This window comes from Peromyscus californicus, unplaced genomic scaffold (genome assembly GCF_007827085.1).
Source record: "Peromyscus californicus insignis strain IS unplaced genomic scaffold, ASM782708v3 Scaffold_8__1_contigs__length_139910024, whole genome shotgun sequence".
NCBI classification, from domain to species: domain Eukaryota; kingdom Metazoa; phylum Chordata; class Mammalia; order Rodentia; family Cricetidae; genus Peromyscus; species Peromyscus californicus.
In genome coordinates, this window is record NW_026294606.1 from 8,550,935 (window position 1) to 8,658,382 (window position 107,448).

At 46.7% G+C, this 107,448-nt stretch overlaps 3 protein-coding genes across 7 annotated transcripts; all 3 read right to left on the bottom strand.

Annotated features, from left to right (window-relative positions):
- Positions 1 to 1,217: 1,217 nt before the first annotated feature.
- Positions 1,218 to 85,304, bottom strand: Catsper3 (cation channel sperm associated 3). 3 transcript variants are annotated; one of them, XM_052727108.1, is made up of 8 exons: positions 85,202 to 85,304; positions 24,313 to 24,466; positions 14,750 to 14,989; positions 7,772 to 7,954; positions 6,944 to 7,084; positions 6,461 to 6,580; positions 5,566 to 5,720; positions 1,218 to 4,687 (listed from the first exon to the last, which is right to left on the bottom strand). In XM_052727108.1, the coding sequence occupies exons 1-8, from the start codon at positions 85,240 to 85,242 to the stop codon at positions 4,585 to 4,587; spliced, it is 1,137 nt and encodes a 378-aa protein (XP_052583068.1). In that variant the 5' UTR covers positions 85,243 to 85,304; the 3' UTR covers positions 1,218 to 4,584. The 3 variants fall into 3 exon arrangements, with proteins under 3 accessions (XP_052583068.1, XP_052583069.1, XP_052583070.1); XM_052727109.1 differs by lacking the exon at positions 85,202 to 85,304 and adding an exon at positions 36,061 to 36,171; XM_052727110.1 differs by lacking the exon at positions 85,202 to 85,304 and adding an exon at positions 30,234 to 33,545.
- Positions 34,775 to 89,699, bottom strand: Pcbd2 (pterin-4 alpha-carbinolamine dehydratase 2). 2 transcript variants are annotated; one of them, XM_052727114.1, is made up of 5 exons: positions 89,236 to 89,699; positions 85,202 to 85,333; positions 39,281 to 39,361; positions 37,921 to 38,029; positions 34,775 to 36,548 (listed from the first exon to the last, which is right to left on the bottom strand). In XM_052727114.1, exons 1-4 carry the CDS (start codon positions 89,689 to 89,691, stop codon positions 37,934 to 37,936), a joined length of 765 nt encoding a protein of 254 aa, XP_052583074.1. In that variant the 5' UTR covers positions 89,692 to 89,699; the 3' UTR covers positions 34,775 to 36,548; positions 37,921 to 37,933. The 2 variants fall into 2 exon arrangements, with proteins under 2 accessions (XP_052583074.1, XP_052583073.1); XM_052727113.1 differs by lacking the exon at positions 34,775 to 36,548 and having other exon boundaries at positions 37,777 to 38,029; positions 89,236 to 89,346.
- Positions 89,700 to 94,081: 4,382 nt separating this feature from the next.
- Positions 94,082 to 107,212, bottom strand: Txndc15 (thioredoxin domain containing 15). 2 transcript variants are annotated; one of them, XM_052727112.1, is made up of 5 exons: positions 107,040 to 107,212; positions 102,375 to 102,850; positions 98,950 to 99,113; positions 95,607 to 95,737; positions 94,082 to 94,621 (listed from the first exon to the last, which is right to left on the bottom strand). In XM_052727112.1, exons 1-5 carry the CDS (start codon positions 107,116 to 107,118, stop codon positions 94,425 to 94,427), a joined length of 1,047 nt encoding a protein of 348 aa, XP_052583072.1. In that variant the 5' UTR covers positions 107,119 to 107,212; the 3' UTR covers positions 94,082 to 94,424. The 2 variants fall into 2 exon arrangements, with proteins under 2 accessions (XP_052583072.1, XP_052583071.1); XM_052727111.1 differs by having other exon boundaries at positions 102,375 to 102,856; positions 107,040 to 107,209.
- Positions 107,213 to 107,448: the final 236 nt, after the last annotated feature.

The window sequence follows — 107,448 nt, forward strand, 5'->3', positions numbered from 1 at the left end:
GGCATGTCACCCTGGAGAGGGTCAGGAGGCAGTCGGGGGTACTGCCCTGAGTCCCTCCCTCTCCCCTGGCTGGTATGCACAGGCTTCAGATAACCCTGTTTCTTGGAGTTAAACAACAAATGCTCCATTCCCCTGCGGCCTCTTCCACGCTCCCTTTGTGAGTCCTACCACCCTCTGAGAAGCCAGAGGAAGCTTCCGGTCCCAGCTGGAGGCTTAGTTCATACTTTATAATGCATTTTTTGTTGTTGTTTTTCAAGACAGGGTTTCTTTGTGTAACACTGGCTGTCCTAGCCCTGGCTGTCTAGCTCTGTAGACCAGGCTAGCCTCGAACTCACAGTGATCCACCTGCCTCTACTTTCCAAGTGCTGGGAGGTGTGTGCCATCATCACCCAGCTTTGTTTTTTGTTGTTGTTGTTGGGTTTTGTTTTTGTTTTTGTTTTTTGTTTGTTTGTTTGTTTGTTTTGAGACAGGGTCTCTCTACAGAGCCCTGATTGGTCTGGAATTCGCTATGTAGAGTAGGCTGGCCTCAAATTCACAGAGATCTGCTTGCCTCTGCCTCCAGAGTGTTGGGATTAAAGAGGGGCACCACACCCAGCCTTCTTAACAGCTCCCAGTTTAAAGAGAATCTTGTCTTATCTACCTATACCTCTGTTTCTCTGTCAGGCTCTATCTTGGAAAACAGGGCCTCACACACACACCAGGTAACTCTCCACCACTGAGCTAGACGCCTATGCCCCAGAGGATCTTTAATATAATCTAAATAAAACCCAGGCTGTGCACAGTCTAATCTATGAGTACTGGGCTTCACTTTTAAAAGGTACAGTAACAACTAAAGGCTGGTGATGGTAACATACACCTTTAATCCCAGCACTCGGGAGGCAGTGGCAGGTGGATCTCTGTGAGTTCAAGGTCAGCCTGGTCTACAGAGTGAGTACCAGGGCAGCCAGGGCTACACAGAGAAATCCTGTCGGGGGGGGGGGGGGGGGGGCGGGCGGCGGGGAATCCCAAAGATCGCTTGCCTTTCCCAGGGAAGAGTGGGGATCCACCTCTCAGCCCGAAGGGCACTTCAGCTCTCCAGCTCCCCTCTCCCCTTCCCTCCTGCCCTGGGTCAGAGCCAGTCTCCCCGGCTTTGCCGCTGCCTCCTCCTCCTCCTCCTCCTCCTCCTCCTCCTCCTCCTCCTCCCTTCCTCCAGCTGCTGAGGACAAGCAGATGCACCCTCTGCTCTGCTGTTGCCCTGGTCCTCCACCATGGAGGGGAACAGAGAGCTAGGAATGTTCTCCTCCCAGCCCTGCCCTGCACAGCGCAGTTGCATCCAGGACTCAGCACACATCTCTAAGGCAGTGGCTCGCAACATTCGTCTCGACCCCCTTGGGGGTTGCATATCAGATATTTACATTACGATTCATAACAGTAGCAAAATTACAGTTATGAAGTAGCAACGAAATAACTCTATGGTTCGGGGTCAGCACAACGTGAGGAACTATATTAAAGGGTCTCAGCGTTAGCAAGGGTGAGAACCGCAGCTCTGATGAAACCTGAGAGACCAGTCAGGAAAGAGTGGCATGGCTGACCAGGTACAAAGACACTCTCTCCAGAGAGGAGTGGTTTAAAGAAGGTGTGTCAGCCACACTGGAACCCCTCCTCTTTTCTGCCTACATCTCCTTTCTGCGGCGACTGAGTAGGATTTCAGTAACCTTCTCAAAAGCTTGCAGAACAATGGAGCAGGCCCATGTAGGGCCAGAGTGAGAAACAGGCGAAGATCTGATGCCACTGAGGGAGAGAACCCTGCCTGTCGAAGGCGAGTTTGGTTGAGAGACATCCTGTGTTGTTTGTTCGAAGACACCAAGATGTGCTGTCAACAGTGTCTAGCTACTAAGTTTCAGAAGGCTGATGGAATCAAAAGAGATGATCTCCACACCACTGGACTGCTGGAAGGCTCGACAGTGGTGGAGGGGATTAAAAACAACAAAACAAACAAACAAACAACAGAAACAGAAAAAACCACCTCCAGCTTAGATTCCACATCTTTCCTGCAAGAGCGAGGGGGAGGGCCTGGCGTGAACAGAAATCTCAGGACAGCCCTGCTAGATCCCTGGGGTTGGGGCAGGGAAGAGAATCTCGCTTTCCACAGCCAGGCCTGGGCAAGCAGAATTTCTGTCCCAAAAATCCACCGGAGTCTTGGCCAAGCCTGTTTGAGTTGGTAAGAACCCAAGTGGGACTTGCAAGCTGCCAGTGTTTGCTCTGCAGACTGGGAGAGTCAAACAGCCATTGGCTTACTCTGCCAGGTGGGCTGGGCCAACTCTGACCACGTGGCCGCTCCCAGTTCTCTGCTCTCCAAAGCCTTCTTGTCCCTAAAGGTGGCTTGCTAGTGCACCCCACGTCTGGTGAACCTGTGCACCTACCTGGGTGCCCTTCTGGGCCTGGGACCTGGATCTCTAGACTTGACCTTCTGCTTTCACACTTGGAACCAGTTCTGTCTGGAGATGTATCCACGCAGGGCCCTGCATAGGCTCCTACCCTCTGCTCTGCTCAGCTTCCTTCTGTCCACCAAGCCCAGGGCAGAGGGGCTGGAGCACCAGGCAGCACCAAATCCTGGGCTGGCAACATTTCTTACTCTCTTACACGTGTTCAATTTGCTCCTTACAACCTGTCAGTTTCATCCCACTGTGAGAGGATGAACCTGGGCCTTCAAAGGAGCAGACATTCACCCCAGTCTCCAAGTCGGTGGCCTTCCTGGGGCAAGGCTCCTCATCTTCACTTCAAAATGCCTGGGAAATTCCCAAGGTTCCTGACAGGAGTAGGTGGGTGATTTACACGTTCCTTGGACTAGGGGGACATACAGGGTCAGCAATTAACAGCTGCCTGCTTTGTTCTAGGCCTGAACTGGAACCACTCCCTGGGACCTGCCTACCCCGCTTAACGGGCTGCTCTTACCACAGCTGTTTCAAGTTCCTCCCAGGCACTAAAACCCCAAGCTTCTCCCCCACCACAGCGACATAGACAGTCAACTTACCTCAGGCCCATGCCTCAGCATCAGCACAAAGTCCTTCCACCCAGAAGATAGATGGATGGCACTCACTACCCCACAGGTTCTCTATGTAGGGCAAAGTGTCACACCCTCACCAGCCATTTCTCCTTCCCACGTGCTCACTGTTCCGACCATGTCCTAGGAAGATGAGTGTTTGCACGTGGAAATGATCTGAAGCTCTTAAAAGAAGGTATTCCCTACACTTGAACATGAAACTGGCCAGGAATGGACTCAGCTTCCATCACTGAGTTCCCTGCCCCCATCCCCCACCTCCCACCCCGGCACAGCTCACTGAGCACTGCTCCGAATACAAATGAAACCATGAGGAAAGGTTCCTTCCCCTGTCCTTGTCCCCTGGCCTCAGGGGACCACAACTCAAGCCAGAGTCCATTGGCCAACCATGGAACCCTTTGTCTACAACAGTGGTTCTCAGCCTTCCTAACTCACAGTGACCCTTTAAACAGTTCCTCATGTGGTGACCTCCAACCATAAAATTATTTTCATTGCTACTTACTTCATAACTGTAATTTTGCTGCTGTTACGAATCTGATAAGCAGGACAATCTTAGGCAACCGCTGTGAAAGGGTCATTCCACCCCCTGAAAAGGGGTCATGACCCACAGATTGAGAACCACTGTCTAGACCATCTACCTCCTCTGTTTCTTGCTGTCTTGGCCTCAGCTCATGGTTGGGGCCTTGGGTACCCAGCAGTGGGCACCAGTCTCCCTCCACAGCTTTTTTCAGAACCTACTTCCCTCTCTGCTTAAGATGACAAGGCCAGGTACCAGACCTCAGGCAAAGACCACAGCAATGAGGAGAAAGTAGACACTACCAGGATTGCAAGAGGTCCTGCTGCCCCGGCTTGCCCCTGCAGATCTTCAGATCGTCCTCTCTTGTGACTGTGCGCAGTGATGTTAGCATTTTCTCACCTCCAAGAGACATTTGGCCAGTAGTGACACAGAAAATGCCACCATCTAAATAAAGAGTCTTAACCAACCACAGGAGGGAAGAAGTCTGAAGGCTGTATGTAGCTCCAGACTCCAGGAGATGCCCTAAAATGGCCAGTAGGCAGCTCCCCTAGGCAGAACTCCATGATGTAATCTTTCTGGTCACACACCACATGCCCTGGCATGAATCTCAGGGGAATTAGCATGGACTCCTAAAGAAGAGCCTCTACAGCACCCAGTCTCTGTCAGCCTGGGGCCCCTGCACAGGTCAGCCTTCAGGGCTCATGAGCACAGCTGTGACTGACAGAGCTGCTGATGCTCTTGTTGGTCTGTGGTCTTCAGGCAGCTTCCCCGGGAGCTCAGTGGGCCTTGCTGTTGGGTCTAGGGAGGCTGCAGGATGGAGTCATTAGCCAGGGCAAGTCTTGAACTCCCCTCCCCTTCCAGCTCCCAAGGTCCTGGGGGATCAACTTTCCAGGCACTTATGCAGGTCTGTCCTCCAAAGGTAGGTCTTACCAACATCAACACTGTAACAAGTTTGAGAAGCCACCTCTGAAGGCCTGTGTTTAATGGAACTGCCACAGCCTTTGAGGCCACACATGCCCAACTACCTCTAAATCATGAATTCCGAGCTATGGGACGACTTTTCCCGGGGTGGCAAGTCTTCAAGCATCAGGCACAGCACGTTCGCAATCTCATAGTACAGCTCCTGAAGCCTGGAGAGCAGACCAGGAAGGGAGATCTGAGCACAGAGCAAGCTCCAGGCCACCCTGTCACCACAGACCACACACTGGCACCTGTGAAGTCGCCATACCCACCAGGTATGTGTGGGGTCAGGAGAAAACAAAGACTCAGGTAGGTTGGAACCCTGATCTATCACTCTGCTGGGGACCCCTGACCTAAGTTAACTCATCTCATGTGTCGTCATGTCCACAACAAACCCCTGGACTTGGCAAGTAAGAATGGTGTGGTGGTACCTAAACAGTACCTGTCCTGTTCTGGGACCCAGTGAGGGCGATCCCTGGTTCCCTCCTTTCCAGTCACCCTAGTCTCTGAGGCTTCCAGAGGGTTTCATAGAGAAGTCAGGCTTCTGATGTCTGCTCAGAAGTCCACACTAGCTCACTAATGTCCACAGCTCCTCAGCTGCCAGCCAAAACCCCAGCTAGCTTGTACTGAGAATCAGACCTGGCCCAGGGGCTCCTTATGTGACAGGTAGGAAAAGGGCAGACACTTGTTCAAAGATAATGGAAAGATGGTAGCAGAGCCAAGCTAGGATCCTCTGCACTTGACTTACCCCACACACACACATTCCTTGCTCCCTGGAAAGTGTTAGTGAGCAGGAGCCTGAAGGGATGAAGAAAGCTAACATCTGGGTACAAATGAAAGAGAGTTGGGAAGGCCAGCAGAGCAGAGTCCCTTCCACCACAGACCCACGCACACAACAGCCCAGTGTCCAGGCATCCATGGGATCCTACACTCCCAGGAAGGGCCTTTGTGTACCCATCCACCCTGCACCTTGGTCACCAACCCTTCAATCTCCTGGAGTCTACAACATGCCCTGGCCTTAAAGAAGCCATGGGGACCAGTAACTCACTTGTTGATAGTAGTGTCCTGGTTATCCAGAGTGGACAAGTAGACATCGATGAAGGGCAGGCTAGTGCCAAATTCATCCAGAACCATGGGGTCCGTGTGCCGCAGGGTCTTCTTGAATTCCTCCACCAGCTCAGTGAAGCTCTTGCCACCGCTTTCCTAGAGAGGGAAGCAACGAGGGGCCAATGAAGACAGCAGTGAGGCTACAGAGACCTGGGAACCCTGTGGACCCTAAGTCACAAGTTCGTCCTGACCACTGAGCCAAGACTCTGTAAGAATGGAACCGTCTCATGGACACCATCCCTGGTGTGAGGCCAAGGTCTAAAGGACAAGAGAACGTCTAACGGTGATTCTATGTGACCTCCTCCAACCCTGAACAAATCTCGGGCATAGCTAGACTGGCAGGCATCTCCCCCTCAGAAAAGAGACACTCTGACAATGAGGGACCCAGAAGGGCCCCCAGGTTAGACCAAGAACACAAGACAGAAGAGTGCAGGCCGTAAGCGGTACCATGCTTAGCAGCCTTCCAGCCCCTTGTGCTTATTCTTGTCCTGATTTTAGGGGTATGGGGATATGAGGTTGAGTGACACCCTGGGGTCGAGCTGCCTGGTACCAGATGGGCCTAAGTAAGAAGCTCCAGCAGGAAGCACCCCACAGTGGAGAACCTTCCACCAAAGAGGGGGCATTAGAACTAACTACAATACTCAACAGTCCAAATAGTTCAGGGAAACACACAACACAGGAAGAAAGCATGGCTCTCATGGCTGCAGGGGAAGAGGCCTGCCTTACCAAAAACCACATGTGCCTGACCCCACCTGACCTCCACTTGAGTCCAAAGCTCTTCCTCCTGGCCATTCCACTGTCTGTCTGTCTGTCATCTCTACAGTGGAGTCACGTACCTGTGTGTTCATCAGCCTGTTGACCTCCTCTTGCTGGCGCCTCAGAATCATCTGCTTCTCCTCCATAAGCGTCATGTGCCTCTCTACCATCAGCTCCCGCTGAAACTTTTTGATGGAGTCCTAGCAAGGCAGAGTAGACGAGTTAAGATCGTGCTCTCTCTTCCGTACCCTTTCCATGCCCGGTCTTTCTCCTTGCCTGGCTTGCCCTGAAGCTCAGACCTCGGCAGAAAGGCCCACCCGACACAGGCCAACCCCCTACTCAAGTTGTCACCCACAGCTGCAACCGTTTCCTAAGCTCTGCTGGCCTGCCAGCCCCCGTCACGTGGTGATGAACATAAGGAGAGTCAGGCACACATGAGAGGGGCCGTCTGGCTACCTCCACAACACTTCATAAGACAGACACAAATCCAGCTTGTCCACACACACACACACACACACACACACACACACACACACACACACGCACTACAAGCACAGCCTCACCTCTGTGTGCATGATCATTACACCCACAAACATGTTGAGGAAGATGAAGGAAGCAAGCAAGATGAAGAGGATGGTGAATGCCCGGCTCACAGTAAACTTCCGCTGGTCCAGCTGTTCCTGCAGGTCTGTCCAGCCATCAACCTGGTCAGGCAAGACAGGGTATACTGAGCACCGAGACCCGGCAGAGTACATTTCCACGTCACCTATGCCGGAGGAGCACCAGACCCACTGAAGTGCTGCCAACTCAGTCTCCACATCAGTCCTTCAGCACCTCCCCATCCACCGCTGTCCTCTGTACACAGAAACGCAGGGTACCACTAGTTGGGAGCCAACGTGCCTAAGAGAGTCTCTCCTCTCAAGACCTCCCATTTTCTCCTAAAATGCACAGCCTATTTCCAGGCCCATCTTTGGAAAAAATAAAAGCAAAACAAAGTTTTTTTAAAAATAATTCAAAAGTCTAGACTTTGAGACCTGGGCTTTGCTTATTCTGGGTGAATTTGTAACAGCTTACTTTTTTAAAGCTGTATGCTGTGGGCTTCATTTATAACTTAAGGTTAATCCAAATTAAGTATCATTAGAGAATTCTAGCGAGTTTTATTACCCTGTGCAACACATGGCATGATTTATAAAGTCATGGGGTTAGAGACAGAAATGGAACACACTGGGCTCTGACCAGTCCCAGCATGCCAGTCCCAGTTTCCTGTGCCCACTAATAAGCACCTGAACATGGGGAAGGTCCCACAAGAGGCCCAGCATGTCCACACGCTCACCCTTCCTAGACAGTCCCTCTCCAGGTTCTGCCCTCCCCACAGTCCCCAGACACGGTACCGTAGCCAGACTGAAGAGGGTGAAGAAAGCCGCAGCCAGGTTCCCCCAGTTATTCAGGTCGCCCTTCTCTGGCATTCCAAACAGGCAGAATCCCAGGATAGCGAAGATGTACATGAGCACGAAGAGAAGGGTCAGCACAGAGGCCACCGTGTAGACCGTCTGCCCCACAGCAGTGATGAGTGTCTGCAAGGCAGGGAGGGATACTGCAGCTAGGCCAGTGCCCCTGGCTAAGCCAGAACCTAGAGGGCCAGCCTACCAGCTCCCAGCTGTCCTCAGGATCACGCCTGACACACAAGAACAAGTATCAGCTGAGTGAATGCTCAGACTCGTGCCCAGACAGAGGGCTGCCCCAATCCCACAGCGGCACCCACCCTGTGTCATGGGTGGACTGTACACTGTCTCAGGTCTGGGTCACCTCTCCATCGGCCCCAGTGACCTCTCTACTTGAATTCCGCCTCAATCTGTGGTCATCCCTGGATATTACTTTTGTGCTTCTCCACTGAGAGCCAGCCCCAAATGTGCTGTCCCCCAGGCCCAGGAAGAACAGGGGCATCATCATGTACCTGAGGACAGAGAGGGCCAACAGGAAAATGGCTCCCGTTCTTTACAGACCTCACCTCAAAGCAGCTCCCCACCTAAGGATCTTCATCTTTCTCCTATAAAATGGGTAATTTCCTTGTTCTCCCTTCCCTTGTCTGTCCCTGGAGTGCTCCATGCATTTGTTGTCCAGTTATCATGCCCTGAGACTTGCACTGAGTATGTGCTTTATAATCATTGACCTACTAAGGGTGTTTCCACAAACTGCAGTGGTTTGAATAAGAATGGCCCCCACAGCCTTATAGATTTGAATGCTTAGTCACCAGGGGGTGGCACTATTTGAAAGGATTAGAAGGATTAGGAGTTGTGGCCTTGTTGGAGGAAGTGTGTCACTGGGGGTGGGCTTTGAGGTTTCAAAAGGCCATACCAGGCCCAGTCTCTCTTTCTGCCTCAAGATCAGGATGTAGCTCTCAACTGCTTCTCCAGCACCATGCCTGCCTGCCTGCTTCCATGCTGTCTGTCATGATGATAATGGACTCAACCTCTGAAACTGTAAGTGAGCCCCCAATTACAGGCTTTCTTTTATAAGCATTGCCTTGGTCATGGTGTCTTTTCATATCATTGACTAAGACAGAAGTTGATGGTGGTACACACCCAATCCCAGTACTCTGGAGGCAGAGGCAGGGAGATCTCTGAGTTTGAGGCCAGCCTGGTCTGCAGAGAAAGACAGCCAGGGCCACACAGAGAAACCCTGTCCCGAAAACCTCCCCCCAATAAAAAGACAGAAGTTGGTACCAGGGCCTGGGGTATTGCAGTGACAGGCCGGACCATGCTGTTTTTTGGAGGCATTTGGAAGACTTTGAGACTTTGGACTAGAAAAGTGGTTGGATGCTTTAAGTGGGGCTTAATGGGCCATCCTAGAAGGGCAATTTGAACAATGAGGGCCCAGCTCAAGAAGTTCCAGAGAAGAAGAATATTGTGACCCAGAGCCCATTATTTTAATATTTTGGCAAAGAATATGGCTGCTTTTTGCCTTTGTCCTAATCTGCCTGAGGCTAAATTAAAGGGGGAGAGTAGGGAAGTGGGGGATGGGGGTGATTGGATTGATGTGCTGGCAGGGAGATTTCAACACAGCCTATTATTGACTGTGTCATATGGTTACTAATGGCCACGCTTGTGCAGATCTACAATAAAAAGGAGCAAGTGGGACAAGGAGAAATACAAAAGGTACAGTTGGAGGGGAAAGGAGCATCAGGAAGTATAATGGAGCTAAATCCGGTGCTCAAGAAGATAAAAAGTTTAAAGCAAAGCTTGATGCTAAATGAAATAAAGGGAGTGCTGACCTCAGGGCAAGACCCCAGCTAGCTAAGCTTCCAACTTGTGGAAACGAACTAAAGAAACGCTTTTAAGCAGGGAATGAAACCATCATAAACAGAAAGCTGGTGAATATGTAACTGAAAGATCTCTGAGTTCAAGGCCAGCCTGGTCTACAGAGTAAGCTCCAAGATAGCCAAGCTTAGGCAGTGAAAGAAACCATAGAAAACAGAAAGCTGGTCAAGATGTAATCGAACAAGAAGGTCATGTTCCAGCCCAGGCAAGCAGGAAAAATTTGGCAGCTTTGGCCATGTGCCTCTGGCTTTAGAGTCAAGGATAGAAGAAAGGGGCGATGGAATCTCCCTCCATGGCTAAGGAAAGTTGATGAAGTCAGGCATGTGTCAGGGGTGTCCCTGAATGGAGGCCCAGAGAGGCCATTGTGTGAAGCTGTGAAGGTGAAGCCTGGGTTGTGTTGAAGACCCCAAGATGTTGGAGATGCCAGAGTTGTAGAATACCTGCTGAGGGGAGTTGCTAACAGCGAGTGGAACCAGCCCAAAAGGGAAAAGAATGTTGCATTCAACAAAGCTGAAAGGAGTTGAAGATCTGAAGAATCTTTTGACATCTGACATGGAAATGCAGAATTTGGAGTTTGCCCTGCTGGTTTTCAGTCTTGCTTGGGTGCAGTATTTCTTCACGATGCTCCCTTCCTCCCTTTTGGAACTGTAAGGTATAGTCTGTGCCAATGTATGTTGGCAGAATGTGATCTACTTTTTTAATTTTGATTTTACAGGGGGTTATAGTTAAGAGATTGCCCGGAGTCTCAGGGGAGACTTTGAATTTGGACTTTTAAACAGTGTTGAGACTGTGATAGACTATGGAGACTTTTGAAGTTGGACTGAGTACATTTTTGCATTATGATATAGCTGCAAGCCTATGGGAGCCAGGAAGTAGAATTTGGTGGTTTGAATAAGAATGGCCCCCATAGGCTCATAGATTTGAATGCTTAGTCACCAGGGGGTGACACTATTTGAAAGGATTAGAAGGATTAGGAGGTGTGCCCTTGTTGGAGGAAGTGTGTCACTGGGGGTGGGCTTTGAGGTTTCAAAAGGCCATACCAGGCCCAGTCTCTCTTTTTGCCTGAAGATCAGGATGTAGCTCTCAACTGCTTCTCCAGCGCCATGCCTGCCTGCCTGCTTCCATGCTGTCTGTCATGATGATAATGGACTCACCCTCTGAAACTGTAAGTGAGCCCCCAATTACAGGCTTTCTTTTATAAGCGTCGCCTTGGTCCTGGTGTCTCTTTATAGCAACAGGACAGTGACTGAGACACAATTTCAAATAGGTGGCTAGTGTCAGGGTGAAGGCTCAGAGGCTTAGAGGACCAGTTTGTCCCGGTCACAACACAATGGCAGAGTGAGGAGTAACCACTAAACCCTTTCCCCATGCCACCACCGGCCACTCGTGGCCCTGAGCACCGTGGCCCTCAAGACTGGTTCAGCACTAGGAAGACAGCTTGGAGCTGAACACAGACGAGCAGGGACTGGACAATGGGCATATTCTAGGACACAGAGAGGTCATCTCCGAGAAATACGCTACCCTAAATTCCCCTGAGGAATAAGAGCAGTGTTTTCAGGTTAATTTTGAAAGAACTGAGGCAGAGACAGCACTTTCTCAAGCTATTATGAACTGCCTCCCACAGGCTCCTGCACTTGGGCTCGATAATCAGCTGACTGGCTTTTTGGAAGTGGCTGGATCCTGAAGTCTCTGGCATAATCAATGGATTACTCACTTGATAGAGTCACAGTGTGATGGTATTTGGGGTGGAGGGAGAAAGCAGGAAGTGGGGCATAGCTGAGTGCAGTAGAGCACTGGTGGCTCACATTTGGGGTGTTGTCCTGGCCCCTTCCTGTACTCCTCTCTCTGCTTCCTGTCTGCCATGGGGTAAGCATCTCCACCACACACTGGACAACTGAGGTCGGTACCCTCTATCATATGCTGGACAAATGAGGTGAGTATCTCTGTGACATGCCAGCCAACAGAAGAAAGGGCAATAAAATCATGAACTAAACTACAGAAAGCAGAGGAAGCCCTGAGTGAAGCAGTGGGGAAATGAGTGCTGTTGACTGGGCACAGCCAAGTCAAGGATCCCAGAGCATCAGAGTAGCAGAGGAATGGTAAAGTCTCCCCCTTGGCATGAGGCTCAAAGGCAAGGCAAAGCCTTCCTGTGATCCAAGTGTGGATGTTGAGAGTGTGTGCAGAAAATGTCCAGCATAGCTTTCTGCCCATTCCTGGGATGTTTGCAGACTGAAAACTGCTCACCCATGGAGACTGTTCCTATTGGGATTAGCTAGACCTGCACCCTCGACCAGCTGTGTGGCCTGCTTCCTTGTTTGTCTGAATGCACCAACTCCACACCCTTGTTCAGTGTGTGCACCAACTTCACACCCTTGTTCAGCCGCGTGCACCAACTCCACACCCTTGTTCAGCCACGTGCACCAACTTCACACCCTTGTTCAGCAGCGTGCACCAACTCCACACCCTTGTTCAGCAGCGTACACTAACCCTGCCTCTCTCTTCACCTCCACACTATCGACACACTGAGCTTGGGGTGGGCAGCTGAGTTTTCCCCATCTGCGCTCACAGTCCACTGACTCCTGCTTCTCTGTCTGTGTGTCTGTCTGTGTGATTTGTGTTTTCTTCATTTCCTCACTGCCTGAGTCAGATCCACTCCTGGAGCCTTGCATGGATGTGGCACACATAAATAACTTTTTAAGTTGTTCTCTCAAGGCCTAAGAGAGTGGGAACCCCTGGGCACTGTGGCCATGGCACACGTGTAAGATACAGAGGCAGGAAGCCAGTGTGCTCAGTAGTAGAACCTGCACAGGGCTCAGGAAGTGGCTGTTTCAGGTTCCCGCCTCTAGACCAACCCATGGGCCGGTGGCACCTAAGGTCACAACTGAGCAGCCTTGAAAATGACAGCCAGAGGAAAGGAGGTCACCCTCTCTGCACGGACCCTACCAGCTGCTCAAGGCCACACTCTGCAAGCACAAGCCTACAGGCCCCAGCAGTGTGCGGTTCAGATTAAGACAGAAACTCGGTCTGGAGGGCAGGGCCTCTGTCTCTGGAAGTCCTGGTCTGTGGGTTCTGTGGTCTAGCCCAGAAGCGGCATCTGCTTTTGAATTCCCAGTTGCTAGGAGAATCAATTCTTAGTACCAGTTGAGCTCCTAGGGTTCTGAATCAATCATTGCTGTCCTCTTAGCCCTGGGGCATTCTGGGTACCTCCAAGCAGAAGAGGTGGCCAGGCCCAGGGCACTGAGGAAGCATCCTCCCTAGCCCCTTGGATATTGGGAAAATGGTGAGGCCCCAGGAACCAGGAGCAGGGAGGTGGTGGCTCCAGGTTGAAATGCTGTGAGCAGAGGCAGTGGGGCCCTTGATAGCTGGGTGCTTGTCTGGCAGGACTCTGTGAAAAACCAAGGAACAAGCACACAGCCATGAGGTGGGAGGCACTGGCATTCGAATGATTAGTAGTCAGGAGCCAAACACTAACTTTGAGTACTGAGATTGCTCATCTGTTATTGACTCCTTTACACTTCAGTTGACAATCTGGATGGCGCACGCCTTTAATACCAGCACTCAGGAGGCAGAGGCAGGCAGATCTCTGAGTTCGAGACCAGCCTGGTCAACAGAGTGAGTTCCAGGACAGCCAGGGCTACACAGAGAAACCCTGTCTCAAAACAAAACAAAATAATGACTGAAGCGTTATCTCCTGCTAATTCATCTGACCGTATGGAGGGTCAATCTTTACCAATATCATCTTGGTCTTGAAACCAGTAAAAAAGCATGATTAGCTTCATTCTACAGATGAATAAGTTGAGGCACAAGGTTACTCGCACATAAATGTCAAGGCTCAAGTCTAGAGAAATGATACAGCAGTTGAGCACAGGCTGCTCTTACAGGAGACCCAGGTTCAGGTCCCAGAGCTGACATGGTATCTCACAATCTTCTGTAACTCCAGTTCTAGGGAAGCTAAGGCCCTCTCCTGATCTCCACGGGCACCAGGCACACACAGTGCACATACATATACATACAGGAAAAAAAAACCTTTAATGAAATGTCAGGGCTGAACTCTGAAAGCTGTGTCTGGCTGTACAAGTCAATCTGAGCCATCCTTTTCCTATCCATGCCATGGCTGCCCTTCATATGGTGCATATGGCTGTGAGCTGTGTGCCAGGACTCACCAATGCTTTGGTGGCTTTGACCACTGGCTGCCATTCTTCTTTGATGGGGAAGGTCTCCTCATTTTGGTATGGCCACTCTGGAAGCACCATTCTTCCTGAGTTGCCAAGGTCATGGACCATTCTTCAGAACATTTCAGAACAGGCCCAAGGCTGACCTCTCACGTTCAGCCCATCCTATGGGCATGCGTCCTGAGCCCATGTTTGCCCAGGGATCTGCTCTCCGGGAAGAGGCTTGTCTGAGTCTACTGCCCATTTGTCCAGTCCGGGTGTGTCTGAGCCCTAAATGTGAGCTCTCCCCCTGGCACACGCCCACAGCCACTCCTCTCCAGTTCCAGGCCAGGTTTCTGGGTAGCGGTGTCTGTACTTCCTGTTCCCGCTTCCTGGTCTCTCCCTGTGGACTGTTTTCCGCCCTCTCTTGAGTGACCAGCCTCTCTGGAGTTGCTAAACAACCTCTTGCCACTCATCTGATGGCATTTGCTCCGTTTCTTTGCTGCTGCTTCATTTCTCCAGGCTGCCTCCTCAGTGTGGATTTTCCTGGCCAGGCCGTTGCTTGGTTTTCTCAGGATTGGTTTTGCTGTTCTCTCTCTGTCTCCTCTCTGAGTGAGCTTTTGGATTTTTTGTTTGTTTGTTTGTTTGTTTTTCAAGACAGGGTTTCTCTGTGTAGCCCTGGCTGTCCTAGAACTCTATAGACCAGGCTGGCCTCAAACACACAGAGATCTGCCTGCCTCTGCCTCGGAAGTGCTGGAATTAAAGGCGTGTACTACCATGCTTGACTAGTCCTTATCTCACACCAACACCCACCGCCACTGCTCCCCACCACCACCTCCCACCACCACCACCACCATTCCCCCCGCCACACACACACACGCATGCACTCATGGGCACTCACCCTGATGCCTCTGCTGTAGGAGATAAGCTTGAGGATTCGCAGAGACTGTATACCATCAGCAATATGGAGGAATTTGTAATGTTTTCCCTTGATCTTTCGGAGGGAATAGGGTATCAAGATAATAAGGATAATGACCACATCCAGTAGGTTATAGCCATCCCTCCAATATTTAATGGGCTCCACATAGACCTTCATTAAGAACTCACAGGTATAGATGGAGACAAAGATAATCTCTGAGACCTGCAGGGGTCACAAGGGTTAGAGATCAAAACCAATGCAGAGCCCCATAGTCCTGCCCTCTCCCTGCTGAGACCACCCAAGCAGGTGTGGAAAAACCCAGACAGGGCCGCTAGCTCTCTTACTGCGCCTGGAACCCTTCTCCTTCTGAGTCTTCCTTGCCTGTGGCGCTAAGCCTAGGGTGAGGTTTCCCCTAGATGCAGGCATGACTGCCTGGTAGCTGAGCAGCTGGCTGTAAATGGCTATATAGACAGGTCCTGGTCAATACTCAACAAAGCAGGCCACCTGACATGAATAGTCCCCAAGAGAAAGTCACAAGAGTGACTGGCCATCCTGAATACATACACTTTGAAGGTAAAATATACAAATACATAGTTATATTTAATCCATTACCTTCATCAAACATAATAAAGATCATTCAACTAAAGTCCCCTGGTTTTGAAGGACATTCTGCTTTTTCCTGCTTTTATACTGTTTGAACCAATCGCCTCCAAATGCTTCTCCCTTGCCTAAAACTCCAATGGATCTACGACTGCCAGGGGGTCCTTTCAGAAACATCTAAGTTTTTTCTTCATCAAAATTCATTTGTCGCCGGGCGGTGGTGGCGCACGCCTTTAATCCCAGCACTCGGGAGGCAGAGCCAGGCGGATCTCTGTGAGTTCCAGGCCAGCCTGGGCTACCAAGTGAGTTCCAGGAAAGGCGCAAAGCTACACAGAGAAACCCTGTCTCGAAAAACCAAAAAAAAAAAAAAAAATTCATTTGTCACCAGGCGGCAGTGGCGCACACCTTTAATCCCAGCACTCGGGAGGCAGAGGCAGGTGGATCTCTGTGAGTTCAAGGCCAGCCTGGTCTACAGAGTGAGTTCCAAGAAAGGCACAAAGCTACACAGAGAAACCCTGTCTCGAAACGCTCCCCCCAAAAAATTTTATTTGTCATCTTGACAATCATCTAATATTCATCCACTCATAACTGACAAGACTGAGCAACCATGTGTCAAGCAAGCCCTGTTTTAGGTAGTGGAAAATGAATAATTAAGACAGATCCCCAGTGTTGAGGAACTCTGAGCTGGGGAGAGATAGGCTCTCAGCCCCTGTACAGTGGAAGAGACTTCAGGGGAGCTGGCAAGAGCAACTTGGGAGGCAGGGAGGTGACAGTCACCCAGGCAAGAGGTGTGAGAAGAGTTCTGCATAAAGGGTGGGTTTGCCATCGACACAGGGATGTACAGGGAAGAGACATCCAAGGAGCCCAGGTCTCAAACACAGCAACTGGGTAAATGCAGGTCTTCGCATGAGCTTGGGGTGAGGTAAAGGGGTGCATCTGGGGGAAAGTGCAGTGTGGCAAACGTTATTCTCTTTTCAGGTGTTCGTATTGTTTCCTGGCACTCAGAGTTTGTGATCCTGGGTGGTTCCCTCCTTCACACTGCCCTTGTCTACCGTTCAGCTAGGCTGAACTAGCTCCATGAGGTGACTGGTCTGTGGGTGGGGCTGGGATGTCCATGTGTGTAGTAAGCAGAATTAGATAACCCTCCCAAGTGTGGGCAAAACCTTCAGTCCAGATTAGCCTGGTTTTCAGGGGTGGGGGCATAGGATTTCAACGTAATGCTTTCTAGTTGGTAAGGTTGTGTGATGGATGTTCAAAGTTTGAAGGTTTTTACTTTCTTATAGAGAGTCAGTTTTGTAAATTCTTTTCTAGAAAACTATTCCAGCTGGGTTTTTCAAATGTACTGGCATTATATGATCAGACTTTCTTTTTAAAGTTGGGCTTTACAATTTCTTTTATCTCATTGATTTAGCCTGGGCACATGTGTGTACAAGGACACTGGCAGGTGGCACAGTGTTATGTGTGCATGGAGGTCAGAGGACAGCTTGCAAAAGTCAGTTCTCTCCTTCCAGCATGTGGGTCCTGTGCATCAACTCAGGTCATCAGGCTCGGCAGCAGGCGCCTGTACCCACTGAGCCATCCTGCCTGCCAAGTTATCAGATTTTTAAAGTGTCTGCCGTGTCTCTGCACCCCTTCTCTTTTTATTGTCACATGAAGGAAGTTACTTTAACTACTTTCAGAGTCCCACTCTGAGCTTTGTGGTTGCTTTCCTGGTGCCTACGATTGAATCTGTTTTCTATTTCATTAATTTCTGCTTTTAGTTTTACTGTTTCCTTCTCCTGTTTTTGGTTTCATTTATCCTGGTGCTCTTCCTCCACCATTGCAGCTCATTACTTTCTTTCTTCTCTTTCCCCGCCCCCTCCTCTCCCCCTCCTCTTCCTCTCCTTTCTAGATGTTGGGGATCAAACCCGGGGCTTGTGCACACTAGGGATGACCTCTACTCCTGAGGTACAGTGCCAGTCCTTCATTAGCCTATTATTAGAGTATCTGTACGATGTGTTCTGGTGTGTATGTGTGTGTGTGTGTATGTGTGTGTGTGTGTGTGTGTGTGTGTGCATGTGTGCTTGGTGTGTGTCTACGTGTATGCATGCGTGCATATGTGCATGCGTGTGGCCCACTTGTGGGGTCAGAGGACAAGTTTCAAGAGTCTGGTTCTTTCCTTCGACTCTGTCGAGGCAAAGTCCCCTTGTCTGTGTGGCACTGTGAACCCAAGCCTAGGCCAGGAGCTCTAGCCCAATTCTCCCATCTCCACCTCCCATACATACACACCTGTATCTGGTTTGGGGTGTGTGTGTGTGTGTGTGTGTGTGTGTGTGTGTGTGTGTGTACGCACAGTGAGCATATGGTTGTCAAAGAACAACTTGTAGGAGCCTGTTTTCTCTTCCACCATGGAAGACTGAACTTAGGTCATCAGGCTTAGTGGTCGGAGCCTTCATCCACTGACCTCCAATGTTTTGGTGGGAGTGGAGCAGCGTGGCTTGGCTCGGTTTTGATGTAACTATGAATGGGGTTGCTCTCCTGATTTCTTCCTCAGCATATCTGTTATTGGTTGATAGGAAAGCTTCTGATTTTCATGGGTTAATTTTGTATGTTGCCATTTTGCTGAAAGTGTTTATCAGATGCTGGTAGTTCTGGGATCTCTTACGTATAGAATCATCATCTGCAGTCAGAGACCCCGACTCTGCCTTCCCTGTTTGAACCTATCTGCTTCTCTTATCTTACTGCTCCAGCTGAGATGTCCAACAGCACATCGGGTAAGAGCAGAGAACATGATTTTATTGGGAATTCTTTCCATCTTTCCCAGTTAGTACACTGTTGGCTGTAGGATTTTCACATGAAGTCTTGGATACGCCAACAGGGGTCCTTCTATTCTTGTCTTTCCGGGCCTTTCATGACGAAGGGATTTGGGATTTTATCAGAAGCCTTTTCTGCTTCTGTTGGGTCACATGATTTCTGTCCAGGAGTCCAGGCTGAACCACCCTTCACCACCAGTGTCATGAAGCCCACTTTACCACGGTGGGTGAACTTCTGGCCGTGTTCTTAGGTTTGGGTTGCAGATCTCAGAGAGAACTGTTTTGCACCTGTGTTCATCGGGGAGACAGCTCTCTGTCTCTCTCTCGTATGTGTATCTGGGTGACTCTGGCTTCCTAAAAAGTCGTTGGTGCCCTCTGCTCCCCTGGTGTGTGAAGGTTTGACAGGCTGACCCTTCTCCAAAGGACTGAAAGGATTCATAAGTAAATCCTTTGGACCTGGACGTTTTTAGTTGGGAGATTTTTATTATTGCTTCAATCTCATTATTTGTTGTAGATACACTAAAATTATTTATCTAAGGGAAATGGTGTGATTATATTTTAATTTTTAAAATATCTTTAAATTTTTTTAAATGTCTCTTAACTACTTGCATGTCTGTTCCTTCGTGTGAAAAACAATTTTTTTAACTTAAATAAAGAAGAGGTATTTTTTCTCAGTTTCTCAAAGAATTGACATATCTAACTAGATGGTCTGCAGGCATTCATGTGTGAAGATGGCTTGTGATGGGGCCACCAACAGATCTGCAACTTAGTCTAAAACCTAGAAATGAAAGCATTTGCACTAATTTCTTTGAACGATAAATATATGTGTGCAGCACTTCCCTTATGAAGACCAGAGTCAAGTCAGAGGTTCTGAGCACCGTGTTCTTCGGCCTTCAGTTTGTAATATTTATCACAGTAATTGGTTATCTGTGTTTACTAGCATATAAAGTTCAATGAAAGATAATTTTTGCTGTCAAAAAATAAGTTGTTTAATTTTCATTTAATTTGGTAGCAACTAGAAATTCATTTATTTCTTTTAGGTTCTCCAATTTAGTGGAATACAAGTTTCTAAGGTATTTCCTAATAATTTTCTTCATTTCATTAGCATTTATTGTAATGGCTCTCTTTTCCTCTCTGTTTTACTGTTTTGGGCCCTCTTTATCTGGCTTGACCCTACAGGTTTTCCAATCTTATTTATCTTTTCAAAGAAGGAACTCTTTGATACTTTATCTTGTTTTATTCGTTTTTATTTCACTAATTTCCATTCTGATCGTAATTATTTCTTCCATGTGCTAATTTTAGGTTCGGTTTCTTATTTTTCCAGCGCCCTGACATGTGACAATGAGTGTCCTGTTTGGAACCGAATTTCTCCTATTTTAAAAGGCTTTGCATGAGCCGGGCAGTGGTGGCGCACGCCTTTAATCCCAGCACTCGGGAGGCAGAGCCAGGCGGATCTCTGTGAGTTCAAGGCCAGCCTGGGCTACCAAGTGAGTTCCAGGAAAGGCGCAAAGCTACACAGAGAAACCCTGTCTCAAAAAACCAAAAAAAAAAAAAAAAAAAAAGGCTTTGCATGTATGTGGGTTCACAGCCATAGAAGTTGGGGAGTCGAGGGGAATCCTTCTGGAGTGGCTCTCCCCTTCCACCGTCCTGTGCATCTCAGGGACTGAACTCAGGTTCCAGGCTCGTGGATCAAGTACCTTTCCCTGGTGAGCTCTCTTCCAAGCCCCTCCAATTCTGTAATACAGGCACGTATGCTGCAACTTCCCCTCTTAGGACTTTTTCATTTATTCCATAGGTTTGATGTGTTGTTTTCGTTTTCATTAGACTCTAGGAATGCTCTTACCTTCTCCTTGATGTCGTCAAGGACGCATTTGATGTTCAATAGTGGGCTCTTTGATCTCCATGAGTTTCTCTTCCTGTTGCTTTGTAGTTTCATTTTCCATTGTGATCAGATCAAATACAGGCAATTATTTCCACTTTCCTATATTTATTAAGACTTGGTTCCTTATAATAGAAATCTATGTCTATATTCCCAGAATATTTTGGTATTTACCATTAAATTTTTTAAATCCCTCATTACTTTTTTTTTTTTTTATTCTTACAGATTATCTGGTAAGGACTCCAAGTGCTGTGAGATGGATCAGTGATTAAGAGCTCTTGCAGAGGACCCAAATTCATTTCCCAGCACCCACATCAGGTGGCCTCAAAACTGCCTCTCACTCCAGATCCAGGGGATCTGACACCCTCTTCTGGCCTCCATGGGTATCAGCATACATATACGCATACACACAGAGAAAGATACACATAAATAAATAACTTTTTTTTTAAATCCAAGTAGTGTGGCTGAAGAACATTCCAGTCTGCATTTTGTGGTATGTCCTTCCTCTCCTCCCTGTTTCTTGACAGTAGGTAGCTGATTCCAAAAGCAGGAACACACTCAGGTTTATCCCGGGCAAGGCTGCAGGTGCTTCCTTTTCTAGCAGGCACATGGGGTCTGCTGGTTCTTGTAGATGCTCAATACCCAGATTCATTGCTTCTCCAGAGTTGAAGTGCGTGACATGCTGTCATTTCTTTCTAATGTATCAACTGGAACACTTTATAGAAATATCATGAATGGTGTACACCTGAAATTCCAACACTCGGGAGGCTGAGGCAGAAGGATCATGAGTTTGGAGCCAACCTGGTCTACAGAGCATGAACTTGTCTCATAACAAAATGTTAAGAACTGTAGTGTGAGTAGCCACACAGCAGATGACTCCTTAAGGTTAGAGATCATGTCAGAAATACCAGTAAAGCCTTTCCTGTAACTTCTGGTTCAGGAGGAAGACTTAGTCCTTTACCTCCATGGCCTCACCTCAGTCTTTGAGGATTTTCTAACCATAGTACTTATTATCCTTGCACCTCACATTGCCTCATCTTCAGCCAGCAGAAGGTCCCCAAATTATCTCCTGCATTCCTTTGCCATGAGCACAATAAACTCCTCATTTTCAGTAGCACGGGATGGGCCCAGCATGCAAGATACTGAAGCAAAGCATCCTCATTTTCAGTAGCATGGGATGGTCCCAGCATGCAGGATGCTGAAGCAAAGCATCCTCATTTTCAGTAGCATGGGATGGTCCCAGCATGCAGGATGCTGAAGGAAAAGGAACACAAGCTCAAGTCTGCCTGGGCCACACATAAGAGCTTGCTATAAACAGACAGATAAATACCACAAACAAACAACATGAAAGATGGAAGAAAATAAAATGTAAGCTCTCCTGGGTGGAAGATGTAAGTTGATGGTCGAGTGCTTGCCTACTATGTGTGAGCACACCCTCTCCCCTGAAAAAAATAAACAGAAGAGAAAAATTCCACAATTACCCATGTGCTTTAGCACAAATTTCACAGTGTCTCAGAATAGCACTACTGTGTACATCACGATTAAGGTAATTGTTAAACATGGGTCCACATGGTAAGAGCCTGTTGCTAAAATAACACACACTTTCTTTCAGCAGAGAGATGACCACAGAGAAGGCACAGGACATAAAGAAATCATCTCAAACCAACCAGGAAATGCCCTCCCTGCTGGCTAGCTCTCAGAGGGCCAGCACATGCTGCAGGCACTTATGGGTAATTACACACTAACTGGACAAGTGGGTCATCAAAAACATGTTAAAGATTAAATTTTGGTAGAGGCATGTTGGGGGGCATGTTGGGGGAAGAGGAAGAGGTATATGATCATATTTTATTGTATATATGTATGAAATTCTCAAAAAAAATAAAGACAATTTTAAAATTAAAAAAAGTTTTGCCAGGCAGTGGTGGTTCATGCCTTTAATCCCAGCACTGGGGAGGCAGAGGCAGGAGGACTCCTGTGAGTTAGAGGCCAGGTTGGTCTACAGAGTGAGTTCCAGGACAGACATGGCTACACAGAGAAACCCTGTCTCAAAAAACAAAGTTATAAAACTTTTTGTAAAAAAAAAAAAAAAAAAAAAAAAAAAAAAAAAAAAAAAAAGCCGGGCAGTGGTGGCGCACGCCTTTAATCCCAGCACTCGGGAGGCAGAGCCAGGCGGATCTCTGTGAGTTCGAGGCCAGCCTGGGCTACCAAGTGAGTCCCAGGAAAGGCGCAAAGCTACACAGAGAAACCCTGTCTCGAAAAACCAAAAAAAAAACTTTTTGTAATGGCTTGCCCCATTGTCCATCTTTCAGTCACGCTATAGAGCCTTAGGATCAAAGAATAAATTCATTATGTGCTATGCTTTTTCCTGTGAAATGACAATCAGCATTAGAGTTGTTTGTAATTCTACAGACAACTATACCTGCCATGTTCATCACCAAAAGCACCAAAGTGATGCTTCTTCAGCCATTTGGGCTGGCTGAGACTTTTTCCTAAGTGAATCCATGAGGAAGGGCAGGCACTTATGGGTAATTACATAATTGGGATTAGAGCTCACACCATGAGTCTGAACATCAGTGAGTTTGTGCCTTTTATAAAGCCTGAGTCCCTTCTTGGTTCACATTTTCTTTCCTGAGGGAAGTTGAGCATGTCACTGCACTATCTTTGGACAGACAGTGTGGCCACAGAGAAGTGTGATGGTGATTTGCTTCTTCATTAGCTGGACTTCCCAGAATCCTTGAAGCCCAAACATTTCACCCCAGTGTCCTAGTGTTTGCTGGGTTGAGTTCATATTCTTGGGTGTGCAATGTGCACTCTTTCAACATACAGATTTTGGGGTGATTTTTCTCGGGTTTCGATTTTTAGCATTCCAATCCTGGATATCCTTATCCAGGATCTTTTCCTCAACACAAGTACTCAGCATTTTTTCATCACTTCCATTTTTAATGAGTTTTTTTAATTCCTCAAATTAACTCAAGCTATCATCTGTTGTATCAAACTGTTCGCTCTACTCTAGCCTTTGGTTTTGAAACAGTTTTATTTGATTTCTAGTTGTTTCCTGAGTTCTGTCACTGTGTTTCTGTTCCCTCTGCACGTACAATGTTTTCCTTAACGTTGCTTTGCTCTCGGGGGATGTTATTGTGTTTATCTGATTTTGTAGACTTATCTGTACCATGGGGTTTCATTGCCTCTATGATCAGATTCCTTGTTCTGCTTTCTTATACTAATGTGTGCTATTTTACCTCAGTCCTTTACTATTGTACTTTTTATCCTAAATTCATTTCCTAACCTTTAAGAACATATGCTTCTAACTCCACTGAGCTTTGCTCCTAAAATGCAACCGCTTCATTTGGGGGGCTGTTTCAATTCTATTTCCTTCTGTTTTATCTGAACCCTGTCTTTTTTTTAAAAATCTGGCCGGGCGGTGGTGGCGCACGCCTTTAATCCCAGCACTCGGGAGGCAGAGCCAGGCGGATCTCTGTGAGTTCGAGGCCAGCCTGGTCTACAAAGCGAGTTCCAGGAAAGGCGCAAAGCTACACAGAGAAACCCTGTCTCGAAAAACCAAAAAAAAAAAAAAAAAAAAAAAAAAAAAAAAAAAAAAAAATCTGTTACCAGTTGCCGGGCAGTGGTGGCGCACGCCTTTAATCCCAGCACTCGGGAGGCAGAGCCAGGCGGATCTCTGTGAGTTCGAGGCCAGCCTGGTCTACAGAGTGAGATCCAGGAAAGGCGCAAAGCTACACAGAGAAACCCTGTCTCGAAAAACCAAAAAAAAAAAAAAAAAACTGTATGTCTCCAGCTTGCTAAATCTTACTCCCATTCTCCTAAGTGCACAGTCCTTTGGAGGGAGCTCTGCCTGGTCAGTTCTTCAAGCTCCTTGGTTCTGGATTGTTCCAGCCCCTTTGGAGAGACTGACTTTCTGAACTCACTACTGGCATGGGCAACACACTTGCTTCGAACATCAAGCCTCACCTCAGCCCAGCACACCCTTCCCTCCTGCCCCTCTGCTTCCTCCCCACAGGGACCAACACTGGCTTCATCAGAAATGCTGCCCGTGAGTCTTGGATATGAGATCTAGTTTCTCTGTTTACAAATGAGAGAGAATTCTGGGAGATCACATCACCACTGCTGCTTCGGCCACTGTCTGATGCCACTGCAGAAGTCAAAAGTCTTCTGAGTTGTTTCTGTAGAACACTCCTTGCAGCCAGATGCCTGGGAAATATTTTAACATTTTCAGAAATAAAGCAGGCAAAGTAGAACTAAAGCATCTGTGTGCTCACCTCGAAGAGTCTGAACAGTCTGTACATTATGCTGTAATCAGTCCCCAAGACCATGAAGGCAGCATTGGACGTGATGGTGCTGATCATGAGGACCTGGAAAATGGGGTTCTTTATGACCTTCCTAAAGAACGCCTGGCATTCAACATCCTTCCTCCTGTCAAAGGGCGAATGAGAGGCGCGGTTACCACAGTGCCCCCTCAGGGGTTGTTCCCCACACACTGTGAAGAGAACTGTACAGGGGCCTGTAAACAGCTAAATGAGTGGCCCCTGAGACATGGGTGGTGGTCAGAACAGCCTGTCTCATCTTCTCCCTGGACTCCTGAGAAAGAGCAGTCACTACTTCTCAGACCGAGGGAACACCATCTCCACTTACTTATTTAACAAATCGTCCCCACGTGACTACTGTCAGTAAACAGCAGGGAATTAGGGGAACATATCACAGGAAAAATTGGTAATGCATTAGCATACACACACACACACACACACACACACACACACACACACACACACACACGCAAGTCTATGATAAAAAGTCAAACACCCTAAGAGAAAAGGGACACACATCCAATCATGACAGTACAAATGGTATCAGAAATACACAAAGTAATACCTTTGTGGGTTTTTGCTTATAAAATAAGTCAAAACTTTCATGTGATAATATTTCAGGCCTGAAAAAATGGACTGTGATGGGACATTCTTCCTAAGGAACAGGGAAACCTACATTGATCGGCTTTGATTTAAAAAACAAAATAAACAACACAACAACAACAACAACAACAACAACGAAAGAACTGTTCATGTCCTCTCCCCCAGACTCTAGCCTAAAAGAATACACTGGAAATGTACACAGTGACTTAGTTCATCACGTTTATCCCAGGATTATTTATAGTGATGAGTACTTGAAAACCATTTTAAAACCTAACCGAAAGGACTAGTTACAGGCTAGTGAGATGGTTCAGGAGATAAAGGCACTTACAGCCAAGCCCAGCGACTTTAGCTCAAACCCCAGGCCCCACATGGTAGATACCAAAAGTTGTCTTCCAACCTCCACAAAGATGTCAGGGCATGCACATGCCCTACACATATAAACATACACACATCAATTTTTTAATTTTAAAAGATTTGTTAAGTAAACTATGGAGTATCATACCATGAAATACTGATCCAAAAGTGTATCTACGCATCTTCTCATGGCTTAGAAAAATGATTATGATCTGGTGGAGAACAAAGCAGGAAAACAAAACAAGATGGAAACATACTCATCTCAAAAAGATTTTGTCCACATACAAATAAGTAGGAGATTCACCCAGAGCAATGGCAACATACTGACAGTGTCTGCTGTAAGTCGGCAACATACTGACAGTGTCCACTGTAAGATGGTAACATACTGACAGTGTCCACTGTAAGCCAATAACATACTGACAGTGTCCACTGTAAGATGGTAACATACTGACAGTGTCCGCTGTAAGATGGTAACATACTGACAGTGTCCGCTGTAAGATGGTAACATACTGACAGTGTCCACTGTAAGCCGGTAACATACTGACAGTGTCCGCTGTAAGATGGTAACATACTGACAGTGTCCACTGTAAGATGGTAACATACTGACAGTGTCCACTGTAAGATGGTAACATACTGACAGTGTCCGCTGTAAGATGGTAACATACTGACAGTGTCTGCTGTAAGCTGATAACATACTGACAGTGTCCACTGTAAGATGGTAACATACTGACAGTGTCCGCTGTAAGATAGTAACATACTGACAGTGTCCACTGTAAGCCGATAACATACTGACAGTGTCCACTGTAATGATAACATACTGACAGTGTCCACTGTAAGCTGATAACATACTGACAGTGTCCACTGTAAGCTGGTAACATACTGACAGTGTCTACTCTGAGCAGTGAGGCCACAGGCATTCTTTTTTCTATTTATTTACATATATCAATGCTTTAAAAGTTTTCTTAAAGAGTAGTATATTTTTCCTACTATCTGTAACAAATAAATACATTTCCTTACAGGTCAATATATATACAGAGAGAGAGAGAGAGAGAGAGAGAGAGAGAGAGAGAGAGAGAGAGAATTCAACTGTGACAGTCTGCACCTGTGACCCCAAGCCTACTCAGGAGGCTGAGGCGGGAAGACAGCTTGAACCTACAACATAGTGAGGCCTTTATCTTAAGACACAAAGCACCTGCAGAGCTGAAGTTCCTCTGGCCTCTGTGGGTACCACACATGCAGATGGTGCACATACACACATGCTAGCACTCACATAACACACACACACACACACACACACACACACACACACACACACACACAGGAAAAACAAAACAAAACAAAAAAAACCCAGACTATTATTGTGGAATATTACTTTAACAATGTAAAGATGTGTTACATTTATGCTGCATTTAATTATGTAAAAATGTGTTGCCGGTTAACCTTGCCTGCCTAAGGCACCTGATTGGTCTAATAAAAAGCTGAACAGCCAATAGTTAGGCAGTAGAGGAGTAGGCGGGGCTGGGCAGAGAGAATAAGTAGGAGGAGGGGTCTAGGTGAAAGAGGAGGGAGGGAGAGAGAATAAGTAGGAGGAAGAGAAAGAGAACAAAGGAGAAAAAGAGGGAGATGCCCAGAGCCAGTCAGCCAGGCAACGGACATGGAGTAGGACACGGAGTAGGACATACATAGTGAAAGAAAGGTAAAAAGCCCTGAGGCAAAATGTAGATGAGGAGAAACAGGTTAATTTAAGTTATAAGAGTTGAACAAGCATAAGCTAAGGCAGAGCATTCATATTTAATAATAAGTCTCCATGTCATGTTTTGGAAGTTGTCTGGTGGCCTAAAAGAAAGTCTGCTACATTCGGCATTCCCATATGGGGTCCAAATTTCCACATGGGACCTGAGAACACTGGGAATAAAATAAAATAAATGGACATGGCTCCTTTAAGAAGCTCTGCCATACAGCGAGCACTTGAGTAGCTGGCACTTCAAGTAAAAACACCGGCCACAGTGCAGTCATGAGCTACCTAGAGTCGGGGTGGTTGAATGCAGCTCCCAGTTAGACACAGCTCTCAGCCAGGCTCAAGGGTCATAAAAGTTGGCTCTCATGGACCTGAGTGGGGCAGAGCCAGCTGCCAGTCCAAAGCCACTTAGCAGTTTAAGGTTTGGCTCACATGGTCAGAAAAAGCTAGAGACATGCAATAAAGACAGGTCCAGATTGGGGAGAAAAAAAAAACAAAAACAGGTTACAGTGTGTTCAAAAATACACATAGGCTTAAGAAAGAAAATGGGTATACACATAGGCTTAAGAAAGAAAATGGGTATACACAGTCATAGGGAAAAAATACAGTATAAAAATAATAAAGTCTTTAAAGAGAAAGTAAAGTAATATAAAGGGGGAAAGCCACATAAAGATGGAAAATACACAGGGTGTCTGGATCCTGTATGGTGTTGACTTTGAATTTTTTGAATGCTGATGAGTGAACGGCCACTGCTGAGAGACAAAGGATTGTAAAAGGGACTGCTGAATTAAACCAGCCTAGATACTTTAGGGATGGCTTAACTTTAAAATGGAATTCAGAAAATGTATTGCATTGGGGAAGAGGTTATGCTTTTGTTTCCACAGGAAATGAAAGGCTGTGGATTCTTTTAAGATTAATGGAGATCAGGTTTGACTTGGGGGAGACCTCCTGAAAATCTTGGCTACAGATATAAAGAAATAAACCAAGAAAAACTACAAGACAGGTGACATATATACTGATCCCTCTGCATGGCAACAGTTCTGAGACTGGACAACAAATGTTACAACTAGTTTTCCCAGAACTTGACCATTATCTCAATTTTCTCAGGGTTCCTTAAAGATGCCATCACCCTAGACAACAGGAAGCAGTCTAAAGAACACAATGCCCACATTCCCAAGATGTGAGGTGGGTGGTTTTTGGTCATTCGGTGGGTTATGGATGCTTGTCATTGTTTAGGGGGGATATAGGAATATGGGATAAAAAGACAACTATTGCCAGGTGGCAGTGGCACACGCCTTTGATCCCAGCACTCAGGAGGCAGAGCCAGGTGGATCTCTGTGAGTTCAAGGCCAGCCTGGTCTACAGAGCAAGATCCAGGACAGGCACCAAAACTACACAGAGAAATCCTGTCTCAAAAAAAAAAAAAAAAAAAAAAGACAACTATTAACTTCAAATATTTTACATTGGGGGGGTTATGGGTTGGGTATATTTATACAAATTTAAAGTTATTTTTGTTATACTATATGTATGTTTCTACTCTACTCTTATTTGGGGTATTGTGCTTATGCAGCTCATTTAAAAATGTAATGTATAATTAGGAAATGCAGATTAGTAGTTAGTCATCTACAATAGTCAATCTTGTAGTCATATTAGGTATGTTTTCAAGTTTAAACACATACATTTTAGATACATAGGTGATCATCAAACAGTTCAAAGACCTACAGAATATGGTATTTAAGATGTTTAATAAGATGGGGCTTTTCATAACATTGAGACATGTCTGCTCCTGGCAGCACCAATCTACTTCATAAAAGGATGACAGACATCAAGAAATCTTCATATAGAGTTTACTTTCAATATGACAAAGCTAGCATTTGGACAAGAAATTGTCCTTGCCTCAACTGCTGACAGTATACCATCCAAAATGGACAAGCAGAACACAAAGGAAAAAGACTGCCAAACTTTGCAAAAACAAGGCAGGATAGGCCTTCAAAATCCCTGCTTCATAGAAAAGTCTGCCAGATATTCTAGGCCTGTAAGGTGAAGATGGATGCCCCAATGTTGCAGAGGAAATTTGGGTAACTATCCAGGCAGCCAGATGTCTCTGTCATTTCTATAGTTTTGAAAGTGGCTTACACTGCACTTCCTGTTTACTCAGGCAATATAATATCCTTATGGGGTCTTTGATGTAGTTGAAGACTAGCTAGTTAGAGTATTCTTTAGTTATGATAGAAGGTAAATTAGGTACAAAACTTTGGACTCAATCAAGATAGGACAAATAACGGAGTGTTTTCTCTGAACTTGCCAAATACAAATGGACTGGATATTCTTACCTGATAAATTTTCTTACTGTATATAGTCTTACTATGTTAAAGTTAAAACCTCCCTTTTATTTAGACAAAAAGGGGGAAATGTTATGGAATACTACTTTAACAATGTAAAAATGTGTTACATTTGTTTATGATGCATTTGTTTAATGATGTAAAGATATGTTGCTTTGCCTGCCTACGGCACCTGATTGGTCTAATAAAAAGCTGAATGGCCAATAGCTAGGCAGGAGAGGGATAGCAGGGCTGGCAGGCAGAGAGAATGAGGAGGAAGAATCTAGGTTCCAGGGGAGGAGGAAAGAATGAGGGGGAAAGAGAGAGACCTGGGGCCAGCCAGCCACCAGACAGACAGACACAGAGTAGGACATACAGAATGAAAGAAAGGTAAAAAGTCTGGAGGCAAAACATAGATGAAGAGAAATGCATTAAACTAAGTTATAAGAGCTGATGGGACAAGCATAATCTAGGGCCGAGCATTCATAACTAATAATAAGTCTCCATGTCGTGATTTGGGGGCTGGCAGTCTGAGAAAGCCTGCTACAGACTATCTACCTTATAACCTATAGCAAAATATGTAATGTTTATTATATGATTTGAAATAAGTCCTGTAGCAAAATAAAGGAAAAAAGGCCTTCAAATCATCTAATACCTTAATAAACAGCAGAATCAAATTCAGACTCCAAGTGACCAGCAAATGTGCCAACCTCACCCTCCAGAGAAACCAGCGTGTCTGAGATGCTTTCCTCTCTTGGGATGCAGACAAGTACCTGCAGGAGCAGCTAGGAGAGTTCAGGTGCCCTGCCCCCATGCTTCCCTTCACACATTTTCTGACCATGGAGGTAAAGGATACTTACTTAATTTTCTTGATTCTTGCATACAATGCCTCTGACGCAGTATCAAACAGTGAGCTAGATACAACTCTTACGGAGCTGTGGTAAAAGTGATGAGTCATCTCCCAAATTTTCTGTTTTTATCCCTTGCTTTTATCATATAACCCAAAACCTCTGCCTAAGGATTTCTTTGGGCACCTGGATTCTAAAGGCAGTGAGAGGGATGCTGGAAAGGATTCTCTGCTTTATGAGGTCATCTTAGGTATTCTAGCAGTTACTAGCCTGAGAGGGAGTCCTGACTGTGGGCTCATCTGCTTGCAAGTCCCTCTTCATGGGGTGGGGAATGCCTCAGATGAGTGCCTAGCAATGGAGGCAAAGCGGGACATTAGAGGCGTTAAGACTTTCCCTTATGATATGCCCACTCTGGCAGACAAAGGCCTTTTATAAGATGGTAAGACAAGTTGAGGGTCATGTAGGAGGAAAATTTAAGTTTTCTGAGTTTCTGAGGGACAGAACATACCCAGAGCCAAGACCAATGACATCTAGAAGCAAAGGAAGATGGCGATGGGGGAGGCTGTGGACACAAAAATCCAGGGAAGTCAGAGAAAGCATCGCAGGTCTTGCTATTTGGAAGTTTGGGATGTGGCAACCAAAACTCCTTTCCTGAGGAAAATATGAACAATGTCTAAGGTCCCAAGGACAAATCCAGAGAGTATTGTGTCCAATTTCTTTCTCAGTTTATTGGGCTTACTTACAGAGCACAGATAAGGGGTTACATACAGGAGTAAGGGAGTTCCCCACCTAAGGCCACATTGTGAAGTCTCTACCCAGCAGGAATCATTGCTTTCCCATAGATGCATAAATGAAGGCACCCTCCCCTAACCCTCACCAGCCCATATACTCTAGCCCTGCCCTGAGGCCATAAGCAATCAGGGCAGAACTGCATGCAACATATGGTATGGAGTGGCTGGATACTCAGGTAAGGGTCCTGTGAGCGTCCCATCCTTCCTTCTATGTGAGACGTCAACAGTCAACAAGTCCAGCTGGGATGATCTTGCAAGCCAGCAACAGCTGAACTCCCAAAGATGCTGGTTGTTTGGCTCAGAGGATGGTCATGAACAGTGTGGAAACTCAAGAGTGTGAGGAATGAGCCCAAGTGTTGTGGGGTGTCTTTCTGTATGCTGTGAATATGTGTTACTCTGATTGGTTGATAAAAAAGCTGCACTGGCCTATGGTGCAGGCGGGAAAATCCAAGGGAGAGAGTAAGAGCAGAGTAAGGAGAGATGCCAAACCCATCCAGGGAGCAACAAGATGCCAGCACACCCGTAATGCCATGGCCACATGGTAACATATAGAGCAGCAGGAATGGGTTAATTTAAGTTGTAAGAGCTAGCTAGCGAGAAGCCTGAGCCACAGGCCATAGAATTTGCAATTAATATTAAACTTCTGAGTGATTGTTTTGTAAGTGGCTTTGGGACTGCGGGGCCAGGCGGGATGGAGAAACACGGGTCTGCCGGGCTTCCAGCTACACCAAGACCTAGAGATGTTTTTAAGCACAAGAGCTATAGGGATTTAGTTCTGTTCAACCCTTCAAAATTAGTATCTTCATCCTTGCCCTGCTTTGGCTTGATTCTCACAAGGCAAGACAGAGATCTGGAGTGCCGTGTAATATTAAATGGTTAGTCTCTGAGTTAGTCCATTTCCTGAAAACACAAGTTCTTGAGCTATAAGGAAATGGGGTAGCCACCCCACCATCTCTACTGTCCTAATATTCTTTCTTTTCTATTGTCTGCAGTTTTCGGGTGGAACCTACAACCTTGTGTGCTGGGCAAGCACTCTACCCCGGCAAGTCCTTAGTATTCTAACACACGTGTGTCCGTGTCCATTGCTGGTGGGAAAAATACTCACATAAGCAACTAAAACACTGAATTGAGAAATAATAGCATCTCTACCCTACAGAGTAGAAGAAATAAGTCCTGGTGGTTATAATCAACAATATTGTGTCATACAATAAAATAGAGGAGAGGACTTCAAATCCGATCCCAAGATGGTAAATGTTTGAGATTAGTACCCCGAGTTGGTCAATGCACAATATACACATGCACTAGAACATCACACTGTGTCTCATAACGATACACAATTTTTTAAATTGGTTTTCTGACCCAGTCTGATATAGCCCATGCTGTTCTGAAACCTTCATATGTAGCAGAGAATGACCTTGAACTCCTCTCCTATATACAGTCCCTCCTGCTCAGTGCAGTGTGCTCGGGTTATAGGTGTGTGCCATGCCTAGCTCCATCTAATTACCTGTGGATTAAAACAGCAAACAAAAAAAGAAAAGCTTTAAAAAGTATTTGGTAGCTGCAAGTGAAGTGATGTTTTTACACACACCAGATCTGAAGAACCAGAAGAGCCAAGATGGAGTGTGGGGTCCAAGGACTTATAACCTCCCTGCACCATACACCAAAAACCCAGGAACAGTAAAGCTTTGTTGAAACCATGGCTTCTCTCCTTACCCACACAGCATCATGTGGAATCATCTAGAGCAGTGATTCTCAACCTGTGGGTTATGACCCCTTTGGGGTCCAGTGACCCTTTGTAGCCATAAGTTTCTTCCTGTCTTGCCCGGCCCTGCAGTCAGGATGGATCTCTCCCACCTGCCTCCCACAGCTGCTTGGTCCCAAGTAAACACACAGAGGCTTACATTATTTACAAACTGCATGGCCTACGGGTCAGGCTTCTCTCTAGCTAGCTCTTCTAACTTGACCCATTTCTATTAATCTATAAGCTGCCATGTGGCCGTGGCTTACCGGTACTTTCACATCTTGCTTCTCCTGGTGGTGCTGGTGTCTCCCTGGACTCCGCTTCTCTCTTTCCTGTCTCTCTCCTGGATTTCTCACCTGCTTCTAAGCTGCCTCGCCATAGGACAAAGCAGCTTATTTATTAACCAATGGGGACAACATATATTCACAGCATACAGAAAGACATCCCACAGCAACCCTTGTATAGGAGTTGCCTAAGACTGTCCTGCATATCAGATATTTACATTATGATTCATAATAGTAGCAAAATACAGTTATGAAGTAGCAACAAAAATAATTTTATGGTTGGGGGGGTCACCACAATGTGAGGAACTGCCTGAAAGGGTCTCCGCATTAGGAAGGTTGAGAACCACTGAGCTAGAGCCAAAAGGATCTGAAAACTTCACCCGTTAGGATTTTTTCTCTAGGCTCCTAATATTTAATTTCTGGTTTGCATATATGTCTCACAATGGTCTCTGTGTTCTTCTGGGTTAGGTTTTAGGACCATGCTTATGTGTCATGGTCCATGTGTCTGTCTGTGTTCCCCCTCCCGTGTCTCTCCTGCCCCCATGTCTCTCCACCCATGTCTCCCCCCCCCCCGTGTCTCCCCCCGTGTCCCCCCCGTGTCTCCCCCCGTGTCTCCCCCGCGTGTCTCCCCCCGTGTCTCCCCCTGTGTCCCCCCCCCGTCTCCCCCCCGTGTCCCCCCCCATGTCCCCCCGTGTCTCCCCCCCGTGTCTCCCCCCGTGTCCCCCCCCGTGTCTCCCCCCGTGTCTCCCCCCGTGTCCCCCCCCGTGTCTCCCCCCCGTGTCCCCCCCGTGTCCCCCCCCACGTCCCCCCGTGTCCCCCCCCACGTCTCCCCCCCACGTCTCCCCCCCCGTGTCTCCCCCCCGTGTCCCCCCCCGTGTCTCCCCCCCGTGTCTCCCCCCCCGTCTCCCCCCCGTGTCCCCCCCGTGTCCCCCCCCGTGTCCCCCCCCGTGTCCCCCCCGTGTCTCCCCCCCGTGTCCCCCCCCGTCTCCCCCCCCGTGTCTCCCCCCGTGTCTCCCCCCCACGTCCCCCCCCGTGTCTCCCCCCCGTGTCTCCCCCCATGTCTCCCCCCCGTGTCCCCCCCCCGTGTCTCCCCCCCCGTGTCTCCCCCCGTGTCTCCCCCGTGTCTCCCCCCCCGTGTCCCCCCCCGTGTCTCCCATGTCCCCCCCCGTGTCTCCCCCCCGTGTCCCCCCCCCGTCTCCCCCCCCCGTGTCTCCCCCCCGTGTCCCCCCTGTCTCCCCCCGTGTCTCCCCCCGTGTCTCCCCCGTCTCCCCCCGTGTCCCCCCCCCGTGTCTCCCCCCGTGTCTGTCCCCGTGGTCTGTCCCCGTGTCTGTCCCCCCCGTGTCTCCCCCCCGTGTCCCCCCCCGTGTCTGTCCCCCCCGTGTCTCCCCCCGTGTCTCCCCCCGTGTCTGTCCCCCCCGTGTCTCCCCCCCCGTGTCCCCCCCCCGTGTCTCCCCCCGTGTCTCCCCCCCGTCTCCCCCCCCCGTGTCTCCCCCCGTCTCCCCCCCCCCGTGTCTCCCCCCGTCTCCCCCCGTGTCTCTCCCCCCCCGTGTCTCCCCCCCGTGTCTCCCCCCGTGTCTCCCCCCCGTCTCCCCCCCCCGTGTCTCCCCCCGTCTCCCCCCCGTGTCTCCCCCCGTCTCCCCCCCGTGTCTCCCCCCGTGTCTCCCCCCACAGTGTGCTATCAGGCCTTCTTTACCCCCCAGTCATGAGTCTCACAGGCCCCTCCTCTTAGCCCTCCATCTTCTTTCTCTCGTCCTTTTCTCTTTTTATTTTATTTTATTTTATTTTTTTTTGGTTTTTCGAGACAGGGTTTCTCTGTGTAACCCTGGCTGTCCTGGATCTCGCTCTGTAGACCAGGCTGGCCTCGAACTCACAGAGATCCACCTGCCTCTGCCTCCCGAGTGCTGGGATTAAAGAAATGTGCCACCACCACGGGCTTCTTTTTACTTCTTAACTATAACCTTTGTCAATGCAAAAACAAACAAACATGGATCTCACCTTCAAAAGGAAGTAAGAGGTCATTTATTACGGAGCCATTCTGCATGACTACGACCCAGGAACACAGACTTAGGTTACCCTAAATTCCATGTTCCCACCAAGTATAATATGTATGAAGATGCCATGAGAAAACCATTCCTTTGGGGACTAGAGAGATGGCTCAGGCTTTAAGAGTACTTACTATTCTTGCCGAAGACCTATGTTTGATTCCAAGAATCCATGTTTGGTGGCTCACAGCCACCTGTAACTGCAGTTTCAGAAGATCCAATACCCTCCTGCCTCTCTGGGTACCTGCATGCACATGGCACACATAAACTCATGCAGGCACATACATACAAATTAAAAATAAATTTTTTAAAGAGAGAAGGTGTAGCTAGAGTTTTCTCCAGTCCTGCCTGGCCCACGGTCAGGACAAATCTCTCTCTCACCCACCAGTCCCACAGCTGCTTAGACCCCAAGCAAGTAAAAACACAGAGACTTATATTTTTTCTAAACTGTATGGCCGCGGCAGGCTTCTTGTTATCTAGTTCTTATATCTTAAATTAACCCATATCTATTAGTCTATAAGTTGCCACATGGCTCATGGCTTACCGGTACCTTACATCTCGCTTGTCATGACGGTGGCTGGCAGTGTCTCTCTGCCTCAGCCTTCCTGTTCCCACAATTTATTCTCTCCTTGTCCTGCCTATACTTCCTGCCTGGCTACTGGCCAATCAGTGTTTTATTTATTAACCAATTAGAGCAACACATTTAACATACAGAACATCCCACAGCAAGAAGGAGGTGAGCCGGAGATACAGGATATCCTGTCTTGAAAATACAAACAAAAATTAGCAAACACTAATCGCTACATTGTATATGACGCTAAAATTAATTTAAAATAAAATGGGACGGTAGTATGCTGTGTCAGGTTGACCAGGAGACACACCTCTGGGTATGTCTATGGGGGCTAACTGAGAAGAGGGGGCCCACCTAAGCACCATCCCATAGGTTCCTGACTACAGATGCAATGTGACCAGTTCACATACCTGCGGCCACCTTTTCACGCCTTGATGGACTGTAGCCGCTAATGGAGAGCCTCAGAGGATAAACCCTCCTCCTCCTTTAAGCCGCTTTCTTTAGGACATTTGTTCGCAATGAGAAAGGAACTAAGGCACGGCTAACTGAACCGGCCAGGAACTGGTTTGGGGGAGCTTGGACCTTCTCACGTGACCACACAGGTTCCTCATGTTGTAGCAGCAGTGGCATGGTGGGGCAGTAAGGGGTTTTGCTCCGAATACGATTGCTCTTCAGGCCTGTGGAGTGAGGTCCTTACAGAGATGATCTTCAGTAGAGACTAAGTCAGACACTCAGTTCACCGGTGACAACACACACTGTGAAAACGTATGGCTCTTAGTTCTTTCTCAATTCATTAAAGCCCAATAATGGAGAGGGGGCCATCGCGATGATAGGAAGTCCTTGAATTGCCACATCTTACTGGAGCCATGGACAAGACACTTGTCCTCTCCTTCAACCCCTGGTCCAAAAAGTAAACATAACCAAGATAACTCATCCAATTTTTGTAACGTGTAATAAAATTAACTATTCAAGTAGTAAAGCAGCTAAACCCAAAACAGCTCTAGCTTTGTGAGAATTACTCTAAGAACACATCTTCACAGTGGGGAGTCCCTTCCAACCATTCTCCAGCACTGTTACAAAATCCTGATCTCTAGTTTCTGGGTGACAAAATGTCCCCAGTGTGGCCTTTAAGAATGCCATCTGAGCCAGGCGGTGGTGGCGCACGCCTTTAATCCCAGCACTCAGGGGGCAGAGTCAGGCGGATCTTTGTGAGTTCGAGGCCAGCCTGGACTACCAAGTGAGTTCCAGGAAAGGTGCAAAGCTACACAGAGAAACCCTGTCTCGAAAAAAAAAAAAAAAAAAAAGAATGCCATCTGGGGGCTGGAGAGATGGCTCGGAGGTTAAGAACACTTTCTCTTCTTGCAGAAGACCCGGATTCAATTCCCAGCACCCACATGACAGCTTAAAACGTCCATAGCTCCAGTTACAAGGGGTCCACGGCCCTCTTCTGACCTCCACAGGCACCAGGCACGAATGTGGTGCACATATACACATGCAGGCAAAGCATCATACAAAGCAGGCAGCGGTGGTGGCGCATACGCCTTTAGTCCCAGCACTGGGAGGCAGAAGCAGGTGGATCTCTGTGAGTTCAAGGCCAGCCTGGGCTACAGAGTAAGTTCCAGGGCAGCCAAGGATACAGAGAAACCCTGTCTCAAAAAAAAAAAAAAAAATCATATACATAGAATAAATATATCTAAAAACAAAATTCCAGTGTTTTTTTTTTTTTCCAGGCCAGTCTGGACTATATAGAGAATCCAAATTCAGCCTGGCTATACAGTGAGACCCTGTTTAGAAAAAAATGTAAAAGTTCTATTTCTTTGAAAATTTAATTCCTGTAACAAACCAGGCCAGGGTGGAGAGATGGCTCGGCAGACAAGAGCTCACACTGCTCTTCAGAGGCCCTAAGTACAGCTTCAGCACCCACGTCACACAGCTCACAACTGCCTGACCCGAGCTCCAGGGGATCCTGCACCTCGGGCCTCCATAAGCAGCTGTATGCGCGTGCACGCGCACACACACACACACACACACACACACACACACACACACACACACTTTCAATTTTTAAATAATAACTCAGGTGTTTATTATATGTCTGACTAGATGTAATAAAAAATAACTCAGGCTTCGGGTTCAAATCATTCTGTATTTAAGCACCAACTATACAAAAATGTATATATGCAAAAACAAACTAATTTATTACTTAATTTATTCACATAAATGGCCTTCAAAAACACTGCAGACAAGTCAGGTGTTAGATCTTTACGTGCATTTTGAAAGAGATCACAGAGAAGCAGCAGCGTTTTCAATGAACTGGGCCAGCTTCACATCCCGTTTGGTTAAGCCTCCACAGTCATGTGAAGTGAGAGTTATCTGGACCTACAAAGAGAAAAGCAGCTTTTCAGATCTGAGAGAGACCTGTGGGAGAGACCCTAGGTCGTTTGGAAATCAATCTATTTCTCAACATTCATATTTGAGAATTGGAGGTAGATGATTTAGAAAACGCTACATTATGAATAAACATTGCATTTCCCAAACCCAGACAGCTTGGGGTGTGGGCTGCACATGCTTTGTGGGACAGCCACCCAGGAGGGAAGGCTCCCAGAGGACAAGGGGAGTTAGCTTCCAGCATGGAAAAGCTTGTTTCCTGGGAAAAAAGAACAGAGACGAAAGCTCCATTTTAACTCCCAGAACTTTAATTACACCAACCCTGTTCAGGCCACTAAGAAAGGGCAAGCCAACCTATCAGGCAGTACCTGAGTGAGGTAGAAAAGCAGGCTGCCAAATGAGGAAGCATGGGTGGGGACATCACTCAACAAGATTAAAAAGCAAAGAGAAGTGTCCAGGCAGGAGACATTCATCCTGGAACTGGACAATTAGGAATTGCTTCTTTTTAAATCACAACAGTGAAGTACTTTTTCTCAGAGAGGATTTACAAACCCTTGAAGAAATCTAGACAGATATCCCAAGTGGTGAGACACTCTTGGGGGTGTGGCTGTTCTCGGGGGTGTGGCTGTTCTCACTGCACCCCTTAAAACATTTTAGTCTATGCTCTAGAGATCATCTCTTTAATAAACATTTACCACAAAGAGACAGTTTCTGAGATTCATTTCAGCAAGACACATAAGGCCATGCTATCTGATTTGCTACCATTCCTTTTAATAAATTATTTTCAAATTAAAACTCTGAGGTCTCAGGTAACTGAGGTGGCCATGGCAACACATGCCTGTAATCCCACAAAATGGGAGGCAGAGGCAGGAAGATCTCCCACCAGCATGGTGTTCATAGTGAGTTCCAGGACAAACAGGGGTACACAGGAAGACCCTGACTTAAATAATATATCCCTCCAAATAAATATCCCTCCACAAAAATATAGTAAAATTTTATCTTCGTGGCTGATACCCAAGATTAACTCAGGAAAGTCCAAACCTCTGGAATAAATGTTGGAAGACAAGCCTAAGGGCAAAGAACTATAGTTCTGCTCTCAGGAAAGCCCTGAACTGTGCTAACAATGACACACTGGGTTTCTGAGAGAGAATAAGAGAACACTTTCTCAGCAGCACCTCATTCATAAAGAGTCTTCTTCAATCCCCAAATTAAAGAGATCCCAAGAGAAAGAGGTCCATCTACCTTGTTGTACACATTGAACCATTCTGGGTGATGATTCATCTTCTCTGCTTGTAGGGCAACCCTGGACATAAAGCCAAAGGCCTGAAAAACACCAAATACAGATTACCAGCCCCGCCCTGCACTCTGTAGCTGGGAGACCCCAGAGTCACCCAACCAGATAGGCTCTCTGGGATGCTGGGGAAGCCTCAGAAGTCATAAGGGAAGGGCTGCTCTCTGTGGGCCAGGGCACCAGGGCAGCAGACTGCTAGGTGGAGAAACAGTCTGGCTCAAATAAACAAACCAGGAAATGAGTGTCACCTAGTGACCTGTCTGGACTGCTTAATTGTCCTAGGACTCCCGACTGCACAGCAATAATTTCCCTTCAACCCAGTGCCCTGGGTCTACCTGCCCCAAATCAAGGGACCAATTTGCTCCTTAGCCGTTCCTTCTGTTTTTAGTGAATGGGCAGCTCTGGCCATCAGCTGCAAGACTGTGGAGAAAGGCCCACAGCTGTCCCAGCCCACACTTCAGGGGACAGCCAGTGAAGGTCTACCTTCACCGCCAAGCAGCCTGAAAGAAAAACCCTGCGTGCCTGCTGGGGAGCCTCTGGCTACATACAGCCCCACCAAGCTGAGGTGACAGTATGCTTCCACAGAAGACAAGCCTGGAAACAAACCGAGGACCCCACCCAACAACGTGGACAGCTGGGACTCACTCCACAGGGAAAGCAGAGACACCACGCAGAAGGCCACCATTCTGAGGAAAACGTTTTTCTTTTTTGCGTCCTTTCACATTTTTATGAAGCCGATGGCAGACAATAATCCGACTTTACACTAACCCCTCTAAGGGAACGCACTAGAGGGACCATAAAGCATACCAGAGGCTGGAGACAGGATGAAGGTCTGTGGACACTGCCACCAGCCAGTGCAGTAATGACCACACTGATTACCTGCACTGGGCACACACCAGACTGGTCCTGTGAACTGTCAGTCACGGGTAATACATTTTAAAAGGAAGGGGAGGGAAAAGTCCATTTAACTATATACAGAATTATTCAGAGCAAAACAAAGTACTCTCCTGCCCCTACTCATTCCAAATCTGACTCCCTAGGTCCCATGGAGGGTACAAGTAGCATAGGGAAGTCTGGTTTAATTATCCAACACGGAGTTAACAATGCTGTGTGGGAATTTCTACTGTCAAAGTGACTTATCTTTACTCAGCATTAGCTGAAGTAGAAGGCTGATTGCCCTCAGTGACGGATGGTGGTATAGCTAAGGGCCTCCTGGCCTTCCGAATCTGGGACTCTGGATTCAAATTGTGACGCTACCACTTAACTGTCATTTGACCCTAGGCTCCATTTTCTTTTTTTGTTTTTTTCCTCTTTCTCTCCCCAACTCACCCCTGGGTTTTGAGACAGGATCTCATGTAGCCCAGGCTGACCTCAAATTCACTGTTAAGTGCTAGAAGTACAGGTATGTGCTTCCATAAATGGTTTCCAGGCTCAGCTCGTGCTCTCCAGCACACATGCGCTCGCTCACACTCTCTCTCTCTCTCTTTCTCTCTCTCTCTCTCTCTCTCTCTCTCTGTTAGTTTTTAAGATTTACTTTTTAAATGACGTATACATGTGTGTGCTTTTGAGTGCATATGTACACCTTGAAGCTGGAATCACAGGTGGTTGTACACTGCCTGCATGGGGAACTGAACTCTGGTTCTCTGAGAAGCAGGGCACAAGCTGAACCTCTGCCCATGCAGCTGTCCATCCAGCCCTTAGTTTTCTTTTTTAACGGTTTTAATTTATTCTTAGACATTCTCACAAGTGTACACAATGCATACTCTCTCACCCCCACCTGCCCACCTCTTTCTCCTCCTGCCCCACCCTCCACACTCACCCCCACCTGCCCACCTCTGTCTCCTCCTGCCCCACCCTCCACACTTCACCCCCACCTGCCCACTTCTGTCTCCCCCCAAACACCCTTCACACTCACCCCCATCTGCCCACCTCTGTCTCCTCTCCCTCACCCTTCACACTCACCCCCACCTGCCCACCTCTATCTCCTCTCCCTCACCCTCCACACTCACCCCCACCTGCCCACTTCTGTCTCCCCCCACACACCCTTCACAAATCTTTCTCTCACACATTCACGTCTATTCCCTTTGTTTTGTGACGCACCAAGATTAGCCACAGCCAATGTGTGACTTCGAGTTTGAAGCTATCACTACAGCCTTGTGTGTGGTGATATATTGTATACCCTAATAAAATTTGCCTGAAGATCAGAGAGACAAAGAAACAAGCACAGCTACGCCTCACCTCGCCAACTCCAAGAATCCTCCATTTGAAAGCCTCTGAGTCCTTAGCTGAAAGGTTCTCAGACAAAAAGCCTTTTAATTCCTGTCTCCTCACACCTTATAGACCTTTCTCCGCCCAGCCATATCACTTTCTTCTTTGTGCTAGGATTAAAGGTGTGTGTGCTTCCCAAACAAAGGCATGAGATCTCAAGTGCTGGGATTAAAGGTGTGTGACTCCCAAGTGTTGGGATTAAAGGTGTGTGCCACCACTGTCTGGCTCTGTTCTCTCCTAGACTGAGTCAATCTCATGTAGTCCCGGGTGGTTTTGAACTCACAGAGATCCAGACGGATATCTGCCTCCTGGGTGCTAGGATTAAAGGTGCCACCACTGCCTGGCATCTATGTTTAATCTAGTGACTTGTTCTGTTCTCTGATCTTCAGGCAAATTTTATTAGGGTACACAGTACTTCACCACATTTCCCACAGAGAGTAAAGAAACGATCCCATCTGCCTCCTTCTGTTGTGTTATATTTTGTTTGTGTTCTGACAAATAAAGCTTGCCTGAAGATCAGAGGGCAGATCTAGCCACTAGTTAACCACAGAGGACAGGCAGTGGTGGCACATACCTTTAATCCCAACACTTGGGAGGAGGAAGCAGGAAGATCAGGAGTTCAAGGCCATCCTGGGCTACACAAGATTGAGCCAGTCTAAAAGATAAACAGAGCCATGCGTGGTGGTGTATATCTTTAATCCCGGCACTAGGGAGGTGGAGACAGGATCTCACCCCCATTTGGTCTGAGGATTTGTAGAGGTAAGAAGTCTCTAGTGACTGCTGCTCTGCTTCTCTGATCTCCAGGCAAGCTTTATTTGTCAGAACACAAACAAAATATCCTACAGCATCCTTCCACTTTGCAGACCGAAATCTATTACCTACCTAGTTCAGAGCTTACACAATGAAAATGTCCATAACAATACATGTCCAAGTTATCAGATCTGTTGCTACAGGAGTTTCGATGAGTAGGTAACAGGGGAAAGGGGAGCTGCAAGGGTGGAATGCAATGAAGGAGCATGCCCAGAGGGCCATGTCTGAGGAGAGCACGGAATATGGCCCTTCTTTCAAAGACTCCTTTTTACAGCCCTAGCCATTGCTTACCAAGCCTCCAATTGGGACCTAATGACCCAGAGTTATTAAGAGCGTAGACCTTCTAAAATCATCCCACCCAACAATGCTAGAAAAGCTTGTGGCAGAACAGACTCACTAGCATATGGTGATATTTTATTTGTACTGAAACGTGATTTTATTTGTATGTTAATAAATAAAGTTGCCCAGGGGTCAGAGCTAATAGCAAGCCATCACAGAAGCTGGGTGGTGGTGGTGCATGCCTTTAATCCCAGCACTTGGTAGGCAGAGCTAGGTAGATCTCTGTGTGTTCAAGGATACACCCAGCATTGGAGACACACGCCTTTAATCTCAATACCAACCACAGAAGACCTGGAGGTCTGGACAGACAGGCAGTGACGAGGAGGTCATGTGGTTGGGTTTACAACCAATGAGAAGGCAGAACAGAAAGTCTTTATAAAGACAGACACACAGGAAGTAGGTCTCTTTCGGAGAGGTAGGACCACCACGAGAGGAAGGGTAAGGTTTTCAGCTCTTAGCTCTGACCTCTTGGCTTTCTTCTTTGCATTGGTTCTGTGTTTCTTAATGAATAAGACGGTTACTTCTACACTAGTAACCTAGTGTGACTAAGGAAATGAGCAGTGAAATAAAATCAACAAGCTAGAGAGGTGGCTCAGTGGTTAAGAACACTGCTGCTCTTGCAGAGGATCTGGGTTCAAGTGCCAGCACCCACATGGCAGTGCCAGTTCCAGGGGATCAACGTCCTCCTCTGACCTCCTTGGGCACCAGCCATGCACATGGTGCACAGACATGCATGCAGGCAAAAGCACCCATAAACATAAAATAAATAAAATTAAAAAGAAACCAACATGAGCTTCAAGGAATTAGAAAAGAAATATATGAGACTAAAATGCTACAGTCAAAAAAAAAAGTTGTAAACAGGGCCAGGGGCCAGGGGCCAGGGCAGCTCAGGCTAGAACACACATGTCCTTGGTGTGCATTGAAGGCCTGGGTTTGATCTTCAGAACTGAAAGGGGAAAAATTGTAAAAGAAACAGAGAGAGGCTGGTGAGATGGCTCTTGCCTCCCAAGCTTGGGAGTTCCACCCCCAGAATCCATGTAGAGGTAGAAAGGGAAACTCGATCCTACAAAGTTATTCTCTGTTCTCCACACACAAGTTCACACATACACACAATAAATGATATAATAATAATATAATAATAAATAATGCAACAATGTCAGCCAGGCAGTGGTGGCACACCCCTTTCAACCCAGAACTGGGGAGGCAGGCAGATTTCTGTGAGTTTGAGGTTAGCCTGGTCTACAGAGCTAGTTCCATGACAGCCAGAGCTACACAAAGAAACCCTGTATTAAAAAAAAAAAAAAAAAAAAAGGGCCGGGCAGTGGTGGCACACGCCTTTAATCCCAGCACTCGGGAGGCAGAGCCAGGCGGATCTCTGTGAGTTCGAGGCCAGCCTGGGCTACCAAGTGAGTCCCAGGAAAGGCACAAAGCTACACAGAGAAACCCTGTCTCGAAAAACCAAAAAAAAAAAAAAAAAAGGATGCAACCATGTCTCCACATCTTAGCAAAATTAATAAACTAAGAGTCTTAAAAATCCTTTTATCATTTAGTCAGAAATTCCATGTATAAGGATGAAAAGAAACCTGTTGAATTCAAATCTCCACCTATCGGCATTTAGCACTGGAAGTCGGACAAAACCTACAAAGACTTTAGGAAATGGAACTGAAAACAAAGATTGGGGGAAAGAAAGAAAGGAAGGAAGGAAGGAAGGAAGGAAGGAAGGAAGGAAGGAAGGAAGGAAGACAGAAAGAAAGAAAAAAGAAAGAAAGAAAGAAAGAAAGAAAGAAAGAAAGAAAGAAAGAAAGAAAGAAAGAAAGAAAGAAAGAAAAAAAGAAAGAAAGGAATTGTTCTGTTGGGTTCTTTTTGTTTTGCCAGACAGGGTTTCTCTGTGTAGCTCTGGCTGTTCTGGAACTCGCTCTGTAAACCAGGCTGTCCTCAAACTCAGAGATCTGCCTGCCTCTGCCTCCTGAGTGATGGGATTGAAGTCATGTGCCACCAGGGTAAGAATTTTATACTCAACTAAACTATTTTTCAAAAAATAAAAGCAATAGCTTGATGTGGTGGCACACACCTTTAATCCCAGTGCTCAGGAGACAGAGACAGGAGGATTTCTGTGAGTTCCAGAACAGCTAGGAATAGCATAGTGAGACCCAGTCTCAAAACAAACAAACAAACAAATAAATAAAAGCAGTGGACTGACATTTCAGAAATACAATAACTCATGTCAAGAGATGGTTCAGTGGTTAAAGGTCCTTGTATGCAAGCTTGGCAATCTAAGTCCCATCCCCAGAAATCACATAAGAACAGAGGAGAGAGAGTGGGTTCCATCAAGATGTCCTCTGAACTTCACATTCATGCTCTGTCATGCCTACAACCCATGCACACACGAATTTGCACACATGTAAATTTGTTTAGATAAAAAGAAATGCACCCCTCAGAGAACAACTCCCACCCATCCTTCTGAGGAAACCATTAAAGGAGGGGTATAACTGAGAGGCGAGAGGAAGACTCTGTCAAAGGTGCTGGCGATGAGAGTAAGCTCACTAAGTTCTAGGACTCCATTTAGCACAACTAAGCAATTAAGGAACCAAAAGCAAATGTTATCAACTAGAACGGAAAGAGAAACCCAGACAGGTTGAAAGCGGAAAGGCAAGTGTTGAGATCTTTAAAGGCAGAAGATCGGAGCACTGGAGCCAGGAAACAGTATCAAGTAGAACTGAACAGGGCAAGAGACGGGGAGAGAGAAAGTGGATGATGAGTTCTGATATCCTGTAGGGGGAATGCGCTAAGGAGAGAAGGGCTACATTTGCCATGTAAACTTGTATGTGTAATAGTACCTTCAAAATTGAAAATAAAACAAACATTCCCAACTCAGGAAAACACAACTAAAATAAAACTTGAAAACACACCAAAATACCACATCTAAACAGCATTACTCATATATAATTTAAGGTAAGTAGACACTGCTTCTGTCATGTTTTACAAAACCAAACAATCAATAAATGTGCACAGCCTAAATCCAAGCAATTAAAGTCAAAATAAGCTCATCAGCAATGAAGACTAACTGTGAGTTATTTGTACTACACAAACACAGCCTCAAAATTAACAAGGCAGAAAGTGCAGAAAACAGAAGGCAAGTAAAACATTTATGTTTGAGTTGGTGGGTTTTCTTACCATAAATAAGCCCTCTTTTTTGTTTGTTTCGTTGGTTCGGTTTGGTTTGGTTTTTTTGAGACACGGTTTCTCTGTGTAGTCCTGGATATCCTGGAACTTGCTCTGTAGACCAGGCTGACCTCAAACTCACAGAGATCCTCCTGCCTCTGCTTCTGAGTGCTGGGATTAAAGGCGTGTGCCACCACCACCACCACCACCACCACCACCATCACCACCACCTGGCCATGAATAAATCTTTAAAATGTTGTGGGAGTTTGGGGGAATTGATGGTTAGTTCTGGTTTTTTTTTTTTTTTTTTTTTTTTTTTTTACAATAAATAACTCTCCTTTTTAAAAAAGTTTGTGGTTAGATGGGGCTGGAGAAAGATTGCTTGGAGATTAAGAGTACTGGCTGCTCTTCTAGAGGATCCATGTTTAATTCCTAGCACCCCTACAGTGGCTCACAATCATCTGTAACTCCAATCCCTGGGGACCCAATGTCCTCTTCTGGTACCTCCTCAGGCACCAGGCACACACTTGGTACACAGACACACCTGCAGACAAAACACCCACACACATTAGATAGATAGGTAGGTAGGTAGGTAGGTAGGTAGGTAGATAGATAGATAGATAGATAGATGTCAGATAGATAGACAGAGAGACAGATAGATAGATAGACAGATGTCAGATAGATAGACAGACAGATAGATAGATAGATAGATAGATAGATAGATAGATAGATAGATGATAGACAGGCAGACAGATAGCTGATGAATAGATGATAGATAGATAGATAGATAGATAGATAGATAGATAGATAGATAGATAGATTATAAGATTTTAAAAATATATAGAGGGAGAGGAGGGAGTGGGTGATATAGATGAAATGCTCACATATGAAGTTCACAAAAAAATATACAAATATAAATGTCTCTGCTAGGTGTGGTAACACACACCAATGATCAAACACTGAGGAGGCTGAACCAGGAGGCTCCCCAGCTTGGGGCCAGCCTGTGCCACATGCTAACAAAAAGCAAAACAAGGGAATGGAGAGAAGCTCGGCAGCCAAGAGGCTGTTCTTCAGGGAGAGTCAGGCATCTCATAACCACCTGTGACTCCAGCTTCGGGGACACCTACACACAGATGTGCAGATATACACAAAATTAAAAATAAAATGATTAAAAACAAAAACAAAAAAACCCAAAACCACAAGCCAGGCTTGGTAGTGCATGCCTTTAATCCCAGCACTTGGGAGCAGAGGCAGGGGGATCTCTGGGAGTTTGAGTTCCAAGTCAGTCAGGGCTACATAGTGAGACCCTGTCTTTAAAAGGGGGGAGGGACCAGGTAATAACAAGGTGCCACACAAGCTAACTACCCGAGTTCACTGGAACCACAGTGAAAACCAGAACCAACTCCTTAAAAGTCATCCTCTGACCTCTTCATATGCACTATAGCACACATGTGCCCATGCTCTCACACAGACACTCACGTACACATGCATGAATGTACACATGTGTACACACATGCACACACTCGAACACACATGCAAGCCCATGACTTTAGAATAAACAGTTCTACTTCTCAGCACGTGTGGTGTGGCTGCAGACACTCAGACAACAGTTACAACAATGGTCACTTTGTATACTCTCCTACCTTGTTACAGCACCAACTGGAGGAGAGAGAGTGTGGACTAGGATACATTTATACATTTATACACAGGAATATGATGCAGTCATCAAGAAGGATGAGAAAACTACCCTCTGACATGGAGGTACTGCCAAGATCTATCAGGAAATGAGAAATGCACACGAGTCTGTGAGCTGCGTGATAGGACAGGCCATGCCCAGCCTCCTCCGAGCACTCATCTCTTAGAGCAATCTGCAGGAGACACAGGAGCAATGGGAGTGGCGGCGGGAGGCATTGGCTGGGAGTCAGGTGACCAGGGCCAGAAACAGGAAGAACTCGCTGCATTCTTAGTGCCTTTTGAATTTGCGCAATGAATATATCTGATCTAGTTTTAAAAATTAGTTTGGGAACAAAAATGAAAGAGTTATCACTGTAAAGGGAGCCAGGACCCTGAGCTGTATAGTAATATGGTTCATATTAAAATACTTGGGCTCACGTCAACTTCTTAACATATGCCTACCTGTTGAGGTGGGTTTTAGTGCCAATTTACAGCATAGTTTGTCTATGAGCCGTGTTCTGTTGAGCCACGGCCATTTCAAACAAACATATGGTCAACAAATAACATATAATGGCTGATAATAGTTTCAGTCTTTCCTGTATTGCAAATTACAAACATTTCGTGAACAAGCCATGAACGCATGATGAAGTATGACTCCTTAAGTCACTCTGCCATTTCAAGGAATGTGAGCATTACAATCAGAGCAAATTGGGCCGATGAAGTTTGTCATTTGGAAATCTCCAAATCATCGGCAAGTAAAGGTTTTTTCCATGAACCTCAAATCAAGTCCTCTTTGGAAACTTAAATTTTTCTCAAAGTTACTTTTGTTTCAGTTCACTCCGTGGAACCATGAACACTATCAGATGCACAAAACCAAAACAGGAATCCCGTATCAATCTGTGAAACGCGTAACAGCACCCCAGACTTAAAGCACAGCCTCGGTCCTAACAACATGTATGGCTTACTGAAGCTCGCAGGCTTAACTCTGGGCACACTGACAATATGAACCTCTGAGTCCTCAGCACAGCTCCCTTTGATATATGTCCTTCAAATCAGCTGCCTTCATATTTTGATTATAGACTATTTTAATTACATACTAAAAAAGAACATATCTCCCACTAAGAAAATGAGCACCAGGTACTCTCAAGTAATTTCACCAGTACAATCTCCATTAAGCCGTTAAATACTTCCCTCCCTAATTCAATGAACTAGAACTCTCTATTGTTTACCAATCACCTTCATGTTTGTAGGCCTACAACCCTTCTTTTAAAAACACAATTGCTGTGGAAGGAAATGATATTTATGTCTGATTAGAAATGAAAACACTATTACATAAATCAGTTTGGGCATTTCTTCACGTCTTGAAACTTGATCGGCAATTTCCTCTAATTGGTGATCAAGGAAACTATCTTGTGATCAATTAAAGTAATTACCAGATTCCGGCAACACAGCCTACCTTAATTTCAGCTAGAGTCTGCACTTCTTCAACTTTAATTAAAAATAATGAAAATTATTAAGCAAAATACAAGGCAAGATCATTGCCAAGCATGCACATGTCACGGGACAGGACCTTCCCTCGGTGTTGGTGACATCAATCACATAAACATTGCTTGGTGCACAGAGGGAGGACGTTCTCTGCCCCCGAGTATGATTACACATCTCCCCATAACTTTCACACTGGAAACACTGCTCACTATTCCCGTCACTGCAAAGGAAACATCAGATCTTAATTTGAGGGTCAACACAATATTCTTGACCAGAATTGTGAGGGACAGGCCCAGCCAAAGATGTATTTCACTCATGCTTTTTCTCTCTGCACACGAGCCCAGGAGTCAACTACAGAGTTTGAGGTCAGAGACCTGGGTTCAACTCCACACTGCAGCAGTCGCGGCTACATGACGTCAGCAGAGCTCCTTAGCAGGGCTCCCTCCTGGAAAGCTGGGGCGCTCTGTGTACCACCCTCCCCTGTACCCGGCACTCTGCTAAGCAATCACTGCCTCTGGTTATAGACAGCAATGCTTTAACACTGTAGCACCTGTGGCTGAAAAGGAAAAATTCTTTCCCAAACCAAGACCAGCCTGGAAACGAAACGAATTTATCTTTGCAATGTGAGAAAACCTGCAACATCTTGAGAACTGTTCCTTTGAGTTGCTGTTGCCACAGGAAGACTTCCTCGGCGTCTGTGAGCAGCTCACCCAAGGGACTAGTCTTCTGACAAGCACAGGGTTGTGTGTGTGTGTGTGTGTGTGTGTGTGTGTGTGTGTGTGTGTGTATGGTATGTGTATATGATGTGTGTGCATGGTGTGTATGGTGAGTGTGTGTGTGTGTATGGTATGTGTATATGATGTGTGTGCATGGTGTGTATGGTGAGTGTGTGTGTGTGTGTATGGTGTATGTATGTATGGGGTATGTAAGTATGGTGTGTGTGTATGTGGTGAATGTGTGTATGGTGTGTGTATATGGTGTGTATGCATGGTGTGTATGGTGTGTGTGTGTGTGTGTGTGTGTGTGTGTGTGTGTGTGTGTGTGTGTATGGGGTGTGTGTATGGGGTGTGTGTATATGGTGTATATGTAGGGGAGTGTGTATAGGGTGTGTGTGTGTGTGTGTGTGTGTGTGTGTGTGTGTGTGTGTGTAAGGCCTGAGGACCATTCCTCAGGCTTCCATCTTTCTGGGGGCAGATATAGCCCCATCAGTCTGGACAGCAGTCTACCTGCCCTCTACCTAATCTGCTACAGAGCTTACATTTCCAGTAACTCAGGACAAGAAAACCCAGTTCTGAAACTGAACTGGTTTTCTCATGGCAATTTTCTCATGCTCTCAGGTAGAGCCAGCCCCTCTTCCTTGCCCCAGGATGTATTACTATCCTCTTAGTTAGTGATGATATAAACATACCACCTGGGAGATAGCATGCTCACTTCTACACACACACACACACACACACACACACACACACACACACACACACACACACTAATGATGATGGTAATAATAATAATAATAAAGAAAATTTTTTTCATTCCAACATCACCATTTCTGGTGGACAGCTGATTAGAAAAAGAAAGCAGCTCTTTAGCTAACTAAGCACGGCATCACCTTCAAAACACATCATTAACAGAAAACGCAAGGCTGCAGAAGCAGGACCTCTCACGCAGTGCATGCCTGGGTTCCCACACCAGTGAAGCCTCCCCCTGGCAGGAATCTGCCCACAGAAGCTCTTGGTTCTCAAGGCAGCAGTTTGCTCTACATAAGGCCCTCCACATGTGGTCTACCTAAGGGCCCTTCGCTTCTATTCTGCTCATAGTGAGAGGTCCTCAGACAGATCTCAGAAACTGATTTGTACCAAAAAAGGGCATACTAGCCACGTTGCTCTTCCCCCAAAAAAGATACCACCCCTTTCTGACTTCCTCCACACACTCGTCCTAACTGCATTCCCCACATCTCCAATGGCTACTCTTGAGCAGACCACCTGCCGGGTCCGATTATCCACTTCTTGGATTTCTCACAATCCTCACTTTTGCGTTCTTCAAACCAGCACGTGCCACCAGTTTCCTGACTGTTCTCTTCCACGAATGCAGACAAAACACTGGCTTCAAAACCAGCCCAAGAGAAGGCTACCAGAGAAGCACTTCCTGGAGGTGGTTAATGCCACACCATTGCCTGGTACCTACTGCTCACCATCACCACGCAACGGCCTCGGGACTGCCCAGCAGAGGCATCCTTACCTGATCCTCCGACATCAGCTGATTCTTAAGTTTTCAGGATCTCACGAAGTGAGAAGTGTTGCAGAAATTACCACAGAACTCTGTTTTCTTTGAGCAATCTCTCCAAGAACTGAACTTGAAGCTCCTTGATATTTTCATCATTTCATAAAGTTCAACTTTATACAGAAAAGGTGTCTGTTTTCAATGTCATGCATCCAAACCATGCGAACTCAGAATATCAGGCCAAATACATTTAAAAAAAAAACCTGAATAATATGCAAAATAGCAGTCTGTTCCTGATTCACAGACCCTTCCGGCTGCCTCAGCCTCCCAAATGCCAAGGTTCCATGCCTGGCTGCTTTTTTCTGGGGGGCGGGCGGGGGCAGGTCTCATGTATCCCAAGCTGGCCTTGAGCTCCTGTAACTGAGGATAACCTTGATCGTCTGACCCCCTACTCTCTCCATCCCCCTAGTCTTAGGATTACAAGTGTGCACACCATGCCCAGTTTATTCAAACTGGCGACCAAATCTAGGGCCTCATTCAGGCAAGGCAAGCACTGTACCAAGTGAGCCACATCTCCAGGCCGGCTTTTCTTCTTCACCATCAACCAACCACTTTCAAGGCACTGCTCCCACTACCACTAACACGACGACACAGTCCAGGTTTTCCTCTTGGTGAAGCCACAGGGACCTCTGCACCCTTTCCCAGGGACAGGGACAGGGATGAGCACGTGCTAAACTAAAGATCCTATGACTGAGGGTGGAGGCTGAGAACAGGGTCTCAGGCAGACAAAAACCCACCCCCCATTATCATCCACAGGGAGGAGGGTCACAAATATCTGAAAGGAAAATAATGCAAATTTGTCGGTCCAGTATATGCATGCTGCAGGTCTGCACACGACACATTCCAGTCCAGTTTGTACCCTCCCATTTGGCATCACCAACCATCTGATGGCACAAACAGATCTGTAAAACAACCACACGTCCACGGATGTGCTTTCTTTTACTTTGTTTTAAACCAGGAGTCCATTTCCCTTTTGGATTTTTAAAGTACTTTCTATCACATTTGCCTTTATTTTCTGTAGGAAAATATATCACCCAAGTAGTGGACATCCTGGTAACTCCACAGAGGGCTCCAGCGACAGCACAGAACTGGAAGAAAAACAGCTACCAGAACCAAGTTCCAGGACACGGTGCCAAGCAGGCAGCAACCAGTAAAGAGGTTGTGTCAAGTGTGTGTGCATGCGTGCGTGCGTGCGTGTCCATGTGTGTGTGTGGAAGAGCACGGCACAGTGCTGCGCATGGCCTGCTCCATACACTTGTCTTCAGACGCTGAGATGAAGTAAACCACAGGATACTCAGGATTTGTCACCCACCTGTTACGACGAAGCTTAAGGAGAGCTAAAGTCTCACCCTTGCAGACTGAAAGAAGGGACTAGTTTTTGTGTTTCAAACAGCATTACTACACAGCTAAAGGAAAACCTCAGGGCTCGCGGCCACAGAGAGAGTAAGCAAGCTTAGCACTCACTTTGTTTTTGGTATTAAGACTCAGTGCTCGGGTGGGTAGTGCCATTGTATCCTGAAAACTTTGAATTCTGAGTATGTCTCCTAGCGTACCGAGTAAACTCCACACCTCTACTGATCACTGTAAACCAAGGCTGTCCCATCGCTTAATTTCACTGTGGGATGGGACAGGTCTCATAAAGGCAGATGACATGCCACCATGGGCACTGTATATAGGGCTTGATCATGCACAAACTAATTTTTTAAGCTAAAAAATTTGTTCTTTGTGACCAACTTAGCAAGGCACACTGAAGAGCAACCCATATCAAAAGTTCATAGACGCCCGTAACTCAGAAGAGAGCAAAGGATGGGGGGGCACGCAAGAGGAAAACTTTTCAGTCCGTTTTCTTCGATCGTCAGACATAGATTACTTGAACTTCAGCTGCTGGGTCAGTAGGGCTTTCTCCAGCTTGGGTTTTATTTTCTAGTCACAATATATCTGGGGAAAGTGTTTTCCTGGCTGTACGAACAAGGATGTTCGCTCTCCTTCGGTCTGTCATGTGTCTGGGCAGGTGAAGCCACAGGCCGGGAAGGAGCAAGCAGAAGAGGAGAGAGAGGCACCCTGCCATCTGATGCAAGTGCTACAGGGGAAATCCCCCCCTTGTGTTCTGAAAAGTTTATTATTTCATATCTTATGCAAATCATACTTTATATATTAGGCAATAATATTTGAGAAATACCGGAGTCAAATTAAAGGCTTCAATAGTCCTGGCTGAAAACACTGTGATTTTCCTATAAAAAAATTATTCCAATTTGTTGATCTTACATAGGATGAAACATACTGTAACAATCTTCATAATTTATGTCCTGTTGGGACACAATGATTTAAAGTAACATAATACAGAGCCGCATCACAGTTAATCTAAACCACCTGACCAGATAAACACCAGCTTTCCTTCTCTCTTCAGCAAAGGCATTTCTGTTTATTGTCATATCGTTTCCTCATTCTAGAACACGCAGAATAAATGCAGCCAACCTGCCTTCCAGTGGGAGGCTGAGCTGGCCTTTCCCATGTCCGGGGTTTGTGAGCACACTGGTACCGTACAATGTCAAGAGCTTACAAGACAGAAAGCAATCCAAGAATTCCACCCTCAAAATCATTTACAGTGAAGCAAATATGGATTCATCCAGCACAATCTGGACCAGGTGTGGTGTTATGAACCACAGCCTTTCGGTTGGCTTTTGGTTTTTAATGTCAGTGAAAAGTAATTCCGTTTAAAAAATTATGAGGCTTACTATGAGTCAAATTTTTACAAATGCTTCAATCATGCCTCTTGTCATGCTTACAGGGGACACATGATTTGATTAACCAGATGCCCAAGGTAACCGTGTCTTCTGCGGCGAAGAATCCTGGTAGAAGAAAAAGACAAACAATTCGGTATGGCCTGGCCATGTTCCCTTCTGGTCCACAAATGCAGTCTCACACTTCAAATTTGCAGGTTTCCCTGAGGTCTGCATCCCTTCACCCTCTGCACACACGAGGCCTCACTAGGCGCAGGGAGGCTTCTGGGAGAACTTGAGGAAAGGGTTTAGAGTTTCAAGAGTGAACGGCAAAGCACAGGGTGCACATGCAGTGGGCAGATAACAAGTCACTGAGCATTTTAAATCAAAACGAACTGCCTGTCTGAGCAAATTTTTACAAATGTGGTTGGAGAAGAGGAAAGCAAACAACTATTTAAGGGTAGTTTCAAACACTGCTTTCTGCTGTTACCGAGAACTTTCAAAGCTTTTCATGCTCCATTGGAAACAGCTCTGCTTCACGGGCTGTTCTGGTCGGGCCTGCCAAGGAAATGGTCTGATGCACTTTATTACAAGTTTATCAATGTGCTTACCCAGGCAAATATACATAATAATCTCCACCCAAAAAAGACTAGCGTGAAACAGGACTCCCCCACGGAGCACAGGGAGAGTGCTGAGACACAGTGGGTGAGACAGGATGGTGGTGCCCTGCCTCCCAAGCCCAGCTCCAATGTGGTCCATACTAGCACACCCAACCCAGTTCAGCCAGTCAAAGCAGAGTTCATCTGCTGAACTCTGGTCTCCTGAACACCACGGTTCGGACTCCCACAGGTGACATTTCTTTACAACCTAGAACTTTCTGCTGTAGAAAGTTAGAGAGAGAACACAATTTTGGAGCGCTTTTTCATAAAGTAACAAGTGCCCAGTGACTTGGGCCTGGACACTTGTAAAAGTTTAAGGTAGCATTTTCAAATCTGCAGTACTGACGGCATTTCAAGTTAATGCTTATCAATAGTGTACATGGTGGTGCACACCTATAATTCTGATGCTCAGGAAGCTGAGGTTCAGTTGAGTGGTGGTGGCACACGCCTTTAATCCCAGCACTCAGGAGGCAGAGGCAGGCAAACCTCTGAGTTTGAGGCCAGCCTGGTCTATAGAGTAAGTTCCAAGTCAACCAGGGCCATACAGAGAAACCCTATTTTGAAAGAAATGGGGTGAGGGAAGAAAGAGGAGAGGGGAGGAAAGGGGAGGGGAGGGGAGGGAAGAGGAGGGAAAGGGAGGGAAGGGGGAGGTTCAGTGGTTAAAAGAAATTGTTGCTTTTTTGGAGGAGCTGGGTTCAGTTCCTAACACCTACATGCCAGCTCACAACGTTTTTTAACCAAAAAGGAGGAGGAAGAGGAGGAGGAGCTGAGTCAGGGGAAGGGCAGGGCAGGGAATCTTGAGCTCAAAATCAACCTGGGCTACAGAGTTCTGAGCCACTTCCGCTACATAGCAAAATGCTGTCTCCTAACAACAAAAAGCTATGACTTTCCACATGTAGGCTTTCTAGGCTGAGGGGAGGGTTCAGTCCTTGCCCAGCCTTGATGCTGCAGAGGGAGGAGCTTGGATTGACATGCTTATTGACTCCCATGGGAGGTCTGCCCCTTTCTGAACAGAGGAGGAGTGGATGGGGGACAGGGGTGGATGGGAGGTGGGGGGAGGGAACTGGAAGAGAGGAGGGAGGGGAAACTGTGGTTGGTACATAAAATAAATGAAAAAAATTAATTAAAAAAAAAGTACTTGCCACATAAGTGTGAGGACCCAAGTTCAATCCTCACCATGGTGTAGCGTGCCTGTGATCCTGGGGAGGAGGGAGAGGCAGGAGGATCCCTGCTGCTTGCTTACCAGCCAGTCTACCCAAAGGCAAGCTCCAGGCCAGTGCAAGACCTGTCTAAAAACAAAGTGGACAGGAGCTGATGGACGCTGACCTCTGGCCTCCACATGCACAAGCGCTTACACACTCAGACACACATGCACGCACGCAGGCACTGTGCGTGTACATGCACATGGAGTGGGATTCCGCCTCCTCCCCCCACAATGTGCTCATAATCTTAACTAAGATACTACTTGTTAATTGCTTCCACAATATTTTCACTGCATGTGTAGCTGCTCATATGTTCAGTAACAGTTCGAAACCAGCTAATGTTTTCTGACATGACGAGGACTCAGGTCACCATGGGTTACTGTGGTCTCACATACAGGTGACATCTCTGATGACGAACAGCCTATTCCTGGGCTGCAGTATGACCAACATCAATCTCTGACCTCCCCACAGTCCCAAACTTCCATTTTTATTAATCTATGTACCAGGAGGCTACTCCAACATGTCTAGGGTTCCCTACAGAAACCCATGCCTGTGCACAAGGAGACACAAGGACTGACAGCAATGATAAGTCCTGGAAAGAAATTAAGTGCTCATAACAGAATACACATTATTTGTTACATTGCGGTTCATTTAGTTAAATGTCTACTTTGTGGAGCTAAGAACATGTTTTACACACAGCTAATACACAGAAGCAGAGTGGTCTAGATGGGAAGGGCATCAAACATGCAACCCAGACCTGGTCCTCAAACCCAGACTGCACACTGCATGACTCTCCTAGCTGTTTCCATGTGGATCACATGGCATCACAGCCACCCATTGCTATAGTAATGCTCAGTAGAAAAACTAAAGCAAAGTATCAGCCAGCATCTGACTGTGTTCTGAGTAGTCAGTATTAGCCACAAACTACTTTATTTCCATCATATACATCCAATACCCAAGTAGACTCTTTTCTGATCAAGAGGCCCCTTCCTCTTCTGGACAGGCCTACTTCCTGATGGCTGGATTCTAACTAGTCACCCTAGGACCGTCATTCTGACCGTATGTAACCAACAGCAGCTGATTCTACTGTTCAGTTCTTGGAAAGAAGAAAAAGGAGGCATGCTGCTCTAGGGCTGGGGTATGGATCAACGGTGAAGGACCTGGCTAGCAAGCACGATGCCCCGAGTTTGACTCTGTGTGTGTGTGTGTGTGTGTGTGTGTGTGTGTGTGTGTGTGTGTGTATGTGTTTGTGTGCGCGTGTGCCCCTAGATACAAGTCCCTAACAATGTCAGAGCACATTTCCCCATTTTTTCTTATACCTAAAAGTAAACTTTAGCATACATTTTAAAAATTTAATGACAAGCTAAGAGTAGTGGCACACACCTTTAATCTTGGAAGGCAGAGGCAGGTGGATCTCTGTAAATTCATGAGTTCAAGGCCAGCCTGGTCTACATAGTGAGTTCCAGGACAGCCAGAGCTGTATAGTGAGAACCTGCCTCAAGAAAACCAAAATAGTAATAATAATAACAATAATAATAATAATAAACAAAAGCATTATAGAAGGTTTAGAACAAAGAAAGATGCTATTATAGATCTCTGCCTGTGCCTTTCCCAAACTGTTAGAGCTTCCATTTACCTGTGTAGCCTGAACAAACTACTCCATAAGGAAACACCTTTCTCACAGTCCATGAAGCAACATGGTTTTCTTTCCTTACATTAGCTACTGCATAACCTCACACCTGATGGGAAACTGTTTTAGAAACTATTCTATGCATATGGTTCACTGAGGAAGAGGAAAAGCATACATAACAAATACATATTTTTTAATTTGCTTTTCCTTTTAATTTTTTATGTACATGGGTGTTTTGCCTGCATGTATGTCTGTATACCATGCACATGCAGTGCCTGCAGAGGCCAGAAGAGGGCATCAAATTCCCTGGGACTCAAGTCACAATGCGGTTGCTGGGAATTGAACCCAGGTCCTCTGCAAGAGCAACCTGTGCTCTTAACCACAGAGTCATCTATCTCTCCAGCCTTATGGCCAGGATTTCTGAACATAAAGACTGAACTCCACCAGTACACGGTACGGTGTTTCAGGGCAAACTTCGAAGCGTAACTGATCAATGGGATTTTATGGAATAGGTAAGTTACTGTAAGTCTGTTTTTTCCAACTCCCCCAGTGGAAACAGATGAGAATGATCTCTTTATGGAAGTAGTAAGAGCAACTAATCATTTCAGGTATTAATAGTCACCTGTGCTAAAATGACAACAATTATCTCTCAGTTTCTATCTGAGCCAATAGCCTACCAATTTGAACTAGAGAAAGCACTCTGGCCACACCCTCAGGGCGCAGGCAGCACAACTCTGGACAGAGCGCCCCCTCTTCTTGGAGCAGACTTCTCAAGGACCAAGTTCTTGTGCTCACCGTACTTCGAAATACATGGATGACTGGACTGCCACACAACCACCTCACTCTGCTCCTGCACTAGCCTACAAGCAAGCAGCTCACCAGGAGGTGGTGCACATCTTTAATCCCAGCACTTGAGTGGCAGAGGCAGGCAGATCTCTGAGTTCCAGAACAGCCAAGGCTACACAGAGAAACCCTGTCTTGAAATAAACAAAACAGCTCACAGAGGATGTTGTGAAATGTGAGCGTCAAGGAGACAGGATGCAAAAGTGCTTTATGTCTTCTGTCCTTGTGCTCAGAAAGCACAGTGTTACTCTGATGACCCGTATCTTAAGTCTTCACAATGAGAGCAAAGCCTCTTCTACCCCATAGCTGGCCTGACCCTACCACAAACACCCTGTGCTTGGTGCTGAGATGCGCCCTCCGTGAAACCTCAGGGGCCAAAAGCAGTTGCAAAGCCAAGGTTAGAAGAAAGCGCAGGATACACTCTGCTCTGGTTGTGGGAGTGGGCATGAGTCAGAAATGAGCTGGGGTGGTTCTGAGAAATGCCAGGGTACGGTGGCTCACTGGGGAGAGTACTTGTCTAGCTCACATTGGCCCTGAGCTCAATCTCCAAGACAATGTAAAGCTGGGCACAGCAGCTCAAGCCTGTAATTCCAGCCCTGGGGAAGGGGAGGTGGATCATAAGTTCAAGGTCATCCTTAGCTACTAGGATACATGAGACCCTGTCTAAGGGGAGGGGAGAGGAGAAAGGAGGAAAGAATGGACCAGTGACAGGTGGCATGTGACCCACAGAAAGACGTTAGTGCTGTGTTCCCGATGAGTTCTCACAGCACAGGGAGGGGGGCCTCCGTAACTCAGCACACACTATTCAGGAAATAAGGGTTTGCTTCCAGGGTGGCTGGGAGAGAATCTCAAGTCCTCTGTCTGGCATGCAGGACTTATTGGGACCTCAGAAGTGTTTTTACAAGCACTAATAAAACTTTAAGGTAGTCAAGTGTCCAACTTCCCTCAGCTTTCAAGGCCTGTGAGGCGGATCCCAGCCACAGTCGTCTGTTCAGTCTCTCCAGAAAGAGTATTTCTGCAGTTCTTCGGATTTCATGTGAGGCTGGGGGCTGAGCCTTGTGTGGCTGCACTTAGCGGGCCTTTCAGGCCTAGAGACTGTTTACACAGGAGAGTTGCCGCATTTTTCGCCTTTTGGGTTTTTCTTTTGTTTTGTAGACTGGGTTATTCTGCACCACTCTTTCTCCTCACTGCCTCAGGTTTCCCTTAAAAAAAACCTCCCAAGTGCCTTCCTTCCTATGATCCAGCAGATGCTCAGACACACTAACAAAGGCACAGCCAGTGATAAATCTAAACTAACAATCTCATGATCTCAGAATGAACTTAAAAATCAACAGAAACTTGAAATTAAGGGAAAAAGCTACATCAATATAAGATTTTAATAAAGTTACTGATCCAGCCTGACGGTGCTAAATAATGACAAGTTAAAAGAGATATGGGGGGATGGAGAGATGGTTCAGCAGGTAAGGGGCTTGCCACCAAGACTGGCAACCTGAGTTTGGTTTCCAGGACTCACAGTGGAAAAGAGGAACTGACTCCCACAAACTGTCCTCTGGCCCCCACACGGGTACCATGGCGTGTGTGCAGGAGTGCCAGCACACAACTGCACACACCTTTGTACACGCAACAATAAATAAAATACGAAAACAAGTTAGGAATGCTTGTTGATAACTAAGGTCTCAAGTTAGAGTTTTCTCTAACAATTTAATGCTGTTCAGCATTTCTTTAAACAATAAATGTGGTCAAAAAACAAAACTGGGGTATTTTTCATTATACTAATGGATTTAGGGGAAATCTGCTCAGAAATCTGTCGACAAGGGAACTGAGGGCTGGGGTAATGCAGCGGGTGCTTCCACTACTTCATCCAGGCAAAGCCTTTGCAGCTTAGATGTGCAACAAGGCCTCACTTTATTAAAAAGCTTAAAAAATTAAAGTGAAATAGTTTTTTGGGTGCAATACCTTTCTTTTGCCACTTGTGATTTTATGAGTTAGTAATAAATGAGCCCAGCGATGTCAGAACAAATGGGAAATGGTTGAGGTTTTAATGCAGTATTTTAAAACCTGGCAATAAATTCCGTTGATGCTATTCTAAAGGTGCACATATATATTTAAAGTAATGAACATTTCTCAAGCTCTCAGACAACATTCAAGCATTCCAAACTTCATCACTTTCCAACTCTATTCTGTCCCTTCTCCCAAACTTCATCACTTTCCAACTCTATTCTGTCCCTTCTCCTGCCGCCTCTCGGCACCAGCTTCCCAGGCTCCGTTCTCACAATACCAAGTCCAACGCTAAGTCACACTCGGAGCCACACTCAGCTCTCAAAGGACCCCACACAGGACAAAGAACTGCTGAGAGACTAACCCAGAGGGCGATGAGCGATCAGCTGGAATATATGAACAGGTCCACTGCGTCCACGTCGCCACACAGACAAGAAACAGTGAGTTGGCAGAGAAAGCTTCTTGTGAGTGTCTGCTGCCATTTTGTAGTAAGAAAAGGACTTTTTGAAATCAAAGAGCCAGGAGGGGTGCCTGAGCAAACTGATTCTGCTCTCACTTCTGGCACCAAACCCCACAGCCACAGTGAGACCTAGAAACACACAGTCCACAGCCACAGTGAGACCTGGAAACACACAGTCCACAGCCACAGTGAGACCTAGAAACACACAGTCCACAGACACAGAGAGACCTGGAAACACACAGTCCACAGACACAGAGAGACCTGGAAACACACAGTCCACAGCCACAGAGAGACCTGGAAACACACAGTCCATAGCCACAGTGAGACCTGGAAACACACAGTCCACAGCCACAGAGAGACCTGGAAACACACAGTCCACAGCCACAGAGAGACCTGGAATCACAAAGTCCGCAGCCACAGAGAGAGACCTGGAAACACACTCCCACAAAGGCACAGAGAGGACAGGACTGCAGGCCAAGAACCAAACCCTCAACCCCCACATCCACAAAGCTAAAACATTTCCTCATGTAGAAACAGAATCACCACTGATAATTTTTGGAAACAATAATTGAGTCCTGGGTCCCAGCTGGATAATTTTGTTCTACACCAAAAATAAGTCCATTCATACTCCCCAAATCTTCCAACTGCTTCGTACCACTGTCAGGACATAGCTTCCTTCCAAACCCAACGAAATGAAAGGCAGAAACCAGCAGAAGAAAGAAGATTAAATGACATGTATAAGATGCCTTGCCATTTTATGAGAAACAAATGAATTACACCCACATCCCACTGGTAACTATGAGGCTGCCTGTGGCTCTCAGGGCAGATGTAACATTTTAACAAATGTGATTGTTTGTGAACGAAATAATTCTGATCAAAAACTTAATTGCAGTCAAAGTGAGCTCTGGGCTGTGTCACAATAATCCATTCTGACAGGAAGCAAGGAGTGGACATTCCTACTGTGAGCAGGGCACATGAGAAAGGTCAGCGTTGGCCTGGAACTTCAAAACCGTTAGCGTGTAAACCAGTGTGCATTAGAGCCCAGAACGACTACCCACTGGATTAGCGGATGTCCGCTGTGCGGGTCTCATGTGCTTTTTGGCAGGTAATAGTTAATTGGTAAGTAGGCAATGTATCGGAACTTCCTCCTTGTCCTCTTGCTCACATTACCATAGAAATCACTGATTATAGTTCCAGAATACTACAGTATTCCATTTGTAACACGGTCTCAGTAGAACAAAGCAACATTCCTCAAGTAAAACTCATCTATAATGATTACCAAACACTGCTTGTATTAACAAATAAATTTCTGTGAATAGAATGAATGAAACAATTCTTAGGTAACATAGATCTATATACATGTATACATAAGTGTGTGTGTGCACACATTTATTTGTTCAGCCAACTCCAACAGCCAAAGTTTTCTAAGTAAGGATTTCATTAGAGAAAATATATACTCTGCTCATATACAATAATCTGAAAAGCCAATTACATGACAGAATTTTGCATGTCTTAAAACAAATTCTAAATAAAAATACAGCTAATACCACAGTTTTCATTTCCAACATGGAATGTTATTTATGAAAGAACCAAGCTAAATATTACCTTATAAGTCAATGCATGCAAAAGTGTTTTGTGCCTGTCCAGCACTGCAAGCTGGTCTACTCGGCTTTAAATTATAGTTATTTCCCAACATCTAAACTCCTTAAGATAATGCAGCATTAATTTGTGGTAAAGGCAGGCACTGGGCATTGCAATGATTATTTTAAAATTTAACTCATTTCTGGGCTGTGTAGAAATATAGGTCCACTTTAAAAAATAATCAGTTCTTGTAAAGTTTTATTTCTGTTCTCAAAACCAGCCTTCTAAAGGTGTATCTTAGGCCACTGGGCAGATCAGTTCCTGGGCACTTTGTAGGCTAGCCCGTGGGGGGTGGGGGGGAGTAGGTCCTCAGTAACTGTAGTCTCTGCCCTGTGCAGAGCATCAAATGACATCGTAGAGACAGACTCACTGCAACAGACAAACAACCAAGGAGAAATGAGAACTGGTCAGCGAGACAAGCCGCGGGCTCTTATGTTCCCGCTTTCAGGACGAACTGTGAAAACTTGAATGAATTTGAAATGCCAGAATCTACCCCACACCCCTCTGCTCCTGCAAGTCTGTGATGCCCACAGTTACCATCCAGTGCTCTGATCTCTCAAGCGTCTCCCCAGGCTCCCAGCCCTGGAACCCAGAGCTGCCCTCCAAGGATTTCACAGTGTGATGCGAGTGAGTAGACAGGCCAGCCATGAGAGTGCACAAAGGAAAAGGAGGCTGAGAGGAAGTGGGCCAAGAGGACAGCCCGTCTCACGCTCACCCACTTTCTCCATCAATGCCCACACAGAAACAATGCCTGCACCACCCAAGGAAGTCACCTTATCCTGGAGACAAAAAGAGATGCCAGAATTCCCTAAAATCTCTTCCAGGGTTCCAATTGGCCATTAATGGTATTTTCTGTTAAGTGGCTATTTCTCCCTATAATACACTAAATTATCATTTTACCTTACTAATCATTTCTTCTGTGATAATTCAGCATAGTAATTATTATTACATTTACTTAGTGTGTATGCATGTGCGTGTGTGTGTGTGTGTGTGTGTGTGTGTGAGAGAGTGTGTGTGTGTGTGTGTGTGTGTGTGTGTGTGTGAGAGAGAGTGTGTGTGTGTGTGTGTGTGCGTGTGTGTGTGTGTGTGTGTGTGTGTGAGTGTGCGTGTGTGTGTGTGTGTGTGTGTGTGTGTGTGTACACACCCAGGACATGACTGTGGCGATCACAGGACAAGTGGTGAGAGGTGTTTCTCTCCGTCCACCATGTGGGTCCCAGAGACTGAACTCAGGTCCTCAGCTTTGGCAGCAAGCACCTTTACCCACAAAGACATCTTGCCAACCCTCAACATAGTAATTTTTGAATGCTGCTTCACTTCTTTGGTGAAACTAAGGCTCAAAAATTCTAAAAGAACTTCCTTCTAGGTGTTAGGAATGTAGCTCAATGGTAGAGCACCTGTGTATCATATGCAAGGCCCTGAGTTCAGTGGCCAGCACAAAAACAAACCAAAAAAAAAAAAAAAAAAACCTTAAAATCTGGGGTACACTTACTGCTCTCTCAGAGAACCTGAATTCAGGTCCCAGTACCCAGATATAGTGGCTCATCCACCCATAACTCCAGTTCCAGGGGATTCCTCGATGCCCGTTTCTGGCCTCAAGGGCACCTGCACACAAGTGGCATATACTCACATAGACACATACACAAAAATATTTTTCAAATAATAAAATAAATCTTAGAGGAAAAAAACACCTTCCCTCTAGAAAGCTTATTAACTGAGCTGGGTGTGGTTGCACATGTCTATAACCCCAGCATTTAGAAGGCTGAGGCAGGATGGTTGTGAGTTCTAGATCAACCTCTGATACATAGTGAGTTTGCAGCCAGCTAAGCATCTATAGGGAGATGCTGTCTCCTGGAGGGAAGGGGAAAGGTGGAATTTAGAATGGATCAACAGCCGGGCCGTGGTGGTAGTGCCACCTGCAATCTCAGCACGGAGGAGACAGAAACAGGAGGTCCCGGGCCAGCCAGGGATGTAGGGCACTCCACTGCATCTGCCTACACCAGTGGTGTGGTACCAAAGACATCTCAGAAAACTGGGGTGTCTGCCCTCGCTCCATTCCTTCATAAACTGCCAATACATAGAAAAACCCTGTCTCAAAAGTAAGTAAAATAATGGGCTGGAGAAATGGCTCAGTGGTTAAGAGCACTGGCTCATCTTACAGAAGACCCAGGTTTGATTCCCAACACCCATACGGCAGCTAGAATTCCAGTCCCCGGAGATCCACTGCCCTCTCCTGGCCTCCTCAGGCACTGCATACACACTGTGCACAGACATACGTGCAGACAAAACACCCATACATATAAATAAATTTTTAAAATAAAATAAACATGGATTAATAAACAATAAACACTTTTAAAAAGACCAACCAGGCAAGAAGTACCTCCATGCTCGTTGCAATCAAAGCAAGTGTGTGCACTCAGGGTTACGGCTGTATTAAGGGGCAACACACTGCCCTAACACCAGTGCCAACACTAACATTAATGCTGTCTCATTCAGAAATGCAAGATCATTACCAAGGCAATTGCAACTCCTAATCAAGAATCAGATTTCTGCTTATGTCTTAATTGGTTTATGTTTTACTCATGTATTTTAAACTATAAGATGTTCAAAAGGTTGACTTCAATGTTTAATTCAGTTTGTGCCATGAACTAATTTTTAAAGACACAAACACATTACCGGTTTCATGTTAAGGAATCACTGGAAATGAGAAGTAAAGAAATTCATCATTCAATTCTAATTTGCAGAAACAGATTTTTTGTAACTTGTAAATTATTTTGATTTATGGTGAATCATTATTGTATTCAGACATGCTGGAAAGAGGACAGCCTGATACAATAGCACTTCAGATAATTTTATAACTGCAGGTGTGTAAACTAGGGCACGTGGACAAGGACTCAAGGATAATGGGAAATAGAGCAGCTTAGGAAGGAACGGGGTGAGGGCAGGCACCCCAGCTTTCTGAGATGTCTTTGAAACCACACCACTGGTGTAGGCAGATGCAGTGGAGTGATCCAGTTACATTTAAATAAGCCAACACAGAACGCTTCATAATTTCCAACAAGCCAATCACGCCGCCCACTCTTCTGAGGTTAAACACGACGGACATGAGCTACACCTGAATCCAATCAGTGCGGAGACATGGAGAAGATTCACACGAAAGGACGAAATTTGTCACAAATGGGTTGGTTTCCGATCTTAATGTAGCCAGGTCGCTCTACCCTAACCTCCACTGAGCAAATCAACTTGATGGGCACTGGGGGTGCCATAAAACTTAACAATGGACTGATTTTAACTTTTAAAATATAGTTATGAAGCAAAACGGTGCACAGCTTCTACAATACTGGAAATCAAATTAAATCTAGATGCTTTTTAACAGTCCTGACAGACATAATCCGAGTTACCATGTAAATTTATGGTAAGCCGCGCTGATATTAGCCACAGGTGCTACTTTTAATATATGAGCCGCATCTGGCTGGGAATAGAATTTCTCAGAGGACTGAAAATGACCTCACTATCAGACAATGGAGGGGGAAACAAGACCACTGTGGCATATAAAAAGCTGAAGATGTGGTCCGCAGCTAAATATTTCACATAAAATCCATTTTACCTCTGTAGTTTAGGTTAAAGGATATTAGGCTTTCAATACTTAGGAGGGATAGATATATTTCAACAAAATGGCCAAAAGATTCAGAATGTAGGACAACTCTGAGGGCTGCATATAATTCTAGTTTTCCAACCTTTGATCAGTGTCGGGAAAAATGATGTACTGAGACTTGAAACTTCTTTCATGATTCCCAAGCACACAACATGAAGACACCACTGAGCATACCAAGCAAGATATCACAGTTACCACGTCTACAGGGCCCTTCGCTGCAGTCACCTGCCAGTGCCCAGATGGTGGTTCCGATGCACTTTGTAAAGGTCACTGACGTCATCGTCACACCCATGGAAACCGTCTTACCTAGCAAAATTATTCCTCAAAAATTTCTACAAGGAATCACCATTCCAAGGTTAAGAACGCATAACATAACCCAGGGTCTAACAGAACGGGAAAGACCTAGGTCCCTCCACTTATGTGACTCAAAACTAAAAACCCAGCTAAGGAGAAAATGCTTTTAAGAAATCCTCACACAACCACTCCCAAGTCATCATTCGCCAGAGAGCTGACAAGTGTGGAAATGTGACAGAGGATTTACAAATATTTAATTTCCCATGAAATAACTCTTCCCGAATTAAACAAGCACTCTTTATCTGGGGGGAAAAAAATCTCAGGAAGAGAAAGCTTTCTGTGAAAATATTCCACGGACCCTTGCGCTAAACTGAGCGAACAGTAGCTACAAAGCCCTTCAATATAACATGTCCCTTCTGGGCTTCTCAAGTAACTTGAAGGATGTGAATTTTTTTTTTTTTTTTTTTTTTTTTTAGCTTTCACAGATCAATCCTATCTAGGTAAAGATTTCTATTTACTTTTTTTTTTTTTTTTTTTTTTTAAGGCAGGTCTTGCTATGTAGCCCACACTGGCCTTAAAAGCACAATCCTGCCTCAGCCTCCTGATTACAGGCATGTGCCACCAATTGGCTTGATTTACTTTTTTAACAAATGACTCATCTCAATGCAATGGGCACAGATCCTAAGCACCACTAGCAAGAAGGATATGCTCTGACTTCCCGCTGTCTCTGTACTGAACTGACACCACATTACCGTGGGTCATTTGGAAAAGGAGGATGGTTACTATATGACAGTCCTGGCTAAGCTAACTGTGACCTTTCAATGTCATGAAATACTATATATCCCACCATTAAAAATCCCCAGGTGGATCCTGGAGAGGTGGCTCAGTGGTTAGGAGCCCTACTGCCCTTTCAGAAGACCAGGGTTCAGTTCCCAGCACTCAGATGGCAGCTTACCATCTATAATTCTAGTTCCAGAGGATACAGTGACACCCTCCAGTGGCTTCTATGGGCATCTAGGCAGACACATGGTGCACATACATACATGTAGCCAAAACGTTTTTACATATAAAAAGTTAAAAATTATGAAGTAATGCTGGGGTGCTGACTCAGTCCTGTAACCCCATCACTTGAGAGGCTGAAGAATGAGTTCAAAGCCAGCTTTTCTGAGCCATACAGTGGCCCTGTCTCAAACAAAACAAGACAAAAATCATGGGAAAATATAAAAAATGCTCGCCAGGCGGTGGTGGCGCACACCTTTAATCCCAGCACTCGGGAGGCAGAGGCAGGCAGATCTCTGTGAGTTCGAGGCCAGCCTGGTCTACAAAGTGAGTTCCAGGAAAGGCACAAAACTACACAGAGAAACTCTGTCTCGAAAAACCCAAAAAAAAAAAAAAATGCTCACTATACACAAAGCGAACGAAACAACTAAAAAGTTTCTACAACATGGCCCCAAAAGCACATGCACACTCATATTTTTTTTTCAATTTTAAAATAAAATAAGTTGCTTTAATCTATTGTCAGTGAATTTCACAATAACACTTTATATCATAGTTTAAAATGGTTTATGATAAGAAAAATATTTTCTTCAGCATTACAATTGAAATAAATTTATTAAGCATTCTTATAGTCTATATAAATTTTAACCATAATATGTGTTTTCGATAAAATAGTGTTTTCAACTAAAACAATTTAGTTTCAAGATTTTGAGGAGATTTTTTAAATGTAACCAAATTTTGAAATTGTATTTCATATATTATTTAAGCCTCATAATATTATTTAGCACTTTATACTATTTGTAGGTTATTTCAAAAGAAATATAAATGTAGGAATGCATCACAGATTTATTAAGAAAAATGAGAAATAACTCCTGACTGAAATTGCAAGTGTCTCCAAGGGAAGGGCCAGCACACAAATAATAAATAAATACTTTGAAAATTAAATATATTCTATTCATGTCATTGAAGTCTTTGAATACATTCAATACTTATTATGTGTAATTTAAAGCATGCCCCTTTCTCTCTTGTCATCTGGTCTAATAGAGTAGTAAGATGGAAGTTTCATTAAGTAGACCAAAATATCATATTGTTGATATATTTAATGTATAAAGTAGAAAATATGTTTCCATGACCAAACATCCATGCCTGCTAGATAAATCCTCCCAACTCTAGCCAGTGGAGTTAATTTTAAGTGTGTGTTCCCGATGGTCATTCATCTTCCTCAAACCTATTGAAGACAGTAGTAAACATGTATTTAATCTTAAAATACCTTCCCAAGAAATACAGGGAGAGAGAGACAGATAGGGACAGAACAGCACACTCATATTTTTAAAGTAGGCAGAAGGGCTATTTTTATTTGACTCTTCATTTTCCAAATTATAAGATGCATTATGTATCTTTGGCTAGAGTGTCTGCACTTGGAGTTAGGAGCCCATACTCCACTCCCTCTAGAAACAAGCCAATCCTTAAGTCCTCTAACTTTCCCACAACTTGCAAGGTGGGGATTCTAACAACCAGCCTTCAAGACTATTGGACTGCTATAAGTCACCTCTCATTGAGCTACTAACAAATGCTAAGTGGGCCTCAGACACTCTGACCCTCAGATGAGGGCCGTATCAGCAGATACAGTGCTGCCTTACAAGCATGAAGACCAAGCTTGGTACCCAGAACCCACATCTTAAAAAGCTAGGTGTGGTGGTATGAGTGTGTAATCCCAGGACTGGGGAGGCAGAAATAGACAGATACTTGGAACATGCTGGCCAGCCCAGCCCAATTGGGAAATTCCAGGCCAGTGAGAGACCCTGTCTTAAAAAACAATGTGGATGACTTCCTTAGGAATGACATCTGAGGCTGACCTCTGGCTTCCACGGGCACATGTGTACACACACACACACACACACACACACACACCTGTGACTCTTTAAACTAGCCTCACAAATAACAGATCTGTTAAGGTACAGTAGTGCACATCTGTAGCCCCAAGCGCTAGGGAAGCTGAGATGGAAAGACAATTTGAGTCCAGGGGTTTATGACCAGCCTGGGCAATACAGTGAAATTCCTGACTCAAAAATCAAACAAAAACATAAAAATAATTCCTAAACAGAAACACACATTTTTTTTTTAATGGAATAAACCCAGAGCCACTAAGTGACATCCATAGCACTTTCAAATTCTTATTCTGAGATCGGATTTTGCTAAGTTGCTCAGGCTAGCCTCAAACTTGTGATCCTCCTGCTGAAGCTTCCTAAGTAGCTGGGATTACAGGAATGTATCACCGGTCCCAGCTATCCCACGTATTATCTTTTCTACAGAACACCAGCCAAGTTATTAATTCATTTTATGTATATGTATGTGCCTGTGTGTATATGTGTGTGTGTGTGTGTGTGTGTGTGTGTGTGTGTGTGTGTGTGTGTGTGTGTATCACATGTGTGCAGAAGTCTAAGGAGGCCAGAAGAGGACATCCAATCCCCTGGAACTACAGTTACAGGCAGCTGTGAACCCCCATGTGGGGGCTGGAACCAAACCCAGGTCTTCTGCAAAAGCAGTAAATGCTCTTAATGCTGAACCATCTCTCTAGTACCACAGTAGCCAAGTTATGACAGATGGACAGATGAATGGATGGATGGATGGACGGACGGACGGATGGAAAAAATATATACCAAGAGTGCTGAACAAGTGGTCACAGAAAAATGAAAACAAATCTTCAGAGTCAGAGAGCTGTGTGGCCACAGAAATGAATGCCCAATGGAGAGCAGACAAGCGGGCCTGTGGCAGCATGATGCTTTGGAGGGTCTTGGAAGAACCTACCATGAACCCATGGGACAATAATAGTCACAATAAACTGGGGCTGTAGTTATGGGTGGCTGAGGCTGTGGAGCCAGCACGCTGAGTGAAAGGCTAAGTCTCTCACTGCTGAAGGCTCCTGAGAAGGGATGCTGTAAGAGGCTGCCTCAAAACTGCACATGCAACAGGCGTCAACGCTGTTCAGGGAGTTCCCCACGGCACACTGGTCACCTCCCACCCCATCATAGAGAGCCACTTAGCAGCCAGAGAAGTCCATCGCTCTCAGAAATCAAGTCACTAGGAGTGGGTGGACAAGGGAAAGAGAAAGTCCCAAATGAGAAAGAGTTTGTTTTTTTGTTTTTTTTTTTTTTGTTTTTTTTTTGGTTTTTCGAGACAGGGTTTCTCTGTGTAGCTTTGCGCCTTTCCTGGAACTCGCTTTGGAGACCAGGCTGGCCTCGAACTCACAAAGATCTGCCTGGCTCTGCCTCCCGAGTGCTGGGATTAAAGGCGTGCGCCACCACCGCCCGGCTGAGAAAGAGTTTTAAGAGAGAAAAAGACACTAGGAGTGTCTGAGGCCATGAGGATCTACATAAGCATGTGTTCCACGTTGGCTCAAGGCTGTCTTCACCCTACCCATCCTCACTGTGCTCACCAGTGACCTCCAGCTGCTCACCCAGTGACATCCTTTGGTAGCTCTTTACATGTCTCAAGAGAACTGACCCCTCCCTTCTTTTTCATTTTGTTTTTGGCTTATTATTTTGTGAGGGTTAGTGGGTAAGCACATGCCACAGTGCGTGAGCAGAGGTCAGAGGACAACTTTGTGGAGATGACTCTATTTCCATGTTCATATGCTACGGTGGTCGAATGAGACATGTCCTCCAAGAATATGGAACAGGTGGTCCTCAGCTGGTGGCGCTGCTTGGGGAGGTGTGGGTGGTGCAGGCTTGCTGGAGGAAGCATGCCACTGGGGACAGGCTTCAAAAACCTCACATACACTCAGTTCACTCTCTGCTTCAGACTTGTGGTTCAAGCCGTGAACTCTCAGCTTCCTGCTCCGGCTGCCATACCTCCCCCGCCACGATGGACTCTCCCTCCGGAACCAAAGCCAAAATAAACTCTTCCTTCCGTAAATCGCTTTTGGTCATGGTGTTTTATCACAGCGACAGAAGAGTACTACACACAGGTTCCAGGGATCAAACTCAGATCTTGGGCTTTGTCAAATGCTTTGCCTTCAACTCACAATATGGCCTCAAATCTGCAGCAATTCGGCCGAACCTGAATTCAGACACCACTCAGTGGAAGAGCAGGACCAACTCCAGCAGGTTACCCTCTGACCTCCACACATGTGCTGTGGCATACACAAGCCCACACAGACACAAATCAATAAATGAAAAAAAGAAAAAAATTGTAATTCTCAGCAATCCTTTTGCCTCAACTCCCCCAACTGCTAGGACTACAGATGTGCCCCACCACATCTGGTCAGCTCCTCCCCTCTTTTGGATCACTGCCTTCTGAATTCTGTAATTAAAAATCTCCCTGGATCTCCCGGAAGCTCCTCTTCTATCCAGCCAGTAAGTGGACGGAGCCCCGAGCTCTCCTCTCACACCACAGCTTCTCCCTGGGTAGTCCCGCCTTTCCCTTGCCTTTTTCCCACACGTGCTTATGACTTTCCTGTTATCTATGGCCCAGATCTCATCTGAGTTCCGATCTCAGACATAAAGCCATGTTCAGAGCTGGCACTTGGATGTCTTACAGCAGTTCATACCTAACAGTGTCTAAACCGGAAAGCGTGTTCACTGTGCCCAGCTGTATCCAGTTCTTTCCCCAGCTCAGAAAACAGATCTGCAACTACCTGGTTCCTCCAGGTGCAAACTCTAGACATCCCCAACACCCTCTGCCCCTCTTCCTTTCCTCCCTAGTCAGAGAACCTTGGGTGTTCTCCTTATTTTGCTTTTTTCCCCCCCATTTATTTACCCGTTTTGGGGGCATAAGCTCTTGTGTAACTCAGGCTGGCCTCAAACTCTCAGTGTAGCTAATGATGACCTTGAACTCCAGTCCTGCCTTCACCTCCCCAGTGCTGGGATGCCAGGCTTCCACCACCGGGCCTAGCTGCACCTCTGCCCTTTCGTTAGTGCTGGGATTGCAGCTCAGAGCCTAGGCAAGCATGGCGGCTGAGTCACACCCCAGACCCATATTTGCCTTTCCTGTACAAGTGTACAAGCTTCTGCTCATGTCATTTCTAAATATATCCAGGCTCTGCACTTGCCTGCTTTTCCCATCACTGCCCCGGTCCACTGTCCTGTGCTGTGTCCAGCCCAGCAGTGACCTCGCCTCTGGATAAATCCAGCAGCTTCCTCAATATTCTCACTGCTGACTCTCATTCTGTGCTTGCCAACATCTGGGTGTCCTCTTCAAACAATACACCTGCAGTTCACTTCCTCACCCGCCCCCTCGCTGCTCTCCCCACACAGCACTAGGTCCTGTCATTCTCTCAGCACTTCTTCCTGTGGCAGGTGGAGGACCTCGGCCAAATCACTCAGCCTAAGCTTCGCTTCCCCATCCGAGACATAAGGGAGGTAACATTTACTTCACGGTTTTGTGGAGACTCCAGGAAGCAACACATGTGGAGTCCTTAAGTCTCTTTTGTATTAGCTATTAGGCTTTCCTTCCTTCGTGGCCTTCACCTCAATTTTGGATTACATAGTCATCCTTTTCTGGTTCTGTCTCATTCCCACTATCCTATAAGCTCAGTAATGACAGGAAAACACCTGCCTGCTCGCCACTGCACTCCAGCGTCTGCTACGTCTAACATAAATGACTTGGTAACTGTTTACGGTTGAGTATGTAAGAAAACTCTAGAAGCGGGAGGATGTGGACAGATATGGACAGATGTAGACAGATGGGTGGGTCGGAGATCGGAGGAATAGCAGCTTGGATACAAGTAACAGGGATGGAGCTGGGATGACAGGGATCTGGAGCCAGCTCCGGCACGGCATTAACTTCCGGTGGCCTCTAAGGGCCATATGACCTTGAACAGAGAGGACAAGCAAAGGACCTCACAGATGACAACACTAATCTCTAAATAAAGAAGCTTCTCATGGGGGTCAGAGCAGGACTGTGGGCAGCTTTGGAAACCTCTGAGAAGATGAAATGCATCCGGGAAGAAGCAACAGGAAGACACTGGGGTTTTCTGAGGAGAGACTAGCATGGTCAGTCATCATGGCCAAGTAAGCACGTGGGGAGCCTCCAGGGGCCAGGCAATCGGGAGACTGTAACTCCGTGGAATGGCGGAGGCAGCTGAACACCAGCGGCATGGTCCTGAGGGGGACTGGGCAGATCCTAGCGACAATCTGCAGCTCCCATCTGGGGTTTGAAAAGAGGCCGTGCTGCTGAGGAAAAATATAAGCAGGATGCAAGTGACAGGAGTCTGCTCTCAGATGCCTAGGCTGGAGGCAGCGGGAAAGTGTCCCACGAGGCCCCGCCGCCATCTGCAGCCCTGCTCACTAAGCTGGTCTCTCCCTGCCTTGCCCTGTCAGCTGTCCCCTCACCTTTCCTTTTCAAGGTCTTCCCTCGCATATTCCAGACCTTGAAGGACCAACTCCAACCCCCCTTCTGCAGGCACATCCTAACGCACGTCTCCTTGGCTTACCAGAACCCCACGTCAGACCTCATTAACCAGGACAATTTCTAAAAATGCACCACTTCATAAAATTTGGATGTGCCATCGCCCCAACAAGCCATGAACCATGCACTTCTGCTACAGCCCCTCCTTCCGAATCCTGGCTAGAGGATGCCAGTCCCTCCATGATCAGCACACAGAGGCTTGTGGCGCTCACCGAGCCAGCCAGCCCATGCTCCTGTCCCACCTGCCACTGGGTGCTGTTCCAGGCACTGGGCACTGCCACACCCAGGGCTGTGGTGGTGGAAGACTGGACATATGAAGACAGTTTGATGACTGGCCTGGTAGAAGACTACAGTCCTGCCCTACTGGCCAGGAGCACCAAAGCAAACAGACTCGATCACAGTGTTTGCTGTGCTGATAGAACTGATCTAATGATACAACTGAATGACCTTTTATTGTTCAATAGTGAAACACAGGCTGCTCCCAGCTGAGTGTGGCTCTGTCTGTGTCACCTGGTAAGTGTCCCTTTCTCAGGAAGGTGAAACCGGCTATGGAAAGTCATCCAACAGGTTGTCCTTGGAAAACAAGCTCCCTGCTAGAAAATGACCACAGCAACAAAAAGGAGGCTCTGAAAACCCTGCTGCTGGCGCCAGAGATGTGAGTCTGGCACCTACTGTGACAGGACCCGGCGTGACAAGCCATCCCACAACCTCAACTTGGCTCAGTGTCATCCTGTAAGATTCCATGAATGAGTTAGCCAGTCCTGTTCTAGTCTACATCAGACAGGCAGTGTGAGGTAAGGATGGGACACTAGAACTGCGGACAGCGCGGGCTGGAGAGGTACTCAGTGCACTGGCTGCTCTTGCAAGAGGACCGCGGTTCAGTTCCCGGCACTCACATGGTAGTTCACAGCTCACTGCCATCTGTAACTACAGTTCCAGGAGATCTGTGGCCCTCTCCCGAGGTCTGCAAGCACCAGGCATACATGGTATGAAAATATATACATGTGTAGGCAAAACACTCACACACATACAATTTTTAAGGTGAGCAAATCTGAAAGGGCATAGCAAAAAGAAGAGAAGCGAGAACGGCCAGAGCCAGAGAAGACTCTCCCCTACCTGTCCACACCAGCGGACCAAGTCAGCCGTCAGCCACCGCCCAAGCAACTAGAATGAGACACAGCTCTGTACTGTGGCCACAAAGAGCACAGCTGCCTCACCAGCACCCTCCTCCACGTTCTGAGACACAGGAATCCACGTTTGTGTCCCCGTTCTCACGGACCAGAATCCCAGGGTCAAAGCTCACTGCCAACCCAAAGACTACTGCAGTGGAGGAGAGCAAGCCCAAATACTGCCGAGGCAGCATGTGAGGTCTCCTTCCATTATTGTCTGCAGTTACAGAACAGCCCATGGGTCCCTACTCATTCCCAATGTACTCAAGCGGCTCCAGCAACGCCGGCTGAAAACAAAAGCATCCCTAACTCCCTAACTCTTGAGTATTATTTTCTTGTCAGTTAAACACAAAGCCATCCACTTGTGCCCACTCTATCCCGCTTAAGTTCTCACCTTAAGTTCTTCACAAACCCTAAATGCTACACGCAGCTACACTAATTTCATTCACACTAATGAAAGCAATGCACAGAAATGAAATTTATGTCAATGAATTTCACGATGATTTTTGTTTGATAATAATTACGGTATTTATAGGTGAACATCTGCTGATGGTAAGAGTCTAAACCTGGCAGAGTTTAAACTCAGCTTTTTCCAGGCAGCGTGGACGTTATCTGTGAAAGCAATAAAAAAGCAGTGAATGCATTAATCATATCGGTATCTGCAAAGCATAAATCTGAAAGCCCTTCTCATCAGCTCAGATTGCTTTCTTATTTTCCACACACCTGATTTTACGCCATCTGTAAGAGGGCAAGACAAACACTGTTGAGGAAATTATATTTCTTGGCTATTTGACTTTTATAAAATGCTCAGGCTAATTTCTGTAAACATAAGATTTACTGCATGACTAAGAAAAACTGATACAGTTAAAAGTCCATTTTTATTAAAAGGAGGCATGGTGACCACAGTGTTTTTACCCTGAGTGGCATCATAGTTACCTTACTGACACCTGTTTTACATTTACCTTCATCTAGCCTGTGCGCTTTTAGTAATACACATGAGCTCTACACCTGTTTGTGATACAAACATCAGAATCGAGAGCCCAGTGACAACCCTGGAGGCTCTAACTTCCCTTTCTTGGTGGACAGCAACACTAACATTTCAGCCACTACCTGAGAGCATCAGAAAGACGCCCTGAAACTGCAGAGGAAACTCCAATGTGAACGCCAACAGGCAGCACAGATGCTTCTTTTGGCCTCCAGGGTCTTAGGTATCGTTGGCTAAAGTACAGCCATCTCTATTCTCCAAGGAAAACTAATGATTCCTTTATTCTTCGCTTTTAGATAAAGTGAAGTGTAGGTGTCTGTGCATATGTACACATGTACGTGCAGTGCCTGTGGAGGCCAGAAGAGGGCATCAGACCCCTTGGAGCTAGAGTTACCAGTGGTTGTGAGCTTCCTTACATGGGAACTAAAATCAGGTCCTCTATGAGAGCAATATGTGCTCTTAACCACTGAGACAGTCCCAAAGGACACTTTCTGGCTTCTAGTCTACTATGGTCACAAAAGCCATCACTGGGCACATTAGACAAAAGTAGTGTCTGTGACAACCACAAATGTTCAGTTTATCCTGTGACAGAAACACAAGCACTAACATATACTTGCAAACAAAATGACACTTTCTATATGGGCACATCATCTTGGTGGCTGGGAGCAGGAGACGGGGTGGAAGGTGGCTACTGTCAACATCAGAATCCTCTCTTAAGTATAATAGCTGACTCATAACTTGGATGTGTACAGCAAAGAACAAACAACTAATTTGTCCACATGCTAGCAGCCGAGGCCACCACTAAAATCCTGCAGAGGACTGTTAAGACTCCCACTGACACCAGGCATGGTGGCACACGCCTTTAATCCCAGCCCCGGGAGGCAGAGGCAGGTGGATCTCTGTGAGTTCAAGGCCAGCCTGGTCTACAAAGAAAGTTCCAGGACAGCCAGGACTGTTACACAGAGAAACCCTGTCTCAGGAAACCAAGTGAGCCCCAGGATCTTCAGCCACACTTGTTCCATCTCTTTGGCCCAACAAGAGACACATTTACAAACCTCCAAACCACTGCTGGGGGCCCAAAACACCACCACAGAGAACAAGCCTACCACGAGCCTACCGGTCCTTCACTGGGTACCCTCACTCTCTCTCCAGCTCCAGGATCTCCCAAAGGCCACGGTTACAAAGGCAAGTGAGAGGGATAAACAAGAGAACAAATGAAGCTCGCCCCTGGCTGCTAGACTAGACCACATGAAAGCATCCCCTTTGGAAGGGAAAGCTAGGACAAGCCAGTTCATGCAGTCCAATCTCAAAAAACCAATGCTCTGGCTGGCTGGCCACTGAGAAAGCAGGGACAAAGAGACATAGGACCTCCTCCAGGAACTCAGGGGATACAGCTGCTCACAGAGCTTGGGTCCTGTAGTGGACAGCAGTTTGAGCCATGCCCTGAAGCACTGCCCCAGTAACAGTTACACCTGCCTATGACCTTGAGGTACATGCCCCTGGGGCATGGCCACTGGGGGACCCTTAAGACCTGGGATGCACATACACAGCTCTCTCCTGGCTACCTCGTGGTTTGGATGCTGAGATCTTGGACCAAGCTGTTCAGCATGGGACATAGCTCAGTTTTCCCCAGACCCTATGATAAATCTCCCGTGGTTATGAGTTTACCCCTAAATAAATTCCTTTGATCATTAAGCTGATTCTGTGGGTTGCTAGCGATTTAATCACATTAGGGCCCCACCTTTACCAGAAGGAAACCCCTCATGGCCTCCACCTAGAAGCCCTCACATGTCGAAAGGCACCAAGACAGGTGCAGTGCCTAGCCATGCTGCTTACCCAGGCCCAGCCCTGAGTGTGTTCCAACCTACAAGGGTGGCCCCAGACACCCGAGAGTGAGAGAACGGCCAGTCTTCCCAGAGCTGGTCTGGGTCCTTCCCGGTCAACTTTGCCTGCTGGCCCTGGGGAAGCTGCTTCCTGGGCTCTAGAACGTCATGGGCTGACTTCTGAAACTTAAAATGTCCTCCCTTTGAAAGCTTCCTGCTCACCCATTCATTCACACCACAGTTTCTCATCATGGAACACACACCTACATTTCCAAGTGACATTTTTCTTCTTTCAGACCCTGCAGGTGACAAATGCCCGACAGTAACGTCACATCAGGTACAGCCTCCCCCTCCTCGTGTCTACGTGAGCAGAAAAGCAACACACTCCTTTGCAAATGCCAGCCCTGCCCTGGCCAAGTCCAAGCACTCTGAGCATCTTGAGACCAAAGCCTCCAAGTGTGGCTTTCTAGTGCCATTACACTGCCCACCCACAAGGTACTACAGAGCTGACATGCCACCACTAAGGGCAGAGGCTACAATGATGGACACCTACGGCTACTTTACCAACCTGTGCCAGAGAATCCAGGAATTTTCACATTTACGATTAGCAAGTATTTATACCCATTTAAAATATCAAATGAATTTATATTATATGGAACTAACCACATTTTAGAATAAAACCCCTTTGGGAAAATAAGATCAAATGTATTCTGCTGGCTACTTATTATATAACAAAGCCTGAAAGAGCCCTGGGCTTAGAACAGGTTTTCATCCAAGGCAAAATCACTGAAGACACTCTAAACGCATATAGCTCATTTTCTACAGCAGCAAATGAAGCAAAGAACAAAGCTTGTGATACCACTTGACACTCACTAATAAGCAAGCCACTTAAAAAGTGTAACACTCAAGCAAGTGTAATCCTGAAAGGCTTTGTTTTATTTATTGTTTTGAGACAGTCCCATGTGGCCCAGGCTGCTCTTGATCCTTCTGATTCCAGCTCCCAGCTTACTGGGATTACAGGCTGCACCACTGTGCCTGGTGAAAGACCTCGTGGGGCGCTAGGCATTCAGCAGTTAAGAGCACTGGCTGTTCCTCCAGAGAACCCAGGTTCGATTCTCAGCACCTACATGGCGGCTAACAATCATCTGTAACCCCAGTTTCAGGGGATCCATCGCCCTCCGTTGGCCTCTGCAGGCCAGACTGCACACACATGTGGTGCACAGACATACATGCAGCCAAAACATTCATACATGGAAAATAAAAATAAATCTTTTTTAAAAAAGACTTTACATAATAAAAATGAAAAGACTATTTAAAGAACAAAATAAATGGCTGGACATAAGTGTTCCATACCTACAAAATCCTAGAACCTGAGCATCAGGCATCTAAGGCAGAAAGAGTAAAAAGTCTGGGGATAGCCTAAGCTACCTGGTGAGATCCTGCCTAAAAAAATAATAATAATGAATAAAATGTTTGTTAAATATAAACGTTGAAAAATGGAGGCTAGGGAGATGTCTCAGTGGATAAGAGCACTTGCTAGGCAAGCATCAAAACCTGAGGGGAGTGTGTGAGCATGTGTGCATGGTGGATGTATGTGGTGTGTGATATGGGTGCGCCCATGAATACACATGCAAAGTTAAAGCAAGGATTCCAATCTCTCTCTCTCTACCTCACTTCCTGAGACAGAGTCTCACAGAACCTGAGAAGCAGGGCATGGCTGCTGACGCCTGTAACTCCAGCCCTGGGACAGACAGAAAGACAGACGGCTCCCAAGAACTCTCTGGCCCCAGCCAGCCTAGTCCAAATGCCAGGCTTCCAGTTCAGTGAGAGACCCTGTCTCAGACAACAAGACAGAAAAAGAGAAAGACATCACTTCCTAATTTAGCCTTTGCCTGTGCGGTACATGGATACACTCACACCTCATACATGCAACACACACACATACACACACATGCCTGAGAACAGCAAAAACAGTACAGGCCCACATAGCTTTGAAGGACACACACGTCTCATAGTATATGCATGCCCACCCCTACCCACCCACCCCCACGTCTCATAGTATATGCATGCCCACCCCTACCCACCCACCCCCACGTCTCATAGTATATGCATGCCCACCCCTACCCACCCACCCCCACGTCTCATAGTATATGCATGCCCACCCCTACCCACCCACCCCCACGTCTCATAGTATATGCATGCCCACCCCTACCCACCCACCCCCACGTCTCATAGTATATGCATGCCCACCCCTACCCACCCACCCCCACGTCTCATAGTATATGCATGCCCACCCCTACCCACCCACCCCCACGTCTCATAGTATATGCATGCCCACCCCCACGTCTCATAGTATATGCATGCCCACCCCCACGTCTCATAGTATATGCATGCCCACCCCCACGTCTCATAGTATATGCATGCCCACCACACCACACACACACACACACACACACACACACACACACACACACGTCCCATAGTATATGCATGCCCACCCCCTCACACACACATTAAATAGAATATAATTTTTAAAAACTGACAAGGCTAACTACTATATGCTCCAGAAAGATTCTTTCAGCTCCCAGCTCTTTGTATCCATCTCCTCTTCACTACTGCATGTCTCAGCAGCCTGGACTCCAAGGGCCAACAGTTTATACCCACCTTTACTTCCCTTGCCCTTCTATTACTCCATGGTACTTGTCTGCACAAAATTCAGCTGTCCTTTTTTTTTTTTCAGCCCAACCCAGTATCTACTCCAAGCCTGTGTCCATGCAGCTGAACACAGCTGGATAGAACAAAATCTTCACTTTGAAAGCTGCACCATTGCTGTGGGGTGTCTTTCTGTACTCTGAATATGTGTTGCTCCCATTGGTTAATAAATAAAGCTGCTTTGGCCTATGGCAAGGCAGAATAGAGCCAGTGGGAAATCCAAGCAGGCACACAGGGAGAAGAGGGCGGAGTCAAGGAGATGCCATCCTGCTGCCCAAGGACCAAGATGCCAGCAGACCAATAACGCCATGGCCACGTGACAAAATACAGACTAACAGAAACGGGCTGATTTCAGATGAAAGAGCTAGCTACCAATGAGCATGAGCCACAGACCCAACAGTGTGTAATTAATATTAAGCCTCTAAGTGATTATTTTAAAAGCAGCTGCAGGACCACAGGACCGTGGGACTGGGGTAGGACAGAGAGAAGTGTCTGGCTACACACCATCATCTTTAATGGCACTACAAATGTCCCAGCATCAGCCACCTCTCCCTAGTTAGCTCATTACCTTAAACTCCAAGGTGACTCTTCCTTTTGTTATCTCCCTAGACCCCCAATGCCTCTTGCTAGCAGTCAAAGGCCTCACCAAAAGAAGAGACACAATCAGAAGAGAGTTGTGTCTTCTTAGGATGAATGTCCTTCCTAATGCAATGACAAACTGGCCCTGTGCCTGCACGGCCACTCCAGTTCTACCCCTCTTGCTAACCTGGACCTGCTTTCACCACTACCGTCTGGTAATTCTCAAACTGTCATCTCGGCTGAGTTCTGACCTCATAACTGGTTTCTCCAGCTGAATGACAGTGTCTCGCCCCTGATGTACACACAACAGGCTCTGAGTCCCTTCCCCCGCTCCGCCATCCCCTGACTTTGCAGCTCAGCATGAGGGACCAGTCACATCCTCCTCCATCTTACAGCTTGAACCAAAACCTTGGGGTCATCCTTAAGACCTTCTCACCCTCACCCCACATCAAATCCATCTGCAAGTCTCTCTCTCTCCTTCCTATATGTGTGTGGTGCTGGGGTGGACCCCAGGGCCTTGTGCATGCCAGGCAGGCAACTGTACCACTGGCTATGGCCCCAGCTCTTTACAGTCTTGATATCTGTCTTCAAACCTACGGGAAATCGCCCTGTCCATTTCTCTCCAGCTCCACTGCTGCGTCCACTCTCTGGCTCTGGCTTGGACCATTCCAACCGAGTCCAGGCAGTTAGCCTGCTTCCCTCTTTCCAATGATCCTTGGCAGAGGCACTGGACCAAGTTTTGTTGTTGTTGTTGTTTGTTTTAGAACAAAAGCCAAGTCTTTGTACTTGCAATCCTCTGGCATCTGTCCTTTGTAGAACAAAGCCAACAAGGTCCCAGAGCCCTGCCTTCTCTCTGTCCACTCTAGAACACTACCCTTCTGGTTCTCATCCCATCGTTGGAGATTATTTTCATGAGGAAATCTGTCTTCTCCACCTGGAATGTTCTTTCCATAGATCCTCACATACTAAGCCCTTTCATGTCAATCAGTCTCCCTGGGTTCTCTCCCCAGAGAGACTGTGTGATCTTAAAGATGGCCTCCCCCTGGGCTGGTGGGGTAGGTAGTTCAGTGGCAGAGCATAAGCCCTCCATGTTCAGGGTCCTAGGTTCAAACCCCAGCAGAAAAAAAACAATGCCTTGGTTTTTGCCCTTTATTCAATATCCGGTCTAGTTTTTCACGGAGCCCTCCATGAGCTCAGACCACATCTCCTACTCCTCTGCTTAGCATCTGTTTTCTCCACTGGACTGGGAGGTTCCCAAGCTTAGAGTAATGCCAACCACAGAGACAGTGCTTAAGTACGCAGAGAGTTAAGGAGTGTGCTACTTATAAAACTCAAAGATTGGCTGGGCAGTGGTGCACACACCTTTAATCCCAGCACTTTGGAGGCAGAGCCAGGAGGATCTCTGCAAGTTGGAGGCCAGCCTGGTCTACAGAGCGAGATCCAGGACAGGCACCAAACTACACAGAGAAACCGGGTCTCAGAAAAAAAAACGATGAAGGTGAGTGAGGCCCTGTCAGCGTCACTGGCTTGCTCTCGGGCTGCAGCAGAAGGAAGGCGGCGGCTGTGTCTGGAAGCTGGCCTGGGGTCTCCTCTTTCTTGCCTTGGTGGATTCTTTAAGGTTTTGTTGTTGTTATTGTAGTGTGTGTGTGTGTGTGTGTGTGTGTGTGTGTGTGTGTGTGTGTGCGTGTGTGCTAGAGTGCAAGGGAACAACTTTAGGGAGTAGTTCTCTTCTTCCACCATGTGATTCCTGGAGACTGAACTCAGGTCATCAGGGTTAGCAGCAAGTACCTTTACCTGCCGCGCCATCTCGTCAGCCCATGTTCTGGTTTATTCGTTGGAACAGAGACCCTCGTCATAGCCCAAGCTGACCTCACACTGTGGTCTTCCTGCCTCAGTATCCTAAGTGCTAGGACTACAGATGTAGCACCGCACCAGCAGGTACTCCCCTCTTGAACACAGCATTAACAGCAGAGTCCTTCTGCAACCATCATGAATTAGGAAAAGCAGTGAACTCTATGACAACTTCTGCACACAGACAGGCATGAGGCCTCAGTGCCGCACACTGAACGCCACTGCTTACTGGCTAATGCTTCTTTCTCTTTTTAGTCTGTTTAGCCCTGGCTCCTTCTTTGGCTAATCTCCCTAAAGGCGAGATTCATAAAGTGCTGAATCACAGACCTGCCCTTTTTTCTGACAATACCCCATCAAGGGCAAAGCTGGCTCCTCAGAACATTCCAAAGCTGCTAGTGCAAGCAGAATTTCACCACCAGGTCTTCAACGCTGTCTTCCTGAGATCAGCACAGTGTGTCCTCCCTCTCTGCAATGAGCAATGGCGCCCAACTTGTTAGTTATGGGTGTGTTCTGGTTGTGTGTGGGCAGTGAGAGCTGGTCATGACACCAGTGCCAGCACAGACCACTATCCAGGTAGAAGTCACAGGGCCTGCTGAGAAGTGAGGCCAGGATGTAATGTTGATGCTGGTTCCCCTTCCTAAAAACTGGAGGGAAAAGTCCAGGCAGTGAAACGTCATGGTGAGTAACGGCACGGTTACTCCAAGATGCCTTTTGCGCAGCTGCCCTCCCACCCAGGCCACAGCAGTGCTGGAGGACCAACTCAGGACAGAGCCTGAGGCAACACCGCTCTAGCACTTTAAGCCACATGTTCAAGCCCAATAAATTAGCCCAGGCTTAAAGAAGTCAAGCTGTACACAGTAAGAATTTTAATAAGCTTGGAAAAGGCTACCTGGAGCTACGTACAGCTCACTGTACCCTCGAGATGCCCTGCCGCCAGTCACAGAGTGCTGAGTCCCTGACAAGGGCTGCGGAGTGCACAAGGCAGCAGGAACAGGGAGTCGGTTTGGTCCAGGGTTTCTCAGGAGTTGGGGACTTACAGCAAATGGCTGGCAGCCAGATGACAGACAAACAGACCAGGGCAGGCAACGAAGCAGAGCCAATGGCATTTACCAGGAAAACGTGCTAAGGGTTCCTTCGGTGGGAATCCGGTGCTTGCACACCCTCGTGGAAACCAGCAAACACTGTAATCAATGTCTACACTGTAATCAATGCCTGTCTGTACTCAGAACCATGCTGGGTACAATGGAGAGTTAAGCAAACATGCTCCCTGACTCCTAGATGCCAACACCTAACATAAATAAAAACAATAAATCTGTCCAAAGGATTACTAAAGTAACTGAGCAAACATGAGCTAGTCAGAAGCATTTACCTTACACAATGCAGTGGAGTAATCACGAAGGCTAAGTCATGGGAGATGACTCTCTGAACAGGGTGGGCCCGAATGGAACAGTTACCTAGGAAGGCTGAGTCTCCAGCGGGGAGGTCAGATTTGGAGAAAATGTCAAGGGCTGGATACCAGGCTAGGAGGGGGGCAGGAACTGGGAAGAGATACAGCTAAGAGAGGGTGTAGAGGCAAAAATACAACTATGAGGTTTTTTTAAGTGCCCTGAAAAAGTAGAGAAAGCAAGCAGGTTGTGTTTCTCAACTGGCCTCTCCACACACCCTTCTAATATACAGAAAAACGCTCACACCCTCATTTAGTGTTATTTAAAACACAGAAAAAGACTAAATAGTTTACCCAACCCCAAATTAAAGCTATAGTGGCTTCAGAATCTGATATTCATTTTCATTCTCTCTCTCTCTCTCTCTCTCTCTCTCTCTCTCTCTCTCTCTCTCTGTGTGTGTGTGTGTGTGTGTGTGTGTGTGTGTGTGTGTGTGTGCATGTGCGTGTGCATATGTGTGTGTTGGACAAGGTCTTGCGATTTAGGTCAGGCTGGAACTCACATGTAGTCCAGGCTAAGCCTGAATTCACAATCCTGTCTCAGTTTCCCAAACACTAGGATTACAGGTGTGTACTGCCACACAGTGCTGATTTCTAAGTACCACAGAATCAACCCTTCCCCCAGAGCTAGGCCTGCCTGAGTCAGCAGGGACTGTCTTTGTCACTGAATTCATAAGGAAGAGAGGTGTGGCTCCTAGTCCACATAGGACCAGACAAGCGGTAGTCACAGAAACCTAACAGCGCTGGTGACAAAAACAGAGCCTGGCACACCAGTAATTCACAGGAATTACCTGATTAAAATTTTTGAAGATGAACTCTTTGTAGATGGCATCTCTCCCACTTAATTCCGACCATCCTGCTGCTTTCAAGCCAGGAATAAGTTGGTTCCTCTCCTCTGCTGTCAGCCACTGTGCACCTGAAGACTGGGGAGAAAACACATCTCTTGTCTGAAAGGGCCAGCATTTATCTAAACTCTTTCCATAAACTTATACCTCTTTAGCAATATGGAAAGAAAGTCTCAAGGGTAACAAATTCTAGCCATCTCTCATCCTTTACTCTCAAAAGACAGGCAAACTCAGCCAGGCGGTGGTGGCGCATGTCTTTAATCCCAGCACTCGGAGGCTGAGACAGGCAGATCTCTGTGAGTTCAAGGCCAGCCTGGTCTACAGAGTGAGTTCCAGGACAGCCAGAGGTACACAAAGAAACTCTGTCTTGAAAAAAAAATTTTTTAAAGATAGGCAAACTCTGTGTGGGCTGTCCAAAAGAAAATGGCTGTTGTCCTGTCTCTACCCGAGTGCTGCCTCAGACCCCACAGTTCAGCAACTCTGGTTTCTAACAGCTACAACTAAGCCTACTACTGCCACTGGCCTTCTTAGATGCTACAGAGTTCCAGGATGTGCAACCGAGGCAAAACCAACTCCCTAGGGAAGCTGCTGGGAGGCCCAGGACCAGAACTCAGGGCTCTAACCCTGGTCTGCTGTCCTTTGGATGGACTTCCATCACCTCCTGTCTGCAGCTCACTGAGTGGGTTGAACTACTGAGGGTGTCTATTCCCTTTCGTATACAATGAAAACCCCTCTAGAGAGGGTGGAACCAAGTGTATATTTCCATGGAATTTCCTATAACCACCTCTGGGTGGTCCACAGCCCCTCTTCCACAGGCAAAAAGTCCTTGCCTTGATAACAAGAGCACCAGAGAAACCAACTCCCTTCATGTGTCGCTGGAGCACCCAGAACATGCACAGTACCTGCCTGCGCTGTCCACCTCATTCCTGCTCTCCAGTGACAGTAGCAACTGTCCTTCATCCTGTACCTTCCTCTGCTAGCTAAAACATTAAACACCGTGGACACATTACTGTAAACTATGAACACAGCTTCTCACTCCAGCGTAACCACCTCACCTCCTTGCAGGGTGACTGTAGGCTCTGGTGAGACCTAGACTGAGCTAATGTTGAAGGCGCTGGGGGAGGGGTGGAGCTGCAGGCTCTGGACTCTAAACATGAAGCTGCAACTCATTCCCACTTCTAAAATCCTCAAACTTGCTGTCACAGACATTAATACAGTTAAGAAGGTACAAACGCCAGACGATAGTGGTGTACACTTTTTTTTTTTTTTTTTTGGTTTTTCGAGACAGGGTTTCTCTGTGTAGCTTTGCGCCTTTCCTGGAACTCACTTGGTAGTCCAGGCTGGCCTCAAACTCACAGAGATCCGCCTGGCTCTGCCTCCCGAGTGCTGGGATTAAAGGCGTGCGCCACCACCGCCCGGCAGTGGTGTACACTTTTAATCACAGCCCTTGGGAGGCAGAGGCAGGCAGATCTCTGTGAGTTCAAGGTCAGCCTGGTCTAGAGACAGCAAGTTCCAGGACAGCCAGGGCTGCACAGAGAAACCCTGTGTCAAAAAAAAAAAAAAAAGGTACACACATTTTTACCTTTTGGCAACTTGTCCTATGAAGGGGAAGGGGAGGATGTTAATGAGACCATTTTTTAGCTTTTTCCTCCCTGAAAAAGCAGCTACTTTCTCCCACTACAAAAGGGGGAATGATAATATATCTTAAGCAAAAACATTTTAAGTCTTGTCATTCAAAATAAGCAATCCCAGCAATGCAGGAGGCAGAGATAGGTGGATCTCTGAGTTTGAGGCCAGCCTAGTCTACAGAGTGAGTTCCAAGATAGCCAGGATTACTCAGAGAAACCCTATCTCAAAAAGAAGGGGGGAAAAAAACCAAGTAATTCAAAACAAGCATTTAATGTTAAGAATTGATAGCAGGCGTGGGGGGGGGGGGTGTGCTGGAGAGATGGCTCAGTGGTTAAGAGCACTGATTGCTCTTCCAGAGGACCTGGGTTCAACTCGCAGCACCCACATGGCAGTTCACAACTGTAGCTCACTTCAGGGGACCCGAAACATACATACATGAAGCAAAACACTTACATAAAATAAAAGTAAATAAATAATGCCAGCACTGGGGAGGCAGAGGCAGGCAGATCTTTGTGCATTCAAGGCCAGCCTGGTCTACAAAGTGAGTTCTAGAACAGCTAGGGCTGTTACACAGAGAAACCCTGTCTCAAAAAACAAAAACAAAACAAAAAGGTAAATAAATCTTTAGAAAGTAAAACAATAAAAAACCTCCAAACAGAGGGTTCTGCTGAGGGTGTGTCCTACTTTCCTGCTTCCTCCGTGGCTGGCGGCTGGCTGGCTCCCAGCGTCTCCCTCTTTTTCTCCCTTTCTCCCCCTCTCTTCTCTTCTACTTAGTCTCCCTGCCCGACAGCCCTGCATATCCCTCCTCTGCCTAGCTACTGGCTGTTCAGCTTTTTATTAGACCAGTCAGGTGCCTTAGGCAGGCAAGGTGAAACAGCGACACATCTTTACACAATTAAACAAATGCAGCCAGGCAGAGGTGGTGCACGCCTTTAATACCAGCACGCGGGAGGCAGAACCAGGTGGATCTCTGAGAGTTCGAGGCCAGCCTGGTCTAAAAAACGAGGTCCAGGACAGACACCAAAACTACACAGAGAAACCCTGTCTCAAAAAACAAGCAAACAAACAAAAAATGCAGCATAAACAAATGCAACACACCTTTACATAGTTAAAGTAATATTCCACAACATAAACAAATGTAACACACCTTTACATAGTTAAAGTAATATTCCACAACATAAACAAATGTAACATATCTTTACATAGTTAAAGTAATATTCCACAACAGAACTGTATCCAGAGTTCAAGGTTAGCCTCAGCTACATGAGACCTAGCTCATGAAAAACAAACAAAATGAAATTTCCTTCCTTCTTTTATTGGAAGAAAGAAAACAAGGGGCAGGGCGCAGGAGACTATGTTTCGTGTACCTGAACACACACATAGACACCTGTATGAAAATTATTTTAACTAAATTAATAATAAAAAACATGTTAACCAAATGCAATAACTGGTCCTGGATTACACCAGAAAAAAAAATTTTTTTCTCTAAGTAATTAGTCAAAAACAATGGATGTTATCAGCAATAAATCTTCTGACTTCAACAATTCTACTGTGTAATATAAGAAAAAATGTTTTAGGAAATTCACCATAGAAATTTTACAGGAATATAAATCATGTCTCTGACTTATTCGTAATTTTCAAAGGGGTCTAATAAGCGCTTGTAAATGAAACGGTGAGCTTCATGCTACATTCTCCACTAGGTGGAGCTGCCTGTTAAAACTTCCCCTCAATTTGCGCTCCCTCTAACCCATCCCTCCAAACCCCCTCCCAGATGATCTCGCCGTGTTCCTCGCTGGCTTCCCAATAATCCTCCTGCCTCAGCCTCGCTAGGCACAGAAATGACAGGCCACAACGCACCGCCAAAATACTAATGTCCGAAGTAAGAAAACTAAAATGTCCTCTATAGAAGTGGTGAGAAAAACCGGTGTACCGTTCAAAAACGTGGGGAGAAAGGCAATTTACTAATGTCTTCCTAAAGCTCACGACCAAGACTACCCAGCGAGGTGGCCCCTTAGGAGCCTCCCCGGGACTGCCCGCAGCACACAGGATGACCACGGCCCATCACTAATCTTCGCATTTAGAATTTTTTTTTTTTTTACACGAGATTGTTTCCGGTGCGCAAGTTCATAAACTACGACGGAAGTGGCTTGGGGTGTTGTTTTGTAACAGGTGCCCCCACGTAGCCGTGGCTGGCCTCGAACTCACACGCGTCCTCCGGCCTCTGCCTGCCCGGTGCAGGGGCGAAGGCGTGTGCACGGCGCTCCGCCAAGTGGGAGCGTGGGAGCCGCGGGTCTGCGCGCGCAGCCGCGCCCACCCAGCCGAGCCCGCTCTCCCGCACCGGCCGCACTCACCATGGCCGCCCGGCTCGCACCCCGGCCGCGCAGCGCCGCCAACCCCCGGAGGGCGCCGCGCGCTCCCGCCGCCGCCGCCGCCGCCGCCGCCGCCATGGCCCCGGGCTGCCCGGCGCGCTGCCTGACGCGGCCCAGGCTCCGAAGGCCCCCGGAGCGGGATGGCTGCCGCGCCCGCCGGTGCTCGCCGCGTGGGGCCACCCCTGCGTGCTCGGTGGTCTTGGAAGCTGAGCTTGCTCCTGCATGGACTGTCCTGCATGCACAGGTACACCCTCCCTGAGAGACCCGAGACGGGCCAGGACCGGTGGAGGCGAATTGCCTCCCACGTGTGGAGACGTGTTCTTTTATATGCCGTGTGTGTGTATTAATCTTTATTATTCTTTTGCCATTCTTTTTCTTCAGATGTAATTGACAATAAAATTCACCCTTTAAAATGGTGTGGGGCCAGGGTTTTAACATTGTGGTGAGGGTTTTTGTCTTGGGGTTTTTTGTTTTTGGTTTTTTTTTGTTGTTGTTTTTTTGTTTTTTTGTTTTTTTTGGTTTTTCGAGACAGGGTTTCTCTGTGTAGCTTTGGAGCCCTGCCCTGGAACTCGCTCTGGAGACCAGGCTGGCCTCGAACTCACAGAGAGCCGCCTGCCTCTGCCTCCCGAGTGCTGGGATTAAAGGTGTGCGCCACCACTGCCCGGCTGTGATGAGTTTTGATTAAAATGTTGCTGTGGCTTTTAGTTCAGCTTGTATCTTTTTGGTTTGGTTTGGTTTTGGTTTTGGTTTTGGTTGAGAGAGGGTTTCTGTGTAGACCCGCCTGTCCCGGAACTCACGCTGTAGACCCGGTTAGCCTCGAACTCAGACATCTGCTTGCCTCTGTCTCCTGAGTGCTGAGATTAAAGACGTACGCCACCACCGCCTGGCCATCCTTTTGATTTTTTTACTAAGTAACTTTATTGTATTCCTTTCTTGTAACAGTTCCACATAGCCAAGTACAACATTGCAGAGGCTGGCCTTGAACACCCGCCTCCACCTTCCAGGAGCTGGGGATTATGGACGTGTGCCACCAAACCTGGCTCCGTTATGTTTTCTAAATTAGCACATCATCAGTTTGCCAGGCTTGGTGGCACACACCTTCAATCCCAGAACTCTGGGGGTGGAGACAGACGGATGGCTGGGAATTAGAGGCCAGACTGGGCTACCCAGAGAGCTGTAGGCCAGCCAGACCCACTACATAGTAAGACCTTCTCAAAAACGCATATTTCCTTATTTTTATCAGTTTTACCGAGAATTTGGCAAAAAGATACATTACTAAAGAGTTCATTTAAGACTGATTTCACAATTGTTAGCAGTCTTATATCCCAAATGGACTTAGAACAAAATAAAGCCTCAAAATAGCCTAAAATTTAGACTTCAGTCTTGACCCTGTTTTTGCCTGATTGACAAGATGTAACAATCTGGAAAAGAAAAACTGTTCAGTCTGAGGGCGCTGGTCCGGCAGAACTGACTTGAAGTAACTTGGGTGACAGTGTGGGTTTCTATAGGCTCATGTCTAAGGATGAGGTGCCAGGGATAGAATTAAAAGTCTTATTTCTGGGCAGTGGTGGCACAAGCCTTTAATCCTAGCACTCAGGAGGCAGAGGCAGTCAGATCTCTGTGAGTTCAAGGCCAGCCTGGTCTACAGAGTGAGTTCCAGGACAGCCAGGACTACACAGAGAAACCCTGTCTTGGGGGAAAAAAAAAAGAACAAGAAGAGGAGGAGAAGGAGAAACAAAACTAAAAGTCTTGTTTCTAGTATTTTCACCGAGTGTTTATGATCATGGAAAATATTCTTGAAGTTTGCATATTAAGTGAGGGTCCCTTCAGGGCATGTGGTACTCACCTGGAATCAGCATTCTGGAGCACAGGCAGGAGGATTTGACGTTTGACACCAGCCTGCCTACACGCTGGAAGAGGAGGGAGAGAAGAGCTGAGAACTGAAAATGATGTGGAAGGTGTGTTAGCGAAGTAGTGCTGCATCCTTTTCCCTCCTTAACAGCCGTCTGACACCATGGCAAACCTCGTTCTAAAGCCGCAAGAGAAGGACGTTAGGGCCTAGGGAAGTGACATCATCATCCAGCAGAGGATCTGTGTGTGTTGAGTTCACCCAAGAAGTTCCCAGAAGCTCCATGAAGCTGACCTAAGTTTGGTCCCCAGGTCCCCACTGGTGGAAAAGAGAGCGGTCATCACAAGTTGTCCTCTGAGCTGCACACACACACACACACACACACACACACACACACACACTTTCAATTGTTTTTAAAAAAGACTCTCAGGTCTGAAGAGATGGCCAGAGGTTAGGAGCACTTTGCTGCTCTTACAGAGAACCTGGGTTCGATTCCCAGCACCCATATGGCAGCTCACAACTGTCTGCAACTCCAGTTCCAGGAGATCTGAGACCCTCCTCTAGCCTCCGGAAGACCAGGCACACACATGATGCATATACACGCAAGTAAGACACCCATAAAGTTCCAAAACTTCATTATTTTAAAGAGCACACAGAAGGTCTCAAAAAATAACAAAGATTAAAGGTGCTTGTGGTTTGAAGGAGGGCGTCCCTCACTGGCTAGGGTATTTGAACACCTGCTCCCCGTTGGTAGAGCTGTTTGGAGAGGTTGTGGAGCCTTCAGAGGGTGGAGCCTTGCTGGAGGAAGTGCCACTGGGGACAGGTTTTGAGAGTTTGCAGCCTTGCCCACGTCCAGTTCACTCTCTCCGCTTCCTGTTTGCAGCTGAAACAGAGATCTCTCACCTCCCTATCCGTGCCTTTCCCAACATTCCCCACTCTATCTGGAACCATAAGCTAAAATAAACTCTTTCTTCCATATCTCACTTTTGGTTGTTTTATCACGACAAAAAGTACCTGAAACAATGCTGAATTCGATTATCACTACAACATGCTGGAGGAAGGCCAGAGGTAAACACTTTCGAAGGTCACCCGGGCTGTGCCATAGAATACGGCAGAACCATCCTTCTAGGCTTGGAGCCAAGTGTGGTGGCACACACCTGGAATCTCATAGTCAGAGCCAGAGGCAGGGGAGCCACAGTCCAAGGCCAGCCTGAGCTACATCTCAAGATTCCAAAGAACTAAACACCACAAATCCTACAACAAAGGTCCGAAAGCTGCACAGCCAACCGTGAGTTATTCCAAGCTTCAGTTTACATTTGAAATGAAGACATTTGATAGCAGTGATCTCAGAGTTATCCAGATAACTGAATCAGTATGGTATTCGCACAGTACTGACTCAGATGTTACTGTCAGAGTAAGTAGACTTACTGGACTCACTAAGGTTTTCAGTTGGTTTGTTTCTCTCGCAGATGTGTAATTATAGGCCAAGGCTCTCAACTGACTGTCTTTATAAGCTGGGCAAGTTAGGTAACCATTCTCAGCCTCAGTTTGCTCATCTGTAAACAGACATAATGGTATCTGAGTCACGGTCCTTCTCCAGTGGACACCCAGCAGGGCTGTTCACGACAGCTCTCAATATGACACTGTATTTCTACAGAGTGAGGAGTATTTTATACAGACTGAACTAATGTCAAACACTGGAAGCAATTAGTATAAAAGTAATTTATTAAGGCATGGTGTACATGCCTTTAATTCTAGCACTTGGGAGGCAGAGGCAGAAGGATCTCCATGAGTTCGAGCCCAGCTCTGCCTACATAGCAAGCTCCAGGCCAGCCAAGGCTGCATGAGACCCTGTCTCAGAAAACACAAAGTACAGAGGCAGGTGGATCTCAGAGTTTGAGGCCAGCCTGATCTACAGAGCAAGTTCCAGGACAGCCAGGGCTACACAGAGAAACCCTGTCTCTAAGAACCAATAATAGTAACAATAATAATGATAATAAAAAGGTTTGTATAAATTACATGTGTTAATACTCTGACCCGCCCCTTGGGGCAGCCCTGCGTCCTGATGTAAATGCCTGATTTAAGGAAAAACCCCACCCTTCTCTCTCTCCACTCTCTCTCTCCATTCCCACGAGGTATGCACCTTCAACCCCCCCCCCCCTTCTTTCTGTCTTTCCCTCTTTATTTTTCTCTTCATCTCTCTATTACAATAAACTCATTTCCATGCGGATGCAGTGCCTGGATTGTGAATGAAGTGCCGCTGCCCACCGCTGGCCGGCCGCCACTACATCTGCCCAGCATGTTTTCCCTCACGCGTGGGACTCCCTTGTCTGGCCAGCTGGGGGTCCCCCAGGAGCAATATCATAACAATATGTTGTCTCTATAAAAATTTTTATCTTTTATAAGTGTATGAGGGGCGCATGCTATGGTGTACACGAGGAGCTCAGGTCTCTCTTCCTACCATGTGGAGCAGGGATTCAGCTCAGGTCTTCCTCACATTTGGTGGCAAGCATCTTTATGTGCTAAGCCTCATCTCAGCAGCTGTGCTATCTCTGTTCTAAATGCATCCTAAACTAGACTAGACTCAACCTTCAGGCAAGAAGTGTTATACTTCCTTTGCATCTCAACCCAGCTCAGTGTTCAGAGGTTGGTTGGTTTGTTTAGGTTTTTCAATCGAGTTTCTCGGTAGCCCTGGCCACCATGGAACTCACTGTGTAGACAAGGCTGGCCTTGAACTCAGAGATCCCCCTGCCTCTGACTCCTAAGTGCTGGGATCAAAGGCGTGCACAACTACCACCCGGCTCAGTATTCAGAATTTTAAGGTTCAAATAATGCACACTGGTTATATAAACTGACTAAGGCTTATGATCTAGCACAAAGTTAACATGTTTAAATTAGAATGTTTTTTTCCTAAAATCTGCCACTTAGAAACAAGTGGAATCTCCTTGAATTCTTTCAGAGAATGCACAGTTCACAAAACAAGGGGCACGTGACTTTTTATTTTTCATCAGGTGCTACTTACAGGCCCACAGCCACCCTAGTTACTCCTCTCCCAAAACTCTTTCCTGCTTAGGGACACCAGGAGAGAAATTCATTATGTTCAAGTATTGGAAACAGGAACAGTCAATTCTAGTGAATACTTTTTCATCTGCAAATTGTCACAGTAAAAACACATTTAAATGTCACATCCTTTTAGCCTTTCAGTAGTTCAACAAGAACATGATTCTTGACTCTGACTTCCGCTGCAAGTCAGCGCTTCAGGGGAGGAAATGCCCATGACTGTAAGTCCGGCCGGATGCCTCCTCTCCCTTGAGTTGTGTCTCTACTCCACATGCTCCTGCTCTTGTCCTGGAATCAGCCACCGAATGCTCTCGGTCCGGATGGTAGCATACATAATAAAACTAATTAAAAAGAATAAGGAAAATACAAGCAGCCAATCCACCGTCTTTACCAATGTGCTGGGGAGAGGGCCCATTCGGTCAGCCTGAGTCACCACCACGTTTTTCTTGGCTTCTATACCTGAAAGACAAATCAATTGTTTCAAATTAGAGAGAAAACACATCCAAGGCTTGTCTGAAGTATAAGCGTGACATGCAATCTGACAAGCGACCCTGAAATAAACACCGCGCAAGCGTATCTTGGAAGGGTTTCACCTGCGGTCAGAGTCATGTGTCCCTTGCCTTTCTTCCCAGGACATCAAAGGACCAGGAATCCCTCCAGCAGTTCAAAGCTAAAGCTCCGGAATTTCTGCAACTCCTCAGAGCTTTTCTAGTCAATGTCCTGTTACAGTGCTTTTTGTTCTCTTGAGACTAAAGCTCAACAAATCAGACCACTCTCAATGTTTCCACAGGTTGGTTTATGTTAAATTCAAGATGCCTTTAAATGAGTTATTGAAAGGATTGTTCCAACAGTTACCCCCACTGGGTCAGTGATCACTAAAGATGCTGGGCACCTGGACTTCATCTACAGGCACCAAACACAATGCCTTTCTCTCCCACACCCGTCAGGGATCCGGCTCACGTCCAATTCCCAGCGACCTTGCAGTACTCTCGCGTCTGAGCTAACGAGGATCTCTGCTCTCTCTGTCACAAGGAAACTGAAGCCGGGCGGTGGTGGCGCACGCCTTTAATCCCGGCACTTGGGAGGCAGAGACAGGCGGATCTCTGTGAGTTCGAGGCCAGCCTGGGCTACAGAGTGAGTTCCAGGACAGCCACGGCTGTCTCCAGTCATCCTTCCCCTCCAAAAAAACTAAATAAATAAATGGGACATGCCACAATAGAAACAAACAAAAGCTAACCACACCCAACAGTGCAGCTGAATCTCCCAGCAACAACCCAGATGAAGAAGGTACACTCTGTGCTACTACTAACATAATGTGCTCTGTGAGTTCGAGGCCAGCCTGGTCTGGTCTGCAGAGCAAGTTCCAGGCCAGCAAGAACTACACAGTGAAACCCTGTCTTAAAAAAAAAAAAACCTTCCTCCTCAGGGTGTTATTTCTACATACCTGTCTGATTGAAAATGAAGATCTTCAGTGTTTCCAGAGTTCGATCTGTATGATTAAACCTTGCCATTGGTTTAGCTCCTTGGAATAATAAAATGTTGGGGACAGCTACAGTGCCAAATCTGGTAGAAAGGCTGGAAGAGAAGAAGGCAGTTAAGTTAGAAAGCCCAAAAGCACGCTTTCTCACATGACTACTCTGTATCGAACTTTTGACTTTTGGTCTGTTCCTCGCCACTTCCTTATGGGTCAGGGTTAGGGCGCTCCTACACTGCCATCCAACGCAACTGCTATTAGCACATGGTTCTAGCCATGACCCAATGATTCCACTATTTAAATCCAGATGTCAAAACAACTCAGACCAGAAAATTCTAATTCATGGATAAAACATAGTGTGTCAATTTTCTTGACAGAAAAAAAAAATTCAAACTTCAGAATGGCCATCCCTCCCTCAAAAAAGATCAGCATACAGTAAGCAATTCTTTGGCCAACTGGTGCAAAGGAATCCATGACTCAGCCCGCACACTAGCCTGCAGGATTGTTTAGCCCTCGCACAGACCAGTCCAGGCTCTGGCAGTGGTCTGACGACAGAACCAGCTATAACCTTTGGGAAAATTATTTAACCTCACCAAGCCTCAGATTCTCCTGTCACTGAACAATCACTGTTGGATGAGCAATGTCAGTTTTGTCATTCAGACATTGGCATATGAATCAAACACATTCCAGGCCCTATAATGAAGACGTGTCTTCCATAAACAGGCTAAGGAAGGCAGCAAGGCAGATGCCAACAGCCTCTGGAAAGGGAGCGCAGGGAAGCATACCAGACCTAAGTCCCGGGAGTCTAGTGTATGCTTTGGAGCCTGATCACCATTGCTAGCCTTAGGCCAGGCCCTGTAGACAGTTTCCTGGAACAGACAGAAGAGTCGCTAAGCTAGGGCTGAAGAGATGGCCCAGTGGTTAAGAGCACATACTGCTCTCCTAGGGGACCCGTATGGGGCAGCTCACAACTGCCTGCAACTTCAGCTCCAGGGATCTGATACTCTCTTCTGCCTCCACACACATGCAGACACTCACATACCATATGTGATGGCTAATCTTGGTTGTCAACTTGACCACATCTGGAATCAACTAAAACTCAATTAGCTGGACACACCTGTGAGGGATTTTCCTAATTGGATCATTTGAAGTAAGAAGATCCACCCTAAATATGTATAATTTGAGTTAAGAAGACCCACCCTAAATCTGGGCAGCACCTTCTGGTGGCAGCCTACATAAAAGGACATGGAAGAAGGACGCTTTGCTTTTGCCTGCTTGCCCTCACTCTAGCTGGCAAATGTATCCATCCTGCTGTGGAGGCGTGCATTCCTTCACTGATATTAGAACCTACTTCTTTGGAATTCCAACATAGACTGAAGGCCAGCTAAGATATCCAGCTTTGTGTATTGAACAACTATTAGAGTCTTAGGAGACAGCCATTGTTGGACTAGCTGGACCACAGCCTGTAAGCCACTCTAATAAATCCCTGTTTAATATATAGATTCATCCTATCAGTTCTGTTCCTCTAGAGAACCCTAACACACTCTAAGTTAAAAAGCAAAATAGATCTTTTAAAAAGTGATAATTACTAATTTGAGGAACAATTTATTTCTTCATAAACAGTAAAAACACATATATACTAAATCAATCAATTAATCAATCAATCAGTCAATGTAAGAAAATAAAAGAGAGCCGGGCGGTGGTGGCGCACGCCTTTAATCCCAGCACTCGGGAGGCAGAGGCAGGCGGATCTCTGTGAGTTCGAGGCCAGCCTGGGCTACCAAGTGAGTTCAAGGAAAGGCACCAAAGCTACACGGAGAATCCCTGTCTCGAAAAACCAAAAAAAAAAAAAAAAAAAAAAAAAAGAAAAGAAAAGAGAAGCCAGGCATGGTGACGAACAAGCGACAGTTGTACCTCCCACTGCTGCTCGGGTAAGAGTGCAAACCCATCGCTGTGCCCAAGAGAAAAGCGATTAAAAGCCCTGTGAACAGCATGAAAGAAATATAAACAAAGACAATATCGCTATAAAGGGATACATTCATTTATTAATATATTAAGTGTACAACTATTATAATATATTGATGCATAATTTGTAATATGCATGCAAAGTAAATATAAGTGTGATGGCTCACACCTGTAACCTCAGCACTTGGGAGGCTGAGGCAGGAGGACTACTGAGAATTCAGGGACAGTCTGGGGTACACAGTGAGCCTCTGTCTCAAAAAAGAAAAGAAAAAAAAGTAAATATAAATAGATATAAAGAAAGAAAAGACAGGAAAAGAAAAAGAGAAGAAAATAAAGGGGCTGGAGAGGTGGCTCGGTGATTAAGTGTGCATACTGTTGTTGAAGAGAACCAGAGTTTGGTTCCCAGCACCCAGGTCCAGTGCTCACCACCTCCTGTAACTCTCTCTCTCTGGGGATCTGACACCCTTTCCTAGCTTCTCTAGGTACCATATACATGGGCACATGCACAAAGACAGATAATTTTTTTAATATTAAAAAGGGGGGGGCACAGAGATGGCTCTGTGGTCAAGAGCACAGGTTGCTCTTCCAGAGGACCCGAGCTTGATTCTCTGCACCCAGCAGCCTCTTCCGGCCTCCATGGGCACGTAGTACACAGCCATATACGTAATTAAAAATAAATAAATAAAAGCACTTTAAAAAGATGACAGTTTAAAAACAAAACAACAAAAACCAAACAACCATGACTGGACACGGCAAGCAGAGTGCTGGAAACGACACCGAAGGCGACTGCCACAGAGACACCCTACCGTGACACCACTTCTGCTAATATTTAGTTTGGTCAAGACCATACAAGGTCCTCCAGCAATGTCCCTGCCATCAAATGCCATACCTGCCACTCTTATACACACACACACACACACACACACACACACACACACACACACACACACACACACACAACAGGACTACTTCATTAGGGACTTCTAGAAACTGACTCCGCCAGCGCTCAGAGGGACCTGAGAACCAGCAGCATTCACGCTTGCTTTTCTCTTCCACCCTTCTCAAAGCCCTGTTGACCTTCCCTACTTGTAGCTTTTTGTTGTTGCTGTTTGGGGTTTTTTTCGAGACAGGGTTTCTCTGTGTATCCTTGACTGTTCTGGAACTCGCTTTGTAGACCAGGCGGGCCTCGAACTCACAAAGAGAACTCACCTGCTTCTACCTCCCGAGTGCTGAGATTAAAGGCGTGCACCACCACTGCCTAGCTCCCTACTTGTAACTTAACCAACAAGGGCCTTATGTGACTATAGCCATCAGCTGAAAGGACGAGCCACAAGGCCACCAAAGATACCTGCTGTGCTGAGACGCATCCAGTGCCAGAAAGCCAAGAGTTGGGAATGCCCGAGGCAGAGAGTTAAAATGGGGGGCCAGGCTGGCAGAAAACCGGCACCACGGAGTGTAGAAGAGGACCAGTGTACAGTCACTACCATTTGGGTTTAGAAAATCCATAAGGTCCTGTAGAGAAAGAGAACAGTTAGAAGTGAGCATTAAATGTACATGTGCAGCCTAGGCAAGGAAGGAGGAAGGAACTCTTTAGGTTAAAGGACAGCATGGTCTCCATAGCAAGTTCCAGGGCAGTCAGGGATACATGGAGACCCTGTCTCAAACACAAAGCAAAACAAGCAAAGTACATCTATATACTTATGAAAGGATACCCAAGAAGGACGCCTTGCTGGGCGGAGAGGAGAAAGACTGATGCCCTTGACCACTGTCAGGACTTGGAACCAGAGTACAGTCATCTCCAGTGTTTTCTTCACTAGTCAGCTCAGTACTAAGTACTCACAGCATATACAGAACACGGCCCAGGCCCAGGCCACAGAATTGTACATCACAAACACTATGGTGTGGATCTTTTAAGATTTATTTTGCTAGGTGGTGGTGGTGGTGGTGGTGGTACACACCTTTAATCCCAGCACTTGGAAGGCAGAGGCAGATGGATCTCTGTGAGTTTGAGGCCAGCCTGGTCTACAGAATGAGTTCAAAGACAACCAGGGCTACACAGAGAAATCTTCTCTCGAAAAACAAAACAAAAAAAGATTTCTTTTTATTCATGTGTTTGTGAGTGTATGCAATATATATATATATATATATTGCACACAGATGCCCATGGAAGCCAGAAGAAGGCATCAGATCTCCTGGAGCTGGAATTATAGGCAGTATGAGATGGGTGTTGGGAACTGAACTTGGGTCCTCTGGAAAAGCCACAAGCATTCTTGTTGGAGGCTTACTCCTCAGCCTGTGGAGTATTGGTAAATAGCTCCAACATCAGAAGGTAAGCTCTAGTGGTCATAGCTCATAGGTCACAGGGGCATGCCTTTGATACTATTGAGTCTCTGCTGCCTGTCTGTGCACCACATGTGTACCTGGTGCTTGTGGTAGACAGAAGTGGGCATCAGACCCTCTGCAACCAGAGTTACAGATGGTTGTGAGCTGCCATGTGGGTGCGGGGAATTGAACCCAGGTCCTCTGAGCCACCTTTCTTGCCCCTGGAGCATGCCTTTGAAGGGGATTGTTGGACCTTGATCTCTTTTGTTCTGTTTCAGTCACAGGGTCTCATTGTGTAGCTCTGGCTAAGTTGGAACTCACTCTACAGACCAGGCTGACTTCAAACTCTGAGAGATCCACCTGCCTCTTCCTCCCCAGTGCTGGGATTAAAGGTGTGTGCCACCACGCACCTCGATCTCGTCATTCTCCTTTTACTTCCCCATCCCCAGGAGGTGAGGTATTTTTCCAACACGTGCTCCCACCATGGTATGCTGCCTCACCACAGGCACAAAAACAATGGAGCCAAGTGATGACTCTAAAACTGTGAGCAAAGAGAAGCTTCCTCTCTTTTGAAGTTGATTACCTCAGGTAGTTGTTTCAGTAGGAGAAAGATAACACATCAGACAGTTCCCAACCATCATCTTGGCAGAGCTAAGCTCACTGTGTACGGCCAAAGGTCAGTGCCATTCAAGGGAGCACTGTGTCTGCCACCAGCTGTTGAAGCTATAACCCAGCCTGCTTGGTCATATGTGGGACATAGCAAAACAGTCCTGCATGGCCTGAGGACAGTGTTTAGGAGACACTCTGGAGGGAATGTGAGCCAGGCTGACTCCAGCCCATGGAGAAGCTTCATGAATTAAATATACCTTGCCCTCTATGACACTGAGCCATCATGGCTCCCAGAGCTAAGGTTTGTTTCTCTCATGTAAGCAGGCTGATTGCAGCCTGCTCTTCTGGCTTCTTAACCATCTACAGAAACTGTCAGCCATTATTCCAGAATACCCTTGGGGAATCATCATTTATCTAAGTATCTGGAAATTTGGCTGGGTTTGGGATAATGGTCTCACTCACTGTAGAACAAACACTAGACTCACATTCTTTAGAGGAAGAGAACTTTGTCACTGTAACACATGTTCCAGCATAGATACCCAACTGTAGTTTTGGTCATTTCTATTTTCTTTTCTTATAAAAAGATTTATTTTCATCATTTTTTAATCATGTGTGTGTATCTGATTGTGGGTATGAGCACCTGAGCACAGGTGCTCAAGGAGGCCAGAAGAGGGCATTGGATCCCCTGGAGCTGGAGTTACACGTGACTGTGAGCCATCCAGTGTGGGTGCTGGCAGGTGAACTTGAATGCTCTGGAAGAGCAGAATGCTCTCTCTTCACTGCTGAGTCATCTCTCCAGACCCTCATTCAGACTTTTTAAGAACATTTATTTTTTGGTGGTACTGGGGATTGAACCCAGGGCCTTATACATGCTAGGCAAGTGTCTATCACTGAGCTAGTCTCAGCTCTAGAAAAAGAAAAATGTTGTTATTATGATCCCAAGCACCTATCTGTTCAGTAGGATGCTTTTGAAACTTAGTGGTAAATTATCACAAGAATGACTAGCTTCTGGTCACCTAAAAAACACCTTTTCAGGGCTGGAGAGATGGCTCAGCAGTTAAGAGAACTGTTCTTCCAGAGGACCCAGGTTTGGTTCCCAGCACTCACATTGCAGCTCACAACTATCTGTAACTCCAGTTCCAGGGGATCCAACACCCTCATACAGAGTATAAACAGGCAAAATACCAGTGCATATTAAATTAATTAATTAATTTTTAAAAATCTGTCCCTTTTAAGACAGCAGGCTGGAACACAGCTCAGCTGAGAAAGTGTTTACATGGACAAAGCCCTGGGTTCAATCCCCAACACCTCATAAAATTAAGTGTCATAGATCAGGCCTGTGACCCCAGCACTCCAGAAGTGGAGGCAGGGGAATCAAAGTCTAAGGTCATACATACGTCATCCTTTGCTATAGCAAATTCAAGGCCATCCTGGGATACTTGTCAAAATACCTGTCTTTTCTGAGACCTGTCAAAGAGCGGCTGCTAGCTGCACGCTGAACCCAGCCTTCCCAGAACTGGGATTCCAGGTCTGCACCACCAATCCAGTGTCCAATAACAGACTGCGGTAATATTTCTTCTTTTTCCTCTACACACCGCTGAGAGCAAGTCACTTGCACTGCAGCGTCGTTCAACACCGTCCTCACGTGCAGTGGACAGAGATGAGGCTGAGGGTGGCGGCACCCTCTGGTGGCACCCACCTAAGCCCAGGCGGAGAGCAGCCTGGGCAATGTCCATCTGAAAGTTAATGAGTACTAGAGTGTTAAATCATAAGGTGAGTTTGGAGAGACGAAGGAGGGACACAGAGACAGACAGACAGACATTATTAACGCAGGCTTCCTACCTGGGACATGTTTAAAATCTTCAAGGTGAAATTTTCTAGCCCGGTCACATTCCTCTCCTCACAGTTCACCTTGGGGGACTTGAGGCTGTCCGTGCTGTTGGCATCCTCGGTGGCTACCGGCTCAGCCTCCGCCGCTCCAGGCTCAGGGTAGTACTCCTCTTCCCGCTCCGAGAAGCCGCCCGCACCGTGTAGTGCGAAGAGGCTCTCCTGGCCACATCTTGGGTCCTCCTCTCCCAGGGCACTGCAGGTGCCATCTCGGCCCTCAGCGCTCCGTTGGTCCTCAGCTGCACCCGGAATCACCGACAGCACCACCACAGGATCTCCTCGAGGACCCGGCCCGGGCGAGGCCTCAGCAGGCTCTGCCACCCTCGCCTGGTCCCGACGGCCCTGCGCAGCCTCCTCTTTCTGCAGGTACAGGGCCCCGACCTGGAGAGCTGGGCCAGGCTGCTCTTCCCGCCACACACGGCCGCTCTCCTCTGCAACTGAAGCAGGGCAGCATACTGTCATATCTGATTCGAAAGCAGATGAACCCCAAAGACTTACAATTATCTTCCAAAATACCCCGGTGGAGAAAAAAAGTTTCCATTTTCCTATCAGAGGGCCACCCACCTTCTCCATTTATTGAGACCATAGTCAGGGATGCTGTATTGATAGATGCCAAGTAAGAAGATAAACACAGAACATACTAGAAACCTGCAATTTGCCACATGACGTACAATTAAAAAATAAACAAATAAAAAACCTTCAGTGAAGCCCACCAGTTAGGAAAAGATAACAGGGACACTAAGAAAATAATGGATGGTGGCCCACATCTCTAAACCCAGTATTTGGTAGGCAGAGGCAAGCAGATCTCTGTGACTTCCAGGCCAGCCAGGGTCACACAGTGAGACCCTGTCAAAAGAGAGGAGGAGGAATTTCTTCTTTAACCTGACAGACTGATTGCAGCTTGAGCCATGCATAAAATGACAATTATTGTATCACTAGTTTCAAGTAAATTGCTTGGGAAATAAAGATGGAGGGCACTGGGCCCACCCTTCCAGGAAGCACCACCCAGAGTCTGTACCTTGCCACCATTCAGCCTTTCTCAGGAGGCTCTCTGATGCAAGAAAGAAAGCCTAATGAGGAGGGGCCAGAACAGGCTGGGGCTGAGGGGGCAGCAAACCTGAACTTTTTTTTTTTTAACCAGCCTTATTTTATTTTTTGAGATTTATTTATTATGTATACAATGTTCTGTCTGCATGTACGCCTGCAGGCCAGAAGAGGGCACCAGATCTCATTACAGATGGTTGTGAACCACCCTGTGGGTGCTGGGAATTGAACTCAGGACCTCTGGAAAAGCAGTCAGTGCTCTTAACCTCTGAGCCATCTCTCCAGCCCCAAACCTGAACTTCTTTTTTTTTTTTTTTTAAAGATTTATTTTATTTATTATGTACACAGTATTTTGCCTGCATGTGTCCCTGCAGGCCAGAAGAGGGCACCAGATCTCATTATAAGTGGTTGTGAGCCACCATGTGGTTGCTGGGAATTGAACTCAGGACCTCTGGAAGAGCGGTCGGTGCTCTTAACCACTGAGCCATCTCTCCAGCCCCAAACCTGAACTTCTTAAAGGCAATCCTTAGCATGCTTTCGTAACAAATGAGAAGAAGCCACCAATGTGCGGGAAATATACAGGATGCTGTGAGGAGCAATGAGAAAAGATGTACTGGGTCCTAGCACATGAAAGCCAGTGATGGTAGCTGGGGCTGCTTACAGTTCAAAGAGATGTAGAAGTACCGCAACCAAGTTCGAGTCCCCGGTAAACACAAGCAGAATCCATCCACTTTACCCCGCTCCGCTAACACTGCTCAGACCCGGCTACAGCCACCTCCCATGTACAGCTGCTGTACTGACCCATCTCCCAGATCTCCTCAGCTCATAAAGCTGCTCCTCACTGCAGCCCAAGTGGAACTAGAAGTTGGACAAAACTCTTCTTGCTTCTCCCCAATAGGAAACATGTTCAGTGACTTCCCCTGCCCTGTGTGATTTATACTCTATACTGTCTGGTCTCTGGTCACTCCCACTGTCCCCGACCGGCCTTGGACCATTCCTGAGGATGGTTTCTCAGCTAAGAAAGTCCTCTACCGTACCTCTTCACCTGCAGGTGAATCCAATATCCTTCAGATGGCGACACTAAACTTCTCTTCTACAAGGGCATCTATCCTAAATTTAGACCAGGGTAAGCAGTCCCCAGATGGTACCCAATAATGTCCTGGGGCTTGCCCTGATGTATTGTCCACCCTTATAATCCACTTAATAATTTGTATTCATTTGATGTCTGCCTTGCCCTCCAGATAGAAAGGCAGGCTCTCTACTTCGTCTAAGCCTTCCCTGCTCACAGGGAAGCCCAGTAGTACAATGCATAGGATGCATGGGAAGACTCTGACAATGGGCTGGATGTGGTGAATCATACCTGCAATCAGTAATAGGGAATCTGAGGCAGGGGGATTTCTCTGACTTCAAACTAGGATGGGCTGCATTGTAAGATGGCTCTCAAACAAACAAACAAGTAAAAAAAATAACCATCTTCTATCTGACTGCCTAGTAAAGACTAGCGTAGGATCCTGGATCTCAAGAGCAGGTGCTCACTCCCATTCCTAGGCGCCTGGGCAGCGCCCCGAGCCCCAGGTACCCCGAGCCCCAGGTACCCCGAGCCCCAGGTACCCCGAGCCCCAGGTACCCCGAGCCCCAGGTACCCCGAGCCCCAGGTGCTGATCCGTCAGCAGTGTCTGCTGTGGGGAAAAGGCTTCATATTTTCAGCCACTCCGAGAAGGAACCAGCTGGGATGGTTCCTTTATCCTCTGCCTATATCCTAGCCACGTGAGCAATGCCCTGCTCAGTTGGGACTATCCTCAGGGTCTGCATGGATGTATGAATATATATTTTGCAATGAGCTCAAATGACTACGAACCCTGGAAAATCTGAGAATGCAATGAGGGACTATCAATGTGTGCACCGAATGTAGAGAAACTAAAAGTAACATTGTTTTGTTTCTTTTCCTTGTTTGTCGTAGGGTCTTGTGTAGCAGAGGCCAGCTCTGAACTCCTGATCCTGCCTCCACCTAAGCAGTGTTGGGATCACAGGCCTGTGCTGCCACATCTGGCTTTTAAAGCAGTATTAAAGAACTCCAAGATAGGATGGCAGAGGGAAAGCCAGGTACCACTCCCATATCTCATGGCTGCTGCAGCAGAAACAGTCTAGAGCCTTAGGACAAACACACAGGCCAAAGAGAGCAGTTCCCCAGTATTGCTGCTTTCTGGTGAGGGACGAACAGGCCTGTAATAAGCCCGAGGAAAGTGAGCCAGGAGAACTAACACCCGCACCCATTTATCCCTTGTTCCAGTGCCTTCCAAAGTCAAGAGAGCCTATTATCCTATACACCCTTCCTCACTTTTAAGGTCAGTGATTAAATGGAATAAAAATACAAAATTCTGGCTGTGAGATCTGGTAGACATGGCTTACACCTTGGCCCTGTAACACTGACATGGGGTTTTCTGGTTCTGAATCTCAGTTTCAGGTTAGACATACACAAGTGGGAACGATGAGGTCTGTAGTCCCAGCACTGGGCAAGCAGAAGGCTCACCAGTCTGGGGCCAGTCTGGGCTGTCTCAAAGTAAACAACAACAAAAAATGCTTGGTGACTACAACACTTGGGGGGGGCGGGGGGCTGGAGAGATGGCTCAGCGGTTAAGAGCACTGGCTGTTCTTCCAGAGGACCCACATGTCAGCTCACAACTGTCTGTAACTCCAGTTCCAGGGTACCCGACACCCTTTTGTAGGCAAAACACATGCACATTTAAAAAAAAAAAAAAAAAAAAAAAAAGCCAGCTAGGGTTACATGAAATCCTGTCTCAAAAACACCAAACAATAACAATTGGTGTTACTATGAATCGTCTTTCTCTGTGCTCAGCATTGCCTCCTTACAGGACATCCCCAGGGAAGGAAAAACCTTTTTCTGTTAAGAAATGGACTTTAATACGGGTGGATAAAAGAGCCATCAACTTAGGTCTCTCTCTGCTTCCCACTCTAGGCCCACAGAATGGATTCCCTTCCTCACTTAAAGGGGTCCCTATATGCTCGGGCCCCAGGAATCTGCTGTTAGTTTTCCGGTCTTTCCTTCACGCAGATACCTACTGAGCAAAAGTGGCCATCTTCAAAAAGTGGTCCAGCAAGATAGACTCCAGCATGGACTTGGAAGTCAGAGAGACTTCAGGCTCTGATATTTACCAGTTAAGTACGAACTGACAAATTGTTTATCGCCTCCGAGCCACGGTATACCCAGCATGTGAGACGACAGTATTAACAGAAGCTGTCTGCCGGCGCTGGTGGAAGAAGGACATGATGATGTAGAGCATCACGCAGAGCTCTGGGATTCTAAGGCCATAACAAAAGTCAGGTATTTGTTACGAAGAGGTTAATAATAAAGTGCTCATCACAAAGGGTGGGCCTCGGCAAGCGCCTAACACTCCCTCGGGTCGGCGGGCAGGGGGGCTGAGCAGGCTCGCCGCCACCCGCGCCGCCACCCGCGCCGCCCCGCACCGCCCGCACCGCCCCGCACCGACCGCGGCCGGCCGGGGAGCAGCGCGTCGCCCCACGCAGCCGCCTTGGCCCTGCCGGGTCCGCACTCACCGTCCAGGCCGCGGGCCGGAAGGCCCAGCACCCACAGCAGTACTTGCCACCAGCAGAGGAGGTGCATGGCGCGTGACATGGAGCCGCGGCGACAGCCACCGCGGTGGAAGACAACCGGCGCACGGCAACGGGAGTCGCGCCCCCAACCCCAGCGAGGCTGGGGGAGGAGACCTGAGAGCGCAGGCGTGGCCGCGGGTCGCCATCTTGACTCCTGGCGGCCGCTGCAGACGCCATCTTGGAGTCGGGCGGTTGGCTTCTGGCCAGTTGTGGACGACCTGTACTGGAAGCCGCTGTGGGAAACACGTACCTAAGGCTTGGGTGTTTTCGAGGTCAGAGCAGGGCTCCAGCAGGCGTCAATCGTCCCCTCCCATGTCATCTCCTGGCTGCTTGCAGCACATACTGCACCTGC

What these genes read in the sequence shown, in the direction of transcription:
- Catsper3 (XM_052727110.1), bottom strand. Translation starts at nt 30,331, where the DNA reads ATGACTCATCACTTTTACCACAGCTCCGTAAGAGTTGTATCTAGCTCA. An exon ending in CCTACAGCAGAGGCATCAGG is followed by an intron (nt 7,955 to 14,749) that starts GTGAGTGCCCAT and finishes CCTGCCTTGCAG; the next exon opens with ACACTCATCACTGCTGTGGG. An exon ending in CAGGACACTACTATCAACAA is followed by an intron (nt 4,688 to 5,565) that starts GTGAGTTACTGG and finishes TCTGCTCTCCAG; the next exon opens with GCTTCAGGAGCTGTACTATG.
- Pcbd2 (XM_052727114.1), bottom strand. Translation starts at nt 89,691, where the DNA reads ATGTTAAAACCCTGGCCCCACACCATTTTAAAGGGTGAATTTTATTGT. An exon ending in TCTTCAAAAATTTTAATCAG is followed by an intron (nt 39,362 to 85,201) that starts GTAATTCCTGTG and finishes GGTGTTTTTCAG; the next exon opens with GCCTTTGGCTTTATGTCCAG. An exon ending in GGTTCAATGTGTACAACAAG is followed by an intron (nt 38,030 to 39,280) that starts GTAGATGGACCT and finishes TTCTCTTTGTAG; the next exon opens with GTCCAGATAACTCTCACTTC.
- Txndc15 (XM_052727111.1), bottom strand. Translation starts at nt 107,118, where the DNA reads ATGTCACGCGCCATGCACCTCCTCTGCTGGTGGCAAGTACTGCTGTGG. An exon ending in TCCGGCCCGCGGCCTGGACG is followed by an intron (nt 102,857 to 107,039) that starts GTGAGTGCGGAC and finishes GCCCTGCTTCAG; the next exon opens with TTGCAGAGGAGAGCGGCCGT. An exon ending in GATGCGTCTCAGCACAGCAG is followed by an intron (nt 95,738 to 98,949) that starts GTATCTTTGGTG and finishes CTTCTCTTCCAG; the next exon opens with CCTTTCTACCAGATTTGGCA.